We start from the raw sequence: 119,875 nt of genomic DNA on the forward strand, positions 1-119,875 counted from the left end.
GTTGTAAAAAGGGTTTTTCGTCAGAGTGGTCGACCGCTCGGTTGACAAAAGCACGAGCTGCGCCGTCCGCTCTCTCATTGCCCTCGAGTCCTGCGTGACCCGGGCACCAGATGATCATGTGTTTCTGCGTTAGGTTGGATCCTAATAGGTGAGTGGTGCTGTGTGGTAGCCTCCCGGTGAGGAATAGTCTAAATGTGACTATTCATAAACCGAAGTATTTTTATTCTCCTACATGAGGTATTTTCTGGCCCTGTATTGACCTTGTCTGTTTACTATTTTCATTAAATACAATAGGACCGAATTCTCAACCTTAAATTCCAATCCTAACACCTCACCTTCCTGTCCACCCATATTAGCCAGATGTTGCCAGATAAACAGAGTTGAGTCTGTCATTAGACAATAAGTGTTATGCCTGCTTTGGTCTCTTACTGCTGTGTACGTCGCGGCTATAATGTATTTTTTCCTCTATTGCTGAGTCAAGCTAAGCGGTTTCGCAATTACATTGTATCCACCTAAAGGAGTACTGACATACGTCTTTACTTCTTTAATTCTTCCTTTAAATGAAACTCCAAGCAATTACGCGCCCTTGAAAAACAAATACTGGCAAGCTTCGGGTCACTCTAAGTAATTCGCTATATTTGCATTCTAATACTTCATTCTACAAATCTGTTCGAGTGCTAAGATGGTGGACACACGGCGACATGTCGTCATTATACACTGAGCGCTATTTTGGACCATGACAAATTCCGCTACAGTGTCGGATGTGACATCTTGTCAGCTCTGATTGGGGCCCCCGGACGCCCACATTTTGTCGAGCGGAAGGCACCAAATTGCCAGGGAAATTAGAGAGGCGTTCCACATCAAAAATATATGGGAGAATACTACGTCAGTGAGCCGTCCATTTTGTTGATGGGAAAGGGATACGCGTATCTGTACAGCACGTGTTGCGGGATTCTTTGAATGAAAATTCAGCAGTTGTTAGATTGCATGTTTTTAGTTAAGACTGAAGGGCGTGGCTAAGGAAATAATTCATTGGTGTGATTCAGGTGACAGGACAGCAGGTGGCGTGTGCTGCAGCTGGTGGTAGTTAAGAAAAATTGAAAGTCACTTAAATATCCTCACGTGATTTCAACGCGGAAGCATTGTGACTTCACTAAGTTACCACCATTAAAGGCTTCGTAAGTACGACAACGTGTTTGCGTTCAGTTCTCCGCTTTCCTTTCTCTGTGTTCATTAATCACCAGACCGCAACCATTCAGACCTCATCGCCAAGTAGCTACGCGTTCACACAGTGATTGCTTTATTATGGCCTTCATGACTTGACACGCGCCGTGACGTAATGCGTGAGCATCTCGGAACCAATTTCACCTCCGATTATCACGTCACCATGATCGGTGACGTGATACATCGTCACGTGTACTGTACAACTCTACCTTAGTCCATTTTGCTCCAATTTGTACCACCCTTATTATACCTTGCTCCACTTTGATCAACCTTAACCCGCTTTAACTCACCTTCATTCACATTAATTTACCTTAATTCACCTTACCCCACCTTAAGTCCCCTTACTCTAACGTCACAGCCAGCTACCACATGACATGTGCAATGACGTTTCGTACTGGGTCGTGGCGTCGGGGAACAGTGCTCGTCTCGTGCCCCGGAGGTCGGGGTTCGATTCCCACCCGGACCCAAATGTACCAAATTTGCTTTTCAAAGCCCCATCAATTTACTTTGTTTACAAGAACCTCGCTGAGCAATTTGACGTCAATGCGAGAATTCTCGATGTGTTTTTACTTCTTGAGCCGTCAGTCGTTTCTTGGTGCCATCACTTGATCACGCCGGATTTTCTGCCTCATTGGACGGGTAATGCGTTCACGTTAAAAATGCTTAGGAATTAACCATCATCCGTGTACGTAACGTAAAAAAAACGATTAAGATTAATAAGGGAGTGAAACTGAAATGAGTCACATATTGATACATCAATTTAAGGTCATTTCTTATGTCTACTTATTCATTTAAATCGCCTCAGTCGCCGAGGCATTATAGAGGCAATGTGGATTACCAGAACCAGAAGGCAGTATTGCAGAAACTACAGAAATTAGGCAACCGTAGGACACAGGTTACAATATACCATGGCTACATAAAAAATACTACAATACGGTATGCGAATAAACGGTTACATTACCTGGTGTTAGTGAGATAGAAAAAACAAAACAAAATGAATCACGGTATGGCTACTGAAAGTAATGAAACACACATAAGGTAATGCGCTGCTAATTTCTTACTTTATAGATTTTTTTGAATACCCATTTGTTGTTTGTCATGTACAGTTACCGTAGACTTGTATCTTGTTACTTTACCTTTCTCTGTGCTTTGATTACTCCTCTGTGCCCTCCCCCCACCCCTTCTTTTTATCACCTTCTCCAACGGCGTTAAGATGTGTTGTAAATAAATAAATAAATAAATCACAATTGCGAGTTCGGCCACTTGCCGAGTTCGGTCGGTCTTCCTTTTTTCTTTTATCCGCATTTAACCTTCCCGCGCGGAGTATTACTACCAACATATGTAAATGCGTTCTGCTTGTCACTTCCGGACCCGTGTGAATGGCACCTCGAGTGAGACGAGGGGTGTCGTTCCGAGGAAGCTTTAGCTCGGGCCCAACTCCGACGGGGCCTATTCAAATACATGTAAAACGCAAAAACGTTTTTCTGAGATGACCCCTGAACCAATATGAATGAATTTTGTTGCATTTGAGAGAGAAAAGTAAGTGCAGTGACTGTTGGAAGCGGAATTTCGATTTAGGGCTTGAGTTCTGTTACAAGAACTTTCAAAAATTTGGGTTTCAGAAACATACAATCGCGAAGTTTACAAATTCATAGCACTACATCAAGAACACAAATCGCGGTAATGTGAACGGCATTTATTAGATCATTGAAAGCGGACAAATTCTATATGTCATTTTACATCTTACATGGATTTGTTACGTTGGTTACAATGGTTCTTCAAAAGCTGTATTTCCATGTTACTAAATGTTTTTAGATTCATATGTAACATATCAATCTTGCCCGCTTTAGGTGTATTATTAGGTTAAATTCGCGGAATTTTATTATCATTTTTTTCCTGCACAGTTACGCAGTTGCAAACTCGATAGCTTCGTATTTTGAAAATTTTTGGTTTTCGCCAATTTTTAATACAAAATTGGCGACCTTAATAAAAAGTTCGGACCCAACAATCACTAGATCTTCAGTTTTTCTTTTAAATGCAACAAACCTCGTCGAATTGGGTGCAGTGCTTGCCGAGAAAAACGAATTCTCCTTTCACATGTATTTACACAGGAGCACCCGAGCTAAAGCATGGGAACTAGATCGCACGCCAAAGCAGCGCTTCGGCGTCGCTGCACGGAACTACCGAGCGCGACACGTCGGGGGCCATAATTAGCCGCGCGAGGCGTTCGCTTCGTGCGAGCGAGCGTCCTTGGCGCTGACGGCGAGCGGGCAACGTCGCGCTGAAGCATGGAAAGAAGCGGAAGGGGGTGCGTGCAGATAAAAGAGGAAATGGAAAATAGAAAAAAAAGAGATACATTGAGCGGCAATCAAGTGTCCGCAGACACGCGCAGCCACCCGAGACGAGAGGCCGAGACCTCCGCGTGTTTGGGTAAGAGACGGCCGGTCACGTGACTGTACGCCTGCGACGTTCTTTAGTGTGCACAGCGGGATTCCGTGTAGCGGTACGGAGCAGGTTTCTTTTCTGTTGTGTTTCTTTTAGTTCGTTTCAGGTTTCGCCGGCGAAAGTCTGCTCCGAAAGAGGTGGCAGAGAAACGGTGTCTCCTGTTCCAGGCAAGGTGAGCCAGACGGAGTTATCCTCGTTTTCTTATAGCAACTCCGAGACTAGTTTTTTTGAGCTTCCCGCTCGTTTGTCCATCGTTTGTCCAGTAGCGTGTCCTAAACCAGTTCGTATCTTAAACTGCATAGTTTGAATAGGGGAAAAAAAAAATACGCCATCGGCGCCTTGCCCTTTAGCAGGCACCAGCTGCTGCGTAGACGCGGATTTGATTTTACAGTTGGTCAGCAACTGAAGTCGATCGTGTTATCGAACAATGCGGAGCGAAATATTGCAATCTCCGTGCGAAATGTGAGCACAAACGTAGCAGCAGTAAACGTTAAATCAGGTTTTAAGCATCTGGAATAGAAACGCAGGTGTACTTGTGGCATTTTGATCTCGTGCATTTCGCCCGGACTTTTTTTTTCTTTAATTGCATTCTGCGTCTTCGTTGACAACTACCCGCTTAAGGGTTGCCGGCCCTTGCGTTACACAGCCTGCGAAGATGGGCGGGAATCAGCGGCTTGGGATAAAAACTGAACGAGCACGGCCGTCCCAAATCGGTCCTATCGCGAGCGCGCAGAATATGGCGCGTTCCTACACATGACGAAAAAGTGTCGCTCACTTCTAAATTACTTTTATCTCATGCAAGTGCGCAACATTCCTGTTGAAAATCCCGCATGCCTCACTAGGATATCAACTAGTTACATGTCATGACGTAGGTCCCCGTGTATTCTGGTCCTACAGGATCACTTGAGATTACGGCGTATGGAGCTTCCGCAGCATACAGTCAGTCAGTCAAGAACTTTATTGAGGTCCTGAGGGGTCTAAGCCGTTGGAGATCGCACGCGGCGAGCTCCTTGGGCCGAAACCGTAGGCGACGCCCAAGTCGGGACGGGAACGTGGTGACGCTCCGCCAGTTCTTGGGCCCTCTGGACGGCCTTGAATTGCAGTTTGAGGTCCGGGCTTTTGAGGGCTTCTTCCCATTCGGACTCACTGGAGAGAGGGCCCTCTGGTAACGCGGTACATTGCCAAAGCATGTGCGAGAGTGAGCAGTAGGGTTCAGGGCAGTCTGGGCAATTTGCCGGGATTTCTGAATTGTAGTGGCTTAATAGGCCTCGTGACGGATACGAGTCCGCAGCATACAGAGGTTTTTTTTTTCTCTGATGTCGTAGACAGCATTTGAATCTAGCGTAGCCAGCTGTTTCCGGACGCTCAAACGTAGCCGATATGCGCGTTGCCTGGAGACCAGAATGAGTAAAATGCCGACAAAAGGTGGACTAAGTTGCTCGACTAATGAAAATTTGCACAGTGTTGCGGTTTGCATTCGTATCGGCCACAGGGGTGGCAGTTGAATGCAGTACTGATGACGCTTTGCTCTGAGACTCCTCTTCAGTTGCACAAACTGATCGCGATACTTCTCCGGCAAAAAACGACGTGCCAAAACTATCGTCCTTGTGACTAACGCAGCGATGTACAGCGGTTACAACGTTTACGATCACCAAGGTTTAGGCGACAAAAACAGGAAGTGTATGATTAAGGAAGTGCGACGAAGGGTCTGTTATATATTTCTGTCTGCGAAAAGTGCAGGAACCCGTGCGATAGGCTTCTCTTTTCCTTTTTTTGTTATTTTTGTCGGATACAAGCTCGCAACTTGAAACTTTCGGAGACTTACTTCCCTCGTTCGGACATGTTGAATTATATTGACATTGCAGTATGAAGTTTTTATATAGGAGGGATATGTGGTGCTGGTGGATGATTGTTTTTTTTTTTTCTAGAGAAGTGGAGGCGGGGGGGGGGGGCGGAGTCACTCAGAACATTTTAGACCATTGTAGGCGCTGTTACGTATTCCGCGCACTTTCTTTGCGGCTTGGAAAAAAATTATGTAGCACCTATTGCGCAACAGAAAGCAGGATTGGGAGTTTTTCAGGATGGTTTCCAATTTTCTCAATGAGACCTTTTCTCTGAATATGTCATTTGAGAAATTCATTCATTAATAATAACTAATTATGTGATTAGGCGAAATACAAATAATTGTCTGACTTACTTGCTCCAAGCGACGGCAAACAACGTTATATTGGTTGTGTCCAGCTACGTAGCACTTGCATGTTTTTAAAATTTCGACACAAGTTACGTACACCCGGTATGCACGGGTTCGCACCAATTTTCTCATTATTCCGTGTCCATTTAAGCCGTTTGCCTCAAATAATTGGTCGTATATATGAACTATCTGTTAACTTTTTTTGCATTTGCTTTGACAGTCAATTCTGTCTGAGTCGGAAATTTGCTGAGACTTGCTGTATGCCTTGTACAGGGGCCCCGAATCTTTTTTTCAAGCGAGAATGTTTCTGCTTTTTGTTCGGGCCTTCGTACATTCTTATGGAAAATAAATTGAAAAGTTCAATCGAAATTGAAATTTATATCGGTACAATGTTAATTAAATGGTGCCTTCATGTGGGCGTAATGGACGAGGGGATGAGTCCGCATGTTGAGCCTGGGACGCCTACAGATAGATGTGAAGCCTCGTTCCATATAGCACAAGTCATCGCAACGTTTATAAGCAAGCCAGATTGTGCGTGTAACGCTGTCACGCACATGAGTGACAGCGTTAGTGTACGTGAGAGTGTACGCGAGCGGTAAATGGAAGAATGCTCATGTACTCGGATTTAACTGTACGCTAAAGAACTATATGCAGGTGGGGAAAGTTCAGCCGGAGTCCCCCACTGCGGCCTGTTTCACGTAAAGCCGGGGTTGCTCCGGTATGCTTGACTCCATGATTTCATTTAGTTACGAGCTTAACTTCCGAGGCGCCAGGTTTTCTTCCAGCAGCGATATAGTATATGAAACTATATATTATATGTCCAGCAGTAGCCACAGCTGCAGTTACAGGGCGTGACGCAATAGGCATGTGCGCCCCCCCCTCCCCCGCTCCACGCATCGAAATTTCTGTGCTGGTATGCGGTCTTTCCAGCTCTCCTCCCACCTTCTCCCCTCCCCGAAGCCCTGAAAATATTTATGCCTACGCCACTGCCCGGCTGTGTTTGAACGCGGCAGTAACTCCCGTCTGGACCGCTGAGCCTTGGGCGACGGCGTTATCACGAGCGTGTTTTCCTATTAGAGCGCCAGCTCTTGGCGCACGTTCCCGACTCGAACGTCGGCGCTCCCGGCATAACCGAGCGAATGAGCACAGCGCAAGAGGAGAGCGAACGCGGAGCGCAGCGGGAGATGAAAAAAAAAGAAAGTGGCGAGAGAGAAGAGCCGCGAGGAGGAAAGCGGAGAGGAGGGTGCAGCGGGACCACGAGGCGGAAAGCGGAGGAGGGGATGGCGAAAGCGTGAGAAGAAAAGCGTAGTGCCGCGCACGGGGGGCCTTTGCGGCGATGGCTACCAGATGGCGCCTGATTGGCGCGCGTCGTCTGGGCCTGTCGGCGATGGCTTCTGTGGATCGCGCCCACGCGCTGGCCCCACGCGCTGCCTCTCGCGATGTCCACGTTAGCGAGGCGGTCGCGCCACACTTCGCTCCGCTTGCAACGTGCCGCGCGAGACCGATTGTACGCGCCGGCCAATGTATAGCGAAAGGAAAACACGTATAGACCGTTTCATCGGGCGAGGAGGATAGGGCGAGCCTAGAGCCTTTCCTCCTCTCTGGCTTGGGCGATCCGGCGCGGCGCTGCTTGAAAGTATTGTTGTCGCGTGCTGCGGAACGATTTCGAGATGTTTTAGATGGTACTTTGTGAAATGTACGCCATATCCGTTCATATAAGGTCGTCAGGGAAGCCTTTCGGTGCATCGGTAATTACAGTAGGCGGAAATATGTTTTGGGGGCGCAAAAATGTGACGCGCTTTATCAGCCGCGGTGTACGCACATTATCAGTCGTGGTGTGTGTATGTGTTGTGAACCATTTTGCTTATATCGGTTTTAATTCAACAAAGAAAACCGGTGTCTCTGTATTAGCAGCATGAAATGGTAAATCTGCTCACTATCTGATAGCTTGGCGTAGGGAGTAAAACAAAGCATAAGAGCGAACGCTCGTGCACGGACAACCTAAGGCAACCACGAAACCTCTAAGCGGCAGGCGCTATCAAATATTTGTGATGCACCGGCATCGTTCTCGCGCATTTCAAGTCTAGTAAGCTTCAAATTACCATGTGTCTACGCTAGCCTTCCTACATGAAGCCGATGGCGCTGCTCAACACAGCGATGACTGCGGTTTGTGAACCAGCACGATACCTATGTAAGCTGTGCGCTTCGGCATAGCTTTTTTGGTCTGCATATATCCATAATATATGAGAGGGATCGCATAAGAAGAATGCGATGCCTATTTTTGAGGAAAAATTTCCGTAATACGTGTGAGTGCGTCGTAGAGAACAGAACGAACATAACCGAAAAAAAAATTTCGGTTATCATCCGCTTTCTCGAAAAAGCAAGAGGAAACGAGCTAACGCCGCAATAGGACCTCGCATAGTCACGCCGCACAAAGTTTATAAATATATAACCGCTGATGCCGTATGCTTGGACCATGCATGCGGTATATAGAACAAAGATATATGTAATCCAGCACCTACCACTGCTTAGGGCGCTCGCACAGTTCGTAAACAGTCCCTTTGCTGGACAAGCTTAATTCTTATTGTAAGGCATGCTGCTATTACTTGCCAAAACTATTTTATTCAGGGGCGGAAACCTCATCAATCGAACTAAGTAGTCACGCAATGTAACATGCAGCGAACAGTTTAAACGCTTGTCAAAGTATAACGTCACAGCTCCTATCGTTGCAGAACGGTACCCACGCTGTTACGATCGTCGCGTATGTTTCATGGCTCCTAAACCGCAGCTTAGAAACAGAGTATAATACTGCAATAAGGTGACATTAGTGACTGGAACATTCAGAAATACACAATTGATCTCCGAGGCTGATTGTAGGCTCAAACATGCGCGCACACGTCGCGCTGCGTGTTCCGTCCACCTCAACGCCAGCAGTAATTCCAGCCATGACGCCTTAAACCACTTCAGCACGTCTCACAGAACCATTTACCACGTAGAAGACGCACGTCATACTAAACAGACCGCACGACCGCGAAAACAAACGCCAGAACCTACCGCCGAGCGTATACCTGCCATGCAAAAGACTGCTTTCACCCAAGCCAGTATGGCGCAGCTCATAGGCGGCACCACTGCGTTCACAATATGGCGGCGCCTACGAAAAAACGGTCTCCGCTCAAATTTCGCGTCAGGAAGTATCGTAATCGTCTTTGGTTTTTTTTTTTTTTCGTGATAGAGAGCTTTTTTAAATGGCCTGTGGTGGATAGCATCGTTTTATTTCTTGAGCTGGATCGCTCGGAGATGCGAACGTTGCTTGTAAAAGAAATGAAAATGTAATTCAATAAATAAAGTTAATTTGCAAAAAATTTGTCATTTACGATGTGGCAATTTGGCAATTACGGCAATGTGGCAATTATGGCAATTTACGCAGCGCAGTCGGTCAGTTCTCAAGGAATATGTGCTTGAAATTGATCCTCGGAGTGACGGTCTCGAGATAATATTTCCCAAAGAGGGAGACCAAATGCACTGGCGGTGCCGTTAATCTTGTGCTTTGACGCATAAAACTATTTTCTAGACGCATAAATGAAATGTATAAAACAGCAGTGCATTTTTACCGCAAGTTTAGCGGCGCATACCGCGAAACCCATATACCATCCGCGGGATTCGTTCCGAGTCGACGTGACCAGTAAACTCACCGGCTAAAATTCCTAGATTGTAATATGTGGCGTAAAGCAACTAGCAAGGTCAAAGGCGTGGCAGTTTGGGCGAGTTGGTATGTCTCGACTGTTTTAGGCTAGTAGCGCAGCTCGGAAGAGCAAAGAAGGAAGGTGGTGGGGGTGATCAAAGGGAACGGAAAACAGAGTGAGCGGAGCTTCGTAAGTATCGCCTTGCGATAGGCAGCGTTCCTATAGAAGATAACGCGGCTTGGATTTCACTTGGGAAACTCTCCCTGCCTAACGCCGGCGCTCGAGTGGCTCACTCCGAGTGGTGGGCGCGTGGAGATAAACGTTGGAATAACGTCGCACAGCGGTAAGCACACGTTCCGCTTCGGACGCGCAGCCCTTCAAAAAAAAAAAAGAAAAAAAAGCCTATCTTTGAGGGGCGCGGATCAAATGCGCGGAACGCGCATATGTACCGCTCTCTCGTAACTTTAATGAATATATACTTTGTTTCTGAAAGATGTTTTATTCGTTCGTGATATCGCTTTCTTTTTTTTACTTTTTTCAGTCACACTACGGGGCAAAAGATAACGCAGTCGGGATGATAAACATACGGAGAATTTGTTTCGTTGTATCGTGCAGCAAGCAGCACGGCCTGTTGTAGAGCGGCGCAGAAATCGTACACCGATGAAACAAAAAATGTATGTGGCTTAGGTATGGTTAAGCCCAGGATGCGAAGCATACTAGCCTTTATTTTAGTTGTTGAACCACTGTTTAGCCTGGTGAACTGCTGTTGCTTGGCTATATTTGGTTCGGCTAGACGAAGAAACAACTCATGCATTACTGCTTCGCCTTCAAGAGTGGAACGCGACAGCGTTCCCGTCGACCCGCCAAGGGGTGTAAGACAATGGGCTACAGGGCAGCGACTACGCGCCCCGCATTGGACGCGGTGAGCGTCGAGCAAAGCAGCGTTCGGCGCGGCAGCGAAATGTGCGCCTGAGCAAGAGACGCACGCCTTAGAAACAGCTCGTTTCTAAGGCAACACCGCATTCACTAGAGGCGCTTTTGTACCGCTTTGAAGCATCGTACTCGTGGCTCAGTGGTAGCGTCTCCGTCCCACACTCCGCAGACCCTGGTTCGATTCCCACCCAGCCCGTCTTGCAAGTGTTGAGCCAAAGCCACTTCTCCTCTGTCGTGACGTCACGGTGTCACGTGATTTCATGGCGACACCGCCGCGCCTGAGGAGCTGGGTTGAGCTCTCGTAATATGCTTCGCATAAAAACAAACGCCGAACGCGATGACTGGATCAACCGCGACACGAACAGAAAAAAAAAAAATGTGTTGAGGAATCAAAGTACAATGTGGACACTTAATAAAAAAGACCAAGAAATTACATGTATGCGATTCAAGAATCAGTGAGTGAAGCAACCACGCGTCCCAATGCATTCGCGGAAACAAACGTTGAGACGTCAGCCGATAACGAATTTTATACTCCCTGAGTGTGCGTGGAAATTATGAGAACATAAACCGGCGTTCTCAGTTGTTTTATGGTTTTGGTGATTATTAATATATCATTATTCTTTAGTTTGTTTGTTTTTTGCGTACAATTCGGAGACATAGAGTAGCCGAGCCACTGTTTGCCTCGATCTTTTCACTGCAACCGGTTTATAACAGAACATATAACCTGCGGATAAATATCTCACTTATGTCTTGTCCCCTTGTTAACGTTAACAGGCAGACTCTACCTGCACGACAAATTACAGAGTGATGCTAGCTAATAACAAAAAATCTATTATTAACTTTGTAATTGACTACCCGTGAGAACACGTCCCAATTAAAGAATTGAAGCCGCGAAGTAATAAAGTCGCGACGTCCACCTACACCCAGAGGTTCCATAAATGCGTTCTCAAATGTGTCGTAACATCTATTCACGTTGCAGCCAACCCTCGTCATCAAGATATATATATATATATAACGTAATATCACCTTGTGATTTCTTTAGTCTCATTGTCTGTACGTTGGCTTCATATGATTTTGATATGTGACCTTAGCAGCAGTTGTGGTGGCGAAAGAATCTACCTTTCTTTTATTTGCACTGGCCACTTCTTTAGCTCCTGCTCGCATGGGGCTCATTGTTCTACCCCCTTCGAGCGATCATCCAGCCTGCGCCCGGCTTGTTTTCCTTCGAGTAAAGGGTTATCGATGACAGTATTTCGAGAAGTCACGCACGCGCAGACACTTGCAACTTCCCGAGTGCATCTGAACTGTAGAACTTGCCGCCCCCCTGGACAACGACAAACGCCCCCTTCGCGAACTTCGCGACTCGTGGTATGCCGGCGCGCTCGTTGCTTCGGCAGCAGTTGCGGCGGGCCGCAGAGGACGCGCCTATAATTCTTCACATTCGCCACTTTCCAGGCTGGGGAAATTTCGCCGTTACATTAACGGCTCTGCTTCTCTGTGTCAACCTCTTGCTGCCCTGCTGCTGCCAGTGTGAGATTCTTACTTTTTAGCGTGTGTTATTTTTTTTTTCAGTCTTAAGCACACGCTCGCACGGTTTCGTTCGATTATGCCTCGTGACAGCGAAACCGCTTGTCTTGCCACGAGGGGTTGCCCGAGGCGGCTCACGTGTCGTGCATTCAGTGTAAGCATCCGTACCACATAGGGAAGTGCTCGGGTGTTAATTTGACGTCGTTTACGGCTACATGGAGATGTCAGACGCGCACAACAACCGCTAGACGGAGCGATGGAATCCTTAAGCACATGCTCGCACGGTTTCGTTCGCTTGACAAGGATACAAATGCCTAACTAAGCGAGCAGAGGTGATTGAAAGGAAGTATGACGCTGAGGACGTGACGCAACGTCGTTAGGTCGTAAATGAACTGGAGTGGCGAAATAGACGCCAAGATCCAGATACATGCACTGCCAAAATCGGACAGGGAAGACTTCCTGGAATGATTAAATGAGGTCGTACGGCAAATTAAGGTACCTGCATTACCCGCTTACTCAATCATGGCATTGCGTATGATATCAGGAAAAAGCGCTGTAGTTATTGTTCGCTTCTTGCGGCAGTCTTTGACCGAGGCTGTTGGCTTTCCGCGAGCAATGCTTTCGAGTCCTAGTTGAATTCTGTGTTTATCAGAGAAAATTTCACTCAGCCTAGTGAAGAACTGCTCTTGTCAGCTAAACGATGAGCCAGAGGAATGCACTACACATATGCGTAGTACAATAGCGGAAAAATTCTTCTGCGAAAATATGGCCAGCCTATTGTGGCCCTAAGAAACCGGGGTGAACTAGAAAGTATTTGAATGCAGGGGTCCGTAATTTTAAGAGTCTTCTTCATGAGAATGAGCAGCTTTGGCAGCATAAGCCCATTTGGCCTGCATCCGCTTTCTGCGCAGTTTTCCTCGCCTCTCACACACTGCATTTGAACGCGCAATCATCTCGGGGAGACTATAATGAATTTAGCACTCTTTGAGAATCCTTCACCTTTCAGTTGTCATTTTGAATGATGTCTGAAACGTGGTACTGGGATGACGCGGAAATCATACATCTTGATGATTACAAATATTTTTTTTCAGCAGGAAGAACAAGCGAGGTGGCCGAACGCGTCTGTGTTTGAGCTTAAGTTGCAACTGTGCGTATATTTATGAACTGTCAATATTGAATGAAAATCACGAAGTGGTTCCCATATAATGTAAAAAATGTCTGTATGGTTTGCTACAGACCTCTTGTCGCCATTTGAGCCGTGTTCTTTACATTCCTGGACAATTTTTTTTCCTTTGTCAACCCGTAAACCGTAGTACTTGGAGGTGGCCTAAACACTGATATGCTCTCGAGCAATTCCAAAAAGAATATGTCCGTTGTGCTCGAATCACACACGATGTCTGCCGCTATGCCTGCTCCTACGCGCATTACCGTAACTTGTGAGTCCATGATCGATCTATATTTATTACAAATATGACACATGACTGTGTAAGGCTGGCACTATTATAGTAGCTATTAGTGATCACTCACCTATATGTTTTGTTGCTGACAGGCATTTGAAATCACCTAAAGAATGAGTGCCAGACATTATCGTTCCACATATTTCTGCATGAAGACTTGTATCCAGGAGCCAAAAAGCATCAACAAAGTGAGACGCGGTATTATCCTCCGCAGCACCTAACGAAGCCTATAATTTGTTCATAGATACATTCTGTTCCCTATATCACAAACACTTCCTATACAAACAATAAAGCACCGTAACCAAAAAGTGCGCGAGAAACAGGGATGACACCGGAACTACGAAGCATGGCACGTAGTAAAGAGAAACCTTACTATGTGTTCCTGAAAAATTGAGATCCTGATGCACTAAGAGAACTTAAACGCTATAGGAATGACCTTAACAAAACATTAAAGCCTGCTCAAAGTAACTACTTTGCATGTTTGTTTGACAGTGCAGTAGACTCGAAACTTGTGTGAAAGAAGCTTAATTCTATACTATCGTGTAGAGACATGAATTTCACTGTCGATGAGATGACTCTCGCCGACGAAACCTGCAATGGAAAAGCACCAGCTGATAAGTTCGTTGAGTACCACACTTCCCCGGTGGACAATAGCCCCCACGGCGATGATGTGCGCTATTTATCGCTACCGCTTGTGAAATCGAGCTGCCTTACTCCGACGAAGGGAACTGAAGTACGTAATGCGTTCGACAAGCCAAGAATGAGCGAGTCTGAAGATATTGAAGGCATAAAACTTCACTTTGCTCTGTTCTTGACCTGATCATTCCGTATTTAACATACATTTATAACCTTCTCTTGGATCGCCTCAAAAAATGCGAGGGTGACTGTTATACATAAAGGGCAGCTATAAAAACACGTTAGGGAACTACAGACCCGCATCAATTTTGCCAACACATTCAGAACCATTGAAAAAAAAAAATGATTGCTAGACGAATGTATAACTTCTGAAATTTTGATTCTGTTAAACCGCATCGCAGTATGGTTTCAGGCCTCGTAGATCCGCCGAAACCGCCCTACTATATCAAAAAGAATTATTGTTTAGCGACATTGCACAAAAATAAACCACCATTAGGCATATACCTGTAGACCTTTCATCGTATTTGACAGGATGAATAATGAAACGTTGCAAGAGAAATTTTGTTACTGTGGAACCCATTGCAATGCCTAAGCATTTATTAAAATCCACCTGGCCAAGCATCACCGACATGTATATATCGGAAAAGCACTTTCTTCATCAAAACGCCTTTATCATGGTAGAGAACGGGGAAGTATTCTAGGCCCCCTGTTATTTATAACTTATGATAATGACATCGTAAGACTTGACAACACTATTCATTACGTTATCTGCGTGTATGATGCTAGCTGATTCTTTATTAATACACATGGAAATCACCTTGCGCAAACCGCCACAGTATATAGGTTTAGGAAAACTACACACCTGGTCAATTAAAATTTGCTTACTGCTCAACTCATCTAAAACCCAGGCGCTGGCCAATTAAAACCTGCTAACTGATCCAAAAACCCAGGCGGTGCTTTCCAGGTCCGAACGGACACTTAGCGCATCTCCTTCGTTGGTGCTCATTAATGTTGAAATTATTTTTCTCCTCTTTTGCTAAAATGTTCCGCGAGTTCTGCGATCACATCTTAGGAATGATAGTTCTTGCGCGAGCAGATGTTATGAGACGACCAGTGCGCAAACTTCCAAGTTAGCCAAAGCCAAATTCCGCTAGGCACCCGTTCATTGGTGCAGATCCCGCCGCATTTCGATGGGGGGCGAAATGCAAAAACGCACGTGTACCGGGCATACGCCTTGTGCACATTAAAGAAGCCCTGATGGTCAAAATAAATTCCGAGCCCCCACGGCGTGTTTTCGTAATCAGGTCGCGGTTACGTCACCTATTTCTATTTTTCCCACATAGCAATCCGTCTTCAGCTGCAAACTCGTGTATCAAATATTTGTCCCCTTGAGATGCAATTTACGTACTTTCGATATTGACTTTGGTACAAAACTACATATCTATAAACTCCTCGTTTAAGGTTTATTTCATGCATTCTGATTTTCGGTAATTTTTGCAAGGTTGATGTCGTAAAACAAATTTTATCTTGCCAGAACCGGCATAATTCGCGTTTCGCTCTCAGAAAACCAATTCAAGTTAGCTCATCCACTGCGTTGTGAGAACGTGCCTGCTTTTTAGATGTATTTAAATTGGGCATTCGAGGTCTTTCAGGCTCAGTAAGATGTAGGCTTAACTGCTACATCACACGTGATGGAGGTGCAATCACGCGTCTGTAACACACGTTCAAATACTTGACGTCACAGTGAAATATCAGCGCTAACGATTCCGCGCGAGAAAAGAAAGGTGAAGTTTCGCTTTCGCCTTCTCATCTAGTAATAAACGACTCTGCAGAAAATTAATGGAATTATTATTTTGTAATTATAATATTCATGCAAGCATGCACAAACATCACACAGAGAAACAAAAGCGGGCTAGCAGTTGTCTTCTAAAAGGAAACCACGCCTACCCGATCGCAGAGGAGGAAAAAGAGGAGATAAAGCAAAAAGAAGAAGGGGGGGGGGCAACAACGCATCACACAGTCACACGCAGAGTACTAACATTATCGACTAGAGTCTAGACCTGTGGTTGAAAACAATTAAAGTGGATATTTGCGAACCTCACATGAAATTGGCGCACGACCCTTAGGAAACGAGATATCATTAAGCGTAGTTCGACCCTGATTAAGTTGTTGAAAGTTGCTGGCCAGCCCACAATCACATCTGGGGAACGTTGGGCACTCTGTCGAAAGAATACGTTATCACCTTAAATTGATTCAATGCTTCTCTCCAGTGTCTCATATAAGCGTCTTCGTCACACTCTGCTGCGATGACTGATGAGGTCGCGGCCTTCCGAAATGATGTAGCGAAATTGGCCAGCCGTCAAGACTGGTTAGCCCAGTCGCAAGCGGTCGTCCCTGTACGCCATAGTGGGAGCACTCGCAAAAATAAAAGTGTTCGATTTTATTGTGTGTATGTGTGTGTGTGTGGGGGGGGGGGGGGGGGGGACCGCAGGCGCCATACAGTTTCAGTGGCCATCGCAGCGTCACGTGAACTTATGAAGCGTAACGGGGGCGTTAACTGCAACTGGGGTTTTACGTGCGCGTTCGTGTACGTTCGATGCGCTCGCATTAGTGAAACGTCCTCTAAAGTGCAGTGAAACACTGCGCGGGTCTCGCTCGATCTCCACGCTCGTTCACCGCTGCTACCGCTATCGATACCGCTATCGCGGCTAAAAGTGTGGCGCTGGTCTGCGCAGGCCTTTCCCTGCAGTCCTCTCACCATGTGCTGTCTCCCACCTTATCGACTCACGGTATCTTGCCCCGCAGGTGCGCCGACCCGCTTCTCCGACGAGACTCCCAGTAGCAGGTGGACATCGTCCGTACGCGGGAGCACCAGCTCGAGCCTGAGCGATGAAGGTGGAAGTGGCCAGCAAGCGCAAGAACATCCTGGGCGAGGGCCCTCACTGGGACGAGCGGAGCGGGACGCTTCTCTTCGACGATGCGCGCGGTCCCGAGGTGGTCCGCTACGATCCGCAGTCCAGGACCGAGACGGAGATCCTCAAGCTCGGTGGGGGCTCTTCCTTCACCTTTTTTTTTCTTAGATACCATGTACTTGCATTCCAGACTACGGCGACCTCGATAAGGTGGCGCCCTTTGCCTAGAAAAAAAAATACTTCGAAAGCAATTGATGATAGGGTAGCAATTCGATGAATTCAAAACCATGTACAGCGGCCCAGGACATGCGCGTCTGGTGCACTGCATCTTTCTCGAGGACTTCAGGAAATTGCGGGTTTAGTGCAGCTACCCGAGAATCGCGTAACTGTAACCCGCAATATTGTCTTACGTATAAACACTTCAGTACTTTTACAACATGCCTCCACTCAGTGATGATCGATGACGGTTTATTGGCATATATACCCATTGAAACGGCGCTTGCGTTACTCGGGTATGATATATGTTCCTTTCATTCTGGCATTTTTGTATTGATCTCTGTAATACTTTCGTTTCTTCCTCAATACTTCTCTATTTACCGCGTACCGCTACCTGTGCCTTTAACGGATCCGGTCGTATCAGCATATTCCCTGCTTTTTTTCCATCAATACTCGAAATGTCCCTTGCTTATCTCGACTGCTGTCCGGTTGATGCTAGCGCCCACTTTAAATCCAAGCGCTTCTGGAAGGTGCACACTACGTACCGGTCTCACTGAGCGAATCCCTTCGCATTCCATTAGGAGGTGCTGAGTGGTATGCGGAGTTTTGCTGCAGCATACACGTAGCTGAACTTGTGGCGAGTATTTGCTCCGGTACGTTTTTGTCCTTAGGCAACGAGCTCGAGCCTCAAATAGCAAGGCCTTTCCCTCTGTGTTATCGTACAGATTTACCCTTCTAATTTCTTTCTTGTGAATCTCCATGGTCCTTTTTGTTTCCATTCTTTGCATCCAATTCAATGTCTCTGTTCCTCTCACTTTCTTTGATTCCTGGTTTTCTACTTGCACTTTCAATTACCTCGTACATGGTTGCCAAGTTTCTTGACCTCTTCCTCCATTCTGTGTCCACGCATTTCAGGCACAGATACATGTGCACTTTAACCGCGCATTTATTTTCGTCCTGTTCCTGAGTCTTTCTTCATAACTAGTCTTGCTCTGCGCTTCTCTGACTTCAAACGAGGCCCAACCCACGTCATCTTGCACATTCTCATTTGTGGTTTATCCGTGGGCTCCCAAAGCCAGCTGGCCCACTGATCTTTGGTTAACTTCGAGCCCCGACGAGATATCCGATATTTAGCACAGAATCGCATTTGCTAACTTTATAGCCCAGGCACCATTACAACTTTCCAGATTCCACGCACCACCTCGTATTTATTGCGGCCTCAAGGTGCTCTGTGTTTCATTACTGCTGCATTCCGCTGCCCTTTTAATTTCAGATTTCCTTGGTGGTCGCCAAGTCGTGCTAATTAATGGCAGTGCCACCTCTCGACAAAAGCGGTCGCTACTCTGCACAGACGCTCCACAACAACAGTTGAGAAGCGCAGTGCCTTCTTATTCCGAGGAGTGGCGCTCCGCTCAACTCAGTGGAGTGGGAATGGAGCTTCAAGTCGAGGACTGTGGAGAAAACGGGGCATAGACTCACGCAGCAGACGATGAAATAAACCCGCCGCGGGGCCGATGTGCCTATAGTGTTTTGCTGCCGAGGAGGAGCCAACGGGCCCGATTGCCGGCCGTGGCAGTCGCATGCAAATGCAAGAAAAAGAATGCATGCTAAGTTAGCGTCTCCCTTAGAGTCCCCAAAGTGGGGGAAATTAGTCCTCCACCGCAGAGTCTCTCATAGCTTGGGAGTTAATTCCTTGGGAAGGTAAGTTTCACGAATCAGTCAATCAACTATGAGGTGTAAGCTACAGCGATGTGTCACAGATACGTGCAGGTGAACAGCAGATATTTGACAGACAAGAAGGTGTACGTAGCTACATTTCATGCTCTACTAACCTATACATTGCCCAGAAATGAGGCTTGAACAGGCCAAGGCGCGATGCGTGGGATTGCTGAAAAAAAAAAAAAGAACCGGCGCGTCCGCGTTCCAAACATGCCAATAAGCAAGTTTCATGGGCCCGTCAGACATTGCCGGGAAGGGAAGTCACCATTACCGAAGGAATTCTTCTTTGCCGAGAAAAAAGAGCTACTCCTATAGTCACACTCTGCGAGGAAAAGAGCCGCAAAATAATTACCGTGCAGGGTTTCACAACACCTGAATCGCTAAGTTTGGTACGCGAACGCACATGGCTGGGAAGCGGACACGTGGTCCCTATCTTGGTGCGAAGGCTCAGTTTCACACATAGCAGGCAATGCTACGAAAGCTAGAGATACTTCTATAACTATTCGCCATCTGCGCACAACAAAATAATATATGCCGTACGTACCAACAAGCCCCTGTCACCGACCCAAAAGCAGTACGTCACATATAGAGAAAAGATGTCGGGTACGCGCCGTGTAATTCGAGGTGAAATTATATCTCGCGCTTCCATGTCATAAAAAGTGAGCTAGTGATTGCATGAAAGTCGCCGGAGACCTACAATTATACCACCGGAAGAGCGGAGTAACACGTTTTCGCGGCCATGGCAGCCTCAGCGCATCACTTGTGCCGCGACCAAAACATAGCACGTGACGGACAAGGAGCAGAAATTTTGCGCAAGGGATACGTGTTTTGACGAGAACTTGTGTCCACAAGTGGCAGTTGGATAATGGATAGCAGTTACTTCGTAGAAAACGTTGCAGATCAACAAGTACAGCGCTTCGAAGCGCGCGTATGTGGCCTTTCTATAGCCGCACTATACTTACATAGCTTCCGCAGCATTGCCTGCTATTTTTGAAACTATGTATAGTGGTTGCTTGTCGGACTTATTTTATAGGACTGACCTTACTAGAATAAGTTCGCTTGAGGTGAAAGGAGGACTTGAGAGGAGGTTAGGCGAAATGATGCTTTGTCTTTCGACAAAAGGCCGTTTCTGCTGAAAAAGTTAGCGCTGAACAGAAAAACAGCCGCATCCTATAGCGTCAAACCAAAATCTCATTTGCGTGAAGGCCGAAGTTTCTCTCGTATGAATTTTGCTTCCGAACGCATCGTCCAGGTCCTTGCATCGTAAGCACGAGTGGTTTCAACCGCCGATTTCGGGACTACTCGCGCTGCACGCGGCGCTGTCGAACTCATAATAGAATTAGAGTTTCGCTTTCTACATAGTTCTCTCCGCTATTGTCTCAGCAACGAGACGCATGGGTGGTTAGTTCGTATTAGTATATATGATGTGCAGAATTTGAATGTGCTTTTGTATGTTCGGATTGTTTTCGTCGACATAAGCTATCAAAATTTAATACGCCGAGCAGCGGTGCAACTGGAAGGTTTGGTAATTCATAGAAAATTTCCAAAAAGCGTTGTACGAATCAGACATCGACAAAGAAAAAGGGGTGCAATAATCACGGCGCCCTGTTTGTTATGCATTTTTCGATCTTTGCGGATGTCTTACGTAACGCGCTTTTGCTAGTTTAGTAGAGGTTTAGTCTTCGTTTCCCTTAGAATGCATTCTGATCTTCGTTTATCGCTTAACTATGAACTAATCCCGAATATATATATATATATATATATATATATATATATATACACAGTGAAGTAGACGCGCGTATGAAGCGGTTTATTGACGTTTCGGGCGGGGGTCCGGCCTTCATCATCATCAGATTCTGATGAAGGCCGGACCCCGGCCGAAACGTCAATAAACCGCTTCATACGCGCGTCTACTTCACTGTGAATATTTACCCGGACCCAGAACTGCTTTTTTTCTGGTATATATATATATATATATATATATATATATATATATATATATATATATATATATATACATACAAATATGAGAACGAGAAGAAAGGGGGTTAACCGAGGGGCCGGTTTGTTTTTTCATCCACTTTAATTTCCATTACTTTATCGTTTCTTTATTTCATTTAATAAGCACAAGTAATTTCCCCTATGTTGTCCTTGTTGTCAGTGTTTGTTGGCTTCTTATGATATGACTAATAAAATTCGGACTCCTCGGTTAACCCCCTTTCTTCTCGTTCATTACATAACGAGGTTGTCTAATCCGGCAACATTGATGCCTTCAGGTAGCATATGTGGGTTTATTGACCAGTTGCCTTCACCCTAAATGATCACGTTCTCGTGACGCCTGCGGCAAAAAAGACGTTCCACGTCCGCCGCCAAGGTCTGTGAGTGGTGGCGCTGGCTAACACTCCCAGGGTTCTACTAGGACACATAAATACACAAGAAAGTGGATGGGAAATTGACGCCGCGGTAGCTCAATTGGTAGAGCATCGCACGCGAAATGCGAAGGTTGTGGGTTCGGTTCCCACCTGCGGCAAGTTGTTTTTTCATCCACTTTAATTTCCATTACTTTATCGTTTCGTTATGTCATTTAAGAAGCACAAGTAATTTCCCCTATGTTGTCCTTGGTGTCAGTGTTTGTTGGCTTCTTAGGATATATATATATATATATATATATATATATATATATATACTTACGTCACGAGGAACTACAAAGCGAAAATTTCAAGACCGTATTTAATTTTTTTTCGGGAAAATTTCTGGTATGTTATGCGAAGGTTCCGCTCGCGAGAATGTTGACAGTTCTGGTGTTACAGAAGTGTTGTTTACCAATACAGCTTAACCTATAGTGTTCCCTTTTAGTGCCCCTTATTTCTGTCACCCCGGTGCTGGCCGAGGGTGTCATATCGCAGATCGTACAGCACGCAACGCCACCGCTGTTTCGGAAGGAAGTGCTCTTTCTTTATCGATCGCATTTCCTGGATGTGGAGTTCGTAGACACCGGAAAGGCAGTCTGCTCGAGAATAATAATAAAAAAGGCAAATCTCTCCACTCAATTTGTCAGAACGACTGATGGCGATGATACACATTTTATCTTTTTCAAATACTGTAACCTAAAGACAGGACCCTAATGAAGAGATAACCGTTAAGCTGTGTACATTCAATAATCATTTCAGGGCGTTTGTTTTTAACGTCAGCACAATTTTCGGAAACCGCATTGGGCATATATGCGACGAATCTACGCAATAAGCTTTGTTAATCGAAGAGACGAACATGACTGACACCGGAAGTCAAACAGGTACCGAAACCTAGCTAATCGACTTTCTAATTGTTAGTTTAGCATGCATATCGCAACGTACGAATCCAAACAAGTAATTTCACAAGGCACGCCCCCTTGTAACGAATTTTAGAGCTAGCAAGTCCAGTTTCGAGATAAGCGGTGGCAAACGCGCTAACAACGCACCCTTGTTCCACTTACCTTTTTAAGAAAACACATTTTTATTCACTGAAGCACAGAAATCACTGGAACGCCTGTGCATTTCGTCGAAAAGTTTGGGAATGAATTTCAGGAAACTCGCTTCAACATCAGAACTATTCCAAGTGGATGCGACTTTCGAAGACACCAGCTAAAATTCATATACTACTGCAAAGGTGTCATCTAGTATTCAGTTCAAAACTGAATTCCTAAAATTTGTTAATTACAAGATTATTCATTTTGATTTGTCGTGTAAGTAATGTCTGCTTCTAAGAGTAATACATCTCAAGAAGTATAATAGAGCTAAATACCACGGCTTATTCAAAAAAAAGAATACCGTGTAGAAGAAAAAGAAACGCCCCGAAGAATGATACGGGATTCTGAACAAAAACAAAGCGTATGCTTTCATTAAAAAAACATTTACGTGCCAGAACCATGCTATGACTACAAGGCAAGCTGTAGGTGTCGACCCCTGATTACTTTTGACGACTTGGGAAGCTTTAACGTGCACCTAAGTTTAAGTACACGAGTTTTATGTTGCATTGCGCCCCCATCGAAATGCGACCGCCGAGGCCGAGATCTTGGCAGCGCGAGCTTCCATAAAAGACCACATGACTGTACAATGTTATGGTACAAGGTGTATGGGTCTTGCAAATAGGAATGGCATATTACGCATAGGGCCGCAACGAGTACAGAACAATGCAACATACATAATAAAGTTCGTGAAAAAAAAGTAATGCTGGAGGCTTTCTTTCTATGTTCCAATGATGGCAGGTCGATGGTATTCTCAATGGATTACATACCTGACGCGAATAAAACTGTTTCGGGGCGAACACAACTGCTTTATTTTTGTTGGGCATCCGATTCGTTCACCATGTATGAATTGTGAGGGGGAATCCTTATATAAAAGAAGCGTATTATAATTTTGAATGTATGACAGTCGTACGTACGCAAGCAATTTGGTGTGTTTGGATAGAACATTTGGGCTATACTTATCTGGTCGCTTGCCTGCTCGCAGACTACGAGATTGGCAACCTGATCCCGTACGCCGAGGACAACCGGAAGCTGATGGTGTGCATGGGCAACGGCGTTTACAAGGTGGACCTCGACACCAAACAAAAGACGCTGCTGGCCGAGATGCTGGACAAGGACTCCGCCGTACCTACGCGCATCAATGACGGCAAGTGCGACGCTGTGGGACGTCTCTGGGCCGGTGAGTGCGAGCGATGTATGGACTGGCTGTTTGCAAATGGAGGCCCTGGTAATGGTATCATCATCGTCGTCGTCGTCGTCATCATCGTCAGCCTATATTTACGTCCGCTGCCACAGGACAGGGATCTCCAATTACCGATGTCTTGCGCTGGGTAACTCCAACTTGCACGTCCTCATTTCCTAACTTCATCGCACCGTCTAATTCTCTGCCGCCCTCGACTGCGCTTCCCTTCCGTTGGCACTTGTTCTGTAACTCTGAATCCATGTAACCTGTAACCCTGAAACCTTGGTAACATAGTTTCCCGCAAATATCACCAGAGGGAATTCGGGCGCTAGCACCTGCAGGAACTCGAGCAATGGTGGTTGTCAGCACGGGAATGATGGGCGGCAATATATTTATTTTGCGTAAACTGCATGCTTGGGGCTTCAAACGACTATGCAACTTTGCAAGTTGATCAGTCGCAAGAAAACGTTTCGCTGCAACATTTTTCAGAAAAGGATTGCACATGTGTACTCAGTTTTCTATGCTTAGAAAAGTATCAGTGGTCGGAAATTTAGAAATACAAAGCCTAAAGCGTCACAAGAACGTTCGAAGACACAATAAGAAAGATGGGACAAATCCATGTACGAACAATCATCTGCTGAGCTATCTCAGTGCCTCATTCTCCACGAGTAAATTTTGTAGGAAACTATGCCCGTAGATAACCAGTCAGCCTCTAGACTTGATGCAGGGGTACGTTTATGCAGGTCAATTACTTACAGGGGACCCTGATCATGAGAAGGAAACTTACAGAAGAATAAAAATTAGTCGCAGTGCAAACGGCAGGCATTACCAAATCCTGACTGGAAGCATACCAATGTCGTTGAAAAAAAAGTATACAAACATTGCATTCTACGGGTGCTAACATATGGGGCGGAAACTTGGAGACTGAAAAAGAAGCTCGAGAACAAGTTAAGGACCGCGAAAAGAGCGATGGAACGAAAAATGTTAGGCGTAACCTTAGGAGACAGGAAGAGAGCGGTGTGGATCAGAGAGCGAACGGGAATAGACGATATTCTAATTGACATTGACAGAAAGAAGTGGAGCTAGGTATAGGTGATGCAATGCGTAGTTCGATAACCGGTGGACCATTAGGGTTACAGAATGGGTGTCAACGTAAGAGAAGCGTAGTTAAGGAAGGCAGAAAATTAGGTAGGTTAATGAAATTATTAAATTCGCAGGTGCAAGCTGGAATAAGCTAGCACAATACAGGCGTAATTGTAGATCGCTAGCAGAGGCCTTCGTCCTGCAGTGAACATACAAATAGTCATATGATAATGATACCTATAGAAAGCTTCTGGTCTTGACCACTCATTGTGACGCATGATGTAGTATATAGCATAACAAATGGTCGGGTGAGCCGGTGTGAGTGCCAAAAGGTAGCGATGTCGTGCTGCCACGTGACCACCTTTTGTGTCATCGCATCACGACATAGAAGAAACTAAGCCGAAACTTAGCGTAAAAAAAACTATTACATTAAATTATTTACGGAACTCTTAGTTTTGCCAGTATTTTCTTCCTAAGGTTCAGACGTCCCGGACCTTCGCTCAACGCTGAAAATGAAGCGTCGAAAATGTCGCGTCAGTAAACCCTTGAAATTAAATGCCATTCCAGGCGTAGTGCGCTCTCACAACTCATTCCGTTGTCTAATGCGTACTCTCACTCTCACTGTCACCATTTATGGCTACACTTGAAAGATACATTTATGGATTATACCGAAGTCATTCTGCGTAAAAAGCACACCTGTTAACGTTTTTTTTTTCACTTTTATTTTTGACCTTGAGACCACTCGATGCCTGATGTTGAAGGTTCTACTTCTGTGCTTGCTGCTCACTGCTGTAAGGGCTAGCGGTGGCTCACACTGCTAACATAAATCAAATAAGAATAAATGCCAACAAGCCCTATTGTATTCACTTCTGTGAACTTCATTTTGTTGCTCGAAAGAAAGCAGTCGAATAGAGCGTAAATGTATCCGCGTAGACATACTATGCGTGTGTGAAGGAAAAAAATGGCTGTGGCTTAGCTAAGGTTAAGCCCAGGATGCGAAGCATACTAGCCTTTATTTTATGTTGAACCACTGTTTAGCCTGGTGAACTGCTGTTGCTTGGCTATATTTGGTTCGGCTAGACGAAGAAACAACTCATGCGTTACTCTGCTTCGCCTTCAAGAGTGGAACGCGACAGCGTTCCCGTCGACCCGCCAGCGACTACGCGCCCCACATTGGACGCGGCGAGCGTCGAGCAACACAGCGTTCGGCGCGGCAACGAAATGTGCGCCTGAGCAAGCGACGCACGCCTGAGCCTTAGAAACAGCTTGTTTCTAAGGCAACACCGCATTCACTAGAGGCGCTTTTGTACCGCTTTGAAGCATCGTACTCGAGGCTCAGTGGTAGCGTCTCCGTCTCACACTCCGGAGACCCTGGTTCGATTCCCACCCAGCCCAGCCCATCTTGCAAGAGTTGAGCCAAAGCCACCTAGAAAATCAGTCTCTGTAGCACGCCGCAACCTTCGCTTCTCATTCCAACGAGCCGCTCTGTCTCCAGGAGGCATCTCACCTCGTGAGTGACTAGCAGAGGCAAGCGCAGCTGCTTATATACCGCCGCGACGCCGCGAGCGACGGCGCGAGTTGGTGCACCGTTTCTCCTCTGTCGTGACGTCACGGTGTCACGTGGCATTGAAGGCGACACCGCCGCGCCTGAGGAGCTGGGTTGAGCTCTCGTAATATGCTTCGCATAAAAGAAAATCGCGCGCGGTGTCTCGCTTCGTCCTCCTCAAAGGTGAGCAAACGGACTTCCCCCCAAGGCCCGGCCTCGCCTCAGCCTCCAATCACGACCTCACTGAACTTCACTCACTGAGACTTCAGCTGAGTTACTATAGCGGCTACCAGTGATCAAATGGCTTGTTTAAACATCATTGTCGAGGAGAACTTATTTGTTGTGTGGCTTACTTGGTACGGGTTCGTCCGAGACGAACTCATCGAGGTCGATCCCTCAAATTCAGCCTCACTTCGTCAAATATGGCAGTGGAACGCGCATCTCACACGTCTCGCAAAGAAACGAAATAGCGATAACAGTGATATTTCGGTGAAGGAGATCACGGGCGAAAACTGATGCAGATACGTGACAATCCATACGGATCAGTGGCGCCACACTGACGTCACCGGCGCCATGTTTCAGGCGCGATATTAAACGGAAAAAACGAAGGGCTGGGGGTAGGGTTTAACTTAGGCCGTTCTCTGTAATTAATCAACCTCTTCCCGTCAAACAAGTACAGATACAACTTCGAAAAGCTATATTACTAGTCTGAATGGTTTGTTTCTAATTACCACTTTATTTTGACGTCACGTGATTTGCAGCTCGCCCATGGGGCCGCGTTGATATTGTCATATTCCAGGTACGATGCCCATGGAAGTGGACATCGAGGGTATGGTCCAGGGGAAGAACAACTTCTGGTCTTACTCCAAGGGACAACTGAAGCACAAGCTCGACAAGATTTCCCTCTCCAATGGAATCACGTGGACGGCCGACAACAAGACGATGTTCTACAACGACTCCGTGCCCGGGAAAGTCTTCGCTTTCGACTTCGACCTCGCGACCGGTGATATAAGTGAGTGTGCTTTCTTGAGCGTGGCTTACGAGAACCGACTTGATTCTATGGAACTGAGTAGGTTATACGGAGGGCTTATACATACAACGCGCAAGTCCACAACATCGAAAGCAAAGTTTGTTCTTAAAGATCAGAACCGCGTGTAAAGAATTTTTGCATTTAAAACATGGCTAGCTACGTTCTGGGACAACTATAATAGGACGTTTGCTGCGAAATTGAATATCCGACTTCATACATGAGCTGTAAATGACGTCAGCTTTCTCTCTTTTCTACTTTTTAAGCTTTGCAATTAGTAAACATGAGTGTTACGTATCATACTGTAATATATTATGAGCATTGTGGGGCACACGAGTGCGATGCCTTTGTATTTTCAACTTATTGTTATCACGTTCTTTTAATGCGTGTGCTTTTGGGAGTTTCAAAAGAAGTGTGTGTGTGAAGTTTGGGAAGCCGCTAAAGTGGTATATATATATTGAAGGCCCCTCGCCTTCGCTCAGGTGGTCCGCGAGCCGCAACCAGTACGACAAAGGACCAAAGGTGCAAAGAACAAAAACCGCTTTAATTTACGATAGAATGTAACGCTCCAAATTACCGCAGCCTCGCGGCCAATAGCAGAAAAGAACAAAGCAATGAAGCAAGTAGCAAAGAAGCAAAGCAGCAAAAAGCAGCAAAAGCAAAGAAGCAAGCAGCAAAACAGCGAGGCAACAAAATATACAGGCCAAAGGGAGCGACGAAAGAACGGCCGCTACAAACCATCAACCAACACAATCTTTCGGGCGATAACAGAATGCATAAAGCGCAGAAAGCAAGCAAGCACTGAACCAGGCGCGCAGATAGTCCCAAAAGCGAACAACAAGAGCACCTAGACGGGCCATGCCCCACCAGCGCCTCCCCAGGCCCGCGCCCCGCAAGAAGCCCCGAGTGCAGTCTCAGCTGCCTTCTTATCGGGCAGCCGCCTTCCCGGCAGTCCCCGCGCGAGTTCTTACGATAACGCGATCGGTGCGCATGCTCCATGCGACGAGTGCCGTTGTGGCGCGCGTTTCAAAGGCTTCCCCCGTGCGCGCTGCAGGGAGGACCAAGGGCCCGACAATATATATATATATATATATATTAGTGTAACTGCTCTAGTGTGAATGGCGGTCTGCTCCGAACCATCGTCAGTGGCACTTCTCTACTCCAGGAGTCAGGGCGTGCGTCGAGCGAGGTCCTGAACAACACTTTGAAATGCGGTGACCGTGGTTTAAACGATAGATCCAGGACCTCAGAGGTGCGAAGTAACGTTAGCGCATTTCTCTCGCATTTACCTTTCAATCGTCACTGAATTCTTATTTTTTATGTACCATGCATTTTCCTGAGGGTTACGATTTGACTGTAATATGTCTGCTGTTTGTGAGTTGTTTATTGCATATGAACGAGAAACCTAAGCTCTAGTGACTGTTGAAAGTCGGTTTTTTATTTAGTTTGTCTGCATTTATCGAAATTGTTCACAGTGCAAAATTTCAGAACTCGGAAATATGAAATTTACAACTCTGTAACTCAGTCGTGAAAAAACATCACAATTCTGTAAATTGCACGTAACGATACATATAAAGCGGCGTCAGAGTTGGGCCCGAAATAAAGCTTCTTTTTAGGAGCATTTGGAAATGAAATACTATAGAAGGGGCGAGGGAATTCACGTCAAGTTCTACTAAATGCAAAACACTATAATTATGCCGTTACTGTAACGGCATGGTTCCTTCGTCTGGGGTATAATTTCTAACATACCAGTCATGACAGTTACCAATTCTAAGTACTTTTGTCCTATTGTTTCTAACAATCTGGACTGGTGTAGGCATCCAACTAACGTGATCTCGCCGGGTAAGGAGCCTTCAGTTATTTAAAACGTCACCTACGAAACGCACCAAAGCACCTGAAACTACCAACTCACGAGAGACTAACGCGACCCGAACTAAGAATACGTACGCATAGAACCCTCACTAAATTTACGTGACTAAGGCATATGAAGTCTTTCAGAATTGCGCCAACTGATTTATTATCCCTTCTGTCTCCTATGGCACCGACCGATCTTCACTAAAAGGCATTCTCGCACGAGGTGGATTTGGTATAGTGTGTGTTATTTGCATAGTGATAAGCTATAGCAGTAAAACGGGGACTGAAAACCCTTCCCAGCAGCCGTTTTAGTGCTAGCTATGGCTTATCATCAATCCACTAACGTTATCACAGTGTACATAATCGCGCCCTACACAGCTCGTCACCGTCTATCAGATTCTCTCGCACGAGCAACTCATTAAGCATAAATCGTCCGCGCGCGCTCCGTTACTCTTGCATATGTTTTGTTCTTCTTGAACAACCAAATACTAGAACAGTTGACACCCTTTGGAGTGCCCCTTCTGCCACACAACGATAATTGTCGTCTGCCTTGATGCGTTTCCTTTCTTAAAAACGCCGCGCCCGCTACTTTCCTGTCGGTGAATGTTATCATGCTGATAGCATTCGTTACTGGAAAGTACCGGGCTCGCAGCGTTAAAGAAAGGAAACGCATCAAAGCAGATGACGATTATCGTTCTGTGGCAGAAGGGGCACTCCAAAGGGTGTAAGCTTTTCTTAGAGAGTATGCGACATTGCAGTTGTCACCTCTTCATCTCCCCTCTCATCATCATCGTACATTTTAGCAACTAGCAATGCGCATTAAGTTTTCTAACGCTACCCGGTATGGAATACCTCTAGAGCGGTCTTTATGGTGATCAACTGACAGCGGAAGCTTTTACAAGACTATTGAGGCTGATGCATATTTCTCTTTTTTGCAGTTTATGTTTGCCAGTAATGCGTTGCCAGACTAGCGCCCGCAATGATTGGGCGTTTCGCAACTGCAGCAATTGTGAAACGGCCTATACGTACTTTATCCTCCCCCGTTCCTTATTACGTTTCGAGAACGAGACCTCCCATTTGTGAATGCAATATAACGGCGACAAAATTCAGTACTTCTTTCTCGCCCATTGGATGCACAGGAAGCAAACGAGGTGTGTGAATAGTTATCCTTTTCTTTCCTGCATATTTTTTTTTGGGGGGGGGGGGGGGAGGGGTCCGGAAGAACAATTAGTTTCCTCTAAAAATACCCGTATATGAGGATAGAACATCAAAACCTATTTTTCAGGCCACCTGCTACACCGGCGTGAAATATTGTGGGCTCTATACAAGGCACTGAAACGGGCGTATACACTCTTTAAAAAATTTGCACCACTCGGGGTTTATCTTGTCCCACAACGACAATCGTCCTCTTTCATCCCCTCGTTTCTTTTCTTTTTTTATTAATGTTGCGAGCCCCGTACATCCAAGTCACGAATGGCTTGCGCGTTACCTGGATGACACAACATTCTCGACAGGAAAGTAACGAGCGCTGAGCTTTCGAAAAAAGAAGCGCAAGCACGGCAGATGACGATTTTCGTTGTGCGACAAATATACACCCGAAAATGGGGAGGGGGGGGGGGGCAGGTGTTTTAAGAGCGAGAGAACGTACGCCTTTGTATCAGCTCCCTTTTACTTTGATTTCATTTTTCTGCTGTGATTTCATACATACATATATATATATATATATATATATATATATATATATATATATATATATATATATATATATATATATATATATATTTGAGTGGTGCTACAAGGTAAACAGAACAAGTATTTAATTTCGACAGTTTCGATCGGTGGACCGATCTGGACCGAACCCTGACGAAGATCGGTCCACCGATCGAAACTGTCGAAATTAAATACTTGTTCTGTTTACCTTGTAGCACCACTCAAGTTCTTTACGTTTGAAAGGTAGCCTGAAGAAACCCTCTTTGCCTACTATATATATATATATATATATATATATATACAGAGAGAGAGAGTTTCAAAACAGACTCGCACTTTGAGGCATCCTGTTGAACGCTTGGATTTGCGAAAATTAATATTGGCATTCCCGAGCATCAGTGAGTGCCACCGTGCGAGCTTTTTAGATGCGTTCGCCGTCGTTGGAAATTGTGCTTGTGCACAATGCACAATTTTGTGCATTGTTTTCTGAATCATAAATGGTGACACGCCGGCAGAGTTTCTGTTTAACAGCTACACGTGACGTCAAAATGCAGCTTTATCTTTCTTAAATGTCCGAGTTCCAGACCCGCCATGGTGGCTCAGCGGCCGTGGCTTGTTCTGCTAAACACGAGGTCACGGGTTCGCATCTCGGCCGCGGAAGCCGCATTCCGACGTGGAAAAAAAAATTGAACGAGCATGTACCGCGCATTTGGTATACGCTAAAGATACCCGGGTACTTGAAATTATTAAGGGGCCCATCTATACGGCATGCCGCATAATCAGATTGTGGTTTTGGCACGTGAATCCTAACGACTAAATTTTTTTAGTCCCTTTCCAATTCAGGAGCTCTATATATAAAAGGCACGATGGACAACCCCTTGCAGTATAATCAAAGGGCACTAACGAACAACAATAAATTAGTCTTGCCTCTGTTGTACCATTTCAACTATCTGCTTTCGTATGTCAGGAAGGAAAAGTTTTCGTTACTAGCGAATAAAGTTAAAACTAATGGTTTCTTATCTCGAATTTCGCGCGCGAATCGTACTGCCGATACGTCAGTGTTGCGTCACTGATGACAAACTATGTTCGTGAGTTTGGGTCATTTCTGAGATGAAGAAAAAAAACCCTGAGAACTTGAGATCTACTCTTTGGTTACTTTAAACTGCAATGTGTGAGCATTCTTTCCAGAACACAATTAGCATGACGCGATGCTGTCAGTTCATGAAGTCAAGGGAAGCTAGTGCAAGAAAATCGGATGCTTTCGCCACATCTATTTCCCTGCAGCGCCCTTTCTGGCGAAAACCATATTTGCCTTTATACTTACTTTGTACTGTATATATACCTACCTTTGTGTGCCTACCTTTTTATACTTACTTATACTTTATACTTATACGTCCGATACATTTAGGAGACTATCGAAAAGATACGACGCAATCGATGACTGGCTGGCTGAACTGCTGCTAATGCGACCGGGTCATCGGAGCTTACCACGACCCTTGTGGTCACCATGCGGAAGACCAATTGATTGATAGATTATTGGGTTTCATGCCAGAAAGGATAGTTCTGGTCAAAGAGCGCGTCAAATGTTTATGGTGCAATGAGTTAACAGTTGTTTATGAAGTCAAGGCTGTAACATGGCTGTAAAGGGCAATGGAGAGTCGACGCCGTCGCACCCTCACAGCCGTTTCCAAGTGGCCTCTCACCATCGTCCCAATATTCACGCCCAGGCGGCCGATATCCAGTTTATTTATTTATTTATTTATTTATTTATTTATTTATTTATTTATTTATTTACATTACCCCTAAGGGCCCTCCTGCGAGGGTATTACATAGAGGGGGGGGGGGGGGGGAGCACAAACATGAAATATACGCAAGAAATAAAACTATATGAAATAAACGCACACATAAAGAACATAAAATATTGTCAATAAATGTTTCCTTTTCTCTGTCGCCTCATTATCAGCCTTATTATTGTGCCTACTACAGGACGAAGGCCCTTCTCCCTGCGATATCCAATTACCCCCATCTTGCACTAGCTGATTCCAAGTTGATGCCTGCAAATTTCCTCACTTCATCTGGCCCTTCCCATCTGGCGTCTTCGACTGCGACTTCCTTTCCTAGGGAACCGTTTTGTAACACTGATCGACCACCAATTACCTGCTCTATACGCATTACGTGGCCTGCCAAGCTCCATTCGTTTTTTTTTCCCTGTTACTGTCAACTAGAATATTGGATACCCCCTTTACGCCCTAATCCATACCGCTGTCTTCCTGTCTTGTATAGCGTTATGCCTAAGATTCTGCGTTGAATCGGTCGTTACGCATTCCATAACCTTTGCTTATCTGCTTAGTCCATTCTATCTCTTCTGTAAGCCCGTTTAATGTGCCTTTAAGGACGTAACTCAATGATGCCTGAACTTGCGCAAAAGGCGAATAGGCAGAACTATGGGGTTTCCTTGCGGCAGTTCTTGGCATGACTGGGCGCTGAAACAGTTCGTCAACCTTCGAAAACGATTGGCCCGTGCAGGTAACCAGCGTGTGCTGGCCGAGTTCAAGGTGACCCCCGGCTACGAGCAGCTGGGCGTTCCCGACGGCATGACCATAGACGTCAACGACAAGCTCTGGGTAACCTGTTTTTCAGCTGGCGCTGTGGTGCAGATCGACCCCGAGACCGGTACGTGTACAAGGAGGCCTACGGACGGCTTCGGCAGGCTTAGTCTTCTCAAATTAAAAAAATACATATCCAGGCACTTCCTTTTTAATTTTTTATTCTTTCTTTCGGTGCGAACAGATCTTTCTCTTCGATCGCCCATAAGAGATAATGCCAACCCGCCGTTGTTGCTCAGTGGCTGGTTGCTCAGTAGGCTGCTGAGCACAAGGTCGCGGGATCGAATCGCGGCCACGGCGGCCGCATTTCGATGGGGACGAAATGCGAAGACATCCGTGTACTTAGATTTAGGTGCACGTTAAAGAACCCCTGGTGGTCGAAATTTTTGGTGTCGTCCACTACGGCGTGCGTCATAATCAGAAAGTGGGTTTGGCGCGTAAAAGTTCATAATTTTCTTATTTTTAGAAATAATGCTGTATCGCTGTTTCTGGTGTATTTGTGAAAGGCGCAGAATTTACTTGCGTGAAAATTTAAATTTCCAGGCAGCGAATTGAAAATACTCACAAATACGCTTGCTGTTTACTCATGGTGGAGTACAGGCTCCATCTGCGAGATTGAAGCTTAGTCAGAGTGAAGTCATGTTTGATTAAAGCTGGCAAATCTTAGGACTCGCATTGTTTTCAAGATATCTGACCTTAAAAGGTGCTACAAAATGCATTGGCATTCCATTTACCTTTTTGCATAAAAGCGTTCGCAGAGCATTTCTAGACGATCTTAACTGGAATGACAATGCACTTTGTAGCAGATTCTGGGGACGGACATTTCGAAATTCGTGTTAGTTACGCGTGATTTCAGCGAATCATACATGGCTTCACTACTGCTCGTTTTCAGTTTTGCACTTGCAACATGTACTCCAAATTGAATAATTAGTTAGTTTATGAATGCTTTACCTATGCTTAACGTATACCTTTCCGTGCAATCCACTCGAACTTCCCGAATTGCTCTACGTGCTACGGTTAAAGAAAGTTTCCAACTAAAAAAAAGGTGCCTCAAGGGAATATCAGGGCACGTGAATTTTATTCACCAGCACACAAGATGAAGGGATGGGAAAACTGGTACTACGTATACCGGAGCCGTGGCCACCCTCTCATAAGTCAATTTCGACCTCGTTTCGAGACTCAAATGCTGGTTTCCGCAAGTTCTAAATTAGGATGGACCGTTTAAACGCGTGACTTTAAAAGGTCAAGTTTATTTGACCGATTTTCAAACCGCAATGACCTTTTTACGCGTTTTGATAACGCCATATTCCGCATGTTCGAGTTGCATCCAAGTATATTTAGCTGGTAATGCCTGCATTCGACAATGACATGTCTTCTTCCCCACCATTCGTCCTTGCCTACTTTTAGCCAAAGTGCTCACCAAGATCAGTTTCCCGGCCAAGTACACTACGTCATGCTGCTTCGGAGGGAAGAACTACGACACACTCTACGTCACTTCCGCTAGCTTCCCGCCCGATGCCACGAGGCCCGAAGATGGACTGCTCTTCCAAGTGACCGAGCTCGGTGTGAAAGGAAAAGCGGCATTCGAATTCGCTGGCTAGCGCCTGGGACGCCCTGGGAAAACCAATTTAGCATAGCGAATATGTAAACCAGGATATCGGCGGCCATGGATGGATGGTTTGTATTAGCGTCCCCATAGAAAGGGTGCGTTGGCTTTGCGCCACCATGACATATCTTTCTTATTTTGTCGAATGTCTTACCTCTCTTATTCATTTACCTGCCAATAAATACTCTGCATCAAACTTTTTCAGTTATTTTGGGAACTTCGCTTTTGTGCCCCTGCAGCGTTTGTGGTCTCCATACTTTTCTGCCACCAAGCCTGCAACCGCCTTTACTGATCTCTATTGCGGGCATGTTTACTTTCCCCCTGGACCCAAGGGCTTCAAGGAGACCGTAGGTGCCTAAACCGACAACTGGGCAAATGCCTTTACATTCCAATGAAACACGTTCCGTCGTTTCAAACATAGCTTTACCACAGCAAGAAAATGCTTCTTCCTTTTTGTACCACGCTTTATGACTACGCGTTCTAAGGCATCCTGATTGCCTTTCGAAAAGTAGACAGCGTCCCTTTGAGTTATCATAAAATTTTTCTCTCCCGATTTTGTTTTTACCTCTTAGGAAGTTACTCGTAGCCGGTTTCTTTTCAATTGCAGCCACCGAGGAGATTGTCTCAGACTCATCTGTCTTTGCGTTTAACGTTCTTTTTTGACATGTTGCTTAATATACCGGGCGCATACTTTCTGGTAAGCTCCTTAGATCTTTTCTTTCACTGCGAGTCTATATTTTTTCCTGTACAAATACCTGAACAATCCCCCGGCCCATTTACTTTCTTCCATATTCCCTCAGTCGTTCTTCATAATCAATTTTACTGCGACTTTCCCTCACATCAACACTTGTCCAGCCCATACATCTCACCTGTACGGATTAATTTGTAGTCTTCCCGTGAGCTCCCAGTGCCAAGCGTCCGACTGCCATTTGGCTGCCATCGAGCCCTTATTGTAGCTCTAATTTCAAGCAAGTGATCGCATTTCCGAAGTTAAGTCTTGGAAGCATTAGATCTTTCCCAAAGCACCTCGCACTAATAGTATCCCCATAGCGCTCTGTGTTTCATTATGGCCGCATTTCTTAACCGCTTTGCGACTATTATATATGTTTCCTTATATCTGTTGCACTTGTTTATTCATAAACCGATGTATATTTATTATCCTGCCCGAGGTATTTCCTGGCCCTGCATTGACCCTGTCTGTTTACTGTTTTCATTAAACACTATAGGACCAAATTTTCAACCTTAAATTTCAATCCTAACATCTCACCTTCCTGTCCACCCATATTAGCCAGATGTTGCCAGATAAGCAGAGTTGAGTCTGTTATTATCAACGTTACTAGATTACTTGTAGCGATGGTTATTATACCATAAGTGTTACGCCTGCTTTGGTCTCTTACTGCTGTGTACGTCGCGGCTATAATGTATTTTTTCCTCTATTGCTGAGTCAAGCTAAGCGGTATCGCAATTACATTGTATCCACCTAAAGGAGTACTGGCATGCTTCTTTACTTTTTTAAATTCTTCCTTTAAATGAAGTTCCAAGAAATTGCGCACCCTTGAAAAGCAAATACTGGCAAGCGTCAGGTCACTCTAAGTAATTTACTATATTTGCATTCTAATACTTCATTCTACGAATCTGTTTGAGTGCTAAGATGGCGGACACGGCGACATGTCGTCATTATACACTGAGTGCTATTTCGGACCATGACAAATTCCGCTACAGTGTCGGATTTGACATCTTGTCAGCTCTGATTGGCGCTCACGGACGCCCAAGTTTTGTCGAGAGGAAGGCACCAAATTACCAGAGAAATTATAAAGGCGTTCCACATAAAAAAATATATGGGAGAATCCTACGTCAGTGAGTCGTCTATTTTGTTGCCGGGAAAGGGGTACGCGTACCTCTGCAGCATGTGATGCGGGATGGTTCGAATCAAAATTCAGCTGTTGTTAGACTGCATGTTTTGAATTAGGACTGAATGGCGTGGCTAAGGAAGTAATTCATTGATGTGATTCGCGTGACACTTCAGCAGGCGGCATGCGCTGCAGCTGGGGGACGTTAAGAAAAATTGAGAGTCACTTAAATATCCTTACGTAATTTTAATGCGGAAGCATTGTGACTTCTCTAAGTTACCACCATTAAAGGCTTCGTAAGTATGACAACGTGTTTGCGTTCCGTTCTCCGCTTTCCTTTCTCTGTGTTCATTAATCACCAGACCGCAACCATTCAGAACTCATCGCCATGTAGCTACGCGTTCATACAGTGATTGCTTTATTATGGCCTTCATGATGTGACACGCGACGTGACGTAATGCGTGAGCATCTCGGAACCAATTTCACCTCCGATTATCACGTGTCCGTGATACGTTACGCTGTACACTGTCACGTGCATTGAACAACTCTACCTTAATCCACCTTGCTCTAAATTGTACCACCCTTAATACACCTTATTCCACTTTAATCAACCTTGACCCAGTTTAATTCACCTTCATTCACTTTAATTCACCTTACCCCACCTTAAGTCACATTGCTCTAACGTCGCAGCCACGCGACATGGGCCATGTGACATGACATGTGACATAACCACGTGACATGTGCAATGACGCACGCACTCGGCCAGTCAACCACAACTGTGGAGACACCGTGGCGGTGGAGAAGCGTGCTCGTCTCGCGCCCCGGAGGTCCGGGTTCGACTCCCACCCGGACTCAAACGCACCAAGTTTGCTTTTCAAAGCCCCACCAATTTACCTTGTTTACAGTAACCTCGCTGAAAAATTTGACGTCACTCCGAGAATTCTGGACGTGATTTTACTTCTTGACCGTCGGCCATTTTTTTTTTTTAGTGCCGTCGCTTGATAACGCCGGATTTTCTGCCCCATTGGACGGGTAATGCGTTCGCATTAAAAATGCTTAGGAATTAACGATCACCAGTGTACATAACACGAAAAAGCGCATAGGATTAATGACGAAGTGAAGCCGAACTGAGTCGCATGTTGATACATCAATGTAGAGTCGTTATACTTATGTTGTTTATTGATTTAAATCACCTCATTTGCCGAGGCATTATGGAGGGGATGTGGATTACAGAACCAGAAGGCAGTAATGCAAAAAGTACGGAAACACGGCAAGCGTACGACACTGGTTACGAAATACAATGGTTACATAAAATATAGTACAATACGGTACGCGATAAAATGGGTAATTATATGGCATTAGTGAGATAGAAAAAGAATGAATCACGTGATGGCTACTAAAGGTAGGCACAAAATTTTGCTTTCAGTCACAATTAACGAACGTGACCAAAGAATTAAAAAAAAATCTAGCATAGTTGGCAATGAACGCAATATCAATGGGAACGTGGTTCCAATCTGTAGAAGCTTGTAAAATGATCGAATGCAGAAAGGTTTTGGTGCGAAAGAAAGTATACCCCACTTTGTACTGATGATCCACACGAGAAGAGTTATAAGAAGATGCTGTGACAAGCTCGATTCGTAAGTATTGCTGATGGCATATTTCGTGATAGAGGCAGTTAAAGCCAAAAAAAAAACACTCTTCCAAAGTGACAGCAGTAGTCACACAGCCTGGTCCGTGATAACTGGAGAAAACAAAAGGACTGACATTATTTTGAATTAATTTTCTACCTTTACTTTTGGATCTCCACCGGAAGTAGGTGAGAGTGTAATGACTAATAATGTAAATATGAGAGGCTAATACGACGGGAATGTGACTCTCACATACAACAGGGTGCACATGTGTGCTACTTGGTGATGTGGTTAAAGAAGTACTGACGCGAATTTTTCGACTATTTCTTTTTTACTTTTCATTGATTTTGCATTAAACACATGTGTCCGACTTCGAAAAACACTAGAAAGTACGCTGGCCAACCTCAGAGTGCCCTAACTATTTCAACGTAACGGTTTTTTTCTAAAAACCCGTTTCAGTTTAGTTTCTAGGGGGAGGTGTACGTGTAGTAACTAAAGCCCCTCAAGCTTTCGTAAAGTAGCGCCACGCTTTGAAGAATGCCGCCTCCCCCTCGCGCGCTCTGGCCGAGGCCGATACCGCGTCTCTATTGGCCTAATAGCATCACGTGGGCCCTCGCGCCGGCATCATTTGCTTAGAGTCGTGCTTCGGCGCCGTTTTCACTTGAGAAGCGTCTACGGAGTGGCGAGGAGCGCATGTTGGCGCCATTGCTGCGCTCGAGCGTGGAGGAGGGAGCGGTGAAAAAGAGGAGAAACGTGGAGGAGTGCAGGCGGTGGAGGAGAGCGTCGCTACTTTATGAAGTTTAAAAGGGGCTTTATTAGTAACGTCATGACGCAGAAGGTGGTCACGTGAGGAGAGGGGCATCGTGACGAGGTATTCAAAAATGACCGTGTGCATTGGGTGCACCTTAAAGAGCCAAAGGTGGTCAAAATTAATCCGAAGTCCTGAACCATGGCGTGCCTCTTAATTAGATCGTGGCAGCAGGAATTTAACGTACGACACCTTCATGTTAATAAAGAAAAAGTCAGAAATGTCATGCAAGTATTCTTTTGAATATAGTTCAAGCACGGGACGGCGGCTGAGGGAGAGTAAACCTTTATTGCAGTATAAGGTGTTTGGTTATGGTGGGTGGAGCCCCTCCTCCAGGGCCCCACTGGTTACAGCGGCTCGCCGGGCCTAGTCAAGGGTCGCCAGTTGGCTTCCCAATACCGCTTCCGCGAGTCGCGCCTCCCACGACCAGTCATGTAGAGTGTTGTCTATAGCAGCGGCGAGGTGGCAGCCGCCGGACGTAACGCGCACTAGAACGTTGTGTGTTCCAATGTCGGTGTTCCTTCGCACCACGGGCACTTGTTTCTGTATTTGTCTGGGTACATTTTGTGCAGCCTGTATAAATGTGGGAAAGTGTTTGTTCGCGGGCGGCGCCAGTCCCGCGCCTGTCTAGGTCTGCGACGGCGGCTGAAAAACACTGGACGAGGTTATTTTACTGGACCTGCCTTGGCCAACCGAACGGGCAGAATTGGCTGTTGCTCCGGTTAGGCGGGCAGCGTTTTCGCATACACGCTAGCGCGAGCATTCTCGTGTTTCGTCACCTCATCTGAATGACGGCCCACCGCTGCCGGGAATCGAGCCCGCGACGTGCGCTCACCAACGGAACGTCATATAGCCGCGGAGAAATATCGCCCAAGTGCAAGCTTTTCTCTAGTTTCTCTCTTTTCGGTTCGCGATGAGCGTTATGCGCCTGCTATCTTTATGGGTAAGCTGAGTTAGAATTTATTCCGTGTGTTATTATGCTCGGAGCGGTAGTATACCTGTCCGGCATTAAGTCCTTTCTCTTGACTGTATTTTTTTTCCGCCATCCACCGCTCACAACCTTCCGTACCTGCAGTGATGACGCAGCTAGCTCGGCACTCGCACCACCGGCGAAGCGCGAAAAGGAAAAGAATCGGAATGGAATCGTTAGCACATGACGGCCTTAGGTCTCATTGATTTTAGCGTTACACAGAACGTTACGTGTTGGCCGGCCCACCGGTAAGAGCTCCTTACATCAATCAATACACAGCAATCAGATTAACACGAAAGCCTTAAGTGGCTCACGTACACCCGATGGCCTTGAAAAAAAAGAACAAGAAAGAAAACACGCATCATCCAGTTCAAGGTACAAAAACTATCATCATCGGCAATGGCTTACACGCCCCCTAAGGAAGCAAAAAAAAAAGCGCAATGACTCATTCCTTTCGTAATGCAGAGGCAACAGGCATTCGGCGAAGTGAAGCGTGCAATGCATACCTTCTTTGGAATGACGCATTCAGCACGCAGTAAAGCGACGTCTGGTAGAATAGTACAGAGAAAACCGCGTGACATTCTGAACGGCTCCTACCCACGTAAGCAAGCAAAAAATGCAGTGGCTCATATACCGCCGTAAGGCTCAGGCTACAAGCGCTCGGTAAATTGAAGCGAACAGTGCATACACTCATTGAATTCACCCATACAATGCGCTGGACAGCAGACGTTCCAATCCCCTGCTGAGAGGATGCAGCGTAATGTCGAAGTGAAACGTCGTTGGCGCGTGTCTGGCCCCGCTATGCGAGCGCTCGAAGCCGCAGCCAAGCGTCGAAAACGAGCGAAGAAGCCGAACTTCGAAAGCAACAAGGCGACGATGCGAGACGGCGCACTACCAAGTGTGCGGCAGGCTTCCGGCTTCGCGTGTTACAGCAGTGCAACATGCTGCCGCACTTTTCGTTAGGACTGAGCATTGGATAAAGATTCTAACCCGGTTAGCCCTTACATCGTAATAGATTAATGATGCCGAGAGTCTGGCGGAATGTCGTCTGGTCGGGATGAACGGTGTATAGAAAACGGAACACGTCGATTGAGGTGAAGAAATGATTGAAATCCTATTCACTTTGTTCATACTGGTGAGCAACAAGCCCATGTAGAGTTCGATACGACGTCCTTTTGCGATAGCAAATATACGGATACGCGAGGCGTATTTGCGCCGTCGTCGCCACCGCCGCCCCCGTGGAATCCTGGTATCAAGGAAGCACGGGGGAACGCCGCGTGTAAGCTTAGAATGCCTCAAACGCGCAGTGTATTTGGCTATGCTATCGCCATGATTATGCTGGTTGTGGTTATGCAAGCATGATTACGCTATCACTTCCCGATGGCATAACCATGTTATCCCTTCGGATGTGTTGTCTTCGGGCAAAACTGCCAGTTTTTCATAGTATTATTCCTTCACCTTTGTCCGCGTCTGCCGCGTTTTCTTTTAATTTGTAATCATAATTCAACTAGGTTCGCTGATTTACGTGTACAAGCTAAACATATAAAGCTGGTCACGTGGGTGCATAAACTCTGAAGCAAGAAAAAACCGTATCTATATATTGGGTGATTCACTACCAGCAATTTCATATTCTTGTTTGACCCCAATGCGCATCTACCACTCTTTTCATTCCCAGTTTCTGCAAACCGCCCTATTCCTGGTCAGTCCCCCCACGGTGGGTATGGACCATTTGTGCAGAGGAAGAACAGCAGCAATTCGTCTAGCCCCAATTTTTAAAGTTTAAGTCCCGTACCTTTCAGCTCGCCTAACAAAGAATCAAATAAGGTGCTCCCCCGGTTCCGCTTATTCTGTTTTATTACAGACCTTGCGCTGCTGCTACTCGATGCGTATTTTCTTTATTCTCGGAGTGATACATTTTATTGCCGCAGGGCTGCTGCTCGTATTGTTCGTGCAACCGGACTCATCCGCATCCGCTGCGTCACGCGCCTTTCTTGCGTGTGACCGAAACCCGCTCCTCAATTCATTATAGTAAGGCTTTTTGTGTGTGTGAGCTTGCTCGTGCGAACTATGTTTCCCAATATGATGGTATTTTGAACACGTGAATATTCCCAGACGCTGTGAGAATGGGCGTTCTTCTTCAATATCAGTTAGCCTCATTTTCAAAGCAAACATCACTAGATTGCTTAACGATAACTATAGTGGACCATCTGCCAAGAAAACACACTACTACGCGCACCGTGATAGTGCAGTGGCTATGGCATTGTGCAGGGCTTGAAGTCTCCGTTCAGTGGAGTTAGCCTCATTGGTCGGCGACCGCTATATATATATATATATATATATATATATATATATATATATATACAGAAGCAGTAATAAGCAAATAATAAAAGTCATCTTAACAAAAACCCGCTCGAAAAAGACGTAAACGAGCAAAGATACGGCAAGCTCGTCTATGTCTTTCTCTTGCAGGTTTTTTGTTAAGACGCGCCCCGCTCGTCCAGCTTGCAGCTTTGATGAAATAAAAATTAATTTGAAGTAGTGCAGTGAGGTCAACTTTCACTACACAAAACAAATTTTTATGTGTGTTCTGCAAATAAATGCATTATTCCTAGTGTATTTCGTGCATTTATCTGGTGTGCTAGTTGAACCAAGCATTTAGCGGAAAAATTACCTTTTGGAAATATTATTTTTAAGGTAACTCGGGAGGTGAAGGGTTCAAGACATGTGAACTCAAAGCAAATAAGACTAGCGGCAACACAGAACATTAGTTGCCTTGCTTTATTGTCAGCCTCACGTTCTACGACAACATATTTTACGGTTTCGCATGTACTTACCTATAAAAGTGGACAACCTGGTATAGCTGCCTTCTTTGGTATAACCCAGCATTCATCCACAACTAAACGAATTAGAATTAACTGGCAACCTAGAGAAACCAAGGTGAACGTTCACTTGTTCACGAGCAGGTAGCTTCCCGCTCAGGTGGCTCATGAAGCAGTACGCCGTGCCAGGAATCTTTGTAGAACAAGGGTGGTGACCGTGATGTGCGATGCCTGGGAAAAACACATGGAGCGGTGCGACAGTGCCTGCTTTCGTGTTTTTGCTCGTGCCACATCAACCGGTTAATAGTGATGAAATAATTAATCAAAAAATAGGTCATTTAGTGCTGCCCCGCACAATGCACCACAGGTAACAAAATCACCTCCACCGTTTGTCAAGTGTGTGCCGCAGTGCTACAGTTCACCTGCCGAGGGGGGAGAAGGGGGGATGCGTCGCCCCGGGCAACTCCAGACTTTAAGCACTGGCGTAGTGCTGTTATGTGTTCGATCCGGGCTGCGACGGCCACCTTCGATTAGGGGCGAAATACTAACACGCTCTTGTACATAGATTTAGGTGCACGTTAAAGAATTTCAGGTGGCCAATATGAAGTAGCAGTCACTCACAACAACGTGCCTCATCATTAGACCGTAATTCTGGCTCAAAAACGGCGAAATTTAATCTGCAATTGAGAAAGCTCATTGCTCCGCCATATCGCAAATATCGCATCTTTGATGGGCAGGTAACCTGCCGTATGCGCGGTATCAGTTCAACAAATGAAATGTACTGAAATGTGAAGCAGCGACGAAGAACGACTAAGGTCCACTATCTTTATTTTTGTTTTCACTTACGTACGTTGCCTTGAGCCATTTCAAACAAAATTAAAATCACGATGTGTAAAAAAATATGTCTCACTAACGACGAGCGCGCCACACTTGTCGCGGCGGACGTCTTGTGCTCTATTCCGCGTCGTTCCCGCCGCTAAGTGTACTGTAATGTGTACGTAGTTCTCGTCTGCATCTCAAATGAACGCTGCACTGGCGTCGTCATTCTTGGACGGATTTACGATGTGCACCGTAGAATAAAGTGTCCTTGGTGTGATTAGTGTAAATAAGGTCAAGGAAGCGGCTCTACTAGCGCCGAAGCTCTCTCGGAGAACCGTCGGTAGTGCAAGTCTGAGGTGAGTAGCGCCAGCAGTACTTAGAACCCACTCTGCGCTTGCACCGTGCGAGACACGGAATTCCACTCGTTGAAGAATTATCCGCTAGCTGTCGTGTTGACGTGAATGATCGAAGCTGCAGTGTTTGCGAGTCTGTTTTCGGCCGCACGCTTGGAGTTGCAGTTGCCGCATTATTTAGTCTTCAACCAACTGTTAGGATCGGTTGAAACCCCCGCTGTTTCATGTCATATAGGTCAGGATGTGTAACTGTTGTGTGTTGTTCGCTGTAATTCATTTCAGAAGATATATCGGTCTCAACGCGGAGTTGGGACGAAAACATTGCCGTGCGGCAAGCCAAGTTGTTGTTAGCGTCACCATGGGGAGGGCGTTGCCAATTCCGCTAAGCATAGCGCGGCAACTTCAAATGCATACAAATATATTTCGTGTTTGAGGCCAGATGGCGCTTGCTACTGTAGCGGGGTTTGTCTGACGTGGACACATCGGCACTTCCAGTGTCGACTAGAGCTACTACCATTGCAACTTTCTTTTCTTTATTCATTTATTTTATTTTAGCTTTAACTGTAACATGTATATCAAACAACAAATGACAATTGCTGTACAGTTTCGAAGCAACATGAACGCAATGTATATTGCGTACTCTTACCTCGCAACACATTGCCGCTCGACAGGCCGCTCGAGGCACTTTGCGTCTATTCGCGGTCTTCTTTCGCGCTCGGAAAAACATTTTTATGTAGCCCGTACTGAGCAACATAAAGGTGTATCGGGAGTTTTTCATGTTGCTCCACAATTTTTTCATAGGCGTTTTTCATCTAATCATAATACTTGAGAAGTTTATGCAAGATATTTATGTAATTAGGCAGAATGCAAAAAATAATGTATCTCCAAGCGACGGCAAACAACCTTCTCCTGGTTCTGCCCAGCTACGCGGCATTTGCATATTTTTAAACTCTGGCTAAAATGTGGAAGTACCCGTGTGCATAGATTTAGGCGCACGTTAATGAACTCCAGGTGGTCCAAATTATTCCGGGGTCCCGCACTTCATCATGCCTCATAATCATATCATTGTCTTGGCACGTAAAACTCCATAATTTATCTTAAATTAGAAGTGCGCTTCTAACGATAATTATAGTTGACGGAATGTATTGTCCAATATTGTTATGAATGCTTGAAAATTTTACCTTAGTGCAGGCGTTTTTTTCCCTTTACATGATTTTGTTTCCCACTCCAGTATGCAATGCCGCTTTGAGGGTTTCATTCAAGAACCAAAAGAAAAACTATTCTCGCAATTATACATTATTGTTCCGATTCTACCTGTACCTGTGCGCAAAAGTAATGCACTACTATTCAGTTATAACGTGAACCTTTCCCTAAGCTACATAAGGTATCGTTTCTACCTGAAGTTGCCCTTCAGGCATAAACTACGGCTCACTAACATCAGTGCGTTCATCAACATAAGCCGAATCGCTCTTCGGAAAATTATGGGAAGCCCGTTAGTTTTGCCCACCGCAGTAGATACCCCCCTATTCACACTCGCCTAACACCTGTCGCACTTTTGTGGGCGGAATAATCAGGTTCTCATTTAAGTCATTGTAATCATGAAGCACGGCTGACCTTGTTCGGCGGGCTAAGCGTTGTATTTATTGTATTCGCAGAGTGATTGACGTCGCCACCTCACAGCCGATTTTGAAGTGTGGAACATCACTCAAGCCGTGCGTGTTACAGCGAAGCTGAAGCTTGGACTTGTCACCAAGATGTCCGGCGATCTCTGTGAAGATCCATCGGCTGAAGGCGTCGAGCTCAGCGACGTCCTCAAGAAGGGGCTTCGGGCGAGCGCCGACGGTGATGCCTGCTCGGGCACAGTTGGCGATGGCGACGTCGTAGCAAAAGCCATGAGGCTGGAGTACAAGGCCGACCTGTCGGTTGACGAGGCCCGCGTTCTGAGGCGCGCCTTCAGCACAGAGGGATTTGTGAAAAGGCTGAAGCTCTTTGGAGTACCGCTGAACGTGTGCAAGATCGTCCTGGAAGACCTCGACGAATCGTCGTCGCTGGAGGAACTGGAGCTCTTCGGCATCGAGAGCGAGGAAGAGGAGTTCAGCGTCAACCTATCGGGGATCTTCGGAAACCTCCGCGTGTTGCATCTGTCGTGCAGCGAGATCGGCGACCACTTCGCCATGGACGTCGCCTTCTTCTTGCAGGACAACTTTCGCCTGGAAGAGCTGAGCCTGTGGTCCAACGAAATCAGCGACGATGGGGCCTCCTCGCTTGCAGAAGCGCTCACTATAAATGGAACCCTTAAAAAGCTCGTACTCGCTAATAACACCCTGACGTCCCGCACCGTGGTCGCTTTCGCGGACACGCTGACGGTAAACTCGTCGCTAGAGATGGTGGATATCTTCGAAGTGGACCTGGAGGAAGAAGACGTCCAAGTCCTGTTTCAGGACGAGAAGTATGCGGACACCTTCAAGAGGATGTACATCTTGTGGAAGCAAAACTTTCTGCCCCACCTGACCAGGCTGCTGCGAGAAGACAGACACTGCGCCGACGTTTCCGTCGACGTCACAGAATCGGTGTCTGAGGATGATCTGCGGGAGTTCTTCGATGCCGTCGCGACAAACACGACTGCGCGGACACTGCACTTCTACCCGAGTGGCAAAATGTTTGATGCGCTCACCGACGGCCTGGTGTCCGTCTTGCAGCGAACCACAACTCTCACTCGCGTCCAGAACCTCATGGCCGTGGACCGAGCCGAGACCCTGGTCAGGGTCTTGGACGCTTTGCGGGAGAACCGGTCGGTGACGACCTTCTCCATGTACGCGGAGCTTGTGACTCCCGAGATCGCAGCCTCCCTGTCGGAACTACTGGCCACCAACGACGTTTTGAATGACGTTAACATCTGCGAGAACTACGGAATAAGGAGTGAAGAACTCGCTGTCGTCTTGGAGGGCCTCAGGCAGAACTATACGGTAACGCATCTCATGGTGGCGTGGGACCCGGACGACGATGTGGAAGGCGTATCGGAGATGGCGGAGCTCCTGGACAGGAATGTTCGTCTCCTGGACCGGGCTGTCGAGTTCGTCAGAGCAGGAGGCGCTGAAGTCAACGATGAGGAGGGGGCAGATGCTCTGAAGAAAGTGCGTTCCAGTGCCTGTCTCATTGACAAGCTGCAAAAGATCACCGGAAAGACGAAGGAGGCGGTGGTGGTCGATGTGGAGGATGCCCTTAATCGGGTTGAATGCTGAGGTGCTGCCGACTGCGATGTCCGTCATTGTGTCCGGGTTGGTTTTCCATTTATTCAGTGCAGCTTATGTAAACACGTTATTGCTGGGGCATAAGGTCGCTAAAAAAACAAGCTTGTTGTAGAACTTGTTTTGCTTTTGGTAATAAATTATTGCAATCTGCGTGCTCATGTAGAAGGAACGTGTTCACCAATATTTATTACAAACTGTCGTGCAAACTCAGCGACCGTGACAGAGAGCACCAAGTACGTACAGTGCAGAATACTTAGCAATGCTGAAAGTGTAGTACGTGTAGTGGACTCGGAAACAAAAAGCGACGTGCAGAGAGTATAGTGGGCCACGTGAATCGTCTCTAACCGCCGAAGAGCGGGTCCTTGTCAAAAATACCAACGCATGTTTCGTGCAACATATTTAAAGAAACTTAAAAGGGAACGTTTGTTTACTGTCGTTGCCTCGATTACAAAGCATTGCTTTTAGAACGGAAATCTAAAGTTCCCAGAGGTAAATAAATAACCGAATTTAATCGGCTGTGAATTTCAGCAGAGGTGATTTGCTTTTCCGTCCTTTTTCACATATAGTTGACAATCGCGGTGGCACTTCCTAGCCTTCTGGTTAGTTTAAAAGGTAGAATGACCGTCCGGAAAAGTGTTTGTCCCAGGTTCGATCCCCAGAGGACTAGCATTAAAGCTTCTTCGAAGTGGTTGCTCAGTGGCTATGGTGTTGGGCTGCTGAGCACGAGGTCGCGGGATCGAATCCCGGCCACGGCGGCCGCATTTTGATGGGGGCGAAATGCGAAAACATCCGTGTACTTAGATTTAGGTGCACGTGAAAGAACCCCAGGTGGTCGAAATTTCCGGAGTCCCCCACTACGGCGTGCCTCATAATCAGAAAGTGGTTTTGGCACGTAAAACCCCATAATTTAATTTAAGCTTCTTCGAAACATTCTGAGGGATACCAATGAGAGAGGACATAAAGGCAGGGAGGTTGACGGGCGTCCGGTTGGCTATCCTTCACGGGAGAAACGATCACACGCAGATCAGTTTTCCTTTTATCTTCTTCTTTTTGATTTTGTGAAACTTCCTTCATATTGCGGATTTTTTCGTATACATATACGCAGCGACATGCAAATGCAGCTCGATGAGTCGCGAGAGTTCGAGGTGCGTGGTCTCGTGTGATTTCTTAAATCATCACTTCTTTTAATTCGTAACGAATAAGCAACCATGCCGTGCTAGAAAATATAAAAGTTAAGAGCAAGACGTTTGCGATGGGTGCGAAATTGTAAGCGCTCAAAGTAATGGGTTCTATACTCTCTCGCGCAATTGATACCGTTAGTAACTCACTAGCTATGCTAGCGCCGCGCTGGAAGTGGTGGAAATCTTTGAAAGAGTGGCTGCAGGGTGTACTAGTGTTCCTGGTTCTCGACTGGCATTGATGTTGCTATGTGCTTCGTTTGTATCGCTTCGTTTGTCAGCTTTAGCACTCTTCTGTCTGCGTTGCCAAATGAAACATTATTAAACCAATGTGCGTACTCGGATTTATACCAGGCTGTACGGCTGAGCTGCGTCACAGCTTTTTCAGCGGGTCCTCGTGGTGCTGCTGCACTGGTTTCAGGTAAGCGGCACTCCACGCTTCGTAAACTCGCTGCTCGTGCTTCTGCCAATCACGTATTCTCTGTGGCACGCGATGATAAGGCGTCTCGTGTCAATTGAAAACAGTGATGCCTCTCGTCGTGTTGGTGTCACGTGTCTAGTACGGTTATTCTGCGCGCAGCCGTTCGTGCTGTAACAGCAAGTCTCCCGAAGTTGTCGCATGCGAGGCTTTCAGTGTTGTTTTCTAATGCGACGTTAGTGGCCGGTCGTAATGAATGCAGTAGCCCACGTTATCTTTCGTAGCGACCAGGCGAGGCTGAGGCATTGCTGTGCAGTTGGCTGGCGTTCACAACTGGCGGTAACGCTGTTTCCATGCTGCTGAGAGCAGCCAGGCATATCCGCGGTGAGCAGAACGGACAGGATTCTCGCTGCGGAATGTCACTAGGGGGCGCAGGATTTCGCAGCGTGGTTTGTCCCGCTTGCTTTACGCCTGCATGATCTCAACGATATGAGAGCTTGCGCACGTGTTTCGTTCCTTCTGTATTATTTAGGTACAATTATGAGAGCGCATATGACAACTACCTAGTGCTAACATGCAACTTATCCAGTTATAAACATTTGTTATGAGTACATAACATCAGCGAAAAAAAATATCAACACTCTCGTCTAACAGGTGAGTGGCGAGTTGATGTTAAACGTTACCATGCATGCGCCACTGCTCTTTGCCTGCGTATTACACAGAACACACAGGTGGAGGTGTTTACCTTAGGCGTTGTTGTGCACCATACCTCATAACCTTCGAGAAGGTTGATCATATTGTTGCCTTACATGGCACATCTCATCCTTACAGAAGTACGTGCAAAAACGACAATCGAATCATCAGGCACGCCGTAGTGGCGTAGTGGTGGACTCGGAATTAATTTTGAATCCGGGGTGTTTACTAACGTGTTCCTAAATCGAAGTGCACGAACATTTTTTTTAATTGTATTTCGCCACTGTCAAAATGTGGATGCCGCGGTTGGGATAAAACTTCCGACCGCAAGCAACGCGATAGCCTCAAAGCCACCGCGGCGGGCACAGAAGTGTTGATTTGACGTATGACTGCTTCCGTAGTGTCGCCAGACAGCAGCAGCAGCTGCAGCAGTGGGGAAGTCGAAGCAAGAGGCAAAGAAAGATTCGCTTTGAAAAGGATGCCCGCCTACAGAATCGCGGTGAGCAATAGTCGTGGCCCTTTATCTGCCGCTGTCGCAGCTACGGAGCAAGAGGAAGGAGGCAACTTACTTGCGTACCTTGCAATGCATTAGGTGCGCCCGACTTGTATCTCGATCTGTCCTGAATTCAAGCCGCACCTGGTTTCTTCGCGCCTTTGTAGCGTGCTCGCTCCTCGATATTTCTTTATTTAGCTGTCCGCAACAGTTAGGGACCAGTTGTGTACGCCACCCGTAAGGACGATTAGCGAGAATATAGGATTAGCGCACGAAAATAAACTGTGCCCATTGGATGCATCGGACCTCCATGCCGACATCGCGAAACCCGGCAGCGATCATGGGAAGCGCGTGTCGTTGAGCTGTGTCGCCTTCTTATATCTAGCTGCACCTGGGAAAAGCGTGGTGTGTATTCTGTATTCACTGTATTCCGCACTGTGAGGCTGTTGCTGCAGCGGACGTAGTAGTGCTAGGAAGAAGTACAAGAAAGAAGTAGAGCACACACGCACACGCACGCACGCACGCACGCACGCACGCACGCACGCACGCACGCACACACACACACACACACACACACACACACACACACACACACACACACACACACACACACACACACACACACACACACACACACACACACACACACACACACACACACACACACACACACACACACACACACACACACACGCTCCCGGGAAAACCAGAGTGGAAAACTTATCACTCGTGCTTGCCGGAGCCAGGCTAACAAGCGCCCGGAATATCTTCAATGCTTTATTGTCCACTGTTGCTACATGATGGTAAGGTATGATAGCATTTCCTGTCGGCAATGCTATCATGCTGATAACGCGCATGCCGTTCATTACTGGAAAGTACCGGGCTCGCAGCGTTAAAGAAAGGAAACGCATCAAGGCAGATGACGATTATCGTTGTGTCGCAGAAGGGGCACTCCAAAGGGTGTAAACTGTTCTTAGAGTGCAAGTCACGAACAGCTTGCGCGTTATCAGCGTGACACAGCGTTCTCGACAGGAAAGTAGCGAGCACAGAGCCTTCAAGAAAGGACACGCACGCAAGGCAGATGATTATCGTTATGGGGCGAGATAAGCCCCAGAGGGTGTAAACCTTTTTAAGAGTTTTTAAGGTAATGAAAAGCGTCGTAAGTGTAAAGTCACAGATGCAGAAATAACCGCTATATAGAATGAACGAATGGAGCGGAAGCCAGTTACGGAACAATAACAAAAAAAAAGAAAAAGAATCCGGGAGGGAAAGGTTTATGATTATTACTGCTGTAGCTAAATGAGGGTGTCTGAGAGCGCGTAGTTACCCGTCGCGGTCGCTTAGTGGCAATGGTGTTGGCTGCTAAGCACAAGGTCACTGGATCGAATCCTGACCACGGCGGCCGCATTTCGATGGGGGCGAAATGCGAGAACACCCGTGTACTTAGATTTAGGTGCACGTTTAAGAACGCTAGGGGGTCCAAATTTCCGGATCCCTCCACTACGGCGTGCCTCATAATCAGATACGTGGTTTTGGCACGTAAGACCCCACAATGTAATTTTTAGAACGCGTAGGCATAGAACTTTTTCTGATGACTCATGCATAGCGCATGGTAATGGTGCATGATGACATTGATAATATCCTCTTAGAATGCGAGGATATCCATCCAGCGAACATATATGCGGAAGCTAGATCTTGACCGAGGCGCTAGGTTTTCAAGAGAGTAAGGGAAACATGAATGAAACTACTTTGAAGACCAGAAAAGGCGGCTTGAAGATTGTTGCCGCAAGGTGAGGGAGCATAGAATGGGGAACTTTTTACTGTAAATAATGTAGCTTAAAGTATGATTACACAGCAACATTTAAATGTGCCAAAAGGTTCGAAAGAACCCGCGCTTGGTGGGAATGCGCCACTGCCTTGTCTCAGAGGTAACGCTCATCGCAAATTCGTCCCGTCCGTATCCACGCGAGAGAGCTGGGAGGCTGCCCTGCTCGGCTGCTCTGCCTTAGAGAGCCAAAGAGTTCTCATGGCTAGGGCGCGAGCCGCCGCGGAGGCCACAGGAGTCCCGGAATAGGGACCCCTTCTGGATTTTGTAAGGGGCCGGACCTTAAGGTCGTCCTCAACTCTCTCTGTAAATAAGTGAAATAAATGTTTACCACCACTACCACTGAATCATAGAAGTCCCGCGCAATCGATTTTGTTTGCTTTGAATAGAGTTGTGTATTTATGTGCGCCGAAACAGCATACAATAAGCCTTCTTGTTTGGTGTGCACTATGAAGAAAAGAAGACTAAATATAAATAATGAACAACATAAATAATACTTAGAATAATTCAGTAGTATTTTTAAGGACAGAGGTATAATTTATGAAAATATCGACTTTGCCCAAATGGTACCTGACTGGTCAAAATGTGGCAATTCGTCGCATATCTGTTGGGTGAACATTGTTATCATGTTTTTCGCAGGCTGGGCCACTAACCCTTGCAACCATCTGAACGCGCGGCCCGCTGAAGCAAGGATGTCCCTGGCCATCTGAAATGTCACCGCCTGCATGAAGGCAGCGCTGGAAAGCACCTGGCAACACGTTATTGAGCTTTAGCTTCGGAAGCACAAAGCTATAGCTGTCTCCAGTTTACTACCATGCCTGCTGCAAGATGATTTGGAAATGTGGTATTACCGGACGCTTGCCGAACATCGCTGAATGGCAGCTCAAGAGGTCTGATACCGGAGAGTCCAGGTCGATACCCCGGAATGGCGGGCCGGAAGAGGCGCACTACGGTAGGCTGACGAGCTCGCGGGCTTTATGCGCTCGATAGATCAAGGTTGAACAGTCAAAACCGTAACTATGTTCTGCTTTGTGCCCGGCTGCAATTCCGGCGTAGCCGGAATTGCAGCCGGGCACAAAGACGTGTTTTAGAGGACGTGTCCAAGAGGACAAGAGGACGTGTCCGCTTTTCCGGCCACCGGCCGACGCCGATTTGCTTCGCCAGTGGGAGCGCAACGTACAGGGGAAAGACAGGGCGCTCACTCTGAAGGACGCGGTTTGCGCGCTGCACTTCGTGGAGCACCTGGTATGCGACAGGTATCACGGCGAACACGCGGGGAACGTGCTGCTCAACGAGAGGAAAGTTCCGAGACTCCGGAAAGGCGCGGTGCCGACGATTTTCGAAGGAGGTGTGGTCGGCGTCGCCGGCGCCGGTTCGGACGCACCAGAGGGGTCGTCAAGGACGGTCGCGCAACCGCCGCCAGGTGCCGGGGCGCCTCTGTGCGATTCGAGCCCGAGTCGGGATCCCTCGCTCGAGACGACGCCTTGCCTGGACGCCGAAGCCCGAAGCGGTGGTCTCGACCAGCGCATCACCGTTAAAAGAGAGGAGGAGGACAGCCCCGACGCGGGTCTGACTTGGAACACGGAACCCTGCACGGGCGAAAAGATCGTCGCTCCTAGTGTTCGCCCTGACTTCCGCGTCAAAGTGGAGAACGAAGAGTACTGCTTGGGCGTGCCGAGTCCAAAGGAAGTTGTTCACAACGAGGACCAAGGCCGGGTGGTAACACAGCTCAGTGAAGTCGAATCTAACGGTGCGGGCGTTGGCTGTCGTGTCGAAGTGAAAAAGGAAGAGGAGTGCACCGACGAGCAGTGTCTGCTTCAAGTGCCTAGGATAGTGTGCGTAGTCAATGATTTCGACACACCGCAGGCACCCTGCATTGTGCCACGGGCCCTTGTGGAACACCTCGTGCACCACCCTGAGGTGGTAAAACTCCCGCTCACGTGGAACTACCACAAGGTATGCAACACGATGCTATCATTTCACATATTCCTCACTCCAATGAGTGACCACTGCCCCTCGGTCAAAACGCACATGGTGCGACGTGTTCTGTGCGTAGGAATTGGCAGGAACATCGCCTCCAAGACTTCATAGATTCTTCGGATAGAGTACAAATCGAATAACAGATGGTGTTGGATTCATATTGAAAATTCTTAATATCTGCACACTAGGGGTGTGCGAATATTCGAAATTTCGAATACGAATCGAATATTTTCCTTATTCTAAGCGTATTCGATTCGAGAAATGCATATTCGGAAATTCCCGAATATTCGAAGAGGGCCGAATAGCAGTAGAAACGGCGAATATTCTGACAGAAGATTGCAAAGGCAACTCAGCGTTTGCTAACAATCTCGCAAAATGTATCAAGACTCGTTTTGCTGAGTGCGAATTTGACGAAGTGGCCAACCTGGCCATGTTTCTTGCTCCACGCTTTAAGGACACAGTTCATCAGGCGTCTGGTCAGATGATCTGGCTGAAAGACATTATAACAAGGGAGCTCCAGGCAGCTGGCGTAGAACCCAGTGAGGACACTGCCATGCCAGCGTCGAGTTCGTGTGCGCTAGTGGTATCCACTGTATGGAAAGCTTTTGATGGTCTAGTGATGAACAAGGAGAGCGCACGTTTGACATCTGCCGCTGAGAGGGAAGTTACAGACTATGCCGAAAAGCTTCTTATCGAAAGGGGCAAGGATCTTTGTGAGTGGTGGCAGTCCATTGGCCGCTTCACGTACTCGCTTTTAAGTACAGTCGCCCAGAAGTACTTCGCCATCGCTGCCACCTCAGTTCTAAGTGAAAGTCTTATCTAGCGCTTGAAATGTTGTCACAGTACAAAGAGAGCGTTTACTTTCTGAACATGTCGAGCAGTTAATTTTCCTTCATGATAACCACTAACAAGTGCATTACTTGACTGAGAGCATTACCTGTCATTACCTGAGTGCATTATCTGTAAGGAGTGTCTTTTTAACCTGCAGCAGCCTTGTAAAATGCAATATTATTTTTAAGAAGGGTTATAAAGCTGTTGTCACTACGTTTTGCAACATTTTAATACTACATACATATTCGATATTCGATTCGATATTCGAAAACAGTTTTTTGCCTTATTCGTATTCGATTCGTATTCGAAAATTTCAATATTCGCACACCCCTACTGCACACCTTTCCTCCTGCTGAACTTGCCTTTATAGATTTTTCGTTTTTTTGAAATGTGGGCCTTCTTATTGCGTAACATTTTGTTTGTGTGTTTCAGCACATAATTTAATGTGTCATGGGCACACCTTTCAGGCTATTATCTGTTCCTAGATATTGGGGAAGCTCAATTTTCATGTGTGTTCCATCTGTACTTAGAGGCCAATTCTTTACCTCTGTTCGATAATTCGCATTTTATATGTTCCAGTGCATTCTCTTTCCTGTTACTAGGTGAGCATGACTTTGTAGAATTAGTGATTGAGCTCACCATCCTATTCAGGGGTGCTGACAATAGAATATCACAAATTCGCCAGACATCAGTGATCCCACTAAATCATTATAGATTCAGTGGTTAACCATAGTGCTGTATGTTGCAGCGTATGTAAGAATGAATAGGTTTTTCCCGAAATATATGTCTGTGCAGATCTATCGGACCTAATTGAGGCATCATTCATAGGAGACTGAAGTTATTACACTTAGAAATAGAAAGGGATTACAAGCTCATAACGGGGACTGACGGTCGCATTATCATAACTGAAGGTTAGTTTGTGACGTGTGTTTGACATTGCCTGAGGTACGACCTTACAAATCAATGTTTCCATCAGCTGTCTGGCCCAAAAAAATTAACCAAACGCCATTAACATGGCGTGGCCTGAATACCAGCATGTTCGTGCATACTCTGCATTCAGTGGAATGCCCCTTTCAAGAGAAAATTGCCAGCCCACCTCTTTCTTTCTATTTATGTGGTGTTTATATATGTTTACATTAATACTATCTTCTATTAATAATAATGAGAATTGCTTGCAGTTTCGCCCAAAGAATGTCTTGACAGCGATAACAATCTACAGACCTATCGCACTTGGTGAAGTTTCCGTTATGTGTGGCGTTCTTAAACATTGACCTTACAACTTAATGCTATCGAAAAACACACATAATGCTTGCTGTTGAAGGAACTATTCACACTTATGTCCCACTGCAAAAATTTCATGTCACTTGGTTTCGCGTTAAGCGCATGTGTAAGCGTTCATGTCTTGCACCGTGTTCTGCAACTTAGCGAATACATGATCTCCAGGCAAAACGCTTGTTCCTAGCTTTGAAAATGCGCTTCCATTCCATGAAGCCAGGCACAAATGTCACATTTAACATGCGGATCTTTATATGCTCAGTCTTACCCACACAGCAACGATTCACTACACCACGTGACCTCTGTGAACCAGGCTATGGCAGCTTAAAGTCTCCACAATCTGCCCAGTTTTGATTGCATCAGGTCAGCGTTTGGTACTGTTTACTACTACACTGCTTTCAGGATCAGCCTGCTTAATTCGGCCAAAAACCGACCGAGCACCACACACAAATCCACGAAGGAAAGCAACAAACAATTTCTTCCCTTAAATAAAATAATAATGCAGAATTATGGGCTTCAAGGCAGATATTTTTTGCAGCGAGGATGCTTAGTTACTCCTGTTTCATAGTGTACTTCTACAGTGAACTAAAGCCGATAGTCGGCACATTTTATAGGGTCAGTACGGACGGCTGTGTTAACTGATTTGTCTGCCTTGTGATTGTTATTGTCTGCTCAGGGAGATACGCACTCACTCATGCCAGACCCCTTCCTTACCCTCAATACATGCCTCAGCCAATCAGGTGGCTTTAGGTTAAAAATGCCCAACTGACAATCAGAGCTGAAGTGGCAAAGAAGCTACCACTTAATGATGTGCACCTGTTCTCCAAGCATAACACCACACAGAGATGGACAACGTAGGTTTTCTGTCAGTCCCATCTGAGTTTACGTGTGCAAGATCATTTTTATAATGACCAAACTTCTTTTTCTTTTCAATTTGGCAAAGCTAGGAGAAAATATTGCATTATTCTCTACACAACATGTTCAGCCATGGAATGTTCGCATGCACAGGGCGTCCCCACTACCATGCACAAAGTTCTAAAAACATGCAAATGCCACCTGGCTGGATAGAACCAAGGGATTGTTGTTTGCCAGTACTTGAGATACTCAGAGTATCTTTTGCATTCCACCTGATTGCGTAATTAGTCATCATTATTTATTAATGAATTCTCAAATATTATAATTAGATGAAAAGTGTCAATGAGAAAATTGTGCAGCAACATAAAAAACTCCCCTTACAGCTTTCTGTTACTGAATATGTGCTAAATAAAAGTTTTTTTTTCGAGCATGAAAGAAGCATGCGAATACATACGAAATTGCCGTGTGAATGGCCGCTGGAGGCACTTTGCGTGTATTCGCAGGCTTCTTTCACGCTCGGAAAACACTTTTATGTAGCATGTGTTGAGCAGCAGAAAGTTGTATCGGGAATCTTTCATGTTGCTGCACAATTTTCTCCTTGACACTCTTAATCTAATTATAATGTTTGAAAATTGATTAATAAATATTTAAGAGTAATTACGTAATTTGGCAGGATACAAAAGATACTCGGAGTATCTCCAAACGACGGCAAACAACATTACCTTGGTTCTGTCCAGCTACATGGAATTTGCATGTTTTTAAATGTTGGTGCATGATAGTGAAGACACCCCGTCTACAAATATGTACGACGTACAGACTATACAAAACAATGTACCTAGGTTATTTAGTTGCCGAAACAAAAATGATAATCATCTAGACACTATTACATTCAAGCATCTACAAGACTCTTTTTTTTTTTACTGCGCTAGATCATCCGATCTTGAAAACTGTCTCAAAATTCTCCATTCTAGAAACTGGCAGCGTTCGTCTGTTTCGCGGTACGTTTTATTTCTTCTCTTGTATTTCATGTGTTATGATTCGCGCCATTAATTTATATCTCCGTTTACGCCGAGTGACTTGTTAATATGTATTTGTGTTAGAACCTATTTAATTTGTCAATTCTTTTTTTTCTTTAAGTAATCCGTGAAGTTGCCAGCGGGGGGAATCTGCGGTTTGTCAGTTTGTCGCTGACGACAGCGTCACTGCTGTCGTCCAACACATACTGCGTACTACGTACACCGATGCCAGTAACGATGATGTTATCGTTCGCAGGTCAGGGCGCCCCGAGGGAACCGCGTCGTCTTCTGCACCCTCGCCGTCGCCAGCGACGGAACGACCCCCGTCGTCAGCAAGTTCGTCAACGTCACGGACAGCCGCGAAGGGGAGCCGCTAGAGGCGTTCGTGTCGAACCGGAGCCTGGACGGCGCGCTGGGCGACGTCGCGAAGCCGGCCAGCGTCGAGGCCGTCGAGCGCATGGTGGAGGCGATCGACCGGCTGCCCATGTGCAGCGGCGGACCGCCGAGGGCCAAGTACCCGGATGTGGACCCGACTCGCGCTCGCGTCGACGCCCTGGGCGTGTGGAGGCACGTCGACTGCGAGGTGTACGGCGCCGCGCTGTGTCGCCACTGTGCCCGGCTCGACAGCACCCTGCGCGCCCAGGTGTCGAGGCAGCGCAGGAGGAAAAAATCGGCGCCGCTGCGGGTTTGCCTCGCCTCGCTGCCGCCGGTGCAGCGCTCCAAAGTGGAGCTGCTCCGAAGGCGCAGCCGGTGCCTGTACAAGAAGCTGCGGCGTCTCACGGGCGGCGGGAAGGAACTCTGGGACGACGAGGACGACGAGGAGGACGACGAGAACGGAATCGAGTACCCCGAGGCGCTTTCGTAATCGGCGGGGGCTGGGCTCTCGTCTATAGGCCTTGTCAACGGCGTATATATATTTACGTCGTCGCGAGAGACCCTTAGCGTCACGCCACTAGTATACTGTCGCGCTCATTGTGAGCTAGAACGCGGGTGACCTGTGGCACGTGCGGCTTCGAAACCTCGCGGCGTCGTTGACGTGCGAAAAATATTTGTGAACTAGATGCTACGCTAACTGGAACGGCGTTCGTTTCTCCGAAGATTCGTGGGTCGGCACCGCCGGGCAGTCTTGGAGCCCCTTGACCATGGTAGCCCGTGCTGTAGCCCGTATTGTGCGCAACTTGCGCGTGGGCACAGAGGAAGAGCAGTGCACACACGCAACCGCATATACTTCCAACAACGATTCATTTCCTCGGTGAAAAGCACTGTATTTATCGATTCCACAGTTTACGTAACAGGTATACGTTCTGTGACGTGTATCGCTGGAGGTGTAAGTGTCGTCATTTCCCGGAAATAAGTACTTGTTAAGTTAGCACTGTGTGTGTGGCTCGTTCTTACTCAGCGTCCATGTACCAGTCGCGCTAGGCTACTCGTCTTAATGATTTTTGTAACATTCACAGATAGCTTTAAAGCGTAATACACATGATGCGTATTGAAAACCATCCGATCCGTTGTACGAGTACAGTCGAGGCAACGATTGATAGTGTGCAACACGGCTGCAACCCGCCGTGGTTGCTCAGTGGCTATGGTGTTGGGCTGCTGAGCACGATGTCGCGGGATCGAATCCCGGCCATGGTGGCCGCATTTCGATTGGGGCGAAATGCAGAAACACCCGTGTACTTAGATTTAGGTGCACGTTAAAGAGCCCCAGGTGGTCGGTGGTTTTGGCACGTAAAACCCCACAACTTAAATTTTTTTAACATGGCTGCAACAAGTTTACAAGAGAAAAGCGCGGTTATCGGCCGTTCGCTATGTTTGTAGAATCACTTTCGCGATGTTTCGCGTGACTAGTACCGCTGGACGCGTTGGTGCCTGTGGGCGGCATTGTTCAGGACATCGTGCAACTAAATTAAGACAGCGTGCTTAGCACTACGCCAAGAATGCCTGCAGGAGCCGACGCATTCGGTACTAGTCACGTTAAATCTCGCGAAAGTGATTATATTTTATTTATTTATTTATTTAGGAATACTGCAGGCCTTAGAAGGCCCAGGCAGGAGGGGAAAGGTACATACAAAAAAAGAAAACACAATAGATTGACAAAGGAGTAAAAAAAGAAAGCTCCGCAAAAAATGTAATAGAAAGTACAATCGCATAATGAGTAAAGCACCTCTAAATAATGCATAGAGAGTGGCAGGTACAAATTGAAACACTGTTTCACAAGCAAAGTTTCAATGCACAGGAAATGTAACAGAAAAAAAGGAGGAGTGCATAATTCAATATTACTACAACGCGCAAATGAATAAATATTGCACAACGATACAAATTGAAGCGAGATTTCGCAAGAACAAGCACTAAAATTAGATAGTAATAGACGCTATTGAGTCAGTGCTGAGAAGTTTGTTATAGGGTAGGCTGTTCCATTCCGTTACTGTTCGAGGGAAAAAGGAAGACATAAAGACATTGGTTCTACCATTATAAGGCGTTAATGATGCAGCGTGGCGATGTCTTGTTCGGCGGGCAGTAAGGGGTGTTATGTAAGGTTCGGGAGAAAGAGATAGTTTATTGTTACTCAGCAAGAAGAGAAATTTAAGCCTGTGAATTTTTCTTCTTAGTTGCAAAGACTGAATATTGTGTTCAGCCATTAACTGAGTTGGGGAATCACTTGTGCGATATTTAGAGAAGATGAACCTTACTGCTTTACGTTGTATCATTTCTAGCGCATCGATGTTAGTTTTAGTATAGGGATCCCATACAATAGCTGCATACTCGAGTTTAGGACGGACAGGAGAGGTGTAGGCGATAAGACGGGTTTCAGAAGGAGCGTGTTTTAATTTATGCCTGAGGTAGCAAAGCTTCTTAAAAGCCGAGTCGCAAAGATGGGAGATGTGCGAGTTCCAACTAAGGTTACTGGCTATTGTAACACTGAGGTATATATATTCATTCACCTCCGTAAGAGGTTTCGATGCTAGGCTATAGGTAAACGACAATTTATTAATTTTCCTAGTTATTTTCATAAATACTGTTTTATCAATGTTAAGCTGCATGTCCCAGCGCGCACACCAAGCTAGTATGTCTTGAAGGTTAGAGTTTAGAATAACTTGATCTTGTCGGCAAGTGATCTCATTAAAGAGGAGGCAATCATCAGCAAACAGTTTTATTTGTACGGGTTGAGTAACAGTGTCGACAATGTCTTTAATATATGTGTTAAATAATAATGGTCCAAGAACACTACCCTGGTGAACACCAGAAGTGACAGGAAGGGTGCTGGAAGAGCAATCATCAACTACTACGAATTGCGTACGGTTAGAAATATAAGCGTGAATCCAATTTACGAGATGGGAAGGAATGTTCAAATGTTCAAGTTTTTCTATGAGCTTTGCGTGTGATACAAGATCAAATGCTTTCCTGAAGTCCAAGAATATGATGTCAGTTTGCCCTGATTTGTCGATAGTGCTAGCGAGACTGTGAACTACAGTGGTTAATTGGGTTGCAGTGGAGAGGCCCTTTCGAAAACCATGCTGCATAGGAGATAGAATGGCTCTATCGTCGAGAAATTTATTGATTTCAGAAGCAATAATGTGTTCTAAAAGTTTGCAACAAGATGAGGTTAGTGAAATGGGACGATAGTTTGCCACTAGTGATGGATCGCCTGTTTTTAGTATCGGAACAATACGAGCAGAAAGCCAGTCGTTAGGAAGCACCGCCGATGAAAGGGATGCACGAAAGATGATTACGAGAAAGCGAGATAGCATTTCAGCGTACCTGTGAAGAAATATGTTTGGTAGGTTATCCGGCCCAGGAGATGATTTTGTTTTTAAATTCAGAAGCATAGAAAAGACGCCAGACAAAGAAATAAAACTAAAATCATTGTGTGCTACGCCATTCACACGAGGGGAAACGGGCGAGTTCGAAAAGACACTGTTAAAATAAGCATTGAAGTGAACAGCGATATCTTGTTTAGCGACGACAGGATTGCCCTCATGCATAATATGGTCAACTGATTTACTTTTTTTACTAAGATAACCCCAAAACTTGGAAGGAGCAGTTCTGATGAAGTTAGGAAGGGTGAACTGGTAATAGCGAAGTTTAGCAACACTGATAGCCTCATTTAATTTTGCTTGGTAAGGTTCTACTATGTCACGAGAAAGACCCTGTCGTCTTAGTCGTTTAAGCTTTCTCTTTATGTGCACTATGTCACGCGTCATCCAGGGAGTAGCTCTATATGTTCGCTTGGTTTTATTTGGAATAAAGTTGTCAATACAGTGCGTACAAATATTCTTAAATTCATCCCAAAGTTGAACGGTGTCATGTCCCCCAAAACCGCTGAGACTAAAGTCAAGATAATCCAGTATGCTCTCATCCCTGGCACGTGAAAAATCCTTTACAGTAATAGTTTTACAATGAGTAGACCTGAGAGGATCAAGGTAGCAAGAAAAAGCCACAAGTTCATGATCCGAAATGCCATGTTCAACAGAGAGAGAATGATTATCTAAAGTCCGGCTAATAAACACAAGGTCAAGTATTGAGGCAGAAGTAGTGCTAATTCGTGTTGGCTCAGTAACCACTTGCTGCAAGTTGTGCATCAAGATTATGTTGCGCAACTGCTCATTATTTATATTAACATCAGCGCTAGGAGTTCCGTGAATCCAGTCAACTCCCGGAAGATTGAAATCACCTATGAGAAAAATTTTTTCGTGCACAAAAGTCGCCATGTGATTACGCAGATCATTGAGAAATTGCGGAGCGGAATCGGGAGCGCGGTAAACAGCAAAAATCAAAACAGAAACATTATGGCATAGAATTTTTAAAGAGATCACTTCAAGATTATCAGCTTGACGTAGGAGAACTGCCGAAATATCTTGTCTCACCAAAATAGCAACACCGCCACCTCTAGTAGGTCTATCACGACGGAAAGCACGGTAATTAGAGGGAAAGACATCTGCATCTTCTATTTCGTCATGCAGCCATGTTTCTGTGATGACGAGAATGTGTGGGTTACGCGCAAGAATTATCGCGTCAAGCTGATCACTCTTGTTGATAACACTGCGTGCATTGATATTTAAGATTCGGAATTCTTGAGGGGGAGCAAGTCAGTCCTTTTTTGAAGTACTGCGATAGTCATGGATTTTAATCCTGGTGTTCGTGGCATCATTCCATATAAAGTATTCATTGTTGACCCGCAGTTTTGCGTCTATCAAAGTAACTTTTTTGCCCTCTTTCTTTTCAACCTTCGCGCTGTCCCAAAGCAGTTTACGTTTTCTGAGGGTTTCATGCGAATAATCATTTTGTACTGAAATTCTGGTCCCTTTTAACTTGTTCGCGTTTTTTAAAATTGCACGTTTTTCATTGAAGTCCTGAAAGAACATAATAACGGGTCCTTGTTTACCAGTCTTCCCTAAACGGTGGATTCTTCCAATCGAGCTGCAATTTACGTTTAGCATGTGGGAAAATATGTCAGTCACAATTTTTTCCTTAAGCTCAGTTTCTGTTTCGGCGGCTTCCTCCCGAAGGCCAAATAGTACCAAATTGGAACGCCTACTCCTATCTTCCAATTCTACTATCTTGTTTTCTAGAGATTTAACGGTTTGTTCAAGTTCATCAACACGAGCGACACGTTTTTCTAAAACAGTGAATCGATTGCCCCAATCAGTAAAAAGTTTTTCCATGTTATTCTGCTGCGTTCTAAGCATCGCCATTTCTTCAACTAACTTAGTTTGTCCTGCCAGTATTTCTTGCAGCACTTTTTCAATATCGGGGCCTGGATTTGTCTCAACGTCACCGCACAGCAAAAGTAAACACATACAGTACATTTCGTAAGCAGTACTAGCACAATGCCCGAAAACAGACGATAAAAAAAAAGAGGATCGAGTTCCCAAACGAGAGCACAAGTTCTCAAAGAGAGAGAGAGAAAATAATGCAGAGAAAGGCAGGGAGGTTAACCAGGGCCGCTATTTTGTAGCGGTGCCTTATGCCTTATTCTATGCTATTCTTATCATCCACCACACACGGCCGCCTGATCCCGTTGATAATGTAGGCAGACGGTCGCTCTGACCACTGGCCAAGCGCGAAAAGTCTGAAAAGGAATAGAATCGGAAAAGGCATCGCTACAAAATACCGGCCCAGAGGTAGTTCCGGTTGGCTACCCTGTGCAGGGGGAAGGGTTAAGAGCGATAAAAAAAGAGTAGAAGGGGGAGATAGAAAGAAAAGGAAAACAAGCACGAACAAAGCGCGTACGCTACAGAGCGGTAGGGGGCGGCATTCTTAGAGTATGTCGTGAAGCCCCGTAAGGTAGCCACGCTTCCGAAGGGATCGCGGCCGATCGGTATTGAAATTGACCCGTGTGACCGAGGGTGTAACTGCCGTCGGAAACCCAAGATGCCAGCCGAGGTCATCGGCGTATCTTGTGTGCGCAAATTAGCAAGAAATTTAGATTTTTTTTTCAACTGCGTTGTACAGTGTGCATTTCAAACTGAACTGAGAGATCACTTTAGGCAAATAATTTGGATGAAATACTTTTTTTTTCTCATTTTGTACTACGTTAAACTTAGGCGTGCTGTCCATGCATGATGGTCAAGAATATAATCTGCACCACTCGTAGTGCCGAACGCTTCGGAAACGGACGAACAAGTAAATAACTAAAGCAAATCAATTTGGTCACCTCGGCCGGTAATGAAAGACAGCCGGAAGCTCGTGACGTAATGTTGTTCTTTCATACATGCAGTAAGTCGTTCGTGTGTGAGAGCCAGACCTAACTAGGACAAGTCCAGCTCTCGGCGCCACACGTGAAACGTCTATAGTCGTTCAGCGGTAGGGCGGAGCCTCACATCACTGTTCGCTCAGGTCTTTGACAGAATGTGTCCGTCAGAATTGCTTATCTGGAGTGCCATCGCTTTTTCCTTCTTCATCTAGTGCAGTTCCCACTTTTCCCCACCATATCCGTTGGTGAAAAATTGGTCTCCAGGGTAACTCTTCTCGCGTGTGTTTGGCGCGCAGATGTCTTTTAAGGTGTTGATATGTTTCCCTTAATAAACTTTTGAACTAAAAGATGTCTGAAATGTTTGTCGTGCAGCCTCTAGTATTACGAAAGTCGTGTTTCGAGGAACGCATGAAGGTTGTGTCTGTAATGGATGACCGTTTAGCTTCGACCCTCGTTTTGCTGGGAGCACAACGTTGTTGTTGAACAGACATCAGCACGTTGTCAGCTCTCGGTGCGAGCGCTAGGCCACAACGTCCTGTAAGTTCGCGATACGGGTGCACCACTTGTTTCTGGGACGAGAAACTCGGATTATGCAAAATGGGAAATTCTAGAAAAGGTTTTTGTTTTTCTGACAAAGCTCAGTCACATGCGCCAGGGCCTGAGCGATAATCGCCAATGCCCTCAACAACACAACTTCAATAATTAAATTTTAGTGGCTTTGGGAGCTGCTTTCTAATTACAGAGTTCGAGCGAACCGGTACTCAAAGCGTAACATTTGTCTAGAAATTGCGTGTAGTGCTATTTTCGAGAAACAGACTCGGAGAGTGTGGCATAAAATGCTTTGCTTTTCAAGAGAACACTTTTCTTTTACTGCACCTTTCTACAGTGTATAAATAAATGTACTAGCTTTATCGGCTTTGCATTTTCTTCCAAAGCGCATGAAGTATGTAAAGCTAAATATAGAATTTAAATCAGGCAACTATGGCCGTAAAGAAAAAATGCCATATAGTGTACAGCATACGCAATGAAATGTTGCGTGAATTCTGCAAAAGTCACGTGATCGTAATACTCTGATGTAGCTGAAAGTCGTTTGTGACCGGTAGCATGTTATTCAAGGTTCTATCACGCGCTGTTTATACAATCGTTATCTATAGTGTAGTGACGCACAATATGTCTCACACACGCTTATTCTGACGCAATGTTCGCCTTTAAAACTGGCCTCAGCGCATCGTCTTGCTCACTGGCCTACCGCATTCATTCGCACATAAGCAAACGTATGTCCTGCAGATCGTGATGCCTTTACTTGATTGTACTGAAATGCCGGCAACATTGGTCACTAGCTTTTCCGCGATAGTTGTCGGTCAAATTACGTCACAGACATTGCGTGACCGGCCAAACGCTCACCCACATACGTGCGTAGGTGGTGGTGATAAACTTTATTGAAAGGGGGAAGGGTAAAGAGGGACGTGGCTGAGCGTTAGGGCTCAAGTAAGGCCCTGGGCCTGCTTGGCCTTTTCCGCCCAGTCCGTACGTTTTAAAACGATGACCACTGTAGTGGGCGCATTGCACACCACACACATGTGTGTGTGTGCGTGCGTGTGTGTGCGTGTGTAAAAGGGGGCTGACGCAAAGTGACAAGATTCCCATCGTTCCCGGATCTGGCGGCACCTTGCTTTCGAATATATGCGGGGGGCTCATTTCTAAGTACTCCAGAGTATCCAAAAATCGCCTGTGGCAGATGGCATAAGTGACATAAATGACACTAGTTTGGAGATATTATTTACCAAAGTGTGGGACGAAATACATGGGCGTTCCAGTTAATTTTCTGCTTCATTGCATGAAAGAGCATTTTGTTAAAAAGTAACTGAAAGGAGAAAGCACTTCTACAGTGAGTTTGATGACGCGTATCTCTCAACAGGTGTCATTCTGAATATTCATTCCACGTGGGTACGCCTTGCAACCTCACCGGCTACAAATCATAAATTGCATGATGTCCCGTGGAGCAATTAAGTAAGAAGTGAATTAGTGAAGTATATTTAGTCGAATATATGTTTCGATTTTTTGCGAAAGTAATGGCCGCCTCTCTGAGCAATCCAGATGAAGGACTGGAACAATTCTGTCTGCGACAGATGATATTTAGATATTCCGGAAAGCTTTATTTATTTAGGAATACTGTAGCTCTCACTTGAGGGCCATTACAGGAAAGGAAGTACAAAATAAAAGATACACTTCAGCACCGACAATACAACATTATAGAGCATTGTCGAACACAAATTACAGGAAGCATGAACAAGTATATACGTGTAAGGTCTCTTCGAAATGCAAGAATAACAGTAAGCATGATTAATTATTAATTATCCCGTTGCCTGTAATGCAATTCTAGTTGAGTATAAAATTCTTCAACATTTTGTGCTGTTACAGTGCAGTCCGGAAAGCCATTCTACATGTTTATAGAGAAAGCAAAGAACGAGTATTGAAAACTTAAACTTGAAAACTTGAAAGTGATCGTCCCTTATACATATATGGTCCACATGACGCGGACGTGCTCCAAATCGCTCTTTACGAAATGCTCGGAGAGCAAGGTATATCATGCTCTTTTATTTCGGAGTTCGTCATCCAGCCTCCGTGGCGCAATCGGCTAGCGCGTTCGGCTGTTAACCGAAAGGTTGGAGGTTCGAGCCCTCCCGGGGGCGGCTGTCTGTTTTTGGTCTTCCTAGATTTTTTTTTCCTTTCTTTTTTTGCAGTGTTGCCGCCATTATTGGTGGTGCCGCCACCTAGCGTCTTGCCGAGCTCCGCCGCCATACTGGATTGTGAAAGCAGCGGCGCCGGCGCATAGGATTGTTGTTTTATTCTTATGTATTGTTCACTAATTCTGTAAACGCGTAAAGGTATAGCGTATGACCGTTGATGATTGTTCCGCTGTGGTTGTATAACCAATACTGGGAGAAAAAAAAATTTCCAGACCAACCTCTAGCGAGGGTGCAACGATGCGTCGATATGACTAAGCCGGTTTTACTAATTTATTTTTTGCAATTCCTACAGCGCCTTTACAGGGATTTAATATAGAGTGCATCTGATGTTCAAATGCAAATTGAGTGAGACTCTGTCTCTTTCATTACGCAGGAATAGTGCTGCAGCCAATAATTGCAGAATAGTTGAAAAAAAATTACTAGCTAGACATGACCCCAACTGGTTCATTCTTTCACCGTGGCGCGAACAATGCAAGGACTCGACCTGCGCTCCTCCTTTCCCCCTCGTCGCCTGTATTTCTCATCAAAGCGGCAGGCAATGCTGATTCGAATAAGAAAAAAAAGTATAAATTTGATTTAGGCCTAAACTGACACGTGACGTCGACCTCGACAGGCCTCTTACATCAGAGTGTAAGTATGTAGGCTGGCAGCTGCGCTCAGATCGCCCTTTACACTTTCTGCTAAACTAACGCCCTTGTATATTTATGGGAAATTTCGTTTCACTGACATCTGTCGGTTAAAACGAAAAAAAAGTACGATCCAATCTCGCATAACGTCACCTCATCGCATAATCTACTCTCACATCATTAAAGGGGCCTTAACCACTTATTATCGTAGTGGAGAAAGGCATTTGAAGTGAAAATAGGGCAATTCAATAATACTTCGGCGCAAAAAGTAATTCAATGCGTTGATTAGAAGCGGACTTATTGGCAATCGAACACGGCTTCCGCTGTGCTGCCGTTCCTTCTTCAATGCCCTGCACTGCGGAGGCTACGACGAAGTTGGGCGTGCCCAAAGTGCTCCTCCTTCTGTATGTCACCGTGGCGCGCAGTTCAAGTTTAATTTTGGATTTTGACGTAGATGCGTCGACTTCGGCCTTTGGTGCCGACGACGCGCTAAACATAAGCCAAACGCAGTTGTTCTCAGCGAGCAGCAGCGAGCTTAGCCAGTGGACTCGTGGCGGCCCCGCGCGGCGGTCACGGTATCTACGCCACGTAGCCGACCGCAGCCTGATGTCAGCTATCGGCCAATAGCAGCCGTCTAAGGGAATGACGAAATAGTCCGTCCGATGACGAAATGGGGCGTCTAGAAGAGAGCGAGGACCTTCAGTTGAAGAGAGAGGGTTTGAGAAAAAAGCAGACTTCGCGATCCGCTTTGCGAGCTCCGCGCACCGCGTATACGATGGCGAAACTTGGCTGAGATGTTCACAGCAGCGTATGCTATCCCGCGGACTACGTTATTTCACCAAGCCCGAGGGTTCGTTCAGGGTCACTTTAAATTGATAGCACCTGTTAACATCTTTAACAATAATGAGCACGGTTTTCTCGGAGGCTTGTTCTACGCCACACAGCTAACACTTCTTTAAAAATTGCTTGTACTAGCATGAATCACAAGATACCCCATTGAAGCTTTACCTTTAGGCTTCGAAAAAATAAACATATGAAATATTGCTTGAAGCTATAGGTCTAGGCTTGAAGCTTTCAAGCCTGGACCTATATCCACCTGCTGTGGGCGGGATATGCTGCCGCTTCACCAACTGACACCGCTTTGCTTACGCCAGCGACTGCGCCTCTCTCAGTTTGACCCGTTATATATAGATGTTCCTCAATGTACGGTCCTTACGGTCGGCTGCTTCGGGATCGCCGAAGCGAGCCGAAAAAGAGTTTAAATTCCCTCGTACGCTGCGGTCCTCATTTAGTGGCGAAATTTTCCCCCCTAGAGTGTCTCCTTTACAGCGCTTGAAAGCACTACAGTAGGTAGTGGCTGCCTTTGAAGGCGCGCAACATGGTAGGCTACTGCTCGGTGCCGCAGGGCCGGACGCACGTAACGGAGGCCGGTGTCAACCTTATTCACACGTAGCCGCAGGACAAGAAGCTGCGTGAAGCTTGGCTCGCGAAACATAAAACCGGCAAACAGTCATCGGCTACAACTCGGGTATGCAGCAAGCACAGACGCGAGGAAGATTTCTGTTACGGCGCCCGGTCTGCAATGTTCTGAAAACGCGCACTGAGACGCTCGCCCCACTCCGCTGCCCGACTAATGTCATGATGGTTTGGTCTATGAACTTGTCGATGCTATAGATACTGGTAAGTTCAGTGGAGTGGAAAGGCAGCGGTAAGAAACACATTAAAAAAAATCATGGCATATGCACTGTAAAATAATTTACACCCTAAAAAGTGAAAAAGGGTGTGAATGTGTCTATAACTCACACCCTTAGGGTGTCCGTTATAAAGATAACACCTTAAGGGTGTGAGTTATAGACACATTTACACCTTTTTTCACTTTTAGGGTGTAAATTATTTTACAGTGTGGTCATGTTTATGTTATGAATTAATGCACTAGATTACAAAAAAGGAGCAGCGGGAAATTGCACGCTGAGAACACCGATGAACATACAGTGCGACGCAACTCGAGAAATAATATTGAAAGTTCAAAGAATTTAGAAGAAAAAAAAATATTGAATCGTCGCGACGGCACATCACAGTCCCTGTAGGCGTCGGAGTCTCTGCAATGAAATTACTTTTGAACCACTCTGATAGCGCCCACGCAACAATGCTTGCTTGCATACTGTCAAATGCTCATAATCTGCGGCCAAAGCTCATGGCACGGTGCGAAAACGCGCGCGCGGAGAAAGCGAAATAGTGCGCGGACAAGCGTGCAGACGCGCAGTCGGTCGCTGCGAATGTGTGCGATCGCTGCATTGAGGCTTCGTTCTATTACGCTCCATTTAGTTATACAAACATTATAAGAACATATTTCACATAGTTTGCTCTCAGCGTTTACCTACCTTTCACACAAGAAGCTGGTTCGGGAGACTTCACCGCGGCGACCGCGCGCAGTGGCGCTCACTGTACGTATTCGGTAAAGAGATAGCGTCTGTAAACGATTGTGTGCTTTCAGTTTGGCCAAGATTATTATTTAGACAGTAAAAAAACTTATCTCGTTCCTAAAGTACTTACAGAAATGTCCGGGAAAGCTCGCGCGTGGTGTTTTTAGTGAGCGCTGACAGCAAAACCTATGAGGAGCGCGCCACGTGATCCCTCATACTACGCCAGCGAGGCGCTTCCGATAGATGGCGACTCCGTAACTCCTCGCCGCCAATGCTTGGCGCCTTCATTAACCACTTAGACCTTCTAACCTCAAAAAGGTCGCAGTTTCGCCCGAAAGGTGAAGCATCCATTGCGATAACAAATTAGTTGGCAGCTGTATATCCGAAGTACGGACAGTAGTCTTATCAGCCGCATAAACATGGAAACGTTCGCTTAGTGCATTAATTAAAGACCATGGTGTCAGCGCGCATCAGCAAACATGAACGCATCGCACTCAATGAGCGCGGACACTCGCTGTAAGAAAGCGGGTGGAGCAAGCGCGACAGTAGCAGCGAGCGAATTCGACCTTCGTGCGGTGCATCGCTTCAACGCAAGGGCGGCGAGAACACAGCGCGCACAAAGATATATGAGCCGTGTGCAGACGCCTTTCAAGCACTTCCAAGATACGGCGGGCCCGGCCGCACGCTGCAGTGCAAACTCGGCACTTGTTGGCGGAGTCGAAAGCGCCCCGACTCCCTCCCGCGCTGTCTATCCGCTTTCCTGCATATATGGCGTGCGAGATTGAGTCGCGGTCGTCAGTTCCCCTTGCGCCCGGTCTAGAAATGCGCAATTGCTACCACAGCAGAACGCTGCACCACTCCCTCTCGCTCCCCCACAGCCTCTCGCGCGACGGAAGACGCCGCGTTTGCTCTTCGCGTTCTCCTTCGCGCGCGCCATATTGAGCCGCGATCGTCGGCTTATCTCGCTTGCTTTCACTCGCACATACAGCATACGACGCGCGGCGGCGATGTTATCGCCCTTGGGCTTTATGCGAAACATCACGGTGACGGCAATAATGCGCCTGGAGTGTCCATACAATTGCTATCGCAATAAGAAGAAACTGTTAAAACCGCGATAACCTCTGTCATTTCCTGTCATCACCCTCGTTCTTGCACATGTAGAACTTGCGCAATTGATATGATTAATGTCAACCATCCAGCTTCAACAAAATACTTGGGCATTCTCCTTACCTTCCTCCTTTATGGGTGTTCTTGTATAACGAACATTACCAATGAAGCTAACCGTGTCCTAATTTGCGAACATGCTTGTAGCCCAGTGAGTGCGCAGAAAATATTCACTTGCAACGCATTCTGAGCATTACACCAGTTTCGAGATATGCGTCAGAAAATGTGCAATGAAATTTCAAGGAAGATAGAATCATTATTGCTTAGCAATGACAATGGTAGAGTGTTTCGTTCCTCAATGGTGGACGAAATATTTTTTGAAAACGTTAATGTGCCTGATAGAAAGTCAAAATTTCAGAGTGAGGATTTGCGGTTAACAATAATGCTAATAGACAGACATGGGTCATGGGACAGCGAGAGCAGAAAAAGAAAGATAAAGCTCAGAACTTTGCAATGAGTGGGCACCATGCGTTTAGACGGGAGTTGTGGGTCAGTCGGTTGTACGGCAGTTAGAAAAAAAAAAACTCAATGCTTTGCGCTGAATCATTCCAAGTGCGTTATATTGTGTTATACAGGGTGGTTTTACAGAGATGTAGTTAGCCTCTAGTAGGTTGGAATTTTTCGTGCCCGTGTACCTTAAACAAAATGTGGGCCGATCCCGGCGGCAGTGCAGGGCCAGGAGCCCCGTAAGGGAGAGGCTTCAAGCACTCGGCAAAGTGAAGCGAACAGTGCATACATTGTTTGGCATCACGCATACAATATACAACAGAATTGCATGCGTTTCAATAAAGAACAAGCACAAAACAAGCATCCGTGCCAGATAATTGACGATACGGCGCTCCTTGTATCAATGCGAAGCACGTAGCGCTCCCCGCATACGTTTTCGGATAAAGATTAATGTTGCGCAAACTGCTGCGGCGACGGCAGCTTGCAACTTGGGGAGTGACGTCCCTAGCATTTGGTATATAATAGAACCAGCCTAACAACTGATTTCGATGTTGTTGCAGCAACGCTATGGGCGGTGAGTGCTATCAATATTACTATTACTTTCATTACTACTATTATTTAAAATACCATTACTCTAAAGCAATAAAGCATTGAATACCTCCTGAGCATTTTTACCGGTGGTGTTCAGGAGATTCGTTGGACAACCGCTTTCGCAGGGCCGTTATGGCGAGTCAATAAGTTTTATTGGCTGCACCAAGTTTCAAGAAAATTGCCTGTGGCAAATAGGAGAATCTTAACCCTTGGTCTGAATCATAGAGGAAGGAAAGAAGGTTAAGAGGGAGCATTGCGCAACGCGATTGAAGGGAAGGGCGTTGTCCCAACACGTGGTGAAAACTTCAGAGCAAGGCCAGAGCGCGCGGTAGATTTTAGCAGTCCCAGTTGATTCTTTTTTTCCAGTCCCATTCTCGTGGAGGAAGGGAAAAGTGCCTCCATGTCGGCAAATCTGGATTCTTGCTCCGTGATCTCGGCGCAAGAGGTCACGTGTTGGGCCGACACAGAGCAGAGAGACTGGCGTCACGGCCTGGAAAGGCTGGCTACGTGACGTCATGCTCTCTTCTAACCTTTTCCTTCCTGCATGGTCTAAATTACTCGAAGAGGCAGTAATTACTTCTTTGATAAATCGAAATGCGTACCTGAAGAACTAACGTTATCACGCTAACTACTGTAAATACCTTGGCGGCACATAATTTACATATTGTAGCTAGTGAGTATGCAAGGTATGTCGGCTTGAAATGGATTCACAAGACTGCGTCAATTTCAAGATCATAGTTTTCGGTCTCCCACGAAATGCATTGGCACTCCAATTAATTTTGGGGTGCAGTGTAAACAATGGAGTTTTCCTAATCAAGTAAGACGAACAACCGGGCATTTTACCGCAAGGTTGACGGGTCATATCTCGTAACCGGTGTCATCCTCAGAATTCGTTTTAAGTCGATATGCCTTGCATACTAAGAGGCGACAATTCGGAAATTGAAATATGTCCACTATTGTAATTAATTAAAAACCTAATTTGCGTTATTCCCGTTTCATTATGCTATTTTTTTATTCAAGTATTTTGATTTCTCCTAGAAGAAATACCCGCTTCATCGATTAATTCAGATGACGGGCTAGAATAATTGTGCTATATTCCGCAGCCAATATTTAAATATTTAGTGCAGCTTAAACAAAAACAAAAAAAACTTGGGTAATTGCACATGACCGTTACCCCTGCGCGTAAGGGATTTCTAGTTAGTGGATCTAAAATAGTTTCTAGTGGCAGTGTATTATATTATTCAGGAAGTCGCCAGGCAAGCTCATTTAAAGTTGCATCCAAGCCAAGTTTATTGACTCATGTGCAATCGTTGTTCAGAGTTTCGGGCCCGGGGCGGTTATACAGGTCAGGTCTGAAATCACTGGGCCGTGATTGGGTGGGCCAGTGTGTGGCACTTTAGAGCTCGGGACGGGCAAAGGCAAGTGTTTAATAAACAATAGCTGTCCACAGGATCGGCCTTTGTGATACTCTTCGGCGGTGATGTAACCCCACTTTTTTTCTTTACGTTGCCGTGCGACGTCCAGCCTCCGTGGCGCAATCGGCTAGCGCGTTCGGCTGTTAACCGAAAGGTTGGAGGTTCGAGCCCTCCCGGGGGCGGGTGTTTGTTTTTTTTCTTCCCGGAGGTTTTTTTTTCTTTCTTCATCGCAATAGCGCCGCCATTATTGGTGTTGCCGCCATCTAGCGTCTTACCGTGCTCCGCCGGCGCATATGATTGTTTTCTTTATGTGTGTCAATTGTTCACTAATTCTGTAGACGCTTAAAGGTATGGCGTATGAGGTCTGGTGTCTGTTTCGCTGTAGTTGTATAACCGATGCATGGAGAAAAAAATTTTTGCAGAGCAACGTCTAGCGAGGGTGCAACTATGCGTCGATGTGACTAAGCCGGTTTTATTTATTTATTTTAGCAATACCCGCAGCGCCTTTAGAGGGATTTAATAGAGAGTGCATTTGATGTTCGAGTGAAAATGGAGTGACACTCTCTCTTTTTCATTGTGAAGGCGCTGCATAATGCTGCGGCCAATAATTGCAGTATAATTGAAAAAAAAGTAGTAGCTAGACATGACCCCGCGTTGGCACCAGCAAACTGGTTCACTCATTCACTGTGGCACGAACAATGCAAGGACCCAACCCACATTCCTCCTTTCCCCTGCCTCCCCTGTATTTTTTGTCATAGCGACAGGCAATACCGATTCGAATATGAAAAGAAAAATAGATTTGAATTAGGCCTAAGTTGACACGTGACGTCGACCTCGACAGGCTTTTTGCATCAGAGCGTATGCATGTAGGCTGGCAGCTACGCTTAAAACCCCTTGATCTCCCAAAGTAGCGCCATTCACTTACCTCCTCCTCCGCTCGGCGCGACCTCGACGGTGGCGCCGCCGGTTGTGGCCTTGCCGTAGCAGACGACGGCTAACACGCTACGGGAAGAATACTGCGGAAAAGCTTGTTCGAGCACTGCGGAGCAGTTTTTTTCAATACAGACGTTGCTTCGTCAGTCGCTAACTGGCCTTAAACATGTCTTGTTGGAATTGTGGAAGAAATAGAGAAAATGACTATTATTCAAGGCGTATTTAAGGCGTAAAGTGCGCGCACGTTGAGAGTTCGTGTTGCTGAAACAGGGCGCAAGCACGCGGTGTGCTCAAACACGCGCGTAATTACCAAAGTTTCAGGTTTTGACAGCGTGAAAGTATGTGTACGTGGTTTTGTAGGTTCATTTACGTACCTGCAGGATACTTTTGTTCGGCCGGCCTGTGAGAGATTCCTACTGTCTGCGGTCAGCAATGCCTGGCAACAGGGTCGCTTTTTTCATTGCGGGGTGTGTGCTCTGGTAATTGTGACGATAGATTGTTTTTTTTTACAAGTACTGCTCCACGAGGGCACATGTAACGACTAACGGAGGCCTCTGAAGAGCACGTGACATTACAATAAAGCAGGCGGCGCAGGGAATGTTCTCATAGAAAAATCGGCTGTCCGCATAGCCTACCTTATACTCCCTTGGCATGCACAGGCTTCGGCGAGCCCCATCCAGCCATGGTTCTAGCTTTGGTGCCCCGTTGCAGCTTTGGTGCCCTGGAGGCGCCGTCTATAGTACGAAATAATGACACGCTGTTACAACTAGTAAATAAAATATATTGAAGAAAAACAATTGCGCTGAGGCGCCAACTTCTAAAACAGCACTGGCGTGCCCGCGCGAGTTATGAAACGCCAACAAGGAATTTACCGGCCCACGTACGACTCCACGATCAAAGTGCACGTTAAACATCCCCTGGCGACCTAGATAAAGTTATCCGGAATCATGCACTACGACCTCCATCAGAGCTTTAGTCACTTCGGGACGTTAAAAACGTTAATCGCCACAAACCCAATCACTACATGCGGGCGTACATTCGAAGCTAAAAGACTGCATCCATAAGTCATAGTGAGCCTTCAAAAGCATCGAGAATGTGCTAACTTCTGGTGGAGCTCAAAACACACCCAGTATAAAGTCGTTTCTATGTCACAGGCTAGCTCCAGATGCGTGCACTTTCACCGCAAGACGAAACTACATGAAACAAAGAGAGCACAATCGTAAAAAAGTCAACTTCAACGCGCTAAAAACCACGCAGAGCATGAACACATACACTTTTTTGAAGCGGAAGGTGTCAACTAGGCTCAAAAGAAGAGGTTGTGAGGAGCCGTGGCACTTACTTCACGAAGCCGTGCGTTCTTTGCCACTTCCTCGAAGTCAACCCGTCCGATCCTGTGAATTCACACTTTTCTTTTTGCGTAGCGCCCGCGGGATGGCAAAGCAAAAAGCTTTTTGCCCTCGCTGTGTCTGTTGCGGCAACCGAAGGCGCAGCTGCACGGCATCGCAATTAAGTTCTCGGCCCTTTACGCTAACGCACTCCGTCAGTCTGCCTGCCGTACTTTCGTCGCGCAGGCCCAACAATGGAGGTCGGAGCGCGCTGGAAAGAAAAAAAATATACAAAAGCGCGGCGCCTGCTCCGTTCTGGAAAGAAAAAAATATACAAAAGCGTGGCGCCCGCTTCCACGTGACACAGATTGGCCAATGGGGGAGCGGAGGAGGCTGGGGAGACAGGAGGCGTGGAAGAGAAAGCGCCAGGGTGAGCGGGGTGGCGGAAAGATCTAAGAATGGCGCTACTTTTGAAAAATTGAGGGGCTTTAGCTACGCTCAGATCGTCGTCTATGCTTTCTGGAAAACTAACGCCCCTTGATGTTCATCGGAAACTTGGTTTCACTGACATCTGTCTGTTAAAACGAATTAATAAAAAAGTACGATCCAATCTCACATAACGTCATCTCATCGTATAATCTACTCTCACATCATTGAAGGGGCCTTGAACCACTTTTTATTGAAGTGGAGAAATGCATTTGAAGTGAAAATAGGCCAATTCAGAAATACTTCGCCGCAAAAAGTACTTCAATGTGTTCATTAGAAGCGGAGTTATTGGCAACCGAAAACGGCTTCCGCTGTGCTGCCGTTCCTTCTTCAATGCCCTGCACTGCGAAGGCTACGGCGCAGTTGGGCGTGCTCACAATGCTCCGCCTTCTGTATGTCACCGTGGCGCGCAGTTCAAGTTTAATTTTGGATTTTGACGTAGACGCGACGACTTCGTCCTTTGGTGCCTACGACAGGCTAAACAAGCCAAACGCAGTTCTCAGCGAGCCGCAGTGCGCTTAGCCAGTGGATGTGTGGCGACACCACGCGGCGGTCGCGGTATCTACGTCATGTAGCCGACCGCAGCTTTATGTCAGCTATCGGCCAATAGCAGCCGTCTAAGGGAATGACGAAATAGTCCGTCCGATGACAAAATGGTGCGTCTGAAAGGGCGAGGGCAGTGCCACCAGTTAAAAAGAGAGTCTTGTAGAGAAAGGTGACTTCGCGATCCGCTTGCGAGCTTCGCGTACGGCGTTCGACGGCGAAACTTGGCTGAGATGTTCGCAACAGTGTATGCTACGGCCTACTACGTTACCTACTACGGCCCTGGACTACGTTATTTAACAAAGCCCGAGGGTGGTTCAGGGCCACTTTAAATTAATAGCATCTGTTAACATCTTTAACAATAATCAGCACGGTTTTCTCGGAGCCTTGTTCTACGCCACATAGCTAACACTTTTTTAAATATTGCTTGTAGTATTACGAATCACAAAATACCCCATTGAAGCTTTACCATTAGGCTTCTAAAGAACACTTGAGAAATGCCTTGAAGCTTTCAAGCCTACACCTATATCCCCTTGCTTTGGGCTGGACATAGAATAAAGAACAACTTTAGAGAAGGGGAACTGTACCTTTGGCAGTGGTTCGAAAATAAGCAGCGGCAGCGCATGGAACTAACTTTCGGGGACGCCAGATGACGTTGCTCAATCCGGAAGCGGAAGTGCAAACTTTTTTTTTTTAGCGCAAAATTCAATATGGCCGTTTTTTGCCGGTCGCGTACGCTGGTACGTGCCGTGCTTGCCCTGCAGGCTATGCGGCATGCCTCAATGCCTTCGCTGCCGCTTAGCTGGTGCGTTCTAATTGCCAAGAGCCTCTACTGACGCCCATACAAACAAGCCACAAGTGAGTGAACAGAACGCGCGACTTTATTGGCAGAAGACAAGCAGTGTACATCCTCGTGCAATAGCAGAAATAAAATTTGCATGTCGAGATACGCTGGAATCATTGACGCGAGCTCGTAAACGGCTCACCGTCGTCGTCGCACGTGGTGGTCAGGTTAACGAGCAAGAACCAGCAGCGGAAACATATTGGACAGAGTGTGCCACTTATTTGCAGCGACAGTCGCCGTTAAAAATGCCCAAATTGCATTGCGAAGCAATCGGGAGACGCAGGCATCTGCTGCCGCAGCCTACACAGCGACATGGGCTACCCCAGATTTTAGCCGTTCACTCCTTTCCAACCTGCACGTTTCTTTTCTTTCGGGGGCCGCTAATGTGTGGCTCACACTTGGTGTCTCACATTGTCTCGCTATGGACAAGTCGCTTTCGTGGGCATCGCCTCCATCAGCTACTTTTGCGGGCCTTTCCACCCATGTAGCTATCAACTTCATACGCATCGGACTATGTAAGCACGTATGCTGGTCTCCGTTCATGCCTAATCGCGGCCGAGAAAGGCCAGAGGCACAATATGCCCATTGCTGCAGCAAGAAAGCGCGAACGGGGAGCACGAATCACGGTGCATGAAAATTGGGAGTCTATGTCGCTGTGCAGGCTGCAGGAGCGAATGCTTACTTCGAGAGACTGCTTCCCAGTGCAACCGACCAGGCCGCAATATTCTAAAAACATAACACTGCGACCATAACCAAGTGACATAACAGCAAAATTAAACAGCAATCAGTCACCGCATGAGGTTCAGACAATACGTTATACATTGGCGACGAACTATATGGCAACAGTGAGCATTCACATACACGGGTCTCTTAGGGTACATTGAGCTGCCTACCTACAGGCGTAGTGCCCGACTTCGTCGCACGTGGTGGTCTACTAACGAGCAACAACCAGCAGCAGAAACAGATTGGACAGAGTGTCCCACCTGTTTGCGGCGACAGTCGCTGTTAAAGATGAGCAATTTGCAGTGCAAAGCAGTCGGGTGACGCAGGCATCTGCTGCCGCAGCCTACACAGTGACATGGACTACCCATCATTTTAGCATTGACACCTTTCCAGCCTGCATGTTTCTTTCTTTTGGAGGCCGCTAATGTGTGGCTCACACTTGGTGTCCCACATTGTCTCAATATGGACAAGTCGCTTTCGTGGGCATCACCTTCATCAGCCACTTTTGCGGGCCTTTCCACCCAACTTCATACAGGTCCGACCATGTAAGCACTTATGCTGGTCTCTGTTCATGCCTCATCGCGGCCGAGAAAGGCCAGAGGCACAATTTGCCCATGGCTGCAGCAGGAAAGGGTGAATGGGGAGCACGAATCACGGTATGCGTAAATTGGGAGTCTATGTCGCTGTGCAGACTGCAGGATCAAATTCTTACTTCGAGAGGCTGCTTCCCAGTTCAACCGACCAGGCCGCAATATTCGAAAAACATAACACTGCGACCATAATCAAGTGACATAACAGCAAAATTAAACAGCAATCAGTCACCGCATGAGGTTCAGACAATACATCATACATTGGCGACGAACCATATGGCAACAGTGAGCATTCACATACACGGGTCTCTTAGGGTACATTGAGCTGCCTACCTACAGGCGTAGTGCCCGACTTCGTCGCACGTGGTGGTCTACTAACGAGCAACAACCAGCAGCAGAAACAGATTGGACAGAGTGTCCCACCTGTTTGCGGCGACAGTCGCTGTTAAAGATGAGCAACTTGCAGTGCAAAGCAGTTGGGTGACGCAGGCATCTGCTGCCGCAGCCTACACAGCGACATGGACTACCCATCATTTTAGCATTGACTCCTTTCCAGCCTGCATGTTTCTTTTCTTTTGGAGGCCGCTAATGTGTGGCTCACACTTGGTGTCCCACATTGTCTCAATATGGACAAGTCGCTTTCGTGGGCATCACCTTCATCAGCCACTTTTGCGGGCCTTTCCACCCAACTTCATACAGGTCCGACCATGTAAGCACTTATGCTGGTCTCCGTTCATGCCTAATCGCGGCCGAGAAAGGCCAGAGGCACAATTTGCCCATGGCTGCAGCAGGAAAGGGTGAATGGGGAGCACGAATCACGGTGTGCGTAAATTGGGAGTCTATGTCGCTGTGCAGACTGCAGGATCAAATTCTTACTTCGAGAGGCTGCTTCCCAGTTCAACCGACCAGGCCGCAATATTCGAAAAACATAACACTGCGACCATAATCAAGTGACATAACAGCAAAATTAAACAGCAATCAGTCACCGCATGAGGTTCAGACAATACATCATACATTGGCGACGAACCATATGGCAACAGTGAGCATTCACATACACGGGTCTCTTAGGGTACATTGAGCTGCCTACCTACAGGCGTAGTGCCCGACTTCGTCGCACGTGGTGGTCTACTAACGAGCAACAACCAGCAGCAGAAACAGATTGGACAGAGTGTCCCACCTGTTTGCGGCGACAGTCGCTGTTAAAGATGAGCAACTTGCAGTGCAAAGCAGTCGGGTGACGCAGGCATCTGCTGCCGCAGCCTACACAGCGACATGGACTACCCATCATTTTAGCATTGACTCCTTTCCAGCCTGCATGTTTCTTTTCTTTTGGAGGCCGCTAATGTGTGGCTCACACTTGGTGTCCCACATTGTCTCAATATGGACAAGTCGCTTTCGTGGGCATCACCTTCATCGGCCACTTTTGCGGGCCTTTCCACCCAACTTCATACACGTCCGACCATGTAAGCACTTATGCTGGTCTCCGTTCATGCCTAATCGCGGCCGAGAAAGGCCAGAGGCACAATTTGCCCATGGCTGCAGCAGGAAAGGGTGAACGGGGAGCACGAATCACGGTGTGCGTAAATTGGGAGTCTATGTCGCTGTGCAGACTGCAGGATCAAATTCTTACTTCGAGAGGCTGCTTCCCAGTGCAACCGACCAGGCAGCAATATTCGAAAAACATAAAACTGCGACCGTAACCAAGTGACATAACAGCAAAATTAAACGGCAATCAGTCACCGCTTGAGGTTGACAATACATTATACATTGGCTACGTACCATCTTACAGGCATAATGCTTGCCTTTGTCACATGTGGTGGTCTGGTAACGAGCGACAACCTGCGGTACAAACAGATTGGACAGAGCCTTGCACCTGTTTGAACCAACAGTTGCCGTTGAAGATGAGCAACTTCCATTGCGAAGCAATCAGGTGACGCAGGCATCTGCTGCCGCAACCAACACAGCAACATGGACTACCCGGCATTTTAGCGTTAACTCCTTTCCAACCTGCACATTCATTTTCTTTCGGGGGCCGCTATGTGTGGCTCACACTTTGTGTCCCACTTTGTCGCAATGTGGACAAGTCGCTTTTGTGGGCATCACCTTCGGCAGCCATTCTTGCGGGCCTTTCCACCCATACGGCTATCAACTTCATACACTTCGAACCATGTAAGCACATATGCTGGTCTCCGTTTTGAGCAAATCATGGCCGAGGTAGGCCACAAGCACAATTTGCCCATGGCTGCAGCAGGCCAGAACGAACGGGGCGCACCAGTTACGGTGTGTGTATACTGGGAGTCTATGTCGCTTTGCGGACTGCAGGAGCAAATGCTTACCTCGAGGGACTGCTTACCAATGCAACTGACCAGGCCCCCACATCTGTAACACAGTTACCACAACCAAGTGTGGCAGCAAAACCAGATTCTGCAATCAATCACTTCACTGTAGCTTGCACAAAGACCCAGGCTATCAAGGAAGAGGAGCAATCATCAACGAGACTAGGAATATGGAAAATGAGAAAGCTTGCATTCAAGAGAGAAGCCACTCTGCTCTGCAAGCATTGAAGGCTAAAAACACCAAGAAAAGTAAAATGGTGCATAGCACATGTGCATAGGTTAATGCAAGACGCATGCCGATGCTGCATCAGCTATTTCAGGAGAGTAATTGCGCATGACAACATACACTAGAAGATACTGCTACAGATATGTTAGGCTGCTAGACAGTGACTGGTATTAAGTATCAGCGAAATATCCAAATATAAAGGTTGACCTTTATATTTGGATGAGGATGAATAACCTCTAACAAAAATGGGCAATGAGAAAGCTTGCATTTATAGAAGAAAAATTACACTTCGCACAAACGGAATTAACATGGCTTGGAAGCTGATTAAGGACGAACTGATGAAACTCAATCTTTTGGCCAGCGTCGTCCGTGCTTGGTCAGATGTTGCAGGTGCATCTGAAGACGAAGAATTTCTAGAAAGTCCTTTTTGAGTTACTTGGATGACTCAGCCAAATGTCCGTGCTGGTGGAATGGTGGCTGAAGCTCTTTGCAGTCTTAACACAGTCCTTTGCAGACTTGATATCTCATCCATATTCTTGTGCATGTGCTTCTTTGTTCTTGGTGTAAAAGCCTTGCAAATTCGGCTCCAGCCCCTTCCTGTTGGTGCAGATAGGAGCTCCTGTGATGACCAAGATGTGCTTGGCATAGACTCTGTTGGGGCAAAACGGTGACACGTGAGATATAGCACAGATTAGCCAAATTTATGTGGGTTTTATATGTTCGAACCAATTATACTGAACCATATATATGAACAAACATTCATATCTGCTGCAAACGGCAAGCCAATACAGCATAGATCAAACATATTTATTTCTGAACCATATGTTGTTTACCTTGTAGTAGTAGCCAATGTCCACACAATGACCTTGTCGTAGCAGGCAGCAGCTTCTGTTTAGTGCGTGGAGTGTGTTGCTTTATACTGGTGCCGTCCTCATTACTGCATGTCTGGAACAGAAATTTTGACTGAATCAGAAATTGAAAAAGCAAAGTTTTGCAATATGAAATGCAAAAAGGTGTGACATATATGTTGTAATGATTTGCGACTACAGAACACATGCAAATGTACACTGTCTATTCTAGGGTGCTTAAGCAGCATGTTAAATAAATATTGCTATTGCCCATAAAATTGATGTCTGCCTAACTACAATGCATGTCAACAGCGCAAGTACTATTAAGATCACAAATGAGAACATTTGTGGGTTCATTTATGCTCTAGAAGTGATCACACTGCTAGTTACTCAAGCAAATGCATGAAAGTCATGAAGCTATTAGAACTGATGCATTATTTTTCTCCACGAACGTGACGCACCGCTTCACTACTGCAAAAATAAATGCCCTACGGTAAACCAATCTGAACAGCAAGAACATTTGGAACCAACAAGTACGAAATATGGGTATCATGCTTGCAACTGTTTAATACATTAAATTCTGTACTTTCACTTCATTTTACCAAAGGATTATTCGGTTTTGTGGACGACAGACGTTGCCGGCCGACTCGAAAAAAAGTTTAATCTGTATATTGATAAGGCTACTCAGTCACCTACAACCACGGCTACAATAACATGAAAAATGAGACGCGCGTTCCGATATCGCTCTTTCTTTCCTGGTTGTGTGTGTAAACCAAACGACAGCCTCGCAAGTAAAGGTTTATTTAGGAAACAGCAACTGAGATCCTCACTGCCCATATGTAATGCAAGATCTAGTTCGTTAACTTGTGCCCGCCTGGAAGGTAATGAGACAGATATTATATAACGATTGAAGCAGCGATGTTAAACGACTCACCGTTATTGCCGTTGTCAGCCGCAGCAAAATCCAGCTCCCGTTTCGATGCAGACCTGTTCCGAATGGCTCACGACCGAAACCCAACTGCCGGGCTTACATGTCCGCTTGCAAACACGTAACTTCACCCCAAGTTACATAGAAGCGCAAGAAACTAGTTTTAGAAACAAAGAAGCAACCAGTCTTGAGTGTACGAACGAATGAATCCGTGCCGCCGTGCACTCGGAAATACCGGTAAAAATTTTAAATCCAGGCCAGAGGTCACGTGAAAGATCGATGATGCTGAACGCTATTTGCGTTCATAATGGCGAAGAAACAATAAACTTACTAACAAAGAGTACAATATCTAATTAGCAATGATAATTTTGCCCTGTTTTTATGTAAAAGAAAATGCTTCGGTAATTGTAAGAGAAAGTTTGTAAGATAAAATTGCGCTTATTACGACGCCTCTACCGGGAAATGTTGGAACTAACGAACGAATCCCGAGGTGATCCTACTAGGTCGGCTTTGTTAGCAGCGGCGCGCGGTCGATTTTTTCGCCCTCTGTGGCCATTAGTTGAACTTGAGAGTGTACGGGGCCTGGGCTGGATATGCAACCGCTTTACCAACTGACACCAGTATGCTTACACCAGTGACTGCGCCTCTTCTATTTCACCCGTCATATCTATAGAAGTTCCTCAAGGCACGGCCCTTGGTGCTGTAATTATCCTAATCCATGTGAATGACTTGCCTGTGTGCAGCAGTTCCGCCATGCGTCCCTTTCGTCGAAGGTTGTTTTATTTATCGTCCATTCAAAAGATAACTGCATTAACATATCACCTTCGTCAGACGTTCATAATATTTGTGCTTGGCACCTTCATTAACCAATTAGGCCTTCTAACCTCAAAGAAGTCGCAGTGTCGCCCGAAAGGTGAAGCATCGATTGTGGTAGCAAATTAGTTGGCAGCTATACGAAGTACGGACAGTAGTCTTATCGGCCGCATAAACCTGGAAACATTCGCTTACTACCCGAATTAAAGACCATGGTGTCAGCGCGCACCAGCAAACATGAACGCATCACACTCGACGAGCGCGGACACTCGCTGTAAAAAAGCGGGTGTGAGCAAGCGCGACAGTAGGAGCGAGCGAAGCGACCTTCGTGCGGTGCATCGCTTCAACGCAAGGGCGGCGAGAACACAGCGCGCACAAAGATATATGAGCCGTGTGCAGACGCCTTTCAAGCACTTCCAAGATACGGCGGGCCCGGCCGCACGCTGCAGTGCAAACTCGGCACTTGTTGGCGGAGTCGAAAGCGCCCCGACTCCCTCCCGCGCTGTCTATCCGCTTTCCTGCATATATGGCGTGCGAGATTGAGTCGCGGTCGTCAGTTCCCCTTGCGCCCGGTCTAGAAATGCGCAATTGCTACCACAGCAGAACGCTGCACCACTCCCTCTCGCTCCCCCACAGCCTCTCGCGCGACGGAAGACGCCGCGTTTGCTCTTCGCGTTCTCCTTCGCGCGCGCCATATTGAGCCGCGATCGTCGGCTTATCTCGCTTGCTTTCACTCGCACATACAGCATACGACGCGCGGCGGCGATGTTATCGCCCTTGGGCTTTATGCGAAACATCACGGTGACGGCAATAATGCGCCTGGAGTGTCCATACAATTGCTATCGCAATAAGAAGAAACTGTTAAAACCGCGATAACCTCTGTCATTTCCTGTCATCACCCTCGTTCTTACATGTCATGAAATTGCTCAATTGATGTGATTAATGTAAGCCGTTCAGCTTCAACAAAAGAATTGGGCATTCCCTTTACCCTCCTAATTTATTGTGTTCTTGTATAACGAACATTACAAATGAAGCTAATCGTTTCCTAATTTGCGGACACGTTTGTAGCGAGGGAATTCGCAAATAATATTCACTTAGAAGGCCTTCAATGCATTGCACCAGTTGAGAGATATGCATTAGAAAATGAGCAATGGAATTCCAAGGAAGATAGAATCATTACTGCTTAGCAAGGACAATGGTAGAGGGTTTCATTCCTCAATAGTGCAGGGAAAAAATTTTGGAAACGTTCATGTGACTGATACGAAGTTAAAATTTCAGAGTGATGATTTTCGGTTAAGAATAATGCTAATAGACAGACATGGGTCATGGCGCAACGAGAGAAAAAGAAAGATAAACCTCAGAACTTTGCGTTAAAGTTGCAGTGACTGGACACCATAGGTTTGGATGAGAGTTGTGGGTCAGTCGGTTTTACGGTAGTCAGAAAAAAAAAACCTAAATGTTTTGCGCTCAACCATTTCAAGCGCGTTATATCGTGTTATACAGAGTGTTTATAGAGAGATGTAGTTAGCCACCAGTAGGTTGACATTTTTCGTGTCCGTGTTCCTTAGCAAAAATGTGGGCCGATCCCGGCGGCAGTGCAGGCCCAGGAGCCCCCGTAAGGCAGAGGCTTCAAGCACTCACCAAAGTGAAGCGAACAGTGCATACATTCTTTGGAATCACGCATGCAAAATACAACAGATCTACAGTATACGCTTCAATAAAGGAGAAACACAAAACAAGCATCCGACCCCCATAATTGACGATAAGCTGCTCCTGATAACAATGCCAAGCACGTAGCGCTCCCCGCAATACGTTTTCCGATAAACATCACTGTTGCGCAAACTGGCTGCGACGACGACAACTTGCGACGTGGGGAGTGACGTCCCTAGCATTTGGTACACAAAAGAACCAGACTAACAACTGATTTCAACGTTGTTGCAGCCCCGCTTTGAGGAGTGAGTGCTATCAATATTACTATTACTTCCATTAGTACTATTACCTTAAAGTACCATTACTCTAAAGCAATAAAGCATTGAATTCCTCCTGCGCATATCTAACGGTGGTGTTCAGATTCGCTGGATATCCGCTTTCGCAGGGCCGCTATGGAGAGTCAATTTTTTCTGTTGGCTGCACCAAGTTTCAAGAAAATTGCCTGTGGGAAATAGCAGAGTTCTAGCCCTTGATTTGAATCACGGAGAAAAGAAAGAAGGTTAGGAGGGAGCATTGCGCAACGCGATTGAAGGGAAGAGCGTCGTCCCAACACGTGGTGAAAACTTCAGAGCATTGCCAGACCGCGCGGTAGATTTTAGTAGACCCGCATCATTTTTTTTTCCAGTCCCATTCGCATGGAGGAAGGGAAAAGTGCCTCCATTTCGGAATATCTAGGTCTTGCTCCGTGATCTGGGTGCAAGAGGTCACATGTTGGGCCGACACTAAGCATAGAGACCGGCGTCACGGCCTGGCAAGGCTGGTTGCGTGACGTAATGCTCTCTCCCATCCTTTTCCTACCTGCATTGTCGGAATTACTAGAAGAAGCGGTTATAACTTCTGCGACAAATCAAAATGCCTATTTGAATAATTAACGTTATCGCGCTAATTATTGTAAATAGTTTGCGGCTCATAATCTACATAGTTGTAGCTAGTGAGTATGCAAGGTATGTTGACTTGAAACGGATTCTCAAGACTGCGTCCATTTCAAGATAATAGTTTTCGGCGTCCCACGAAATGCATTGGCGTTCCAATTGCTTTTATGCTGCAATGCAAACAATGGCGTTTTCTTAATGAAGTAAGACGAACAACCAGGCATTTTACCGGAAGGTTGGCGGGGCACATCTCGTAACCGGTGTCATCTTCAGAAATCGTTTCAAGTCGATGTGCCTTGCATACTAAGTGGCTACAATTCGGAGATTGAAATATGTCCACTATAGTGTAATTAATTAGAAAGTTGATTTGCGTTATGCCCGTTTCCTTATGTTATTTAGTAAATTAGGTATTTTTATTTCTCCTAGACGTAATACCCGCTTCATCGATTAATTAAGGTGATAGGTTAGAATTGGTCGATATCCCACAGCCAATCTTTAAATATTTGGCGCAGCTATAAAAAAACCACCATGTACAGTTGCACATGACCGTTACTCCTGCGCGTAACCCATTGCTATTTAAGGGATCTAAAATAGTTTCTAGTTGCAGTGTATAATAGTATTCTGGAAATCACCAGATAAGCTAATTTAAAGCTACATCCAAGCCAAGTTTATAGACTCAAGTGCAATCATTGTTCAGGCTTTCGGGCCCGGGCCTGGAAGAGGTCAGGTCTCAAACCACTAGGCCGTGATTGGGCGGGTCAGCATACGGCACTTTCGGGCTCGGGACGGTCCCGGGCATGTGTTTAGTAAACAATAGGTTTCCACAAGATCGGTCTTTGTGAAATGCTTGGGCGGTATAATGTAACCCCGTGCAGCGTCCAGCCTCCGTGGCGCAATCGGCTAGCGCGTTCGGCTGTTAACCGAAAGGTTGGAGGTTCGAGCCCTCCCGGGGGCGGCTGCGTTTTTTGTTCTCGTACTTTTTACTCTCCATTAGGTTCTTTTACCGCATGTCTTATGTTCAGGGTGTTTCTTTAGCTGCACCAAATTTTTAAAATTAAGAAAATATAAATCGGGGTAACGGTATGTTTACTCTTCGAGCGTACGGATTGGGAGCCTCTAGATACAGAACAATTCGCCCAATTGAGTGCATAATTAACCAAGTCACGGTAATTACTCTCTAATTATCGACATTAGGTGGCTACAGCACTTGGGTACATTGAAGCCCGTACTCGACAGTACCTATCCCAAAGATTAAACTTTGAATAGCGGGTTTCACGTGAGGGCTACGCAAACAACTAATTCTCCTTGGCAGGTTTCTTCAAAGCAAAACTTGCTGGAAAGAGAGCGTCTGTGTCGTCGATGTCGCCCCCCCCCCCCCCCTCGCGTTTTCATTCTGAGGTCACCGCCGTTCTGGCTCGCCGCGAGCAGCTTGGGTTATCTCCATGCTGTATGCGACGCTGGCCTATCGCTTGAGTGCCGGCAGGCTGCCAAATTTCCTTCCTCAATCCCTTGGGCCCCTGATACGGGATTTCGTCGGTGGAAGTGGACATGGTGTGCCCAAGGAAATGACGAAGTAAATTTGGCGGCCTGCCGGCATCGAAGCGCTAGGCCAACGCCGCCGAGACGTGAAGAAAGACGGGGTTGGGGGCTGCGGTGACATCAACGACGCAGAAGCTCTCTTTCCAGCTAGTTCCGGTTTCAAGTAACCTGCCAAGGGGAACTATTTGTTCGCGTAGCTCCCACGTGAAATTCACTATTCAAAATTCAATTGTTGAGATAGGTACTGTCGAAGACGGGCTACAAGGTACCGATGTTGATTGTGCACCTAATGCACGTAAGCACCTAATGTTGATAACTAGAAAGTTAATTCCCGTAACTTCGCTAATTACGCACGTAAGTGCGCAAATTGCTCTGTATTCAGAGGCTGCCAATTCGTACACTCGAATGGTAAACATATCGTTACAGTGATCTATATTCTTTTTCTAATTTTAAAAATTCCGTGCAGCTAAAAACAAAAAAAGAAAACACCCTGTGTATATCTAAAATTTGCGCCGTATCGCATCTGAGATGGCTCGGCCGCCATGCTGGAACCCATAGCAACGACGGCTTCAGCGGCGCTTTGCTGTGCAAAGGAATGCACAGCCTTTATTTTTATGAAAAAATAAAGAACTCTGACGAACTGCACCAATAGAACCTTCTCCGCTTTCTCATCTGGAATAGTTTGTGGTGTTATGCAACGTAATAATTAACCTGACTATCGTGGCTTTCGGCTAGATCTGTCTCACAAATACTGTTGCTTATAAAATATACGAGAAGCGTTGCTATATCTGCTTGCAGAACTAGCCTTGCTAAGGCTGTCAGCGACTGCTTCAATTAACGATGTATTTTATTTATTATTATTATTGTTATTATTTTATTATTTTTATTAAAATTATTTTAGAATACATACGGGCGATGGCGTTAGGCACAACACGCTGTCCGCTGTGCATCCAACATAGCCCACGCGGCTCACCATTCACAATCCAGCTTTGTCTCGCGGAAGGACTTGAGGAAATGGCAAAATAACTGCATCATAATAGTGCTCCAGGTGGAAGAACGTCACTCGAGGTGTTATAATTGCAGGGCAATTCTGTACGCTTCACCTCCTCCATTCAAGTCATGTACCAACTTCAGGACACTCAAGCAAATCATCGTGATTATGAATTGCAGCGAAGTTTAACTTTTCTTTCGAAAAGGAAGGAGCCGGGATACACGGCAGGCAAGCTTGACGGAGCCAGGGCTTCCACTTAGTTTGTTACAGTGAAAAAGGGCATACAACATAACGCACAATAATACACTCAACAACAAGTACAGGAAGTGAATATGTTGTATGTAGGTCTTAAGTTGTACAGAAATACACACAGTGACGCATACATTGCAATGAGGAAGCTTTGCCACTGTATTTAAACAAAACAACAATAGTTCAACACGAATAATTGTAAAAGTCTGCACATCTACTGGACCGTGTTTGTAAAAATGACACCAGACTATAAACCGACACACACACACACACACACACACACACACACACACACACACACACACACACACACACACACACACACACACACACACACACACACACACACACACACACACACACACACACACAAACGCACGCACGCACACACACACGTCAGAAGTTAGAACAGTCAACAAAACAGATTCTGTTGTAACAAGGCATCAAAAAATTTTTACTTGTTACTTCTGTTACCTTTGTAATCCTGAACCGAATAATAATAATAGAGCGTGAGATATTAGTGTTAATTGGCCGAAATATTATGCACTTCGTTCTGGACAAATTCTAACTAAACTTACTATATTCCAGCCAGAACACCGGTAGCCAAATTATCTTATCTACCGTGTATTCAGCTTCACTATGAGAGTTCGCTGTAAATAATATGTTGGCCACTTGGTTGCTCACTGGGGCGCATTCATAGGGCGCCCAAAAGCAACACGAAGAGGGCAGAGAAAGGAATAGCTCACTGACATTCAAGGGGCGCTGATGTGCCAGGATGCAACCGAAATCTTGAATAGAATCGATCATCATCCATGGACTATTCGTATTCGTCGTACAGTATCCGTCTAGCATGGCATTCCCACAGGACACAAGGCATCCGCAAGTCAGAATAAAACAAGTATGATAACGACGACCATTAAAGTTTACTGGCGCAAAAAGCTACGATGCATAGGTCACTGCATAAGTGCTACTGGGACACATGCCCAGTGCCACCTATGCAGTGACCGAAATTCACATCAAGGAATAATTGAATTCATCACCACCGTCCTTTCGCCTATGCACCGATGGAAGTTTCGCGGAGCCAGTTTTGTTAATGAGGATCACATCATAACTGTCTCTTTTCCAGTGACATTGATTCACAATTTAGACGTTCAGCGAATTGCGGCACATACCTAGTTTCGCATACGCAGTTCAAGAAGTGAGGTTACATTGATTTTATGAAAGATCTACATATAATAATTGATGTTTGCCCAGCAAAACACGTTCGCGTCAAGTGGGTCAACTGATGAGATGCGCATATGCAAACATACCTTGGACACAACTTGTTCCGCGGATAGGCTACGGACGAGGTTTCGTCATGACAGCAGCCCCATACTCTCTACCATACCGTAGACGACCCACTACTCCAAGTTGACGAGAAAACAAATAAAGTAAATGAGCGGCCCTAATGGTGTGAAACCTTCGCTTTCGCGACGACCCTCAGCTATTTAGCTACTAACGCTTCAACCTGGGCCACATACGCTTTCAAGCGGCAGTAGTGGGGAGTCGTTGCACACATACCTGGACTCATCACATTCATATGCCTGTATAGCCTTACTCTATCACCCTTCGGCGTAGCCGAGTACCTAAGGCGCTAGTATACTCAGCTCGAAATTGCGGGTTGATCCCCGGCTCCGGAGATTGCAGTTTGAATGGAGGCTAATTGCCAAGAGGCCCGTGTGCATCTCAGCGCACGTTAAAGATCCCCAGTTGGGCAAAATTCTCCTTGGACCTCCACTACGACGTCCATGGGACGTAAAAATACTATTGGCTATAAAATTGTTACTCTACCCAATTTTTTTCTGCAACTTCTTTTCTCGACGCTTAGTTACAAAACAGCAGCCGGCCATTTTTTTTCCCACAGCTAACAGCCCGTGTGGCTGTCAGTGATCTTGCGTACCCGTCAAAGAAGACGGAATGGTGAAGTTTCGAAGTTTTCCTGAACGCTTTTCTTTTTTCAATATTATACTACCTGACTGATTTCCTTCCAATGTCACTACATTGAAGGGTGGCTTATACCTAGCTGTAGAAATTGGGGTCAACAAGGTTTATTGAAAGGGACACATACCTCGTGGCCCATGTTCAGTGACCCGAAGTTTACTGGTGCGAAAATCTACGATGATCACACAGCGCCGAAGCAATGGCAATTGATCTGCTCAAAATATTCGTAGTAAACGATAGCAACAGTCCCCGACATTCGTTCACTGCGTGCCCATTGATGTAAAAACCGGAGGTCACTTATAGGGTGCCCCTTTGCACTTGCGCAGTTACACTTTATGGAGCCCCGGTTAGGGTCACATAAGCCTTGCTTAATCCCACGTTACGCGGAAGCGTATATAGAGCATTGTCATCAAATGAAGAAAGTTGTGCTTGCTTTTGCAACAAACGAGAATGCCTGGGAACGGGGCACCACAGCATGGACCACTAGTGGCTTCAATGTGTGCTTGCACCGACATTGTGCCGACATTGCGTGGAAATCGTGCCGAGATTGTGAGAATACAGTACGCCATGCTCCATACAACCGAGCACAATGACACCCCCCCCCCCCCCTCCCCTCACCAGACAGTGTCATTTTGCTATTCGGATATAACCTTTCGCGGTGACGTCATGGTAAACAAAAGCAGCCCATATGGAATGCGCCTCCTTTTATAAATTCACATGGTATCAAATATGACGTCATTTGTGACGCCTGACGTGCGCAGGCGTCACGAATGACGCCTGCGCACATCATTCGTGCAGGCGTCATTACGTTCGGCGGGGTGAACCTGGCGCCTTTACCGCAGCTGAAACGCCAGGTTCACCCCGCCTCCTCAGCTGTACCTCTAATCCTAGCTTACTGCCTCCGTTAAACAATACATCTGCCAAGCGTCTCATAACTATACGGATAGCTTCTCAAGAGCATTTAGATAAATTGTCTCATAACTAAGAAAAAAATCAAGGTGTTTAACAGTAAAGGCTTACAGATGTTCCCACCACGGTAGAGCTCCGCGCACGACCCCTATGCTATTTCTATGTCTTCTCCATTAAGGAAGATAATTTTATTAGTTATGCAAGAAAACACAAAAAGTGCTTTCAGGTGCTAGTTATGATAGATTCGGTCGTGTGTCGATTTGCATAAAATGAAATCAAGCACAGGCTTTAATCGTGGCCACAATTTAATTACAATTGCGTACATTACGAGAAAGAGAATGTATTATTTCTAGACAATACTTCAAGAACGCGGCACCTGGCGCATTCCGTCAAGCATGCTTTCAGCAACGTAATCATCTTCAATGCACTAATAGTATTGAAAGTAAGACATTGAAATGTAACGACACATTGTCTATCCATGGGGTTCCATTCACCCTCAGCACAAAATACCTTGCGGTTTCTTTTTTACCGCTGAAAAGAAATTGCAAAAATGAGTCGCTTCCACAAGGGTCGACACCGGCACCCTGAAGGCGAAATTTTTAACAATAATTACAGTTATTTTCACCCCCACGTAATGCTGGGTTCTGGATCGGCTATTGCTTGAAGCGTATAACACCTCAATTTCAAGCTCGCCATGGCACGGGCACACGAGCTAGACAAAGCAGACTGAAATTAAACCACAAGACTAATAAGAAAAGAATTAACTACAGCGCGTTTGCTCAGCGCTTTCTCCTTTGCGCGCACCATATTGAGCAGCGATCATCGGCTTATCTGACTTGTGTTCACTCGCACATACAGCTAGCATACGGCGCGTCGCGTTAGTGTTATCACCCTCGGACTTTATACGGAACAGCTCAGCGACAGCGACGGTAAAAAATGACCCTGGAGCGTCCATATAATTGCTATCGCAATAATAAGAAGCTCTCAAAACCACGGTAACCTCTTTGATTTCCTGTCATTAGCCTCATTCTTACACGTCAGGAACGAGTGCAATTGATGTGATTAATGTGAACCGTTAAGCTTCGACCAAATACTTGCGCATTCTCTCTACCCTGCGTCGTTATTGGTGTCCTTATATAACGAGCATTACCAACGAAGCTAACCGTGTCTTAATTTGCGGACACATTTGTCGCGACTGAATGAATGAATAGAATTTATTGATAGGAAAGACAGAGAGGTCGACCTGAGCTAGTGCGCTCTAGTCTGCTACTCTGTACTGGGGAAGAGGGAAGGGGAGTGAAAGTATTGGGATGGATGATGATAAGAGAAGTGGTGAGTGCTTATGTACATGAGACAGTTGCCTCGCTAGAGCCGCTCGTCGAGCTTGGTGTCCTGCAGGAACTTTAATAATACTTTTGTTGCACGCATTGAACTTGCAGTGTCAGGCCATGGGCCGAGGATAGCTTCCTCCGACAGTAGTTGTCTGCCAACGCTGGCTAGGAAACTGTCTAACGTCCTTCGCTCCAGCATATATGCTGGGCAGTCGCACAGTACGTGTTCCAGTGTTTCGGGCCTCTGGCAGTGTACACAATCAGGGCTATTCAATTGGCCGATGAGGTGTGCGTAGCGACGGGTGAAAGCAACGCCGAGCCGAATCGTGTGTAGCAATGATGTTTTGCTCCGTGTAAGCTTCGGGGGCAAACGGAATTTACCCTCTGGGTCAACCATATGTAGACGCCTGTGAATGTTATCAGAGTGGGCTCTGTAAGCCTTTGTAAGGTCCTGCCTTGATCATTGAGTTGGTGTGAGGTCGCGAGTAGGCAATCCGTACTTCATCAGAGGAAGAGGAGGCCGATCTTGCCTCGCTGTCAGCGAGTTCATTACCAAAAACACCACAATGGCTAGGCACTCATTGAAAGGTGATCACGTGGCCACTTAACTCGGCACTGTGATAAAGTTTGACGATTTCCAGCACGAGCAGATAGTATGGTCCTTTGTTTAAAAAGTATTTTAGCGCCTGTAGCGCTGATTTGGCATCGCACAATATTGTCCATTTATGGGGTGTCAGCGTTCTCATAAAACGGACAGCCTCCCGTATTCTCGCAAGTTCCGCAGCCGTAGATGTCGATTTGTGGTCTAATCGAAATCGTTGAGTAATTCCAAGTTGTGGGACGACAAATGCGGCCGTTGTGGCAGATGGTGTGACAGAACCATCGGTATATACTTGTACAGTCCCACTATATAAAGTAAATATATAGGACAGGGGAGCTGCTTCAAGCCAATGGAGGAAACGTGAGATTTCTTCCTAATTCCGGGTATCTGAAGCCTCACTAGTGGTCTTGGCAATGTCCATGGAGGCGTAGCGGGGATGTCGGTTGCCTGGAATCATGCAGGTACAATGCTTGCGTGGCATGCAATAGCTTTAGAAAAAGCACAGTCAAGGTTGATGCTTGGAAGCGTTGACAGTGGATGGTGTGAGTGTCTGGTTAGCAGGCGAAGATAGGTTCGCACAGGTTCACAAGACCTGTATATGTCGATAGGACAAGCCCATGCTTCCGCTATTGTGCCCTTAGTTGACGTGCAGCGTGGCAAGCCAAGACATATCCGTAGTGCTTGAGCCTGAAGGCTCTCCAGCGTGCGTATACAACATGACCCCATGTTAGATAACACAGGCATGCCGTAGCGTATGTAGCCCACAAAAAGTGCCTGGTACACTTGGAGCAAACTTCGCTCAGAGGGGCCCCATCTCAGTCCTGATATTACACGAAGAACGTGTATGAAGTTGGTCAGTTTAGCCCTAAGCGCAGTAACATGTTTGGTCCAAGAAAGACTGCGGTCTATTATCACGCCAAGAAATCTGTGGTGGGTGACTAAAGGGAGCGCCGTTCCGTCGACAACGATTGGATAATTTGACATCGATTTGCGCGTAAATGCCATGACTGCACACTTAGTTGCTGAGAGTTGCAGGCCCCTACGGCGCAAGTACTTCGCAGTTATGGTAACCGCACGTTGAAGCCTTGCACGCACTTGTGGACGTGTGACCCCAGATGATCAAATACAGATATCATCCGCGTACGTACTGATACGCGCTGTTTCAGGTATCTCGTCTGCAAGGCCCACCAGTATCATATTGAACAATACTGGGCTAAGGACACCACCCTGCGGAACACCCCTGCGAACTTCATGTCTATCAGTCTCGCCATCCGAAGTGGACATGAAAATGGTGCGGCCACTGAGGTAACTCTGCAACCATGCATACATCCGGCCACCAACACCAATATCCTCAAGCGCCTGAAGAATCGAATGGTGGAAGACGTTGCCGTAGGCACTTTTGATGTCCAGAAATATTGGGCAAACCAGACGACGGCGTCTCTTTTGCTGTTGAACAGAAGATACTAGGTCGATCACACCGTCAATGGATGATCGGGCTCTTCTGAATCCATTGATGAAAGCAGGAAGTCCACCACTTTTCTCGAGTAGCCATTCCAGTCTGTTCAGTACCATCCGTTCCATCACTTTACCGGCACAGCTTGCCAAGGCTATTGGCCGATAATGTGAAAGATCATGCGGGCATTTCCCAGGTTTTAGCAAAGCCACAAGACGACTGCACTTCCAGTGATTAGGCACAGTTGCTGTGTCCCACGTAGAGTTGTAGAGCGCCAGGAGAATTTCTCGAGCTTCTACTCCAAGATGACAAATCGCGGAGTATATAATTCCGTCTGGTCCTGGACAAGTGGATCGGCGGGAAGAAGATATCGCAGCGTCGAGCTCGTGCATAGTAAAAGGTGCGTCCAGACGGTGATCACTAGATGACGGGAAAGTCAGTCTTGAATGGGTTGGTATATCGTTCGAGGAGCTCACGAGTAATTTGCAAAAGTGATCGGCGACCTCAACTTCACGCCGGCCTTGCCGCATGGCCACAGCGCTGAACGGGTGAAGCTGTTGTGGAGGCGAGCGAAGGCTTCGTACAATTTGCCAAATTCTAGAGAGAGGTTTTCTCGGATCCAGAGAGCCACAGAATGATCTCCAGCGTTGTTTGTCAAGCTTGTCAAGGTGGCGCAGGACATGACGCTAAGCCCGGCGTGATGCAGTGACGTCTAATGGTGATTTGGTCCTTCTGTATTTCCGTTCTGCTCGACGCCGTATCGCGCGAAGTCGCTCGTACTGGTCATCAATAGATGATCTAGGTGAAGGTGCACTGAGGTGTTTTGTTGTGTCACGTGAAGTTGCCGCGATGACATCTTCAATATTGGATGGTGCTTGGATGGCTTGACATGCGGTGGTCACAGATTCTCGAAATGTTGGCCAATCGATAGAACGCACAGTGTGCGGAGCTGGGGGATGTAACCATTTCAACTGAACATATGTTGGTAGATGGTCACTTCCATGGGTGTCGAGATCAGTACACCATCGTGTAGCAGACAGCAGGCTTTTTGAAACAAACGCAATGTCAAGACAACTGCTGTAGTAAGAGCCTCGAAGGTATGTTGGCGAGCCATCATTGATCACCATGAAGCCTTGACTAAGCATGAAGTCAGCCAAGTCTCTACCGCGGGCGTTCGTCGAAGCAGAGCCCCACATGGGATGGTGGGCATTCAAGTCACCGATGACTATGTGGGGACCCGGACAAGCTTTCAGTATGGACTGCAAATATGAACAGTCTATGCTCGATGTTGGGGGTATATACCCGCCAATTACTGAGAGTGTGCGCCACTTGTACTTCAGCGTTATGCAAACGTACTCGTTGGAAGCGTGTGCAGGAATGTCTTTACGAAGGCACGTTAAATTCCGACGAACAAAAATCAGCACTTTGCTTAAATTGTGATCATTCCTTGACCACAGTGGCACATATCCAGATACGCGTAGTAAAGACGGCATGTTTGGTTCACATATTACAGCCACGGGAAACTGGTATTCGAACATCCATTGCCGAAAGTCTGCGAGGCGGCCTCGTAGGCCTCTGGCATTCCACTGCATTATTGCAGATCTTCGCAATTGGTTTTCAAAAGAGAGCGCCATGATGCCTTATTGTAGAGCCTTGAGGAGCGGTTCCAAAGCATCTAGAACATGTAGCGCGGTCTTAGCAACCGGCGTCTGTAGTCCGCAGAGAAGTGAACGCATCGTAGTTATCAGGTGTTTCAGCATACTTCGACATTTTCATTTTCTGTCTTATCATTCTCAACCACCGTTGCAAACACATCACCCGACGCATTTAAGCCTGTTTGTTTGGGTGGGAGCGACGGCCAGTCAATGTCAGAGTCGGTCGGCGGAAGCGTCGTTTTATGCAGCGCATCTGTTCCACGTGCTGCTGCCGAAGAAGGTACGTCGGGCCCGCATCTTGATCGCAGAAGCAAACTTGGCAAGCGAGGAGTTTGCCATGCGGCTGATGGTCCATCTGTATGGGAAGTACTCTTGTCTTGCTGTCGTCTGTGTCGCGATCGACGTCTGCGGCGGCGTATCGATGTAGCAGCCTGTCTGTGAGTGGAGTTGTCCCGCACCATCTTTCGAATCACTGACATTTCGTCCTTGATTTTCTGGCAGTCTTTTGATGTCGCTTCATGTGGACCGGCGCAATTGGGACATTTTAGGGCAGTAGCATCGCAGCTATCATTTTGATGGGCCCCTCCACACCGTTGGCATGTTACGCCGCCCTTGCAAGCTGCGCTGACGTGTCCTATTTTGAAACACTTGCGACACTGCACCAGTTTTGGCACGTAAGGGCGCACACGGTGTCTTACGTATCCTACTTTTACGTAGTCAGGTAATGTTTCAGAGTCAAAGACTATTTTAATACACCGGGATTGACCGAAGCGGTGAATCTGCACTGTTGGTGCGGTGGAATTCAAAAGCCTCTGGAGGTCAGTGTCTGCGATTTCTTTGTCCACATCAGAGATAACGCCAGTCGAGGTTCCTTTTCCATACGCAAAGAAGGAGCGCACTGGGATGTTTCCTAGTAGTGTGGCAGCCTTTAGCGTATCCAGAATTGACTTGTTCACGTCCACCGAAAGGATGTTCCTCCGTGCGTTAATTCTGATCTCGCTGACTTGACCTGGCGCAATTCGCTCAAAGTACTCTGTTAAGATCTGCCTGTTCAAGGTATTCAGATCGTCGGTAGCTGTGGTAGGGACGTAAGCAACAGTGAATGATTGCTTACCACTGTCCTGCCTGGGCAACGATTCACTGTCTGTTGATGTCCTCCTGAGTTTTCTCTTCAAACGGCGACCCACGGCAAGTGTGAAATCGTTGTCCGATTCCATTTCTTCAACCGTTGAGCTGTCGGAAGATTCAAGGGCGACAGTGGAAGGGCCAGTGCGGTCCCTTGTCTTCGATGCAGCCAGTGGTGGACGACCAGGGTCAAACGCTTGGTTGGGATTCCTATCCCCCATCCTGGAGGATGACGTTGTGCCCTTGCACAGTCTCTGATATCGAAAAACGTCCGAGGCACAGGAAAATGAAGAGACCACAGCTATAGGCGTTCTTCTTCCGAGGCACTGAATGCGCAAATAATGTTCACTTGAAAGGCATTCTGAGCATTACACCAGTTTCGAGATATGCATCAGAAAATGTGCGATGAAATTCCAAGAAAGATAGAATCATCACTGCCTAGCAACCTAGCAATGACAATGGTAGAGTGTTTCATTCCGCAATAATGCAGCAAGAAAAAAAAAGAACTTTCGAAATGTTAATTTGCCTGATAGGAAGTTAAAATTTCAGAGTGATGATTTCCTGTTAACAATAACGCTAATCGACAGACATGGGTCATCGCGCAAAGAGAGGTGAAAATAGAAAGATAAACCTCCGAACTTTGCGTTGAAGTTGCAATGACTGGGTGCCATGCGTTTGTATGAGAGTTGTGGGTCAGTCGGTTTTACGGTAGTTAGAAAAAAAAGCTAAGTGCTTTGCGCTGAACCATTTCAAGTGCGTTGTATCGTGCTGTTAGCCTCCAGTAGGTTGGCACTTTTCGTGCCCGTGTTCCTCAGCAAAAATGTGGGCCGATCCCGGCGGCAGTGCAGGGCCAGGAGCTGTGGCTTCCAGGACGCATTCCTCCTCATACAAGAGGATGTCCTGAGCTCCGTATCTGAAGGAGGAGAGCATTTAATACTAGTCCTTGATCTAAAAGGAGGTGTCGACATTATATCGCATAAGGCCATCCGATCCGAATTAAACAACATCGGATGTGGCGAAAACACCTTCAATTACATAAAGGCTTTCCTATCAGTGCGGAGTGCTACAATAAGCGTAGCACAAGTCACGTCGGAAGCTTTTAAGATGCCAAACAAAGGTACCCCTCAAGGAGCCATAATCTCTCCTCTTCTCTTTATATCGACATGAGAGGACTCGGGCGGGCCCTGGATGAAGTACCGCAGTTGAGATACACCTTATATGCGCAGGATATCACTTTATGGGCAACGCGCGGATGCCTGGCTAGCAAGGAGCAGACACTCCAAGAGGCTGCAACAGCAGTTGAAAATTTCGCCAGGTCCAGCGGGCTCAGTAGTGCCCCAGATATACCTGAAATTATCAGGGTACATGAAAAAAAGATACAAAAGTAATGGTGACATAGGCATAGAAATTGAAGGAGTCAAAATAAAAGAGGTAGTTTAACCGTTGCAACAATTCTGGGTTTACTGGGTTCAGAGTAACGGAAGTACAGGCCACACTATAAACATGGTAAAATCAGCGACGAAACAAGTTGCCAGAACGATACAAAGAATAACGTATCGCAAAAAAGGAATTAAGGAGGTGGAGTCAATTAGATTAGTACAGGCCCTTGTAGTGAGTAAGACAACGTAAGTCTACCTTTCCACACACTAAACAAAAGTGAAGAAGCAAACATGGAGTCTATTATTAGGAGCGCGTACAAAGTGGCCCTAGAGCTACCGGTAGGCACATCAACCCAAAAACTATTAGATCTCGGAATACATAATACCTACTCCGAGCTAAAGACGTCGGTACTGACCGCGCAAAGAAGTCGTCTAAGCCAGGCGAGTGCTGGGAGAGAGATACTAGCTAGGGTGGGCTTCCCACCGTACCCCCGTACCTGGACGAAGTACTGGTGGCAATCCCGGATCCCGTCCGATGCAAGATCTCGGTCGCTCCCCTGCCCAAGAATATGGACCTAAACCAAAACAAAACAGTGGAGAGAGGATGAGAGCAAGGTGGCTCCGTAAACGTCTAAAAAACAAAACAAATGTTTTGTAGGCGGACGATTCCAGGTACAACTGGAGAAGTGCCGTAGCAACAGTAATTGCCGGCCACAGGAGAATGTTGACGAGTGCCTCTCTGTACACGTCCTCGATCGCCAAGGCTTAATGCTTTGCCATTGCCCTGGCGATCAAAGAGCAAGAACGGAAGGAGGAGAAACACACGATTACCATCTCGGACTCGCAGGATGCGTGCCATTTCTTTTTTAACGGCCGCCTCCCGATAAAAGTTAAAAATTTCCTAGGCAGGATATTGACAAACAGATTCAGGTTATTCTGGTGTCCGGGACACACAGACCTGCAGGGAAAGAAGAGTACGAATGCTTTTGTTAGAAGACTCAGAAACTGAGCAGAGCCTCGACAGCATTTGTCAATCCCCTCAAGCATTCAGGAGCAGTAAAGTGAGAAGACAATGATCTATGTGAGAATGAGAAGTGAGAAGACAATGACCTGCTCGCCACCGCGGCATGCGACAAAAATACAGCACCCTCCACAAATAATTAGAAGGGGAGGACGCCATAGACCTCCACAGAATTCAAACGGGGGTCTTTCCAAACCTATAAAGATTAAACAAAAATTTTCCAACGCTGTATGGGCACACCTGTCCGTGGTGTGGCGGCTCGCCATCGCTATATCACATTTCGTGGGGCTGAAAGATAGATTACCAAATTTAAACAACTTTTTAAGTAAATTTATATTACCCAACACTTTGGAGCAATGGAAGGCACACTTTGCCAGCTCTGACCCGGAGGTGCAGTTTGCGCTTTTGGATCACGTCAGGCAGGCGGCAGCTAGCCAGTGGAGCCCCGGACTTGCGGCCCCACTCATGGAGCTAATAACCTTTCACCCCAACTCCTCTCAATAAAGTTATTCCTTGCTTCCTAGCCCCGTAAGGCAGAAGGTTCAAGCTCTCACCAAAGTGAAGCAAACAGTGCATACATTCTTTGGAATCACGCATGCAGCATACAACAGATCTACAGCATACGCTTCAATAAAGGACAAGCATAAAACAAGCATCCGACCCACATAATTGACGATAAGGCGCTCCTGATAACAATGCCAAGCACGTAGCGCTCCCCGCAATACGTTTTCCGAGAAACATCACTGTTGCGCAAACTGGCTGCGACGACGACAACTTGCGACGTGGGGAGTGACGTCCCTAGCATTTGGTATACAAAAGAACCAGACTAACTACTGATTTCAACGTTGTTGCAGCCCCGCTTTGAGGAGTGAGTGCTATCAATATTACTATTACTTCCATTAGTACTATTACCTTAAAGTACCATTACTCTAAAGCAATAAAGCATTGAATTCCTCCTGCGCATATCTAACGGTGGTGTTCAGATTCGCTGGACATCCGCTTTCGCAGGGCCGCTATGGAGTCAATTTTTTCTGTTGGCTGCACCAAGTTTCAAGAAAATTGCCTGTTGGAAATAGCAGAGTTCTAGCCCTTGATTTGAATCACGGAGAAAAGAAAGAAGGTTAGGAGGCAGCATTGCGCAACGCGATTGAAGGGAAGAGCGTCGTCCCAACACGTGGTGAAAACTTCAGAGCATTGCCAGACCGCGCGGTAGATTTTAGTAGACCCGTATCATTTTTTTTTCCAGTCCCATTCGCATGGAGGAAGGGAAAAGTGCCTCCATTTCGGAACGTCTGTGTTCTTGCTCCGTGATCTCGGCGCAAGAGGTCACGTGTTGGGCCGACACTGAGCAGAGAATGGCGTCACGGCCTGGCAAGGCTGGTTGCGTGACGTAATGCTCTCTCCCATCCTTTTCCTACCTGCATTGTTGAAATTACTCGAAGAAGCGGTTATAAGTTCTGCGAGAAATCAAAATGCCCATTTGAATAATTAACGTTGTCACGCTCATTATTGTAAATAATTTGCGGCACATAATCTACATATTGTAGCTAGTGAGTATGGAAGGTATGTCGACTTGAAATGGAGTCACAAGACTGCGTCAATTTCCAGAATATAGTTTTCGGCGTCCCACGAAATGCATTGGCGTTCCAATTACTTTTGTGCTGCAGTGCAAACAATGGTGTTTTTTTAATAAAGTAAGACGAACAACCGGGCAATTTACCGCTAGGTTGATGTGTCATATCTCGTAACCGGTGTCATCCTCAGAATTCATTTTAAGTCGATATGCCTTGCATACTAAGAGGCTACAATTCGAACATTGAAATATGTGCACTAGTGTAATGAAATAAGAAGTTAATTCGCGTAATTCGCGTTTAATTACGTTATTTCTTAAATTAAGTATTTTGATTTCTCCTAGAAGTAACACCCGCTTCATCGTTTAATTCAGATGACGGGTTAGAATAATTGTGCTATTCGCAACTCATATAAACATTAGGGGGCGCTGCGAAGCCTGGCCCGGTCTGGCTACACTGTGCAATATGGCGGCTTTACGGAGGTCCCCGCGTACGCTGTCCTTGGTGAAAATATGAAGTTTGTTGCACTGCGATGTTAATTCGCGCTGTTTTGTAGGGGGAGAACGGGTAGTGGACGCCGAGCACCTCATTTTAGTCGGTACCAGTGTTACAGTGAGTAATTAAGTATAAGTGGTCGCGCGTGTGTGCAAACCTCCGGCGTGACAGCGGACCCGCACGAGATTGTGGTGAGAATCGCCAACGCATTCCGGGACCCATCGATCGTGGAGGCAAAGTGCTCGTGCACTGCTGGATTGTCGCAAAAGTGCAAGCACATCTCGGCTGTTTCTCCTGGCACCTTATCCTGGAACATTTGGTGTAGTTGTCAGTCCCTTTAATGTTTCATCTCTACATTGCGTTTCAATGCTGTTCATATTGCAAAGATCGTATAAAGTGAAATGTTCATGTGCGTGCACCGTTGTAAGCAGAAGAGATCCTATTATGTGCCAAACTGCAACTTAGCTTCACCTTGTGCTGTGGCGCTTGAGGTTACCTATCACAATACATATTCTGCTTTTTTTTTGCCGACATGACTGTTCATTTCCTATGGCTCATACGTTATTGTTTCACAATTTGTGCACGAGCAACTGCGTGATATCAGTGGCGACTCAGGCAGAACTCGTGAAATCAACTTTTGTTGTCTTTGTTTGTGCCCTTCTTAAGGGGGCCCTGAAACTGGCATGCTGCATAATACAGATAACACGACCACCACAAGCTCTGTTCGCAGGACGATCAGACAGCCGTGTGTATTTATTGGTCTCTGTAAGTGATGTAGCTCCAGGCGTCCATCTCGCGTTTAGAGAGTGCCACACATGCCTGAAGCACAAGTAGCAATGTGTAATAAAAAAAACTTGACCAGGGGGTGTATTCTGTAAGACTCCACCTAGTGGACTGTCCATTTCGGCCGCCGCTGATTGGATGCAGCTGTACGAGCGAGGAGGGGACGAGCGGCCCCAGCCAATCAGCAGCGGCCGAAATGGACAGTCCACTAGGTGGACTCCTTCAGAATACTCCCCCAGGACCTTGCTATGCACCATGTAGCTTCCAGCACACTAGCTGAGGCGAAAGGAGAAAGCAATGCATCAGTGCAATAACTACTAATTCCGCTTACAGTTCGATGATTCGAAAAATTTTTGCAGCAGGCGATGTCCTTTTGTAGTGAGGTAACTATGATAAGTCGGAAATGTTTCAGTGCTCCTTTGTTTGTTAAGTGTTTTAAGTGAATGTTAAACTTTTATGTCACTTACTTTCCATTTATTGATATGTTGATAGTAAGGACAGCTGTATATGCTCTTTGGAGGTCAATAATTATCATTCACTGATGTTAAATCTGCACAAGTGTCTCCCCATGTTGTATTACCAGTGGTTTAGTTATGCTTCCCAGGACAGCCATTTGCACTGTATTCAACAAATTGGGAAGAAGCATAAATTATGGTACATATACCAGCTGGGGTCATTTGAATCAAACCATTCTTTCAGGGTACTCAACTCTGGTGGCCAAACTTTTTAAATACTCATCGTATGCAGGTTTGACACTGTTCCATGTTACTTGTCATGTTCTGTTTTGCAAGATATACCCTCAAATGCTAAAAAGTGCAACAAAAATGGGCTTGAGTAAACCGTATGAGGCAAACACCTTGACACTGAGTACAGTGAACAAAATATTGAGTGCATGTGGTTTATTTTGTGAAAAAATACAAGTAAGGCAAGGGACAACAAACAGGCATTGAAGAATAACCACAACTCTATGCACACAGATCATAAGTGAACTGCAAATATCTCGGAATACCATAAGATAACAACTTGCATCAGAATGCATAGCGTAAATCAGCACTTCAATGAAGAATACAAGTTGCAAAAGAATGTGCATTGCTAATTTACAAAAAGTGTGTTGAAGTTGAAGTCTGCAGGTTTGGCCAATGCAAACAAGTGCAGCATGTAGATCACATGGCAACGACCGTGTCTGAAAAGTATGAAATGGCTGAGTGGCATAAAAAAGGCTGGATTTCCAAACAGAAGACCGCACTTACTCTCAAGGCCGCCACGCTTTGATGGAGCCAAGGTCACACGCACAAATGTCTCTATGCAATACAGGCTACTTGCAATATCGCCAGCCATGGCACATGACTTCAGGTGAATCACCGAATGCCGAATATGCAAACGTGCCACTGGAATTGTGAAGAATTTTTTTAAAAATGCGGGGTACGACACATTCATGTGACATGGTCTTTTCGCTTTGGTATTGGAGAAGGCCGGGAAAGAACACTTGCGCACCCTAGTCGAGGCAGAGACAAAATGTCTGCTGGTAGTAAAGCTTGCCTTCTGGCAGCATGGTAACAGGACAGGTTCTTCCATTTCCCAAGATGTGGCAAATTTCCTGTTAGAAATTGCTTCAGGTACTTGGCTTACAGAAACCAATGTTGTCCAAGTGACATCGGGTGAACTAATTTGAAAATCTTCGAAAAAAAAGGCTTTCTAGACGACACCTTACATGTACCAGTGTATAACCAAAATTTGCAATAGGGCCTGGTGAGGCGCCCTTACGAGGCCATGCACAATTAAGTTTTCCTAACAAAAAAAAAATAAACTCGGGCAACGTAGCAACACATGTTAAGTTCAAATGCGCTGCAACAATACTGAAGATTGTGGAGATGTAAAAAAATGCAAACAAAACATTACCACAGGCTATAGTAAGGAAATACACAATGGAAACAAGGAATATAACAAAATTGTTGGAGGGGAATTTATGTGCCAAAAGTGAACCAACAACACCATTTTAGGAGGGGCACTATAAAAGATTATTTTTCAATGAAGGAAAAGAAGTGCTCTCCTCACACTTCCCACTAGTTTAAAGGGGTTGAGGCACCAAATTTTGAGGCTATCAGAACCATACTGTAGGCTTCCTCTGTATGCAAAGACACTCAACATGAAGTGCTAGACACAGAAAAGTTTAAAGTATGTTTTCATTCTCTTCCAAAGTGTGCTTAAATGGTCGTTCTCGTGATCGAAACCCATCGCTACCGCGATTGACACCGATGTCACTGTGTTGGAAGCACAACAAAAATTTTAGTGACGTCATACCACATTAGAGTGACGTGCAATGAGTGGTGACCCACAGCACCGGGCAAGCCTAGAGAGGCTTGAGTCTAGAGGGCAATGAGCCGCGTCAGTCGCAGAGTCATAATTGGAGCTGCTGCAGCTAGCCCGGACAACTGTCGGCGTGGTTTTGTTTGCCTGCACTGGTACAGAATGTGTGTGCGAGACCAGATGATGCAGCAGTGTGCGCGTCACAGCTTGGTGGGCCCACGTGACCAAGCTTTCTAGACATTGACATCACTGTCCAACTCTGCACCCACAAACCGAAACTGAAAATTGTTCACATAAATAATGCAATATTAACTTATTTACTGAGAATATAAGAATATTCGAGTGTGCACCATGCTTCCTGGAGCAATAAGAAACGTTTGAAACAAAGAACGCGAAAGCCAAAAATTTGATGTCTCAACACCATTAACGTGACTTATTTTGCCATACAGAGACTGGCTGATGTGTATCTTAGTGTTACTGGTTTTAAGATGAAGCCTGAAATTCTTGGTAAATTGTTTCCGAAATAACGTAATCAATACTCAGAGGAAGATAATACTTCTGACAGGAACAACATGCTTTTAGTTTCTAATTAGCCACGCAATTACATTACCAGAGCCTACCACCTCATCTGTAAGAGGACAACCCAACGAAGGTCTATTTCAAATGCAAAATAACGGCAAGCTGTGACTTCACCTCTGCTGGTAAGGAACATGGCGCTTCCACTCCTGTAAAGTTTAGAATTCCTTGCATGGAAAGCGCGAACCACTTTTACGGTGCACATAATACGTTTGGGAAATGTATTGATGCAGGACTCACAAAAATCGATGTCTTGCTAAAATCGGTGATGAAAGGTTTGTGATGCCTGCAGCTATTATGACAATGTCTTCAAGTAATCCCACCATGCTCCATGGGATTCTTGTTGACAACACGGAATATTTTCATTCGCTGTATAGCACGCTCTACATAAGCTCTTGCTGATGCTATCTTTTGTGTCCTAAGTGAATCACCCTTTGACATCTGCTTTTGTTTTCTGAATGGAGGCCTGATTAACTCAATTAAGTTGTCCGCACAAATGTCATCAATAAGAAAGCCACAGTCTGCCATTATGGCATCTGATATCGGGTCTAGTTGCTTGACGAGGCAGCTTTGCTCAAACAGGGCCTTGTCTGAGGTGCGGCCTCCATATCCTTGGCTTATGTAGGCACTAAGACCACTTGTTGTAACAGTCACCATATATTTAACCGTGAAACCTTTCTTATAGAAGGGGTAGGTCTGTAATGCACATCGCAAACAGTTGGGCTGGCTAATAGGAATTACGGTGCAATCTACAATGACGCGCAGATTACCGAAGTGTTTAAAACAGACAAGCAAATGTTCAACATCATCTTTTGGTGGCACAGCCACAGTTACTTTTAAAATTTCAGACATCAACTGAGCAGTCTCTGCAATTATGTTGCTACATGTAGTTAGTTAAAAAAGTGACTCAAGAATGCAGTGGAAATATTATGCTTCAATTTCACCAATGTCAATGCAATTGTTTTTACACATAACTGGTGCCGTCCTGAAAGTGGATGAATTTTTGTGTAGCACGTCACACGAGCATTCAGAACATCTAATGATGGCAGGCCTGTAAATGTATTTACGTTGCTACTATTTATCGTGTTCACAAACTTCTGTGGAAAAGTACCCGATGTCACTTGGACAGCCTTGCTTTCTGTAAGCCTTGTCCCTGAAGCCATTTCTAGTAGGAAATTTACCACGTCTTTTTCTTCTCTTGAGTACTCTGCCAATAATGTCCGGGGGCCAGGTTGGCAAGCGCATTCCTGTCACAAAACAAAAGCAAGAGTTATAATGTCTGACATATCTGACGCGAGATGCAGCTTCTTTTTGTCATTCCAATAATGCACGTCAATGTGTTAAATTCAATGTTGGAAGTAGGAAAGCCAGGCTTTTTGCATCAGTTAATTTGCACCCATCACAAACCACAATCCTTTCACGAAGTTAATCCAGAAAACATGCTGCCGGCTAGGTAAAGACAGCTACCACATCACAAATATATAGAAAAATAAATTGCCATATTTGCTATGTCCTTGTCCCTTATGGTGTTTGCAAGGCTTTGGTCCATGCTGTTAGGGGATGGGAAATCGTCCTGCAATGTCAGATAGAGTTCAGTTCAAGAAACCAGTGGTTAAGCAATGTGTGCACAAGTTGCAGTTAATGTGCACCCATCACACACCACGTGCTACAATGCTTTTACGATGTAAATCCAGAAAGCATGCCACCGTCTAGGTAAAGACAGCTACCACAACACATACATATACAAAAAGAAATTACCATATTTCCTTTGTCACTTATTTGGTCCATGCTGTTGCTGTCAGGGGATGGGAGATCGTCCTGCAATGTCAGAGTTTAATCGCAAGGAATTAGTGGTGAAGCAATGTGTGCACAATTGCAGGCAGCCAATTTACCATGGTGGTCATGCTGACAGGTGCATGGGGCAACACCTTTGCTTCTAATGGGGAGGCAGCAGTTTCTTTGCTTGATTCATTCTGTAATGCATTAAAAGGTGTTGACGTCTATTGCATGCTTGTAGACATGGTGTATGTACCATAAGCTTATCAGTGCTGCACCGTGCAGTCAAATTACCTTAATCTGGCTGACCGATACGCACGTCGGCGAAGTCTTGCCAGTGAAAGCTCTTTCATATGAGCATCCTTGTTCTCATCATAACATGACGTCCTTGGCAGGTTTTCAGTTGGTATTGCATTTTTTTCAGCCGCTGTCTTTGACATGCTACATCTGAAAAAATTAATGAATTGTTTATGCTTTATTGTGCCTCAATATGGGCTGCGCCCAGAATTTTTTTCTTTTTACCTCAGCCTTAGCCTTTACCTTAGCCAGGTGGCGTGGCGTTTGCTTACGTCTCTAGTGGACAAAATAAAGTTATTTCACTCACTCACTCACTCACTCACCTCAGAAACAAGGCCACAATATTTATAAAAAGCATTTGCAAGGAAATGAAGCACGGTTTGAGTGTGCAAGGCTACGCAACGTTGTACACCGAATGTAGCATCTGCAAAACGTAGCTGAAAGCTGCTCATAACGCAACGTACACAGGTGCAAACACCACCACATGACCAGAGTAGTTTTGCCACCGACTTGGGGATGATTTAATAACACAAAGCTAGCTTAGGTACTAATACTGCACATACATATCGCACATCGCAACTAGCAAACGCGTGTAAAATTGAAATGTGGCTGTCGCGTAAGTGGCAAACTTCTGCAATGAACGTGATAGGCTCGCCGTCGGTGCGAAATACCAGTGTCATATGGCCACTCTTGAGCGCGTCGGAGATTCTCAAGTGCAAGTGGCAAATTCGTAATCAGTCGCGCTGGGAAGTGCCCGTGTGCAGTGCGCCTGTGCTGCAAGTTCATCCGCGCCACGCATGATATTTATTCCGCTTTAGCATGCCACATACGTGGCACGTTTACACTCAACACTTCCCGAACTTGCTAGTACATCATTCGTAAACATTTGAATCTCCGACGCCCGTATAAGTTGCGCGAGACTTGCTGGGCATCAAAAGCCTCCCGAGTTACAGCCGGGTGTAGCCAACGAGCGCAGAGGTGACGTTCCTCGCAGAAACCGCTGTGAAGCGTCGAACATGAGCTCTAATTACAGCCAATGTGGTTAACGAGTGCAGAGGAGACGTTCCTCGGAGAAACCGCTGTGACAGGGCTCGAACCTGTGCTCGAATTTCGCGTTGCGGCTAGCATATGCAGCAAATAATGCATAGCCCAATCGCCGGTGCTCGCAATGTGAAACGTGTTTACATAAGGTGACACAGCGACATGTATAATGGCCACGCACAATGGTCATGCATTAGGTTCGAGTTCACAAGTTCACAATAGTGTCTCACCTGGTAAGGAGAAATTATCCCGTGCAAAATGCCGTGAGCAAACAGTCACTGTCAGCGTCAAAGCCTTGCCGATGCGGATGTTAGCGATCCACCTGGTTCTGCGGCTTCAGCCTTTCGACTAGGAGGGAAATGCGTGAACGGAAATATCGCTGTCCTTCCATCTCGCTGGCACGCACCTAGGAACACAGCATAACTGCTTGGCCGTTCGCTTTTTCTTTTCTAGCAGCTCCATTCTTCCGTCCGCGACAGCAGCCTCTACGGCATACACGGCGTCTGGACCTCCGTATGGCGTTTCTCCCTACTGCCGCTAGGTGTCGCATGAATTGCTGGAGTTGCGAATATGCCACAGCCAATATTTAAATATTTGGTGCAGCATAAAAATACCACCCTGTACCATTGCACATGACCGTTACCCCTGCACGTAACCCATTTCTAGTTAGTCGATCGAAAATAGTTTCTAGTGGCAGTGTATTATAGCGTTCTGGAAGCCACCAGACAAGCTCATTTAAAGTTTATTGACTCAAGTGCAATCGTTGTTCAGAGTTTCAGGCCCGGGACGGGTATACAGGTCAAGTCTTAAATCACTGGGCCGTGATTGGGCGGGCCAGCGTGTGGCACTTTAGAGCTCGGGACGGTCCGGGGCAAGTTTTTAATAAACAGTAGCTGTACGCAGGATCTGTCTTTGTTAAACACTCCGGTAGTAACGTAAGCCCACTTTTTACACCGCCGTCCGGCGACCGGCCTCCGTGGCGCAATCGGCTAGCGCGTTCGGCTGTTAACCGAAAGGTTGGAGGTTCGAGCCCTCCCGGGGGCGGGTGTTTGTTTTTTTTTCTTCCCGGAGGTTTCTTTTCTTTCTTCATCGCAATAGCGCCGCCATTATTGGTGTTGCCGCCATCTAGCGTCTTACCGTGCTCCGCCGGCGCATATGATTGTTTTCTTTATGTGGGTGAATTGTTCACTAATTCTGTAGACGCTTAAAGGTATGGCGTATGAGGTCTGGTGTCTGTTTCGCTGTAGTTGTATATCCAAAGCATGGAGAAAAAGTTTTTGCAGAGGAACCTCTATAGCGAGGGTGCAACTATGCGTCGATGTGACTAAGCCGGTTTTATTTATTTATTTTTGCAAAACCCGCAGCGCCTTTAGAGGGATTTAATAGAGAGTGCATTTGATATTCGAGGGAAGATGGAGTATGACACTCTCTTTATCATTGTGAGAGCGCTGCATAATGCTGCGGACAATGTTTGCAGTATAATTGGAAAAAAAATTACTAGCCAGACATGACGCCCGCGTTGCCACAAGTAAACTGGTTCGTTCATTCACCGTGGCACGAACAATGCAAGGACCCGACCCGTACTCCTCCTTTCCCTTGCCTCCCTTGTGTCTTTTGTCATAGCGGCAGGCCATACCGGTTTGAATATGAAAAAAAAATAAAGATTTGATTTAGGCCTAAGGTGACTCGTGACGTCGACAGGCTCAGAGCGACATGGCATCACAGCGTATGTATGAAGTCTGGCATCTACGCTCAGATCGCCATTTATGCTTTCTCGAAAACTAATGCCCCTTGTTGCGCATTGGAAACTTGGCTTCACTGACATCTGTTGGTTAAAACGAATAAAATAAAGGTACGATCAAATCTCACATAACGTCATCTGATCGCATAATCTCCGCTCGCATCATTAAAGAGACCTTGAACCATTTTTTTTTACCGAATTGGAGAAAGGCATTTGAAGTAAAAATAGGCCATTTCAGAAATACTTTGGCGCAAGAAGAAAGTACTTCAATGCGTTCATTAAAAGCGGAGTTACTGGCAATCAAACCTGGCCTCCGCTGTGCTGCCTTTCCTCCTTCAATGCCCTCAACTGCGAAGGCTACGGCGCAGTTTGGCGTGCCCACAATGCTCCGCCTTCTGTATGTCACCGTGGCGCGCAGTTCAAATTTAATATTGGATGTTAACGTAGACGCCAAGGCTTCGGCCTTTGGTCCCTACGATGCGCTAAACGTAAGCCAAACGCGGTTATCCTCAGCGGGCAGCAGCGAGCTTAGCCAGTGGACTCGTGGCGGCATCCCGCGGCGGTCGCGGTATCTACGCCACGTAGCCGACCGCAGCTTGACGTCAGCTATCGGCCAATAGTAGCCGTCTAAGGGAATGACGAAATAGTCCGTCCGATGACGAAATGGGGCGTCTAGAAGAGAGCGAGGACAGGGCCTTCTGTTGAAGAGAGAGGGTTTGAGAGAAAGGTGACTTCGGGATCCGCTTTGCGAGCTCCGCGCACCGCGTACGACGGCGGAACTTGGCTGAGATGTTCACTGCAGCGTATTCTACCCGCGGGCTACGTTATTTCACCAAGGCCGAGGGTTGGCTCAGGGTCACATTAAAGCATCTGTTACCATGTTTAACAATTATCGGCATGGCTTTCTTGGAGGGTTTTTCTATGCCACACAGCTAACCCTTTTTTAAAAATTGCTTTTGCTAGTACGACTCACAAGATATCCCATTGAAGCTTTACCTTTAGGCTTCGGAAAAACACGACGAATTGCTTGAAATTACAGGTCTATGCTTGAAGCAATCAAGCCTAGATGTATATCCCCCTGCTTTGGGCTGGATATGCAGCCGCTTGGCCAACTGACACCGCTTTGCTTACGCCAGCGACTGCACCTATTCAATTTGAGCCGTTAAATCTAGATGTTCCTCAATGTACGGCCCTTGGTCCTGTACTTATCCTAATCTATGTGAATGACTTGCCAGTGTGCAGCATTTCCGCCATGTGTCCCTTTCGTCGAAGGTAGTGTTCTCTATCGTCCATTTAAGAAATAACTACATTAACATTTCACCTTGATGTGACCTTAGTAATAGTCATGCTTGACGCCTTCATTAACCACTTACACCTTCTAACCTCAAGGACGTCGCAGTTTCGCCTGAAAGGTGAAGCATCCATTGCGATAGCAAATTAGTTGGCAGCTATACGAAGTAGCGATGGTAGTTTTTGTCGGCCGCATAAACTTGGAAACATTCGCTTACTACCAATTAAAGACCATGGTGTCAGCGCGCACCAGCAAACATGAACGCATCGCACTCGACGAGCGCGGGCACTCGCTGTAAGAAAGCGGGTGGAGCAAGCGAAGTGACCTTGGTGCGGTGCATCGCTTCAACGCAAGGGCGGCGAGAACACAGCGCGCACAAAGATATATGAGCCGTCTGCAGACACCTTTCAAGCACTTCCAAGATACGGCGGGCACGGCCGCGCACCGCAGTGCAAACTGAGCACTTGGCGTCGTCGAAACCGCCCCCACTCCCTTCCGCGCTGTCTATCCGCTTTCCCCCACATATGGCGTTCGAGACTGAGCCGCGATGGTCAGTTCCCATTGCGCCCGGTCGCGAAATGCGCAGTTCCTACTGGAGCACAGCTCCGCTGCTCTCCCTCCCTCTCATCGCTCCACAGCCTTTCGCGCGACGGAACACGGCGACGCGTTTGCTCTCCGCTTTCTCTTTCGCAAGCATCGGGCCGCGATCGTCGGCTTATCTCGCTTGTGTTCACTCGCACATACACCATACGACGCGTAATGCTCAATTGGACACGATCCGAAAGAGACAGACTGAATGCCCAAACCAGAAAGGTCACCAAGCGAGCCCTAGGCATTCCAACCAGCACCAGCAACGAGAAGCTGGGGCACCTGGGCATGCACAACACCCTGGAAGAAATTGCCGAAGCCCATCAGCGCGCCCAGCTTGCTAGGCTTTCGACGACGCCTCCGGGGCGCACGATCCTAGAGAAGCTAGGCTTTGCTCAAGGAGACATAGAAAAAGCCTTTGCGGACCTCCCACGGGACATCCGCGCCAAGATCACGGTCCGCCCTATACCCAGAAACGTACACCCCGAAAACAACAGGGGCAGACGACAAGCGAGAGGATAATTCCTTCTTAACCAAGCCTTCGCGAACCGTGAACGCTCAGCTTTTGTGGACGCGGCGGCATACACGGGAAACAAAACTTTCGCAGTGGTGGTTGTGGACGGCCCCGGTTCTACAAGATATGCAGCCACGGTAATTGCAAGGAAGCCTGGACAGGCCGAACAGGTTGCGATCGCTGTATCGCTCACCGACGACAATCTTTCCCATATCTACAGCGACTCCATAGCCGCTATCAGAGCTTTCCAAAAGAGCACGGTCTGCGCACAGACTCTCAGAATTGTTTCAAAGAAACAGATTAAGAACCACTTCATATACTGGTTCCCGGCACACTTAGGACCAAAGATCGGCGACGTCCCCAACCTTAACGAGGAGGCACACGAGGCTGCGCACGCGCTTACAGACCGCTCGGTATCACCCAACCACTCGGAGAATAAGGACGCGCCCACTACATACAACGAAATCACTGAACACTACTACCTACAACGCAGACAGTATATCAGGCCACACCGCACGCTCACTCGAGCTCAAGCAGTTACACTCACAATGCTACAAACAGACACATACCCCAGGCAAAAGAGATTACACCATTACATGCCTGAGCTCTACGACAAGTCTTATTGCACCAATTGCAATACATCCCCTCACGTATCATGGCCGTGCTCGCAAGCTCACATAAACTCCGAACCGGACAAGTGCAAGTTTGAAAAAGCAATCCGGAGCGAAGAACTCGCTCCCCAACTCTGGGCCGTCCAGCAAGTCCACGACGCCGCCAGGAAACTCAACCTCCCGGTTCCGTCGTGGCATACGCCCACTCCACGAGAGCCCAAAGCTCTCGTGGCCTGCAGGACCACGAGAGCTTTCTATCGCGGTCCTGTTTCTATTTCTATCGGTTTGTATTTTCTGTCACGAATCCGACTTCTGCTGATGAACGTGAAACAAAGCTTCAAATGGATGTAGGCACTTCTTTCTACCTCCCAGTTCGTCTTCTTTCGGTAAGAATTCATCGCCTCCCGTGGATTCACTTTCCATTCTTCTACACTCTACCAACTCGATCAAAAGAGACGATTTTTACAGCAGCCGCATCTAAAAGCATGAACTAAATAGGGGCGCCAATGATGGCCGAGGAGAGGCACGACTCAACAAAATTATATCGGAAATTCAGATATTTTAGAAGGGTATGGTTGAAACAATATTTCTTGTTCACCAAAGCTGCCTTTACTTCGCAATTACGGTCAAGTTTAGGCAGGTCAGAGCCTTATGCACGCTCTTTTTAGCCCGATGTTCCTTTTACTTAGCACAAATTTGCCGCATTCTGGCAAAGCTCTCATTTCTACTACCTGTATTGGGATTACAAACAAAATAATGCAACATGTGTTCTAATATTCTTATTCGCGTGCCGGTGAACAGTTGTTTACGAGATTTCGAGAAAAATTTACGATGGGTTTCATTATTTTGATTTTTTAATAGCGTTCATTTTTGTCAAAACTTGAAATCTGAGGCGAATTGTAGAAATGGTAACTTGTGACACAGGAAGAATATTCAACCGAATTGTTGAATAAGTTCAGCTCTCGCAGTGCAGCAAATTTCAAAAGGCTACATGTATTCGTTTAGTTGATAAAAAATCGTAAATATAGCAACTATTGAAGATTGTAGCAAATTAAAGAATTTTTCTAAAACACTTCCGTTTTGCACGGAAGCCTGAAACAGTGCTAGCTAACCCTCCTTTACGTCTAGGTTTTACACACAGGAATTTATTCTTTGTAGCTGTAACATGTTGTATTTCACATCGTTGTGCATTTGTGAAAATGCCTTGTGCATTAAATGGGCACCTCCACACTGAAGAACCTCGTTATTTTTTTCCTCCTAAAATATTCATTTGGCAAAGAAGCCACGCTCACTTTAGGGGTACCGAGTGATATGCGCATAAAATATAAAATATTCAATGAAATCAAACATGAAATTTTTGACCCGTGTTGATCTCTCGTGGAATCACCTTAACTACTATAACTTTAATGTACCATTACTCTGAAACAATAAAGCATTGAATGCCCCCTGAGCATGTTTACTGGTGGTTTTGAACAGCTCCGCTGGACATCCGCTTTCGCAGGGCTGTCATGGCAAGTCAATTTTTTTTTGTTTTCCGCACCGAATTTTAAGAAAATTGGCTGTGGCAAACAGCAGAATTTTAGCCCTTGATCTGAATCATGGAGGAATGAAAACGGTTAGAAGAGAGCATTGCGCAACGCGATTGAACGGGAGAGCGTCGTCCTAACACGTGGTGAAAACTGCAGAACACGGAGGATACGTGAGAGCACGCGGTAGGTTTTAGTAGTCCCGGTTGATCTTTACTTTGCAAACCCATTCGCATGGAGGAATGAAAAAGTGCCTCCATGTTGGCAAATCTGGGTTCTTGCTCCGTGATCTCGGCGCAAGAGGCCACGTGTTGGGCCGACACTGAGCAGAGCGACTGGCGTGACGGAGCGTTAGCTTGCCAAGGATGCAGCTGCGTGACGTCATGCTCTCTCCTAACCATTTCCTTCCTGCATGGTCTAAATTACTCGAAGAGGCAGTAACTACTTCTATGAGACATCGATATGCTTATTTGAATAATTAACGTTATCACGCTAAATATTGTAAATAATTTGCGGCACATAATCTACATATTTAGCTAGTGAGTATGCAAGGTATGTCAGCTTTAAATGGATTCCCAAGACTGCGTCAATTTAAATATAAGTTTTCGGTGTCCCACGAAATGCACTGGCGTTCCAATTACTTTTGTGCTGCAGTGTAAACAATGGCGTTTTCTTAATAAAGTAAGACGAACAACGGGGCATATTACCGCAAGGTTGACGGGTCATATCTCATAACTGGTGTCATCCTCAGAATTCGTTCTAAGTCAATATGCCTTGCAAAAGGATAGACAGTTGGGCGAGTTGGTACGGTAACATGTTTTTGGCTTCTAGCGCGAAGTGAAACACGGACACAGAAAGGAGCAGACAGGACGAGCGCTAACTCTCAACTCAGTTGAGAATTAGCGCTCGTCCTGTCTGCTCCTTTCTGTGTCCGTGTTTCACTTCGTGCTAGAAGCCAAAAAAATCAATATGCCTTGCATAGTGAGAGGCTGCAATTCGAAGATTGAAATATGTGCACTAGCGTTATCAATTAAAAAGTTAATTCGCGTAATTCGCGTTTAATTGTGTTTTTAAATTAAGTATTTTAATTTTTTCTTGAAGTAATATATCCGCTTCATCGATTAATTAAGGTGACGGGTTACAATTGGGCTGTATGCCACAGCCAATTTTTTAATATTTGTTACAGCTTAAAAAAGACACCACTGTACAAAACACTGTACAATTGCACATGCAAAAATAACACTGTACGATAGCACATAAGCGTTACCCCTGTGCGAAACCCATTTCAAATAATGGACGTAAAATAGTTTGTAGTGACAGTGTATTATAGTATTCTGGAAGTCACCAGACAAGCTCATTTAAAGTTGCATCCAAGCCAAGTTTATTGACTCAAGTGCGATCATTGTTCAGAGTTTCGGGCCCGCGGGCCGGGTAGAGATCATGTCTGAAGCCACTAGGCCGTGATTGGGCGGGTCAGCATACGGCACTTTAGAGCTAGGGACGGGCAAAGGCAAGGGTTTAATAAACAATATCTGTACGCAGGATCGGTCTTTGCGAAACACTTTAACGCTAATGGAACCCAACTTTTTTACGCCGCCGTGAGAAGCCCAGCCTCCGTGGCGCAATCGGCTAGCGCGTTCGGCTGTTAACCGAAAGGTTGGAGGTTCGAGCCCTCCCGGGGGCGGCTGCACTTTTTAGTGCTTTCTACTCTCCATTAGGTGTTTCTTTATGTATGTTTTATATACAGGGTGGTTTTTCGTAGCTGCACCCACATTATTTAAGTTAGCAAAATATAAACCACGGTATCGTTGTCTTTACCATACGATTGTACGAATTGGCAGCTTCTAGATACAAAGAAATTTCCGCAATTACGTGCGTAATTAGCGAAGTTACTGTAATTGACTTTTTAATTATTAACGTTAGGTGGCTACAGCAAATGAGACCTTTGAAGCCCGTCCTCGACACAACCTATCCGAACAATTAAACTTTGAATAGCGGATTTGACATGGGAGCTACGCGAATAATTTGTTCCCCTTGGCAAGTTCCTTGAAGCCGAAACTGGCTCGACAAAGTGCGTCAATGTCGTCAATGTGACCGTCGCCCCGGTTTTCGTCCGTCTCCGAGGTTACACCGGTCCGCTTGGACAGCTTGGGTTGTCTCCTTGCTGTCTGCGGCGCTTGCCTATCGCTTGAGTGCCTGCGGGCCGCCAAATTTACTTCCTCGTTCCCTTGGACCCCTGAAGCGGTGTTATGTCGGTGGAAGTGGACACGTGGCGCCCAATGAAATGGCGAAGTAGGCGGACTGCCAGCATTGAAGCGCTAGGCCAACGCCGCAGACAGCAAGAAGATAACCCAAGCTGCTCTCGGGGCCGTACAGGCGGTGACCACGGAGACCTGACGAAAAAGGGAGGGGGGTGACATCGACGAAACAGATGCTCTTTTTCCAGCCAGTTTCAGCTTCAAGGATCCTGTGAAGGGGAACTAATTGTTCGCGTAGTTCCCACATGAAATCCGCTATTCAAAATTTATTCGTTGGGATAGGTAGTGTTGAGGACGGGCTTCAAAGCACTCATTTGCTGTAGCCACATAATGTTGATAGTTAGAAAGTTGATTATCGTAATTTCGCTAATTACGCACGTAATTGCGCAAATGGCTCTGTACCTAGACGATGCCAAACCGCAAACTCGAATGGTAAACATAACGTTACTGTGATTTATATTTTTCTAACTTAAAAATTTGGTGCAGGTAAAAAATAAGTATGGTGCAGAATAAAATAAGTATGATGATGGCGACCATTAAAATTTACTGGTGCAAAAAGCTACGGTATATGAGGCACTGCATAGGTGCTAATGGAACACATGCCCAGTGGCAACTATGCAGTGATCAAAATTCACCTGAAAGACGTTCATTTAAATCTGGCACTATAGCTTCTTTTCGCCTATGCAGTGATGGAAGTTTGCCGGAGCCAGTTTCGTTGAAGAGGAGCACATGAAAACTGTCTCTTTTCCAGTGACATTGATTCACAATTTAGACGTTCATTGAACTGTGGCACATAACTAGTATCGAATACGCAGTCGGAGAAGTGAGGTTACATTGATTTTATGAAATACGTATCTACAA

At 46.2% G+C, this 119,875-nt stretch overlaps 3 protein-coding genes and 5 non-coding genes across 11 annotated transcripts; all 8 read left to right on the forward strand.

Annotated features, from left to right (window-relative positions):
* The first annotated feature begins 3,598 nt into the window (after window positions 1-3,598).
* Window positions 3,599-35,265, forward strand: LOC139052888 (regucalcin-like). Of its 2 annotated transcripts, XM_070530034.1 has the most exons (7): window positions 3,599-3,654; window positions 3,766-3,841; window positions 16,902-17,142; window positions 23,431-23,625; window positions 27,057-27,269; window positions 33,372-33,518; window positions 34,859-35,265. In XM_070530034.1, exons 3-7 carry the CDS (start codon window positions 16,986-16,988, stop codon window positions 35,050-35,052), a joined length of 906 nt encoding a protein of 301 aa, XP_070386135.1. In that variant the 5' UTR covers window positions 3,599-3,654; window positions 3,766-3,841; window positions 16,902-16,985; the 3' UTR covers window positions 35,053-35,265. The 2 variants fall into 2 exon arrangements, with proteins under 2 accessions (XP_070386135.1, XP_070386134.1); XM_070530033.1 differs by lacking the exon at window positions 3,599-3,654 and having other exon boundaries at window positions 3,696-3,841.
* Window positions 35,266-44,114: 8,849 nt separating this feature from the next.
* Window positions 44,115-47,720, forward strand: LOC139052893 (leucine-rich repeat-containing protein 34-like). The gene is made up of 2 exons (XM_070530047.1): window positions 44,115-44,307; window positions 45,960-47,720. The coding sequence occupies exon 2, from the start codon at window positions 46,059-46,061 to the stop codon at window positions 47,544-47,546; it is 1,488 nt and encodes a 495-aa protein (XP_070386148.1). The 5' UTR covers window positions 44,115-44,307; window positions 45,960-46,058; the 3' UTR covers window positions 47,547-47,720.
* Window positions 47,721-47,861: 141 nt separating this feature from the next.
* On the forward strand, window positions 47,862-65,164 carry LOC135913656 (uncharacterized). 3 transcript variants are annotated; one of them, XM_065446202.2, is made up of 4 exons: window positions 47,862-49,154; window positions 52,802-53,114; window positions 53,231-54,118; window positions 58,376-65,164. In XM_065446202.2, the coding sequence occupies exons 2-4, from the start codon at window positions 53,088-53,090 to the stop codon at window positions 58,982-58,984; spliced, it is 1,524 nt and encodes a 507-aa protein (XP_065302274.2). In that variant the 5' UTR covers window positions 47,862-49,154; window positions 52,802-53,087; the 3' UTR covers window positions 58,985-65,164. The 3 variants fall into 3 exon arrangements, with proteins under 3 accessions (XP_065302274.2, XP_070386146.1, XP_065302275.2); XM_070530045.1 differs by lacking the exon at window positions 47,862-49,154 and adding an exon at window positions 49,692-49,805; XM_065446203.2 differs by lacking the exon at window positions 47,862-49,154 and adding an exon at window positions 50,252-50,343.
* A 2,268-nt stretch (window positions 65,165-67,432) lies between these two features.
* On the forward strand, window positions 67,433-67,506 carry TRNAN-GUU (transfer RNA asparagine (anticodon GUU)). Its single transcript has one exon. It is a non-coding gene; the product is annotated as a tRNA-Asn (tRNA).
* Window positions 67,507-74,337: 6,831 nt separating this feature from the next.
* Window positions 74,338-74,411, forward strand: TRNAN-GUU (transfer RNA asparagine (anticodon GUU)). The gene has a single exon. It is a non-coding gene; the product is annotated as a tRNA-Asn (tRNA).
* Window positions 74,412-88,287: 13,876 nt separating this feature from the next.
* Window positions 88,288-88,361, forward strand: TRNAN-GUU (transfer RNA asparagine (anticodon GUU)). The gene has a single exon. It is a non-coding gene; the product is annotated as a tRNA-Asn (tRNA).
* Window positions 88,362-111,455: 23,094 nt separating this feature from the next.
* Window positions 111,456-111,529, forward strand: TRNAN-GUU (transfer RNA asparagine (anticodon GUU)). The gene has a single exon. It is a non-coding gene; the product is annotated as a tRNA-Asn (tRNA).
* A 6,837-nt stretch (window positions 111,530-118,366) lies between these two features.
* On the forward strand, window positions 118,367-118,440 carry TRNAN-GUU (transfer RNA asparagine (anticodon GUU)). Its single transcript has one exon. It is a non-coding gene; the product is annotated as a tRNA-Asn (tRNA).
* Window positions 118,441-119,875: the final 1,435 nt, after the last annotated feature.

This window comes from Dermacentor albipictus, unplaced genomic scaffold, assembly GCF_038994185.2.
Source record: "Dermacentor albipictus isolate Rhodes 1998 colony unplaced genomic scaffold, USDA_Dalb.pri_finalv2 scaffold_42, whole genome shotgun sequence".
Lineage (NCBI taxonomy): Eukaryota > Metazoa > Arthropoda > Arachnida > Ixodida > Ixodidae > Dermacentor > Dermacentor albipictus.

Bases quoted from the DNA above. Each gene is read 5' to 3' on its own strand.
- LOC139052893 (XM_070530047.1), top strand. From the start codon at position 46,059: ATGTCCGGCGATCTCTGTGAAGATCCATCGGCTGAAGGCGTCGAGCTC.
- LOC139052888 (XM_070530034.1), top strand. From the start codon at position 16,986: ATGAAGGTGGAAGTGGCCAGCAAGCGCAAGAACATCCTGGGCGAGGGC. The intron at 17,143-23,430 runs GTGGGGGCTCTT...GCCTGCTCGCAG, and splicing joins GACGGAGATCCTCAAGCTCG to ACTACGAGATTGGCAACCTG. The intron at 23,626-27,056 runs GTGAGTGCGAGC...GTCATATTCCAG, and splicing joins TGTGGGACGTCTCTGGGCCG to GTACGATGCCCATGGAAGTG.
- LOC135913656 (XM_065446202.2), top strand. From the start codon at position 53,088: ATGGCGGGCCGGAAGAGGCGCACTACG. The intron at 53,115-53,230 runs GTAGGCTGACGA...CCGGAATTGCAG, and splicing joins GCCGGAAGAGGCGCACTACG to CCGGGCACAAAGACGTGTTT. The intron at 54,119-58,375 runs GTATGCAACACG...TATCGTTCGCAG, and splicing joins TCACGTGGAACTACCACAAG to GTCAGGGCGCCCCGAGGGAA.